We start from the raw sequence: 144,179 nt of genomic DNA, 5'->3' as shown, positions 1-144,179 counted from the left end.
AACAAGTTCTCTGGGGTCAAGTTGTGGCTTTTTTATGAGAGGCTTAATAACAGCCAGTTTGAAGGTTTTGGGGACATATCCTAATGACAATGAGGAATTAATAATAGTCAGAAGAGGATCTATGACTTCTGTAAGCACATCTTTTAGGAGCTTAGATGGTATAGAGTCTAACATACATGTTGTTGGTTTAGATGATTTAACAACTTTAAACAATTCTTCCTCTCCTATAGTAGAGAATGAGAGGAACTGTTCCTCAGGGGTCTATAGTGCACTGTCTGATGCGATACTGTAGCTGACAGCTGAATGGTTACAATTTTATCTCTAATAGTATCGATTTGAGAAGTAAAGTAGTTCATAAAGTCATTACTGCTGTGGTGTTGGGAAATGTCAACACTTGTTGAGGCTTTATTTTTAGTTAATTTAGCCACTGTATTGAATAAATACCTGGGGTTATGTTTGTTTTCTTCTAAAAGAGAAGAAAAGTAATCGGACCTAGCAGTTTTTAATGATTTTCTGTAGGATAGGTTACTTTGCCGCCAAGCAATACGAAATACCTCTATTTTTGTTTTCCTCCAGCTGCGCTCCATTTTTCGGCCTGCTCTCTTTAGGGTGCGAGTATGCTCATTATAACCATGGTGTCAAACTGTTTTCCTTAACCTTCCTTAAGCGTAAAGGAACAACTGTATTTAAAGTGCTAGAAAAGAGAGAGTCCATAGTTTCTGTTACATCATCAAGTTGTTCTGAGGTTTTGAATATGCTAAGGAATTCGGATACATCAGGAAGGTAACTTAAAAAGCAGTCTTTTGTGGTAGAAGTGATGGTTCTTCCATACTTGTAACAAGAAGTAGAATTTACAATTTTGGCAATATGAAGTTTGCACAAAACTAAATAATGATCTGAGATATCATCACTTGGCTGCATAATTTCAACACTATCAATATCAATTCCACATGACAGTATTAAATCTAGAGTATGATTTCGACAAACACCACTGCTGGTGTTGGCATGTGCATCTGGTATCCAGAGGTGTAAAAAGTACTTTAAAATTTTATTCATGTGAGAGTACAAGTACTCATTCAAAATTTTACTCAATTAAAAGTACAAGTATCTGGTCAAAATCATACTTTTGTAAAAAGTAAAAAAGTACAAATTTAAAGGTACAATTTGTAAGATATTTGTAGTAAAATTAGTGTTATATATTTTGTCCAGCTGATTACAAACAATATCGCTAATGTTTTCGACTACTTGTAAATCATGAGAAAATTCACATTCTAAACAGTGACACGGGGCAGTGTAGTCGCCTGTCAATGACATTAGTTACCCTTTGTTACCGCCTTTACTGATGTAGAAACCACATGACAACAGTGTCTGTACAAATGCAGAAGTAGTGTCTATCGTCCAGCAAACCCCTAGCTTGCTTCAAGCAGTTCCTTATTTACTTCTTCTTGCATGTTTTAGGGTGGATTGTATTACTTATTTATGGAACATAATTACTGTTTGTAACTATGCGTCTGATCCATAGTCTGATCACGTCTTTGCATTGACTTTGTAATCGTGCAAATCGCTGAACTCGCGTTTGCTATGTGTGCCCAATTTTTGTAGGTGCAGTGTTACTGCATTTTGTTATTTACTGCTTTACTTAAACTGCCTTATTTAACATGACAAGTTAAACAATGTAAAAAAAAGTTTTTAATTACAGAAATATGAATCAATCATTATTTCAACTGATATTGGTAAGTAAATAACATTTAGTATTATTGACTTGAACACTTGAAACTGTGCTGTTTTATCACACCATCAAATTGGACAAATATTCTAATATCTATGACTAAAAATTTAGTTGCAAACCTTCCATTACTCTGGTCTAATTCAATATAATAAAATTATGACATCAAACACAACATTTATAAAACTTTACCTCATCCGTTAAATCCATGATTTATCTTTCCGTCTGATTAATGGTCATCATGGTTGGGTAGAAGACAACAAATCCCATCATTCCACGTTTCTTAGTGTCATCAAACCATGCGATTGTTATTGTTTTGGTAGTGTGCCCTCTAGTGGCAGATCATACTACCTTTTTTCCCTTTAAATTGTACTCAAGTATTTAAAAAGTAGAAGTACTTTTTTTTCTGACACACAATGCAGAAGAATGGTTAAAGGGAGAGAACGAAAAAAAAAATATTCATGCCATTCTATATGACTTTCATTTATCAGATGAACACAAACTAAGAGTTTTAGAAAAAAAAAAAAATCTTTATATAATACAAGTGTATGGGACATCCAAAAATGACACTTCAAAAACTATACACAAAAATAATATGACAGTAACTCATGCAACCCCTAGTAATAAATCACTGTCTTCTTAACTTAAACGACCGTTATGTTCACTTTGTGTGGTTTCTTAAGTGGTCCTATGCCCTTGCATTATATGGGCTAAAAATCTTTGCTTTTAATTTATTAATTTAGCAGACGCTTTTATTCAAAGCGACTTACAGAAGAGGACAGTGGAAGCAATCAAAAACAACAAAAAGAGCAATGATATATATGTGTTATAACAAGTCTCAGTTAGGTTAACAGTAATTATTTTGTTAATTTTTATTAATTTTTGTTAATTTTTATTATTTTGTAATAGTATTTTGTTTATAGTTTTGTATATACATATATATATATATATATATATATATATATATATATATATATATATATATATATAAACAAAACTCACTGCTTCTTTTGTGAACAGTGGCATAACTGTGAAATATTTGAATAATGATGCAAGTAGAAAGAAAAACGTGCTGCCCTCTTTTGGATTTTAAATACAATCACAAATGTTACACAAATGAGACATGCCCACTGACCCTGTTTGTAAAATATTGATTTAATTAGACTGATGTTTGGAGGAAATAATAAAACTGTGCTTAATGTTTAGACAGAAAAGCCTTTGATTTATTATGTTATTGGTATGAGTTCAACAGTATTTCGTTGTATAATAAAAGAAAGGATATTTTTTTTCTTCACAGTTGTTAATATTTATAGATAAACATGTCTCATTCTTAAATATTTTTGTAAAGTAATATAAGTACATATATATATATATTATAATCTTTTGTACCATAGAGCTTGTATGCTAAGCAGAATTACCAGCCTCAAAGCCTGTTTATCCACTGTTTATACATTATTGATAATGCTCAGCATGCGGCTGACATCTCGACTCTACCAACCAAATGTGCACTTATAAATGCAAGGTCGGTAATAAACAAAACTTTCATCCTTAAGGACTTCTTCACCACACAAGCTGTGGATGTACTGTTTTTAACAGAAACATGGATTGCTGTGGGTGAGTCAGATGCTTTTACAGACCTCTTACCTCCTGACTGTACTTTTTTAAATTCCCCAAGGACCACTGGACGTGGAGGAGGAATAGCGACTGTCTTAAGAGCAGCTTATATTGTAAGCTTTTGGCACCATCTCTTTTCTCATCATTTGAATTGAGCTTGTTTGTTTTAGGCCGTTTGGATCCCGTACTGGGCTGGGACAACGCATCGAGGTCATCGATGACGTCGACGCAAAAAATACGTGGCTGCAAAATATGTACTTGTTTTTATTTCCCTAAAAAACGTTTGCAAAACGTTTACCTTATGTGCGCTGAATATACGCGATGGCCGGATCAACATTCTGTCCAACGTTATATAACCAATCCAGGGTTTTTTCTGCATTGATCTTTTTTTTTGTTTTTTGTTTTTTTTTGGCGGCTGTCAAAGCCTTATTTGATCGCTGTACCTGACAGGGCACGTACGAGAGAGAGCCCCGGCTGCGCGCGCACACTCACAGTCTTCAAACAACACGAGCGCTTCTTGTTCTCTCTCTCTCCCTTGTGCATAATCAAAATCATTAAACACGATAGAAAAAAGGGAAACACCAGTTGCAGGCGCGCTCGCGCACTCACAGTCTTCAAACTACACAAGCGCTGTCTTGCTCACTCTCTCTCTCTCTTTCTCTCCCTCGTGCATAACCAAAGTCATTAGACACAATAGAAAAAGTGCGTAATGCCAAAGTTTCACGTGGAGCATTCGGATATTTTTTTTTTTCTCCATGACAGGCTGCTGGCTCCCACTGTTAATTTTTATTTATTTATTTTTTTGGGAAAAGCACTCTCTGTACTAGCTTAAAGCCCTCAAGTTTACATTGGTTACTGTATTCTTTCAATTGCTCTAAACAAGTATTTTGGGTGACATTTTTATTGAATGCTAGACATCAAGTTGATGTTATTTTCATCTGAAAGAAGAACTTTTTTTCAGTAAGCTAGGCCCTATGTGTTCAGTAAGCTTGTTTCAGTAAGCTATGTGTTGTCAAGGCTTCAAGGTTTTATTGAATGCTATCTCTATACAAGTGCAAAGTAATGCATTCTTAGTCAGTCTTTTATATTGTAATTTTAAGAGCAATAAACATATATTGCAATGTTAAGGAATTCATGTTTTTTTCATTCTGATATGAAAATCAACATGTATAAATTGTTATTAGTCAATTAATGGGGAGATCGAAATCGAATCGGTCTGAAAAAATTAATCGTTAGACTAATCGATGCATCGGAAAAATAATCGCTAGATTAATCGTTTAAAAAATAATCGTTTATCCCAGCCCTAGCGGTGATATATCGCCCGCCGAAATATAACAAACATTTTAAAAAAGAGTTCTCAGACTTCTTGGCCAGTATTATGACAGACTATGAAAGAGTTCTAATTGTTGGTGATTTTAATGTACATGTTTGTTGTCCCTCCAAACCACTTACAAAGGATTTTTTAGATATGATTGATACTTTTTTACTTTTTTCAACATGTCAGTGGACCCACTCAGGAACAGGGACACACGTTAGATCTCGTGTTATCCTATGGTCTGCCCATTTTGAATATTCAGACACAGGATGCTCAATCCTTCAGTATGTCCTACGGACATTGTCCCCCTTGCCTTTTTAAGGAGGTTTGGACCACTATAGGGCCAAATGTCCTAAACATTATTAACAGCAGTTTGATTTCAGGAATAGTTCCTGCGTACTGCAAGGAGGCAACTGTTGTACCTCTAATTAAAAAGAAAAATCTGGACACTACTATTTTAGCTAACTACTGATCGATATCAAAGCTTCCTTTTATTTCTAAAATCTTAGAAAAAATAGTTTTTGCACAACTACAATCCTATTTAGATACAAATGGTATTTTTCAATCTGGTTTTAAAGCTTTTCATAGTACCGAGACTGCACTTTTAAGAGTTTTTAATGATCTTTTATTAACTACAGACCATGGAGACTCAGTTATTATTGTGCTTTTAGACCTTACTGCTGCTTTCGACACAATAGACTCTATGCACGATTACTTCCGCATTTTGTCTCAGTCCGCTCATCTACATCCGGTGCTGCGCCTGTGTGAAGAATTCTGTGGAGACGATGGCAAATTACACTCGGTGTTTACAAGAGCTTCCCGCGATTACGGTGAATGATGTTAATCGTATTGTGAGGCAGTCAGCTGTCACACCCAACAGTAAGAAGGAGAAGGGCTTCAAATTATATATTTCGAGCTACATCGACAACTTTGAAGGTGAGTATTCTCTCATTTCATGCTTAATCCGACTAACTTTAGCGTCTCCGTTCCTGACCTGTCATAGCGGTCTTTGTATTATTTATATATTTTGTTAAACGTAAATTTATAGTTTTACGTGTTTTCCCTTATGCCTAAAGTGCTTGTTTGTGCAGTGTACATACAAATTATGGAAAACGAATTGTTACTGACTTTTAGTAATTTCTCAGTTTCCAGTAAGGATCAGTTCACAGGAGAAGTCAGCGTGAGGGCGACATGTTTCAGGTCGATGAGGAAGTCAGAGAAGCCCCATAGATTGAGAGTAGGAGAACACAAAAGACAGCTGAACTCTAAATGAAATGCAATTTTTAAACAGAAGTTGTTTGTGGGTTCTACAGCTGTACAAAGACAGGCATAGTCAGTAAATGGGTTCATACGTGCTTCAATTTAAAGATAGTAGTAATTACAGTATATGGGTTTAGAATCTATTTACATATAACATTAATTCCTAATTCTTGTTTTTGTTTAATTTAATTATATTCACAGATTGTATTAAAGGACTCTCGTCCTGTAATACTGTCACAGAGCTGTTGTTCTTGTGTTGCTGGGACAGCACTGTGCAACCACATTGTTGCATTACTCTTCCAAGCAGCCCACTACTCACAGCTTGGCATCAGTGCAGTTCCTCCAGTTCACAGCTGTACTGAAATGGAGCAGAGCTGGCACAAACCCAGAACAATGGTAATCTAAATTGAATATGCATATACAAATTATATAAAAACTGAACTACTGGAAATGCAATACATTAATAAATGCACTGAGCATTAAGTTGATTTTTTTTATTAGCTTTGTAGGTACTACTATGGAGATAACATAAACACTGCTTTTTAGGAAACATACTTTTTCTACATAACTAGTCACTAACAGCATTTCTGTGGACAGTGATTATTTAGAAATCCTGTAATCTAGTATTACAAATTTTGTTGTAATAATGATTTTATTAATTTTATGGCCCCTGTGTGTTTTCTAGGGCTTCAAGCCTGGTCCTGTCAACAGAATGCTGGTTCTGTCTGCAAGACCTAAAGAGAGGAAGCTTGCTGAGGGGTTAAGGTACAACACAAAAATTCTTCAATGTAGTATTTTACTTATTTATTTATTTTTTTTACACGTTTACACTTCAAAAAGTGTAAACAATAATTAAACCATTGGACGCAAATTGATTTTTGTTGAAATCTTTTACTATTACAGCAACTATATTATTATATTAGAATTAAGTATTGCAATATTTGCTTAGAATTTATTTTTAACAGCATTTTAAGGGCATGTTTTTTTAATCGTATAAAAAACACTTACATCTATTCATGTCAAATTCATCAGCTCATACTAAAGAAGATTAATATAAAATGAAACATTTGAAAAATTTTAATTTAAAAAGAAAAATATGAAAGATTAGACTGATTAAAACTAAGGAAATGTATTTTTTGCTTAATACTTATTTTTTAATTTCACCAGTGAGCTGCCTGACCTCTCAGTCCTCCAAATAGCAGAGGCATATAAGGACTTTGCCAGTGCTGTAGCCCCTTTGGTCACCACTATGGAGATGTCGAATGATGATCCTTTGGTTGATTCTGCCTTTGGCAAAGTTCAGTATGGAAGTGTGCTGTCATACCAGCAGCCAGCAGCAACAACACCCAACATTACTCACCATCAGGATGCCCCACCACCGCCACCTCTGCCACTAGTTGGTCACAGCTTTGACACATCTGTTTGCTTGTTTGTCCATAGTGAACATGGACAACTACACATGAAGTCACTGGCAGTAAGCTTGGATATGGCACATAAGATAGAGCATGCCACCAAAGAACAAAGTGCATCACTTGATTGGCACTCTGTCCGAAAGCCCTGGGTAACAGCGTCACGTTTTAGGGAGGTTTGTCATGTGCGTGGCCAGAGCTCAGCTGAACACCTGGCTGAAAGAATCTACAAGGGAACTCGCCAGACAGCAGACATGAAGAGAGGTCTTGAAATGGAATCTGCTGCAATTGAGGAATACTGTCTGCTGCGAGAAGTAAACTACACCCTTGTGGATTCTTAATTCACCCCGATGCACCTTGGCTGGGGGCCTCTCCTGATGGGATTATTTTTGACCCTAAAGAGCACCATGTTTTTGGTCTTTTAGAAATCAAATGTCCAAATGTCAAAAGTTACGTGGACTGTCCTTACCTTAAATTTAACAATGGCACACCAGAACTGAAACAACAACATGCATACTATTGGCAAGTTCAAGGACAAATGCTGATCTCACGATTGGACTGGTGTGATTTTGTCATTTATGCACAGGATGACATGATGGTCCAGCGCATCTACAAAGACCTCAAAATGTTTCAGAACATTCGAGAGAAAGCCGACCATTTCTTTTTTACTTTTACCTGCCAAGATGCCTACAGATGTAAACAAACAAACAAAAAAAATCTGACAATCATTTAATTGTGTTTTAATATGTATCAAAGTTTTTTGTATTAACACCAAATCACTGTACAGGAAATGTTTATCAAAGTTATTTATATTTACATGTTTACATTACTGCATTGCAGGCATCACTGTACAAAAGTTATTTATATTTACATGTTTACATTACTGCATTGCAGGCATCACTGTACAAAAGTTATTTATATTTACATGTTTACATTACTGCATTGCAGGCATCACTGTACAAAAGTTATTTATATTTACATGTTTACATTACTGCATTGCCGGCATCACTGTACAAAAGTTATTTATATTTACATGTTTACATTACTGCATTGCAGGCATCACTGTACAAAAGTTATTTATATTTACATGTTTACATTACTGCATTGCAGGCATCACTGTACAAAAGTTATTTATATTTACATGTTTACATTACTGCATTGCCAGCATCACTGTACAAAAGTTATTTATATTTACATGTTTAGTGAAAGTGAAGTGAAGTGACATTCAGCCAAGTATGGTGACCCATACTCAGAATTTGTGCTCTGCATTTAACCCATCCGAAATGCACACACACAGAGCAGTGAACACACACACACACACACTGTGAGCACACACCCGGAGCAGTGGGCAGCCATTTATGCTGCGGCGCCCGGGGAGCAGTTGGGGGTTCAATGCCTTGCTCAAGGGCACCTAAGTCGTGGTATTGAAGGTGGAGAGAGAACTGTACAAGCACTCACCCCACCCACAATTCCGTCCGGCCCGAGACAAGAACCCACAACCCTTCGATTGGGAGTCCAACCCTCTAACCATTAGGCCACGACTTCCCCCAGTCATTACTGCATTGCAGGCATCACTGTACAAAAGTTATTTATATTTACATGTGTACATTACTGCAATGCAAATGATCAAAGTTGTATATATTTACATGTTACTATTTGAACAAGAATAAATCCAAATTCGATCCCCAACCAATGTTATCTCATCTTTAATCCTTTGCCCATGCTTTTACTAAGGGGCCATTTTGGTAATTTACAAGGAGGCAAGCAACAGTGTACAGCTGGTTGATACTCCCTGTGATGGAAAGAGGGATGACTGTGTCGAACAGCTTGTGTTGCTTCACCCTGCGGATGAGACGCTCAACGTGGACCCTTAGCCGAGCAATGGACTGTGTCTCCCTCACTTCATCGGCTGACATCTGTTCCCACTTCGACAGGTAAGCAGGTCTGTAAACTTTGCATGGCACACAGTCATCAACAAGAAAACCTTTGTCGACCATTATCGCCATTCCATGTTTCAACAGCGACACAATCCCAGACTGCTTAAAAAGCTCTTTGTCACTGACAGAACCTGCATACAGGGATGAAACAAAGGTGATTGCACCATGTGGTGCCATGCCGATTAATCCCTTGAAGGTGCAGTGGGACTTGTAAGTGTAGAAGACTTCACTTTGAAGCAGGAGAGAGGATGGAGTTTGGCAACGCAACTCTGTGCAGTCGATCACCACTTGTGTGTCTGGGTAGTCCTGGAACTCATTGGGAAGATGAGCCTTGACTTCCACCTCAGACATCCAGATGCGGACAGACCCAAGAATGGTGTACAAAAAATTGGCCCAGGTTGTAATAATTCGGCTAACAGTGGACTGATGGATGTTGAATCTGTGGGCCAGATCCTGCTGTTTTAAGCCAACAGAGAGGTGGACCATGAAGAGGAAGAACTCATCAATGGGCTGCAGAGACTGACCCTGTAAAAATAACAAGATTTGCAATTTATTTACATATAATGTGTTGGCTTCCACTGAAAATGTAAAGTTAAGTTTTGTTCTTCTATTTCTTTACCCATGCACTGCCTGTTGTTCCAGCTTCACTCCTTATTGCTCTTGCTCTTGACACACGAATCATGTTGTGGGATGCAGGCTCAATGAGTTTCCAGAAAGCCATTAAATGGCTGTAAGTCACGAACCTAAATGAGATGTAGGACTTTTTTTTTTACATGAATATAAATCATAAAATCACAAACTAAAATGAATTACTTGAAGGAAAACACACACACACACACACACATATATATGGTTACACTTTATTTTAAGGTGTCATTGTTACAGTGTAATTATACAATATTAATAGTAATATTAATTAACAACATGTACTTACTATAGTACTTAAATACTGCATAATTTACTGTTTTTACTATGGTAAGTACATGTAACGTAACGACACTGTAAAATAGTGACACATGTATATATGTATGTATATATATATATATATATATATATATATATATATATATATATATATATATATATATATATATATATATATATATAGACACATACATATATACACGTATACACACACACACATATATACATACACGTCATGCGTCATATATAGTTATATCATATAAATCACAAACTAAAATTAATTACTTAAACACACACACAAACACACACACATATATATATATATATATATATATATATATATATATATAGGGTTTAAATCGTACCTAGTGTAGAACCTTACATCATCGTCGGAAGCAGCAAATCGCCCCAAACAAAACCTTTGACTGACCGACAACACCTCCACCTGTCTCCTTAGTCGGTCCACCTCTTTACGGAGATCCTCAGTTTGATCCAGTGCATGATCAACTGCCGCGGGTTCTGGAACTGAACAATAATCATGTTCCAGATGCTGGGCATCCATTGGCATAGGATCCTCATCCACTGGAGTGTAATCCTCCCTTCTTTGACATACCCCGGTGCGCCTTGGTTCAGCAACGGAGTAGCCGTTCCACTGGAATAAGGTTGGTACAGCTCCCTTCCTCAGCAAGCGGCGCCCTTTAGGGGTCGATGGCTCGATCAAGTCTTCACTTATAAAGTGACGACTGCAGACCCTTGTATGAGAAGTGATGTTAAATCGCTCACGTCGAATGCTGTGAATCCACTTTCTGCGTATTTCTTCGTCCACAGGAAAAGTGCGGAAACTTAGTACAGAGTTGAACTTTGAGGAGGCCACACATAACGGGACACAACAATGGTCAGTCGAACTACTGTCCTCACGACGTTGATATTTAAACTTTCTGAAAGCCATTAGTAATGCTTAACTATATGATACTATAATATAATATAATATTAATATAATATAATATAATACTTAAATTATAAATCGCCGTTTTATGAATGAAAAATTATGAATGAGTTTTGCCGGTAGTACACTTCGTTGTAGAATGTGCTAAACGGAAGTAAAGACCCGGTCTGAGATTCTACCGGAAATACGTAAGCAGAGTTCGTGCATAGAGTGTATTGATCACGCTATTCTTATCTCTCGACTAGAGCACTGTGTAGGCATTCGAGGTATTATCTGACCGATCTTGTAAAACTTGGTGACTCTACATCATCTATCGCCCCCCTTCTTTGTGGAGTCCCTCAAGGTTCAGTTCTTGGAACACTACTGTTTTCTTTGTACCTTCACCCTCTTGGAAATATTTTTAAAAGACATGGTATTTCTTACCATTTTTATGCGGATGACTCGCAAATCTATTTACCACTGAGAAGAGATGCAAACGGTTCTCTGACTCAGTTACTTGAATGTCTCAAGGATATTAAAACCTGGATGTCTTTTTTTTAATTTATTTAAATGAAGAAAAAACTGAGATCATTGTGTTTGGACCCAGCAGGGATTGTGACTCTACATCCGTAAACCTTGGGTCCTTGCAGCAATATGTAAAGCCAGTAATGACAAACTTAGGCATTAAAATGGATAGTGAATTTAGGCTTGACAAGCAGATAAACAGGGTGGTTAGATCCTGCTTTTATCAATTGAGGCTTTTATCCAAAATTAAACCTGTTTTATCTTTTAATATTTTTGAGCAAGTGATTCATGCTTTTATTTCGACTCGTTTGGACTACTGTAATGCACTTTACATTGGCGTGAACCAAATTTCCCTTCCACAACTACAATTGGTCCAAATATCAGGTGCTAGTCTGTTAACAGGAACCCGGAAACAAGAAACACATTACTCCTATTTTGGCCTCGCTCCACTGGCTACCTGTATATTTTAGAATACATTTTAAGATTTTAATGTTTGTTTTTAAGTCCCTAAATGGGTTAGCACCTCAGTGCATCTCAGAGCTCCTGCAAATTTACACCCCGTCAAGGTCACTGAGGTCTGGTGATCAGCTGCGGCTGAACGTGCCCAGGACCAGGCTAAAGACCAGAGGCAAGTGCTCTTTTTCAGCAGTTGCTCCCAAATTGTGGAATGATTTACCACTGAATATTAAAGTTGCGCCCACCCTCCACATTTTTAAATCTCGTTTAAAAACACATTTTTATTCCCTGGCTTTTGACTTACCATAAGAGCTGTCGTGGTCTTCTTTGTCGCTGTTACTGTTGATGCTATTTTATTTATGTTGTGTGTTTTTGTGTTAGATTTTTATCTCTGTAAAGCACTTTGGTAACCTTGCTGTTTGTTTAAATTGTGCTATATAAATAAAGTGAATTGGATTGGATTATGGTTTATGCAGTTGTGGCATAACAGAAGACACACACACACACACACGTAATTCTATACTTTGGTTTAAAACAACATATCAGATAAAAACTTTCATGCTTTCTTCTTTTCCTAAAACACACAGTGCTTTGCTCCCCTGCCATATTTCCCTAATATTGCTAATATTATGACATTGACCATGCATTTCCATGGCAGTTGCTATGGGTATTAACTTAGATGTGTCTCTATGGCAACAACTTCCCGAGACCTGAAAGTTTCCCAGCAGGGATCAAGGTGCCTAGACAAGTTCTTATACACATATGAACAGTCTGTCTCATACCATCTTTCATTTACCAAAGCACTGTGTGGCAGGGGGGGCGTGGTTTAGCGAAGCTTGTGGCTGCCGGAGGGGACAGTGCTTCCGTTTCTCCGCTCTCTCCGCGCCAATTCCCCTCTCCACTCCCTGCCATTGGGGCGGCGGGTAGGTCTGGGCTGGCCTGTTGGCGTTGCGGGGACCCGGAGCATTTTGTGGACAGGTGTCCAGTGATGGAGGTGGAGATGATGATCCGGGTCCCGGATGACCCACAGGCCACCCCCGGTCAGGCTGGCGAGTACCAAATTCCTGTGAGTATCAAGGGGGGTACATATCCGGCCTTGGTGGATTCAGGATGCAACCAAACCTCAATCCATCAAAGCCTGGTTCAACCGGGGGCATTGGATACAAGCCGCGTGGTTAAGGTGCGGTGCGTACACGGGGATGTGGTGGAATATCCGGTCGTCCCAATTTTGATTCAATTTCGGGGACAAAAGCATAGTGTGGAGGTGGCAGTTAGTCCCCACCTCCGGCATCCAATAATTTTGGGGACGAATTGGCCCGCGTTTACGGTTTTATTGGGGTCGTTATGTGCGGATGCCTCTTGGGGAAATAAGGCACGGAAGGAGACCGCGCGGATTCAGGTGGGGAAACTGAGCCAGGACCGCTGAGGTCTGCTTCAGGGGAACCGAGCGGAATTGGGAGACTAATTCTCTCGGAGCCAGATGACTTTCCTCTGGAGAACAGTCTCTCCAACCTGCCCTCCCGCTCTCCTATCCATATTTTGCCATTTTAAAAGACCGGTTGTATCGAGTGACCCAAGACGCTCAGACAAAAGTAAATACAACCCAGTTGTTAATTCCAAAGAATTCTAATTCTAATCCTATGGCAGGCCATTTGGGACAGGCAGCAACACTAAATCGCCTCATGACCCGATTCTTCTGGCCGGGCATTCATGACAACGTGTGCAGGTGGTGCGCGTCTTGTCCGGAATGTCAGTTGGTGAACCCACCGGCCGCCCCAAAAGTGCCTTTGTGCCCTCTCCCATTAATGCAGGCCCCCTTCGAAAGAATTGGTATGGACCTCATCAGGCCATTAGAGCGATCGGCACGAGGACATCGCTTTGCATTAGTCATAGTTGATTATGCAACACAATATCCTGAAGCAGAGGCCCTCCGCAACATTTCCGCTAAAAGTGTTGCGGATGCCCCGTTTCGTCTTATCTCCCGGGTGGGGGTTCCGAAAGAAATCCTTACTGATCAGGGCACGGCGTTTATGTCACGTACGCTACGCAAACTATACGGATTGTTGGGCATTAAATCGATTCGAACTAGCGTCTATCACCCACAAACTGACGGCCCGGTCGAACGATTTAATCGCACTCTTAAATCCATGATCCGTAAGTTCGTTCAGGAGGACGCCAAAACTTGGGATAAGTGGCTAGAGCCCTTGTTATTCGCTGTGCGAGAGGTCCCACAAGCCTCCACGGGGTTTTCCCCCTTCGAGCTTCTCTATGGACGCCAGCCCCGGGGGGTGCTTGACGTTCTGAGAGAAACTTGGGAGGAGGGACCATCTCAGGGCAAAAACGAAATTCAATACGTACTGGACTTGAGAACAAAACTCCACACATTGCGGCGGCTATCCATGGAGAATTTGTTACAAGCCCAGGACCGCCAGAGTCGGCTGTATAACAGGGGAACTAGGTTACGCAAATTTGCACCGGGAGAGAAAGTACTTGTATTACTCCCAACGTCGAGCTCTAAATTATTGGCTAAGTGGCAGGGGCCGTTTGAGGTCGCACGCCAAGTCGGGGATCTCGGTTATGAGGTAATACGGTCCGATAGGAACGGGTCTCGTCAGGTTTACCACCTCAATCTCCTTAAAAAATGGAATGAGGCGGAATCAGTGATGTTGGCAACGGTGATTGGGGGGGAGGATGATCTCGGTCCAGAGGCGAATGTCAAACCACAATCCCTCGCCCTGGCTCCAGGTGGAGATCACCTCTCGCCGTGCCAACTCACTGATTTAACGAAATTACAGGCAGAGTTTACCGATGTCTTTTCGCCCCTACCGGGCCGTACTAACCTAATTCAGCACCATATCGAGACTGAGCCGGGCGTGGTAGTTCGCAGTGGGCCGTATCGCTTACCTGAGCACAAGAAAAAAGTAGTTCAGGCTGAATTAGGTGCTATGCTTGACATGGGGGTAATAGAAGAATCCAACAGTAACTGGGCGAGCCCGATAGTTTTAGTTCCGAAAACGGACGGCTCAGTCCGGTTCTGTGTGGATTATCGCAAGGTGAATGCTGTGTCGAAATTCGACGAGTATCCAATGCCGCGGGTTGACGAGTTGCTTGATCGGTTAGGCACGGCTCGCTTCTATTCGACATTGGACTTTACGATGGGTTATTGGCAGATCCCCTTGTCTCCATTATCCCGAGAAAAAACAGCTGTATGCTGCATATGCGGCTGCCTACCTGGATGATATCATTATATTCAGTAATGATTGGCAGCGGCATATGCAGCATCTGAGGGCTGTTCTGAGGTGCTGAGGGGAGCGTTGCTCACGGCCAACCCAAAGAAGTGTGCGATTGGGCGTGTGGAGGTAAGGTCTGGGCTTCCACTTGGGGCATGGACAGGTGCGTCCCCAAATTGATAAGACAGCCGATATTGCGACCTGCCCACGTCCCAAGACCAAAAAGGAGGTGAGGCAGTTCTTGGGGCTGGCGGGATATTATAGGCGATTTATTCCTTATTATTCGGACCTCACCAGCCCCTTGACTGACCTTACTAAAAAGGAGGTGCCAGTTACGGTCCAGTGGACGGAGCCGTGTCAGCAGGCTTTAACCCAGGTCAAGGCTGCTCTATGTGGCGGGCCATTATTACACTCTCCTGATTTTTCTCTCCCTTTTCTGTTGCAGACAGATGCGTCGGACAGGGGGCTGGGGGCGGTCCTGTCCCAGGAAATAGAGGGGGAGGAACGGCCGGTACTGTACATTAGCCGCAAGCTCTCAAAGAGAGAGGCTAAGTACAGCACCATTGAGAAAGAATGCCTGGCCATCAGGTGGGCCGTCCTCACCCTCCGCTATTATCTCCTGGGACAGGAGTTCACCCTCTGTTCGGACCACGCTCCGCTGCAGTGGCTCCACTCAATTACAGGCCTCTCTAGTCTTCTTAAATTGGAGAACTTGCACAATTTTGGTTGCGAGGGCAAGACAACCCTGCACAGATTACCAAAAAAAAAAAAAAAAAAAAAACATTAAGGGACCAGTGGACAGACTTTATTTTTACAGAGCATAGACGGAGTTGTGCAAGTGTTTTTGTTTGTTCCCTGCATTTCGAAGATGCTTGTTTTACAAACAAGGCCGAGTTTGACGCCAGATTGGCGTATCGTTTATTTCTTAAGGATGATGCAATCCTAACGAAAAAGGGTCACGATCGTGTGTTGGAACCACATGCGGTGAGTAAAACTGCTTCAAATATCTCTGTGTTGTTAACTTAGCTATCGGTGCGTAAGCACATCAAGTAAACCTTGTTCACCTTTAAAGAAAAAAAAAACACGACATAAAGTGGAACTTAGTAATTTTACAAAACCCCTAAATAAATATATACAGTTTCAATACATACCACATAGAGACGTCCTGCTGTAGTCATTGCTGCTTCTGCTCTCGTTCAGTTTCAGACTCGGGATCTGATTCTGGATCATAAATAAACGGCTGAATCTTACTGTTAACCATGGTTTGTTTTGGATGATGTTTTTTTTTTCTCACGGTAATGTCACAACTTCCAAACGCTTTGATTCTTTAGCTCTGCCCACACGTCACGCCTACAGCCGCTTGTGTTTTTCCGAAAAAAAATCTGCACAGACTATTTTTCTCTCATAAATATAATAAAACTAAAGACTTTTTGGAGATATGAAGGATGCAGTACTGCTCTATAGGTACTCAAGATTAACAGGAGATTGAGTGAAAATGAGCATTTCACCCCCCCCCCCCCCAAATGAAAGGCAAATATAAATGTTTTCCCCTCATTTTGCTTTAATTTACACATTATAAATATGACTTTTATTCTAATGATCCATAAAACCACGGTTCACTGAATGTGTCTAGTTTACAGAATGTTTAAAGTTTACAGACTTTTCAATTCAAGTATATTTGTATAGCGCTTTTTACAATACAAATCGTTACAAAGCAACTTTACAGAAAATTATGTTTCTACAATATTTAGTAGTAGCTTATGACTGTCACCACGACTGTCAGTTTGTGCACGTTTGACAGGATTTTTAGAAAAAATTAATACAAGACATAGTCGGCTAGATGATGAACATTATTAATATTATTAATTAATAATTATTATATGATGCAGTCACACATGTAGCAATAATTTTTAGTTCTGTTTGTTGATTCAGGGTTAGCATCATCTGAGGTCCTCTGATGGTCAGCATCATCTCTTCTCAGGTGTTCTGGATCCAGACTGTAGCTTGTGTAAATCCTAGTTAGCACAGGATGTAAAACCCATGGCAAAACATAGAAACAAAATAGAGACATCATTAGCGTAGCTGCTGATCCAACAAACTAAAAATTAACCCAACCTAATGAATAAAAATGCACATTTGATCAGATGCAACTACACTCACAATTTAAGGGATACATTATTTGAATGCTTGGCGAAAGAGATGCATTTTTAATATAGATTTTAACAGAGAGTGTGTCTGAATCCTGAACATTATCAAGAAGGCTATTCCAGAGTTTAAGAGCCAAATGTGAAAAAGCTCTACTTCCTTTAGTGGACTTTGCTATCCTAGGAACTACCAAAAGTCCAGCGTTTTGTGACCTTAGGGTGGGTGATAGGTTGTAGCGTGGTAGAAGGCTAGTTAGGTATGAAGGAGCTAAACCATTTAGGACCTTATAGGTAAGTAATGATAATTTGTAACTGATACGGAACTTAATAGGTAGCCAGTGCAGAGACTGTAAAATTGGGGTAATATGATCATATTTTCTTGACCTGGCAAGGACTCTAGCTGCTGCATTTTGGACTACCTGTAGCTTGTTTATTGAAGAAGCAGGACAACCACCTAGAAGTGCATTACAATAGTCCAGTCTGGAGGTCATGAATGCATGAACTAGCTTTTCTGCATCAGAAACAGATAACATGTAAGATGTAAGAATGCAGTTTTTGTAACATTGGAAACATGATTTTCAAAAGACAAATTGCTGTCTAATATGACACCCAGATTTCTGACTGTAGAGGAAGTAACAGTAGGCTACATCCGTCTAGTTGCAGATTGTAATCTACAAGATTAGTGTTTTTTGGTCCAATAATTAATATCTCTGAAAATTATTTGTCATCCAATCTTTTACATTTTTAACACACTCTGTTAGCTTAGATAATTGAGAAGTTTCATCTGGTCTCGCTGAGATATATAGCTGAGTATCATCAGCATAACAGTGGAAGCTAATTCCGTATTTTCTAATAATATTACCAAGGGGCAACATGTATATTGAAAATAGAAGGGGACAGAAAATACAACATGGCTTTTTTATCCGTTTCCAATTCCCAGTGTGGTATAACTTAATTCAATTTGAAAACAGTCAAAATGTATATAACGGAGGCCAGCTAAGAGGTGTGCATGTAAACCTAAATTCCTCTTGAGGAGGAATGCTAGTACTGACGCTAGAGGCTGCGGTCTTTAACTTCCTTGTTAGAGCACCTACCTCCTCTGCTGGTGTTTAAATGGGGTCGAACCCTGATCAGGCAGGCTGAGCAGAACCATTCGCATGAGCATTATTTATTTATTTACATCATTTTTAATTTTTACAAAAATTAAATGTGGCAAAAAGTGTTGTATGATGACAGTTTAACTTTTGGTCTAATTTAAATTGAATTTAGAATTGTAATATAATAATTTCCTCAACACCACTGTTGTTAAAGCAGCAGCTGTGATTTGTAATGATGTTCTGTCAGTAGTGTTGCAGTGGGACATGACCAGGGGCAATCATTAAAATGAGTAGCATCTCTTCTGTATAGAATCACACACAGCTCTTTTCACTGGGTAAGAAAAACATTGCAGCCAGTATGCTAAAACTACACTGTTCTGAATTGAAAAAAAAAAAAAAATTGTTGATATTTATCTACACATCCACCCTTCACAGTTTTTACTGTTTGTTATTGTGGAAATGCTTTTGTTTAATACATCTGCACATTTTCCCTTTTTTGAAGTACGTCTTATTTTGAATAGAAGTAGTGTAATATTCACCTTACTGTAATAAAGTTTATATGTACTATGTTTTCAGTAATATAATGACTTATTAAAATACAAATACAGTAAACACAGTACAACTAAGACTGGTGTACCATACATAAATAGTTTAACATAAATAAAAAAAAATGACATTCATCCTTTACCTTTTTAATGCCTATTATTCCATTCCTAGCCATGAAGATACAAAAAATAGAGATGCACACACAAATGGGTGGCAAATGGGACTTGCTGTGCTCCCCAGTAAACACTGGTGGGAGATGTTACCATGGTTATACCACAGTATTTCCGTCCTCCCTCCAAACCCATTACCCTCCTTATTTTAGGGGCCAGCTTCTGTCGCTCTCTCTCTCTCCCTCTCTCTCCCCCTCTCTTGGCCACTCCCCCTTTCCAGTCCCTCGCTCTTTATTTGTTACTACCATCACTGTGAACTAGATGACTACAGAGAGTGGAGGGGATCTCTTTTGGATGGTTGAACCAAGGACTTATTGAATATTTAACTTTTAAGAAAAGACAACAAGAGGGATACTCTGACTTCTTTAAAAGGTAATGAATGAAGACATTTAGTCCCATCTTAGGATGGAGGCTACAGACAAACTTAACGGGCTTGGAGGGAGGAGGAGGCGGCCAAAGAAGGTAAACATGGGCTTCACTTTAAGGACCTGCTCTGTCTTAATGTAGTATCAGAGGATTTAAGTATTTGTGGAAGTTCCTGATGTGAGCTGTTTATGTAAAAATTTCAGTATTAATTCAATACAGTTTGTTTGATAAATGTGTGTCTTAAATAGAGTTTGGAATTGAGTGAGCTGTAGTTGTTGATGATTTATTTTAAATAAACCGGCTTAGATACCCAAGCATTTTAGTACGTTTGAAAAACAACATAAAGGTGTTAGTGTTTTTAATGACTTAATTTTCAAGAGGCTGGCTAATGGACAAGTGGCAGGTCTTGTGTATGTATATTGTCACGGTTCATGAATTCACTCTCTCTCTCGTCTATCGTGTTGTTATGTGTGTGTCTATGGGCATGGTCACTGATCAGCGATGATCAACAGCGCCAGCTGGTTTCAATTGTTTGTGTCCTATATAAGTTCAGTAACTGGTGTTTCATGTTGTCAGATCGTTGTTTCTTCCCGGTATGCTCCCGTACCTGTTTCCTGTGTCCTAGTTCCTGCCTGAGTCTTCCTGTGTCGTCGTCTTGGATCTTCACCTTCTCTAGATTATTCGTTCACCTTCACGAGGATTGCACACTCACCGGGATTCGAGGGATCATCACCGAAGCAAGCACCGTCATCGTTGCCCACCGAGGTCCCTGTGTCACCGTGCCATCAGCCCAGTGTCCGCCCCTGTGTTACCCTGTTTATTTCTGTGACTTTCTGACTTTTTGAGCTTGGTCGATAAACATGCCTTGCGATTACATCCTGTCTCTGTGTTACGTAACAGAACGATCTGACCCATCATGGATGTAGCAGGCGCTTCTACATGGAACGAGTTTGCAGCCCGAAGTATCGCAAGGATGGACACGCAGGTGTCCGAGCTCACCCAGCAGATCCAACAGCTACGAGTCTCCACTGCGCCACCCACACTGCCGAACCCACCCTCCCCTCCAGAGCCACAGCCGCGGCGAGAACCGAGACTGCCTACACCAGAGGGTTATTCAGGTGAACCAGAATTTTGTAGAGCATTTCTTACTCTGTGCTCTATGTTCAACCAAGAACGATCCAAGGTGGCGTTCGTACTAACGCTATTATCCGGGAGGGCGGCTCTCTGGGGAACGGCGGTGTGGGAGAACCAAGACCCATGCTGCGCCTCGTTCCAGGCACTCTCCGAGGAGATGAGGAGGGTTTTCGATCGGGCGGCGGCGGGTAGGGAGGCGGCCAGACTACTCGCCGATCTCCGCCAAGGTCACGGTTTGGTGTCGGAATATTCCATCCAGTTCCGCACCCTGGCTGCAGAGTGCCAATGGAACGAGGAGGCGCAGTGGGACAGATTCCTGCATGGGTTAGCTGACCGTATCCAGAGGGAGATATACATGCTGGACCTTCCTACTAGTCTCAATGGACTTATTGAATTAGCACTTCGAGTGGATGCTCGCCTTAGCAAGATGGGTCGTTTCCAACAAGACCTTCCGGTTCGCGACATGGAGACCAGACGTCCTGAAGTCCTGGATATGGTCAGTTCCTCTTACGATCCGGAGCCCATGCAGGTGGGGAGAGCTCGGCTTTCCCGGGAGGAGAAGGAACAGCAGAGATCCCAAGGACTATGCCTGTACTGGGGGGGGGGGGGGCGGGCCACTTCGTTCACTCGTGCCTGTTTAAAGGACCAAGCCCGGTAGTAACAATGAGGCTACTATCGGGTGGGATCTCCACAGGAAGACCTCATCCTCACCATCATCAGCTACTCTCCTTCCGGTAAGACTAAGGTGGGCAACCAACACTCATGACCCCCGGGCTTTATTGGATTCAGGGGCGGAAGGTAATTTTATTGATGTTGAACTGGCTCACCACCTCCACGTTCCTATCACCCCCCTTACACACCAGATTTCTGTCAGTGCTCTTAATGGACAACAACTTCCTAACATTACTCAAACTACAGAACCCATCACCCTCATCACGTCTGGCAACCACACTGAGACAATAACATTCCTACTCATGCATTCACCCCTGGCACCTATTGTACTCAGACATCCTTGGTTTACACGTCACAATCCCAGAGTTGATTGGGGGCACAATTCCATCTCCATGTGGAGTAACGATTGTCATAAGTCCTGTCTAGTGTCTGCTTGTTCGTCTGTACCTGTGTCTGTGTTCCAGGAGGAGGAGGTGAATTTGTCTAACGTGCCCAGGGAGTACCAGGACCTGAGAGAAGTGTTCAGTAAGTCTTGTGCTGCTTCTCTTCCTCCTCATCGTCCCTATGACTGTGACAGTTATATTCACTTTCTGTTCCAGAGAGGGAGGCTATGGAGAAATATATTTCTGATTCTCTAGCATCCAAATTCATTAGACCTTCCATCTCCAGCGGGGGCAGGGTTCTTTTTTGTGGGGAAGAAGGATGGGTCTCTGCGACCGTGCATTGATTATCGAGGGTTGAACAACATCACGGTAAAGAATACTTATCCATTACCGTTGATGTCTTCAGCTTTCGAACGGTTGCAGGGAGCATCCATCTTCACTAAACTGGATTTACGTAACGCTTATCATTTGGTCCGCATAAGAAAGGGAGATGAATGGAAGACTACATTTAATACCCCCAGAGGGCACTTTGAATACTTGGTTATGCCCTTCAGGCTATCCAACTCGCCCGCGGTCTTCCAAGCACTCGTCAATGATGTGCTGAGAGATATGGTTGATCAATTCATATATGTTTACCTGGATGATATATTGATCTTTTCCTCTTCTCTCCAGGAACACATTCAGCATGTCAGACGAGTGCTTCAGAGGTTGCTAGAGAATGGGCTTTTTGTCAAGGCGGAGAAATGCGTTTTTCATGCACAGTCCGTCCCGTTTTTAGGGTACATCGTCTCATCTGAGGGAGTGCGTATAGATCCTGACAAGGTTAAGGCTGTGATAGATTGGCCAAGTCCAGATTCCCGTAAGGCCCTACAGAGGTTTCTGGGATTCGCCAATTTTTATCGAGGTTTTATTCGTAACTTCAGCCAACTAGTCGCTCCTCTGACCGCCTTGACCTCCCCCAGAACGACGTTCAGGTGGTCCGATACAGCGGAGGCTGTATTTGCCAAACTCAAGAGTCGCTTCGTTTCGGCTCCCATCCTCGTTGCCCCTGATCCATCATGTCAGTTCGTGGTGGAGGTCGATGCGTCAGAGGTGGGGGTAGGAGCAGTTCTTTCCCAACGTTCTTCCACAGACGATAAGATTCACCCTTGCGTGTTCTTTTCTCATCGTTTATCACCTGCTGAACGCAATTATGACATTGGTAACAGAGAGTTATTGGCAGTCAAGTTAGCACTGGAGGAATGGCGGCACTGGCTAGAAGGGTCAGGGGTACCTTTTATCATTTGGACTGATCATAAGAACTTAGAATATATCAGAACTGCTAAAAGACTCAACTCTAGGCAGGCTCGGTGGGCACTTTTTTTCGGCCGTTTTGACTTTTCTCTTTCGTACCGCCCGGGTTCCAAGAACATCAAACCCGATTCTTTATCTCGCATTTTTGACCATTCTGAATGCCCGTCCACTCCCGAATGTATTTTACCTGAGACATTAGTGGTCTCCACTCTCAGATGGGAGATCGAATCGAAGGTCATGAAGGCCTTAGAAGGGGTAACGCCTCCGCCCGATTGCCCACCGAACCGGTTATTTGTGCCTGAGGATTATCGGTCCGAAGTCATTCAGTGGGGTCATTGCTCCAGTATAGCTTGTCATCCAGGAGTTAATCGTACCAGTTTTTTGGTTAAGCAACGATTCTGGTGGCCGTTAATGGCTCGTGATATCCGTAGTTTTGTTTTGGCTTGCTCTGTTTGTGCCACTGGTAAGATGTCCAACCGACCCCCTGATGGGTTACTACAACCGCTGTCAGTCCCTTCGAGACCCTGGTCCCACATCGCTCTAGATTATGTTACCGCCCCCCCAGGGCAAGACTGTCGTTTTGACGGTTGACCGGTTCTCGAAGGCGGCTCATTTTATCGCCTTACCCAAATTACCGTCAGCCAAGGAGACAGCGGTTGCTGTCATAGATCACGTCTTTCGTTTACATGGCCTCCCGATGGACGTGGTCTCCGACAGGGGTCCCCAATTTGTGTCCAAATTTTGGCAAGAATTTTGTAGATTATTGGGGGCGATGGTTAGTCTCTCTTCGGGGTTTATCCCATAAGCAATGGTCAATCAGAAAGGCCCAACCAAGATCTGGAGAGAGTATTGCGATGTTTGGTTTCCAAGAATCCTTCCTCTTGGAGCCAACAACTTTCTATGGTGGAGTACGCACACAACTCGTTACCAGTGTCAGCTACGGGCCTTACTCCGTTTGAGTGTAGTTTAGGTTACCAGCCACCAGATTTTGCCAGTACGGAATCCGAAGTCGCGGTCATCTCCGCTCACGCCTTCGTCCAGAGGTGTCACCACACTTGGACTAGAGCCCGTGAGACTCTTCTCCAAGTGGGGGCGCGCGCCAAGGCCGATCACCACCGGTCAAAGCCTCCCGTATACGTCGTTGGTCAAAAAGTGTGGCTTTCAACTAAGAACATTCCTCTCCGCTCCGTCTCTAATAAACTTGCTCCCAAATTTATTGGCCTGTTTCCTGTCACCAAGATCATTAGTCCGGTGGCAGTCTGCCTCAAACGTACAGGAGAATTCACCCCGCCTTCCATGTATCTAAAATCAAGCCTGTGTTTTGGGCACCCATTAATCCGCCTGTCCCGGTTCCTTCCCCGCCGCGTCTCGTTGATAGGGAACCCACTTATTTGGCAGATTTCAGTACCTGGTGAACTGGGAGGGTTACGGTCCGGAGGAGAGAAGTTGGGTTCCTGCTAGAGACATTCTGGATCACTCTCTGATCGATGTTTACAATCGTCAGGGAACGCCAAGAGGCGTTCTTAGGGGAGGGGGTACTGTCACCGTTCATGAATTCACTCTCTCTCTCTCTCTCGTCTATCGTGTTGTTATGTGTGTGTCTATGGTTTGGTCACTGATCAGCGATAATCAGCAGCGCCAGCTGGTTTCAATTGTTTGTGTCCTATATAAGTTCAGTAACTGGTGTTTCATGCTGCCAGATCATTGTTTCGCCCCGGTGTGCTCCCGTACCTGTTTCCTGTGTCCTAGTTCCTGCCTGAGTCTTCCTGTGTCGTCGTCTTGGATCTTCACCTTCTCTGGATTATTCGTTCACCTTCACGAGGATTGCACACTCACCGGGATTCGAGGGATCATCACCGAAGCAAGCACCGTCATCGTTGCCCACCGAGGTCCCTGTGTCACCGTGCCATCAGCCTTGTGTCCGCCCCTGTGTTACCCTGTTTATTTCTGTGACTTTCTGACTTTTTGAGCTTGGTCGATAAACATGCCTTGCGATTACATCCTGTCTCTGTGTTACGTAACATATATAGTGTTTTTATGTCTGTCTGTTTTTTCCCGTGGGCTGGTTCCTTGATTTTGCAAAGGCATGCTGAATGGTTTTGATTTTACGAGGTCTGTGTGTTGAGGTGAAGATGGGTGTGTGCGTTCAAGAGAAGTGCTGAGCCGGTTTCTCCTCTAGATTTGTATTGTTACATGGAAATCTCTCTCTCACTCCACTCCTTGAGAAGTCCGTACAAGGACTGCTCATCCGCTGATTACAGTGATTTGACTGACAGGTGCCCAACCAATCTGTCTTTTGTTTCTTCCATTGTTATTTTCCTTTGAATCAGGTTCATGTTTAGTCAGACTTTCAAAACATTTGATTTCCAAATGATACAGTATAGATGTTGTATTGCTACTCACAACAATTACATACAAAAATTATCAAAAATACAACATACAGAACATATGGAGGGCCTTTTTAAATAGTGTAGAATTAAGACTGTTGTGAGTGATCGTGTGCAACTGTTGTGAGTGTAATCATTTCAAAAGCATTAAGCAACACCTTTGTTCCATGTGTCTGACATTGAGAGAGGGGTGAGTCTGCTGCCCTTTGTGTATGCTTGGGTATGCTCTACACATATCTGTCCAATAAAATAAACAATATTATTATTTACCACAATATTTTTAGCGAACCTTAAAATGAAAGTGTGTGTGTGTGTGTTTGTCTCCACAAGTACAACCTACATTGGGGGCACCAATCAATAGTCCTCATGAGGAAAATAGCTAAATAAACATACTAAATAATGTTAAAATAAAGCAAATAATGATACAAAATTTAATTTACCCACAATTCAGTGAATTTTTTTGTTAAATATGGTATTGTAGCACTGTCAAAAAGGGCCTTTGAGCTGACGTAGCAGCGCTTCAGCAATGTGGTTTGGCTTTCATGCTTGAACTCAGGAAGGCAATGAGGGCTCATGCAAGATCAATGATGTTTGCATTATTGATAGACTGTCTCCCCTTCTAACCCAGCTCCACTCGGGTGGTGCTGGATGGGGTGGCAAAGAGCGATGTAGGCTGACTGAAGTTTATTCTAAGCAGGAATTTGTTAAGCAGGCATCTGTTTCTTTGCTGACTATACTAATGAGTGAGCCGGACAGATTTTGTTTTGGACTGATTTTTTTGGGGGGGTAAATCTTATTTTAAAGCGGGTGTGAAATGCTCGTTTCCCTCAATATCCTGTTAATCTTGAGTACCTATAGAGTAATACTGCATCCTTCATAACTCCAAAAAGTCTTTAGTTTTATTATATTTAGAAGAGAAAGAAAGTCTGTACCGTTTTTTCTCGGAAGTTAAAGAATGGGCGGAGCTAAAGAATCACAAGCGCGAGTAGGCTTTTGCGTTGAAAGTCTGGAAGCTGTGACATTACCGTGAGGAAAAAAACATCGTCCAAAACAAACCATGGCTAACAGTCAGATTCAGCCGTATATTTATGAACCAGAATCAGATCCAGAGGCTGAAATTGAACAAGTGTAGCAGCAGCAACGACTACAGCAGGACGTCTCTATGTAGTATGTATTGAAACTGTATATATTTGCTTAGCGGTTTTCGAGAATGACTAAGCTCCACTTTATGTCGTCGTTTTTTTTTTTTTTTTTTTTTTAAGGTGTACATGTGGAAAGTGCAGTTTGATGACAACATCACATGAAGGAGTATTTTTGGAACAACTGGCAAGCCTTGAACATGTGTTGTCAATCATGTCAAGCTAGCCTGGCTGATGGAAAGTTCAGATGGAGGCACGACCAGATATTTGTCGAGCTGGCTACAGCTTCACCATAATTTTTACTCCTTTTCCAGGTGTCGTTCTCTCGCTGTGTCCGTCTGTGGCCAGGAAAGCCCACTGCTTTTACCACAAAATCTTGTAGATAGAGGAAAATCCAGTTACCTATCAAAGCCACCCAGAAACAAAGACAAAGTGAACATTGTGCAAAAATCACAGTAGAATCAACAATGATAGGCCTAGTAAATTTGTATTGCCTTAAATGTGATACTTTCACTTAAAGGAAAAATACACTAATTTAATTAAAAAGGTAATGTAAGTCACACAGTCAAGTTTATGTGTGCATATGGGGGTGTGAATAAGGAAAAAATAAAGATGAAACAGTTTTGGAGAGGATGTAGATTTGGGGGGTTGGGTGGAAAGGAGAGAGAGAGAGAGAGTATGATAAACAGAGACTCTATTTACTGTTAAATAATCAATTATGAACTTTCTGTTATCTAAGGAAGAGCTATGGAAGCTGAAACAGTTACAAAAGTGTCAGACTGGAATCTTTGACCAAGATCCTGGAAACTTTCTCCTAATGTCTCCTCAAGTCTTTTCCATTCCCTCCATATTCTTTTTTGTTCAACCATGCCACACAATGTCTCCACATTAGTTAATTTTTTTTTTCTTTTTATGTTCTTTATGTTCTTGTTATCAGTATAAAAAACAAAAGTTGAAAATATAAAAATCATATCCAAATTTAATGAACCATGCCTTTGTGAGCTTCAGGCTGTACTGAATAATGGACCAATCTACCCCTTTAGGATTTTATCAATTATTCATGAGAGAAAGAGAATTCGGTTGGTTTACTATTTGTGTCTGATTGTTAGGGAGAGAACTGACCTGTGTGGTGGAGCAGATGACATTTTGCTGATTGATTTTCCACAAATGCGTTTGAATACTTTTCAGATGGTGATTCGCTTTCACTAAGTTTTGGTGATTTCCTGTCTGATGCTTTAAACAAACCTGTCTGCTTTTTGGCAGGCAGAAAGCAATATAGTTACCCCCAAAACAAAAATTCTGTCATCATGTACAGACCCTTATGATTTTTGATACCTTAGCAGAATGCTCTTTTCTATACAATGATAGTAAACAGTGAACACAGCTGTCAGGCATGGTTTTCAGTAAATAACATCTTTAAATTCTGTCTATTCCACACACAAAGGTTCAGAGCATTTCAGAACATTGTACACATTGATAATGCTAATAAGTTTTGATTTGTCCATAATCACATACTACATATTATTGTATATATAGTTTAATAAATTCATCATGTAGCTATTTGGAATGGAGTTGGAAACAAGCTGTAAAGAGTTGCATAAGGCTCTGGTCTGTTCAACAGCACAGTTCGTCCCCTCGGCTGTTATTGATTTTGCTCCAAGCTTACAAAACGACACAGGCTAATAGAATCTGTAGGAGGATCTCTGTATAGGATTTCCATTGGTTTTCCCCACACCGCTTCGAAATTGACTCCCTTTAGAGACCTTAATAAACTCCAAACTGTGATGTCACATCCCTTTTATTGCAAAATAATAAATAAACACATTGAAATGAGCTTAAAATCATGTCCCACCCCATTGTCAATAATTTTAATGGTACACAGTATGCTTGTTTCATAGGGAAATATACTGTAACATGGCATTGTTGAGGAATTCCCTTTGTGTGTGGCTTTGAGAAATAAGGTCTGAGATGACAATTATGAACTGTTGTAACAAATTTGTTAAATCAAATAAATGAAGTCTTTATTGCATTGACCTTTTTTTGTATGGTGCAGTTAAAGGACTTTTATTATGAAGTTAAATTGGAACCCTATAAAGACCGACACCTTTCCGCTATTTAAGTGTGTGTGTGTGCTTTGTGATGGACTCAAGCTGTGTCCAAATTCAGGGTCTACATCCTTCGGAGGACGCATTTGAAGGATGTTACGTCACAGCGCCGCGACGAAGGCTGTCCAAATTCGTAGGATCCTTCAAATGCGGCCCACAAATGCATCCTCCTTTTCCCCGAATTGGAAGGATGGGTGTGATGGATCCTTTCGCGTCCTACCTATCCCATAATTCTTTTCGGCAGGACGAAGCGAGCGGTAGCGGAGTGGGGGAGGAGTATTATTTTCGATGTTTTTTTAAAAACTGGCTTTTCAAAAATATATATTTTCAGTGGTTTTCTAGTTAGGCATTTTGTTTTAGCGTTAAGGGCTAAATGGTGTGAATATGCCCCTCTGCACTGATAGTTTGGACATTGGACATCGCCTTTTGAGATGGTGTGTGTACTTCCCTTAGGGCTTTTTTGTCACATACCTGTACTAAGATCTGATTCTGGGTCAGTTGAAGACTCCACTAATTCTAGCCACTTAATCCTCTAAGGATTTTTTTTTTTCCTGCAAGCATCTCAGTGTTTGTGTGTGTGTGCGTGCATGCATGCGCGCGCGTGTGTGTGTGTAATCACAGTGTACTACTTTTAGCCTGGCGCAGAGTAATCCATCTATCCACGGTGACTGTTCTTCAGTAGACATCCTCACAAACCCTTGTTCCCTATTTTTATTTTATTACTCCAGCATTCCTGTTTTTGGATATACCTAATTGAAACCACTCAAAAGCACCCATGAGTGTTAGAATTTCAAACGATTTGAAAGCATTGGAGAAAGCTTGTGAGAAACGAAGGCACTCGCGTGAAAGGGCCGAACGCAGGTGTAAGGTAATGCAGGCATCGGCATTTTCCATCTCACCTTATCTCCACCAGAGCACTATGGATACGGGCCCTCAAAAAACCTCCTGCATCCTCCCATCCAACCATTCATCAACTATCCATCAGCGTTCAAGTCTGACTTAAGATGCACCTGCCTAAGAAAGAAGAACATTATTTTTCAAGCAGGCTGCAATTAAAGCAGATGCATTTATTTATTTATTGATTGTGATCATGTAGTACTTTAATTAATAGTTTAAATGGATAGCTTTTTCATTTGTCACTATTTATAAGTTAAAGCCTGTAGTTTATATTCATACCACTTCAACTCTCTAATGCATGATGTTCACTACAGTATTCATCTTTCGGTTCTTTAAAAGCCTTTTTTTTTTACATTTTCAGGCAGATGTTACACCCAAATCATGATATATATGAATACTGTAGTTCATGCATCAGAAATATGTATGTCCTTTTTTTTTTTAATCTCTTTCACATCCCTCTGAATCTGCACACATACTTTTCTGGCATTCTAATGCACTGCATCCAGTTATAATAATTGCCTATTTGTTGATGCAACACATTTTTTGCATCTTTACAGTGCTCCTGCTATCCACCCAGTGCTGTGTTGTGTGAGAAACCAAAATGGTTTATCTGCATGTAACAAAAAGAAATCAAAGACATGTCTTAGTCCTGTAGTCAGCACAGAAGTGTAATAGAACAGACTTGGCACTTAGAAGCAATGTGTGTTTGGTGCATCTATCATGCTTTCTTGTTGTGGTAGCACAGAGAGTGTCTGTTAATGCATCTTAATATGTGAGTATTTGAGTGTATTTGACACTGTCTTTTAGGGGTGCTCCGATCACGATTGGCCGATCGTTATGCGCATCTAGTCAGTAAAGCCGGTTCTCTAATCAGCGGTTAATTCCATCAGGTGCGTGATTTCAAATAGAGCAGCTGTTACTACACATAGCCATTGTTAATAGAGTAGATGCGCAAATCCACTTCATTTTCAGCGTTTTTTGGTGCATCTTCTCAGTTAACAACAGCTCTGTGTAGTAACAGCTGCTCTATGTGAAATCACGCACCTGATGGAATTAACGGCTGATTAGAGAACCGGCTTTACTGACGAGATGCGCATTAACGATCGGCCGATTGTGATCGAGCACCCCTACTGTCTTTAAATAATTACTGCCCCTAGAGAATCTGTTGTTTGTTTCCAACGAGATGCTGTAAAACATGGCCACTTTAGCAATAAAAACCTTTATGTATCAGCAGACACAACATAGAATTTATAAGAAGTCTGAAAGCATTATGTCCAGAAATGATGTTCATATTAGGACCAGCTATGCATTGTAGTCCTTCAAATGTTTTGTGAGCAAAATTGTACTGTGTAGGTCATCAGTCTTGATGAAATATGGCAAAAGTAATTGGTATATGAACAAACTTTTTTTTTTCTGCACAGTTGTGATCAGCATAATTGACTATATAGTACTTCACTGTGCTGAGGAAAGTGAAATGGTGTAAAGTTTTTGCTTAATGGTGCTCTGACTGAAATGCAGGATTTGAAATTAAAATTTGTCTATGCAGTAATGAAAACAAATAATCCTAACATACACCCTAACCTTAACCTTAGTAAAGTGTTGCTACACTCTAAGAAAAAGTTACAAACTATTACTGGGGTAGTAACCTTTCATCAACCTTGATGTAGGGAGCAGAATGAAAATTGTATGTAAGGAAAATTTTGTTTATAATGATGACAATCTGACAATCAATGTCTCTTTACACTACACTATTATGTGGTTTGTGGTTAACTGAAGTGGATGGACCTTCAAATGGGCTCTTTGTTGAATGGGCTCCATGCTAAAATATTTCAGTGAATGGGAAACATTTTAGCCAAAACAGCTGGTCTATTATGTAGAATAGGAAAACTTTCACAAGTTCCAAACACACACACACACAAACATGCACACCAAGAAATGGCAACTCAAAGGACATGTAAAGGAATGACAAATTAATTGTATCATTGATCATGAAGGTTAAATCAATAAATTGATCAATACACACATACTGTATGTAAGCATATAAAAGCAGATATACAAGCACATAAGTAACTCTTTTTTTATCTTACAAAAGTTTTATAAACAAGTAATACTGAGTAACTTATTGTAATGTGAGCAAATAAACTTGAATGTTCTTTACATCCCACCCACAACTCTGATATCAGAAATACTCAAATCTGCATGTTTGTTTAATGTTAATTGGATAGAGCCACTTTTGTTAACACAATTCTTGGGGTGGACATTGGAACACTGAATGCTGATAATTATTATTATTATTATATTTTTTTAAAAAATTGCTTAAATTAGGACTACATTGTATGTGACAATTACGATGATTTATTATGTATAGATTTATGATTAATATAAATGGTAAATTAATAAATAAGGCCTTACTTGAATTATCTACAAACCCGATTCCAAATAAAATTGGGACACTGTACAAATTGTGAATAAAAAAGGAATAGAATAATTTACAAATCTCATAAACTTATAGTTTATTCACAATAGAATATAGATAACATATCAAATGTTGAAAGTGAGACATTTTGAAATGTCATGCCAAATATTGGCTCATTTTGGATTTCATGAGAGCAACTTATTAGGTAAATTGGCAACAGTATAAAAAGAGCTTCTCAGAGTGTCAGTGTCTCTCAGAATCAAGATGAGCAGAGGATCACCAATTCCCCCAATGCTGCGGCGAAAAATACTGGAGCAATATCAGAAAGGAGTTTCTCAGAGAAAAATTGCAAAGAGTTTGAAGTTATCATCATCATCTACAGTGCATAATATCATCCAGAGATTCAGAGAATCTGGAACAATCTCTGTGCATAAGGGTCAAGGCTGGAAAAACATACTGGATGCCCATGATTTTCGGGCCCTTAGACGGCACTGCATCACATAAGCCCCTTTCACACTGCATGTCGGACCCGGCAAATTGCCGGAACATTGCCGAGTCGCCTTCTGTGTGAAAGCAACCACGTCCCGGGATTGATTCTGGCATTGAACCCGGGTCGGGGACCTAGTAACATTGCCGGGTTCAACCCAAGACAAGCTCTGTGTGAACAAAAGCCAGATCTAATGCCGTGTCTCTTTTACTGGCTGTTATGAAAGAAGATCAGTATAGGGTTGTACAGGGGGGTGTGTGGCATTGGGCAGCTTACACATCTAGAAAGGCACCATCAATGCTGTAAGGTATATCCAAGTTCTAGAACAACATATGCTCCCATCCAGACGTCATCTCTTTCAGGGAAGATCTTGCATTTTCCAACATGACAATGCCAGACCACATACTGCATCAATTACAACATCATGGCTGCATAGAAGAAGGATCCTGGGACTGAAATGGCCAGCCTGCAGTCCAGATCTTTCACCCCTAGAAAACATTTGGTGCATCATAAAGAGGAAGATGCGACAAAGAAGAAAAATAATTACATTAATTTCTCAAGTAAAGCATTATTAGTTTGTTTAATTTACATAAACAAAACAAATTTATGGGTTAAAAAAAGCAGAAAGAGCTCTTTAAGATAACAATTGCATGTCAATACTTCTGACAGTAAAGAGTGCATGTGTTTGATAAAATGAGTTTGGTCCCCAGTTAGATGGTGACGTGTGACGCCTGTTAGACTGAATCACCTCTTCTTACATCACAGACACATTAACATTATATGTTAAGTTAAAAAACAACATTATATGTTAACTTAAGAAACTACATTATATGTTAACTTAAGAAACAATATTATATGTTAACTTAAGAAACTACATTATATGTTAACTTAAACAATATTATATGTTAGCTTGCTGCATTGAAAAATTTCAATTGAGTTCAGTAAAACACCTTTTAACTATGCCACTTTAGCTGTTTAACACTGACATTTTTCAGAGGCTCCATTTTTTTGTATGGTATTATCAACATTGCCATTATATTCAGAAATGAATAAATAAATAAATAAATGTAATTTGTTAAATGTAAAGGCAACCAAACAGCTCACGTCATACTTCACCATCTAACTGGGGACCGGTTTGATCTTGGAGGCCAATTTGTGCATTTTTTTAATAGATAGATGGATGGATGGATGGATGGATGGATGGATGGAATAGTGCTAATGTTGATCTGAACACTTAGGTCCCCTGTTAAATGGTAAATTGCGACATCTCTTTGGTTGCTTTGACATTTCTTCAGAATTTCATGTTGACTTTGAAAATATTCAATTGGCTAAATTTCTAAATCCATGTTACAATCAACATATATTGTAACATTATATTATCATCCTTGCCATAGCATTCAGAGATGGTGAGAATGTGAAATATTGTTAAATGTAAGGTCAGCCAATCAGGCGTCACACTTCACCATCTAACAGGGGACCAGTGTGCTTTTTTTTTATGCAACAATCAATATATAATTTTGAAAAACTGACATATTATAACCAAAAATTCCTCATAAAGTAGACTACCAGTAAATTTGATAAAAATTATTCTGACAATAGACCTGACCATTTTTTGTTTAAGTGCTATCTGATATTATCAAGATGAATTTGTTCTGACAGGTTAACTCTGATTTCTTGTCATCTTTTATTACCATTATCTAAACTATAGCAAATAAACTGTGATAGCGTTTGAAATATTCAAGGTGTCTGAATAAATGTAGTTTTTACTGCATACATACACAATATACATATATGTACTTATAATACTGATACATTGAGAAGTGTCATTATAGTTAGTTTGTTAGTACTTAGTTTCTTTATTTTTCAAATAATAATTATAGTAATAAAAAGTAGTAATATAATGAGTCAGCCAGCTTTCAAAAGTTCAAGGGCAGAGGTAATGCCTCTTATAATTAACTATATATATATATATATATATATATATATATATATATATATATATATATACAATTATTATTATTTTTTTTACATTTATTTGACATTTTCTTGGCTTAACCCCAATACACTTCTCAACGTATGAATGCAATCAAAACCCATTCCTGAGAAGGTCCTATCAGTGATGATAATTTGATCAGACAGATAGATAGATAGACAGATGGATGGATGGATAGATAGAACAGATAGATGGAATAGTGCTAATGTTGATCTGAACACTTAGGTCCCCTGTTAAATGGTAAACTGCGACGTCTCTTTGGTTGCTTTGACATTTCTTGCCAATTTCATGTTAACTTTGAAAATATTCAATTGGCTAAATTTCTAAATCAATGTTACAATCAACATATATTGTAACATTACATTATCATCCTTGCCATAACATTCAGAGATGGTGAGAATGTGAATTATTACAGCCAATCAGGCGTCACACTTCACCATCTAACGGGACCAGTGTGCTTTACTCTAGAGAAATCACCACTACATGCACAGATCTGTTGCTGTGTACGTTTAGTATGTACAGTTTAGTCTGTGTAGAAATGACCATGCAGTAGTGAACAAAATGGTGACCTAAACATGGAAACATTGAAATTAACTGATTTTTTTCAAGTGAAAAAAATTATTGAACATCATTGAACCAAATTTACACTTCAGATTTCACCAACAAATCTTTTGACATTGTATGGGTAAAAACCAGCAGAAAGAGCTCTTTAAGGTAACAATTGCAGGTCAGTACGTTTAATAGTAAAGAGTGCATTTGTTTGATAAAATGAGTTTGGTCCCCAGTTAGATGGTGATGTGTCGTTTAATACGCAAATTTTACATTATTTCGAGTTTAATGAAACACAACGTTTTTTCTGTCAAAAACAATTTTGTTTGACATGAGTAGCATATTTTACTAACTATTCAGCAGATGTTGTAAAAAATGCTTGAAAAAAATCTTACAGGACAGAGACATTTATTACGTCAGTTTTGATGTCTTTTATCTCAAACTCAAATTCAGCTGTATTTTATGATGACTGTGTTTATGGAGTGGAATTATTTTCAGCAATTAATACCTCAATGTTGAAACTTTTCACATAAACTTATTGTATGACTTCAGAAGACTTTGAATACAACACAAATAGTTTTTAATACTTTTATAATCTTTCTTTCACTAAATGTCCATGAGTATGTGTACCCCAATATATTATTTCATCAGGAAATAACATTTGCCCATAGATTCTGCATATTGATGCTAAAGGTTTCTCATTCACAGCACCTGCATGTGGAGAAACAGTGTTTTCTGTCAATATGTGACCGGTTGAGAACGCTTGTAGAGTTTAAGCAGTGTGGAAATAGACACACAAGAGATTTTGTTAGAATGACTTTGGTCCCCAGTTAGATGGTGAATTGTGACGTCTATTTGGCTGATTTTGCCATGAGAAGCCTACTAAGCTTAATTCTATTTAGCCATTTTTTACATTATTTCTGAATGTAATAATGACATATGAGTTACACATATTATCTGTCTTTATACACAATTTTGACTGTAATGTATATTAGTATATTACTTATATTACTAAAAATTACTTAAATTACTTTTGATTGTTCACTAGTAGTATTAATATGGTTTTATTTTTTTACCCTAAAATCTTTTTACAGTGTTTGTTGAACGGGTATTTTAGTGTTATGATCAACATTGGCGTTGCATACACAGATAGTGAAGATGCTAAATGTAAGGTCAACCAGCATCACACTTGACCATCTAACAGGGGACCAGTGTGCTTTATTTTAGTCACATCACTTCTACGCTCTAAAAACCCATAAGTTCTAAATACTCAATTTTTTTGTGGACACCAATTATCTAAAAAAAAAAAAAAAAAAAGAATAATTAAGCAACTCTTAAGCAAATTTTTTTATTTACTTATACATTATAATAATTACATGAATTAATTTAGTCAAGTCAAGCTAAAAAGCTTTCTTTTTGCTTAATGTTTAAGTGCAGTGTACTTAAAACTGTTTATCATACATAATGTTTTTCATTTAGCAATTATTTTGGTACTTTATAAATTACAAATACTAACTAAAAAAAGAATCAAAAACTCAAAAAAATATTCTGCCTTTTTTAAACCGCACGATCTGTGTATTTCTGAATGTGAAACACTGGAAGATCATCTCATCACAGCTGCAGTGCTTGAAGGACATTTCATTGTCCATGATAACACAATCAGCAGGAGAGGGGCTTGTGTCAGTGATGTCTCGCTCAATTCATCCGTCAGAGACTAAAGTAGACATTTATATGTAATGCCAACAGAGTGGGGTGAACTTTAACATCAGAACCCAGAAGAGTAATTCACCATGGGATCGTTCTAGAGCTGGGCGATATGGCCTAAAAAACAAACAAACAAAAAACAAATTTTTTCATAAAAAAATCTGATTTACAATTTTAATTGATTTTCCCCCTACTTAAAATCAATATTCAGATGACAAAGAAGTAGTTCAAAAGAAGTTAAAATTTCATTCTTTATAATTTAACAGTCAAATTTAAAACTGAGACAAGATTATATATATATATATATATATATATATATATAAAGGCAGAATTATCTTAAAGCTGGAAAGACCTTATTGTTTTTAATACTAGCCCATCATGCATCTAACCATCCACTCAGCGTTCAGAGCTGTTCAGATTAAACTGCAGCTCCGCAGTGAAACAGTGTCATGGACAGAAGACAGAGCAAGTGGAAATATATTTTCTAGGCTATATTTTCCGTCTTGTAATGCCACAGGTTTAGGTTATTTATTGATTGATTTAAATATAAATTATTTGTAATAGAGCAGACACTGTCTAACCATGTCTACAGCGAACGTGAGAGTTGTGCCGTGCCCCGCTGAGCTGAAAGTGCGTCTAGACTTGATGACATCACACTATAGTGTCACATCATCTGAACGTAGTGTCAGTAAATTTGATCATAAACAGAATGAGCATCATTTCACTGATGGGGATCGTGTCACATCCAGTGTAGACAACATCAGAGACAAATATTGAAGCAGTTATGTTCATTTTTGAAAAACGATGTTTTTAATAAATAGCTAAATAAGCAAAAAAATAATAAAAATAAGCAAGCAATCGCAAGTTTGGGGGTTTGATTCCCCTGGAACACATGATATGTAAAAATTGATAGCCTGAATGCACTGTAAATCGCTTTGGATAAAAGCGTCTGCTAAATGCATAAATTAAATTTTTAATTTAATTTTAATTTAAATAAGAAAGTTTTAGGCTGTGAGTGTGTGCAGTTTACACTGTAGAAAATAAATAGAAGCATCGTCAAGTTATTTTTACCACAGGCACTATTTTATTCATAAATTGAAAAACTCCATAAAAAAAAAACATATGAAAATCTAAAAAGCAACCCGCAGCTCTGACGTCATAGTTCCACCACTCTTATTCCAGATCTATTATGGCACTTAATTCTTACATTTTATGTCCTAAAGAACATTTATTCTCACACATGTACACTGGGAAAGCATGAAGAGCTCCTTTCATGTTGACATCATGTAAAAAAAAAAAACTATAATAATAAAAAAACGGTGATAAAGGCAGTTAGTGTTTGTGATTTGCCTTCACATGAAGATCAGACGTTAAGAATGTGATGAATGTCTGTGAAATCCTGCAGGTCTCTGATATGGTGAAACCTAGAAAACCACAAAAACGTAAAGTGTTTAACCGACATTGGAAAAGAGAAAGCCAAGTCTGTGTCCTGTTATGTTAGGTTTGCTCTTCAGCTCAATAGAAGTTACCTGAAGTGTTGAGGCTCACTCTGATATTTTAAGCATCCAGCTCAGCCTGCAGTTTAAGAAAGATTTGTAAAGGTTTACTACAAGTTTGTACATTTCTTTTGTAATTTTGATATATTACAATATTCATGTCTGTGTATAAGCTTAAAACTAATTCTGGATTAGTACTCTTAGAAGCTAGTTGTTTAAAAACAGACCAAACAAACACACGTTTATCAGGGCATTTCCCCCAAAAAAAGCACTGTATGGCTAAGATGAGCGCAGAAACATTTGACACCAAATGGTCTCAACAATCGACTTGCTCATAATGCTTTTGAGAAACGCAGTCCTGAACATCACAGTTAACACCAGTGACATTCAAATCGTTTAGTGATGAAATGCCAGCTAACGTTAAGATTAGTGTCCTTCTTTGACGTTAACATCATACTGTAAGCAGTGATGCTAAAATAGAATCCAAATCAATGCGCATTCAAAATCACTTGGGCGGTCTGTAAAAACAGCATTTCCCAAAAATAAAAACATCCCTTTATCGTGATATTCAATAAGACATTTTCACAATTGTTTTGATGTACTTACAAGTTGTTCCATAAGTTTGCTCCGGTCGCTTGTGATTGTCCGCCGTGTTGAATGGATTCTTCTGAACGTCGATTAGAACAACAACGTGACGTCACGGAGTAAACTTAAAATTAATAATTTCAATAGAAAAGTCTACTCAAAACCCGACGTTAAGCCACACAAAAAAATAAAACAATTCCTCATTCAGAAAATGTAATTTTTATAAGTTGCATCAATGATTTAAAAGACTTTAAATGCGGTGTTCTACAATGTGTATGATGGTCTTTCCTGGCTAGTGCATTATAAAAAAGTAAAATAAAATCAGATTATTTTTCAAGCTACATAATCTTAAAGCAGATCAATCCGAATCAAAGTGACTTGTTTTAAAGAATCCCCACATCCCCAGTTCCCCCAGCAGTGTCTGCTAAACTGATGGTCTCCTCTCTTCATATGCTAATAACACTAATGCCTCCACATTATCACCTGCCCTCTCACAGCGAGCAGGTATTTGGACATACAAGCAAAGCCCAGAAAAGAAAGCAGGTCCATTTAAGTGTATTTTATAAATGAAATGATACAAATAGTATTTAATTATACCAGATATTAATTTATTATTATTCAATTTAGGTTGAAACTCAACATTTTTGCAAAGAAGCTGTTTATATTTTAGGCATTGTATATTATTTTATTTTTAAATGCTAGATAAATAAAATAAGATCATAGCAGTAAGTCAGGGGAACACTTTTATTAAGTCAGGCATTTGTTGAACACACTGCTGGGTACTTTTTAAAAATACAGGAGACCTTCTTTCCCATAACATGCACCAGTTCATTATCAGGTTTATGGTCTCTGGTCTCTCAAACACTGGATAATATCAGTTAAAAAATATATATAATTTCCCTTAGGGCTTAAATGAACCTCATCATTTAAATATAGCTCAGGTTTGTCAAACACTATGTGTGGATGATGGACAATGCTCCCATTAACACAGAGAACAAACTTGGCCATCACATTGTTCACAAACTTCCTGACTTTGTCCACCTTTCCTCCAGTGGTGCCTCGGGTCGATTGAAGAAAGCATAATCTTCATTTGTTCAGTTCTTTCTTTAAGACACTGTTGGAAGAAAGGAAGGAGGTCAGCCCAAACACTGGACCTGGGAGGACACACTGAGATTCGTGCCCATGGTTTCCCTTGCTTGCTTTTCACCACGTCCAATGTAGCTGTCCCTACAATCCAGATTCTGCATGCAGCTGATAGAAAATATACAATACAAATTATTAATTATGGCTCAAATCTTTGGAGGTTCCATAATTGCTGAAAATGTGTTTATAGGATGTTTATTTTATTGTTACATTTCCAGTCTTTAACATGGACAGCCAAAACTCACAGGTTTAAACGTTAAACTGAAAGATATTCAAATCAATATACACTAACACTAAGAGGTTTACTTGTCTTGAAATGAGATTGACATCTATTATTCTTGTTGATTGTGGCAATTCCATTTTTGGGAGTATATATTTTTGTATTCAGAACATTTTATACTCAAAATATATTGAGTAGCATTAGCAACATACCTTTTTTTGAGGACTGAACTTTCTGATGAAGTGAAATTATTGTTTAGAGTGAACAATGTGAACTGTTGACTTGACTTTTCTTAAAAGAAAAAAGGAAAGACAGTTTTGTTAAACATGTTTAAACATAGTTGCAACATTTGTAGAATAAGTGATTAGAAAATTTAGAACTTACTCATGTTGTAGGATATGTTCTCCCTTCTAGCAGCCAGAATCATTTTAATAGTGAGTGAAGGTTCTGTGATTATAAAGCAGCACTTCCTCCAGCTGGAGAGCGATGGGTTACATCAGGATATGATCACTGTCTGTATGATGCGGTCTGTATGACCGGTCATCTGTATGATCAGCTTCTGTTTGACCAGTCATCAGCATGCTGGCCATTCTCTTATGCATTGCATCTAGACCTGACGAGTCACTCTATGTCTTATGTTTTTACTTAAGTTTAACTTTTTCTGATGGCAAGAATGGCTGTTTTAGTGTTATTATCAACATTGTTGTTTCATAGATAAACAGAATATGAAATATTGATAAATGTAAAGGCAACCAAACAGGCGTCACAATTCACAGTCTCATTGGGGACCATTTTTACACTTTCTCAATCGTGGACTCTTGGTCAGGAGCCCTTGGCGTAAATATTTAGTTTGTCCATTTAGTGCAGGTTTTCCATGTGCAGGGTATTTCACTGGTTTCATTAAGATACCTTTGCATCAACAGACAAACGCTGTGGACAGGGACATTTATTACGTCAGTTTTGATGTCTTTTATCTCAAACTCAAATTCAGCTGTATTTTATGATGACTGTGTTTATGGAGTGGAATCATTTTAAGTTATTAATACCTCAATGTTGAAACTTTTCACAAACTTATTGTATGACTTCAGAAGACTTTGAATACAACACAAATAGTTTTTAATACTTTTATAATCTTTCTAGCACTAAATGCCCTTGAGTGTAAAAAAAAAAAAAAAAATCCCTGATTATTTTTCAAGCTACATAATCTAAAAGCAAACCAATCCCAGTCAAAGTGACTTGTTTTAAAGAATCCCCACATCCCCCAGTTCCCCCAGTAGTGTCTGGTAAACTGATTGTTCTCTCTTCTTATGCTAATAACACTAATGTCTCCACATTATCACCTGGCCCTACACAGCAACAGTACCAACAGTATCCGGGCTAACTGAGTCTCATCCAATCACGGACCAGATATCTGGGTTGGGTTGTATATATACTGTTTTCCTGACAGAATCTACATTGAATTTTTTAGTTTTTTTGTGAAATAAAATTCCAAAACCTTAAAGGACAAACTGCTTCTTGAGATTCCTACATTGCCTACAAGGGACCACATACAACAAAGCCTACTAAGGCCATTTCTCATCTCTTTTTTCCATTCAACACTGAAAAGGTAAGTTATATATTCTGAATTTAGATTCTGATAATATGTAAATGGTAGCCTTAAAAAATAAATGTCTGCCAAAAATGCATGCAGACTGTTAAAATTTGTATGTAGTCTCTTAGTAAATGTTAGTGCTGTTTAATCTCTATTTACTGAATATATTTGTTCATTTGTTGATAGATTTTTTTTGTGGTTGTTTCTAAATATTGTTTTTCATTTTGGCAAATGCAGTGTACCCTAAAAAAATCTTGAATATTTCACAGGAAAATGAGACCCAGAAGAGTCTGTCCTGAAAAGGAAGCTTTGAAATTCATCGCATCTGGGAAAGATAAAGACATATTTCAGTCAAGAGTCAAGAGAAAGGTAAGTTATCATTTATGACTCTGTCTCCAATACTGTATGACTGCAAATATTAATTAAATACTTGGCATGGTAGCTTATGAATTTCAAGAAATGCACTGTGCAATGTTATTACTAGTTCATAGTGTGCAGTGTGAAAAAATAACAACAGAAATTATAGATGATCAGTGGCTTGAATATTATGTGTATTTTAATTTTGATGCACAGTTATAAAGATTGTAATGTACTGATAATCATACTTGATAAAATATAAAATATTGATAATCACTGGAACTCGAAAACAACTGGGACACATATTAAACTTGTATCATAAATGTATGTATTCTCTAAAGCTAATATGTGCGTTTGTATGTGTTTGTGACCAACAGATCGTTGATGAACAGAAAAGAGCACATTTGTGTGCATTTGTGACCACAAACATCACTGCAGGAGAATAAATGATGTTCGACTGCGGAGATCCTGACAGCTCATGGAGACAGGTACATTTCTATTTCAATAACTTTAGCTCATATTTCTGAGTTATTTCATGAATTGTTATTTATTTGTAGTAGTCAAACTTCCTTTGAGTTTTAATGTAAAATAATGGAATTAACCTGGCAAACTTGTTACAAACAATGTTAAATCAGTTTGGGATCAGTACGATTTTTTTAAATGTCTTTAAAAGAATATTCTGCTCACCAAGTCTTCATTTATTTAATAATAAAAAGTACAGTGAAAACTATATAATAGTGATATATTATCACAGTTTAAAGTAACAGTTCTCTCTCTCTCTCTCTCTCTCTCTCTCTCTCTATACGTATACTGTATATATAGACAATATATCTATAGATATCTCTATATAGGTCTATTCAGTTTATTTTAAATAAATGCTGTAATTTTGAACTTTATTTTAATTAAATAATCCTAAAAAGTACTATATATCACAGTTTCCACAAAACTATGAAGCAGGAAAAGATGCTTTCAACACTGATAATATAAGAATCCTTATTAATGATTGAGAACCAATAATAATTGATCATAAAAGAACATCAATTCAGCTAATTCAAATTATTTCTGAAGATCATTTGACACTGAAGAGTGGAGTAATGATGCTGAAAATACAGCTGCACTTCACAGAAATACATTACAGTTTAAAGAACATTCGATAAGAAAACAGTTATTTCAAATTGTAATACTATTTCACAATTTTAAATTCATTTTACAATATTTCTGATCAGGTAAATGCAGCCTTGATTAGCAGAAAAGTCTTCTTTTAAAAACATTAAACCAGTCTTCCTGATCCCAGACTCACTGGTCAGGTGTGTTGATCCTGTGAGAGGTGTGATGTTTGTGGGGGAGAGAGAGAGAGCATGAACAGGGCAGATAGCACTACAACACAATAGAGATTATTGATCAAAGTGAAGAAAAAACTATCCGCATTGGTATGGTCTTTACTATATTTCATAAAATAGTACCACTTTCCCATAAGATGTCATTGGTTAACACTAGTTAACATGAAAATCACTTTTAAAGTGTTTATTAATGTTAGTAAACATTACTTTCATCATTAACAAATACAATGTTTGATTTTAATAATGTATTAATAAATATTATTTAATGTAGTTGAGCTAACATTAACAAAAAATAAACAGTTGAATTTTTTTTAATGTTAACAAAGCTTAAATATTTAAACAAATGTATTTCTCATTGTTAGTTAATGTGTCCTGTCCATCGCTCAGTGTTTTTAAATCAAACTTAAAGACTCATTTTTACACCCTTGCATTTGAGTGATGCGGTGTACGGTTCTTTTGATGTATGTTTTTATTTTTTTAAATGTGTATATATACATATTTTTTATTTTAATTTTTGATCTCTGTTGCTTTTAAAGTAAACTTTTCTTGTAAAGCACGTTGGATCAATGATGGTTGTGTTAATGTTGTGCTCTATAAATAGAAATTGAATTGACCCGACTTATTGTAAAGTGAAACTTTACACTTAACAAAAAACACTTTATTTTAAGGGAATAATGCATTAGTAATCCAGAATAATGCATTAGTTAATCAATAATTATTGGCTTATTCTGGTCAATAAACTTGAATATCACTTAGTAAGTGCCACTCAATAATTGTGAAAAAGTTAATAATTAATTACTGGTTTGTTTATTCTTAACTAATGCACAATTCTGGATCCTTAAAATGTTAGGTTAATCATGAATTACTAGTGTGTTATTACATGAATTACATCTTTTAATTTGGGTCTGGGTTTGAGTATAAAAGGGGATGCAAGTCAAAAAGTTTAATGTATGGAATAATAAAATTTTAGTCTGTAACAAATATGATTAAAATAATCAATTAAAGCATTAATTAAAATCAGTTTTACAAAAAAGAGCACTTGTTGAAATGTTCTGCATGTCACTTTCAGCGTTCATAACAATATCATTATTAATTCTGTACAGCTTAGTCAGGTGGCCATTACTAGACATTGTTATAAATTAATCTTCTATATTACAGGTAGCAGGATGCTTGGTCCATTACATCCTGACGGATGGACAACACCCTTATCAGACAACTACACCCTACACCCAGGATCCACTTGGTCTGTCTCTACATGTCAGAACGAGTAACTTCAGTCTTCAATGGGATAAAAGACAAAAAATATCTTAAGCAGAATGCTGAGCAAATCAGTGGAAGAGCATCCTACTATTGAGGAAAGCCTTCAGGAAGTCAAAACTATGTGCAAAGACTTATTGTAGAGTTTACAATAAGCATTAAAATGATTAGATATAAATACTGGTGTGAATTTGATCACTGGTCTTATCAAATATGAACCAAAAACAGCTACAGCAATGTCCATGTGGTTTCAGGAAATAGTGACACAAATGATGATCTTTCTGAAATAAGGGCTGCCAGCTCAGAAAAGACTTCAGTCTTCAGTCTTGGACACATCAGTAAATCACTAGTGCCATTAAATCAAAACGGTATGTTCCATTCACCATAAACAATACAGAAGATCTGAAGATCATTGTCTTTTCATGTTTTCAACTTTGTAAAGTATGTATTACTGACATTACATTTTTTTCATTCATTCATATATTTATTCACTATATATATTTTTTATCTTTTAATTTTGTTAAATAGCAAGAGCCAGAAAGCCCTGGTCAGAAACAGAGAGGAAAGTCATAGAACACTGTTTCAAGATCTACTTTGAGGAAATGAAGGCTCCTGGAAAAGTGGACTGTGAAAGATGCATGAATGCAAACAGGATTCTAAAGGATAATGGAAGAGACTGGAAAACAGTTAAATACTTTGTGCTCAATAGAATAATTTCAGTTAAGAGAAGTTTGGGTCAACAGTACTGAGCTCATAAACCCTGAGAGCTATTTTTAGAGAGATTATGAGAATAAAGTTTGACTTGATTTCATTCAAAATGCTGTTTTGTTTTTTCACAATATCCTTTTCAATGCAGGAAGTCTGCATATATATATATATATATATATATATATATATATATATATATATATATATATATATATATATATATATATATATGTATGTATGTATGTATGTATGTATGTATGTATATGTATGTATATGTATGTATGTATTACCTCCAAAGATCCAAATGGTTATCTGTTTTCTTGCCTTTACATTTAACAATTTACATTTCACATGAATGTTTAGAATATTCTGCCTATTTCTGAATGTAATGGCAATGTTGATAATAAAAATGGAGCCCCTAAATCAAGTGCTGCTCTGAAAAATATCAGTGTGTTAAACGACTAAAGTGCCAATGCTTAAAGTATTTTATTGTAGCTGTCCATACAACACCTGACACTAATACACACATGGAGGTCAAAACTCAAAATTATTTATTGATTGTTGCATTGAGAATTTTCAGTTGGATCTACAAATGTGCAAATGTTAAAAGACATTCAGTTCATCTAATTTACTGGAGCCAACTGAAGATTTTAATGCAGTAAATAAAAAAAAATAAAAAAAACACTGGTCCCCTGTTAGATGGTGAAGTGTGACGCCTGATTGGCTGTAATAATTCACATTCTCACCATCTCTGAATGCTATGGCAAGGATGATAATATAATGTTACAATATATGTTGATTGTAACATGGATTTAGAAATTTAGCCAATTGAATATTTTCAAAGTCAACATGAAATTCTGAAGAAATGTCAAAGCAACCAAAGAGATGTCGCAGTTTACCATTTAACAGGGGACCTAAGTGTTCAGATCAACATTAGCACTATTCCATCCATCCATCCATCCATCCATCCATCCATCCATCCATCCATCTATCTATTAAAAAAATGCACAAATTGGCCTCCAAGATCAAACCGGTCCCCAGTTAGATGGTGAAGTATGACGTGAGCTGTTTGGTTGCCTTTACATTTAACAAATTACATTTATTTATTTATTTATTTATTTCTGAATATAATGGCAATGCTGATAATACCCTACAAAAAAATGGAGCCTCTGAAAAATGTCAGTGTTAAACAGCTAAAGTGGCATAGTTAAAAGGTGTTTTACTGAACTCAATTGAAATTTTTCAATGCAGCAAGCTAACATATAATATTGTTTAAGTTAACATATAATGTAGTTTCTTAAGTTAACATATAATATTGTTTCTTAAGTTAACATATAATGTAGTTTCTTAAGTTAACATATAATGTTGTTTTTTAACTTAACATATAATGTTAATGTGTCTGTGATGTAAGAAGAGGTGATTCAGTCTAACAGGCGTCACACGTCACCATCTAACTGGGGACCAAACTCATTTTATCAAACACATGCACTCTTTACTGTCAGAAGTATTGACATGCAATTGTTATCTTAAAGAGCTCTTTCTGCTTTTTTTAACCCATAAATTTGTTTTGTTTATGTAAATTAAACAAACTAATAATGCTTTACTTGAGAAATTAATGTAATTATTTTTCTTCTCGCCTTTTATTGTTTGATTAGCATTAATGCCAACACTTAACTCAAGCCACAAGACAAGATTTTTACAGATAAAAAAAAAGGAATCTTAATGACCAACTTCTGGTCTAAAAATGTTTGACTGGAAAAATCATCTTGTAATCAATATAATTTCAGTTCTACTTTCTGAGTATGAATTATCATATGCAGTAAAAACAACAACACTCAAGCTCTGTAAAAGGTTTTGTTCAACTGCCTGGATTCTCTCCTGCATGATTTTATGTGAGTCTCTTTAGACATTGGAACCGTACATGAATTATGAGCTTCTAGAATTGGGATCACAATTTGTCAGTCATCACCGATGTGACGTTGAGAGTGACCGACTGAAAGTGAACTCCTTTTCACAAACTGAACATACAAATAAACAAATAACATAATAGTCGTATTAAGTAGAAACAGTAAGTGCTCTCTATATATTCAAAGTTCAAATAGAGAAAGATAACAGATCTATAGACAACTACAAAACCTGTTATAGCCTACATACTAATAACAGTCTAGATATGTTATGAAGCCTAACTTGCGAGCATCAGGGAGTCACTCTCAAAATGCAGGGTATTAAAATCCCTTTTAAATACGCGTACATGTTTCGATTTAATGATCGCGGGAACACTCAGCCGTGCTGAGCGTACATTATACATTACAAGACATTAATTTTGTCAGACACTCTACAACGAATCCTCCTTTGATGTTTCTAATCGGCCAATGAGGGTCATTTTTGTTTGTGTTGAACAGAAAAAAGTCAAATAATAAAAACAATTCCACACAGGCTAAACTGTACATACTAAACGTACACAGCAACAGATCTGTGCATGTAGTGGTGATTTCTCTAGACTAAAGCACACTGGTCCCGTTAGATGGTGAAGTGTGACGCCTGATTGGCTGTAATAATTCACATTCTCACCATCTCTGAATGGTATGGCAAGGATGATAATACAATGTTACAATATATGTTGATTGTAACATTGATTTAGAAATTTAGCCAATTGAATATTTTCAAAGTTAACATGAAATTGGCAAGAAATGTCAAAGCAACCAAAGAGACGTCGCAGTTTACCATTTAACAGGGGACCTAAGTGTTCAGATCAACATTAGCACTATTCCATCTATCTGTTCTATCTATCCATCCATCCATCTGTCTATCTATCTATCTGTCTGATCAAATTATCATCACTGATAGGACCTTCTCAGGAATGGGTTTTGATTCCATTCATACGTTGAGAAGTGTACTGGGGTTAAGCCAAGAAAATGTCAAATAAATGTAAAAAAAATAATTATATATATATATATATATATATATATATATATATATATATATATATATATATATATATATATATATATATATATAGTTAATTATAAGAGGCATTACCTCTGCCCTTGAACTGTTGACAGCTGGCTGACTCTAATTATATTACTACTTTTTATTACTATTATTATTATTTGAAAAATAAAGAAACTAAGTACTAACAAACTAACTATAATGACACTTCTCAATGTATCAGTATTATAAGTACATATACGTATATTGTGTATGTATGCAGTAAAAACTACATTTATTCAGACACCTTGAACATTTCAAACGCTATCACAGTTTATTTGCTATAGTTTAGATAATGGTAATAAAAGATGACAAGAAATCAGAGTTAACCTGTCAGAACAAATTCATCTTGATAATATCAGATAGCACTTAAACAAAAAATGGTCAGGTCTATTGTCAGAATAATTTTTATCAAATTTACTGGTAGTCTACTTTATGAGGAATTTTTGGTTATAATATGTCAGTTTTTCAAAATTATATATTGATTGTTGCATTAAAAAAAAAGCACACTGTTCCCCTGTTAGATGGTGAAGTGTGACGCCTGATTGGCTGAACTTACATTTAACAATATTTCACATTCTCAATATCTGTGCATGCAATGGCAATGTTGATGATAACAATAAAATACCAGTTCTTGACATTCAACATACACTGTTAAAAAATTTGGGGGTAAAATATATAAAAATAAACTTTTTTTAGCATTAGAGTGAAATAATAATGCTAATAATTCAGACACTATTTTGCCTCACTGTAATGTGGTCCTCCTGGATGTTTGAGAATATGAATGTTTTAAGAGTTTAGAAGAGTTTAGGAGTTTAAAAGACTGATTTGTGTTCAATCTCCTCTCAGAGCCTGAGAGTCTCTCTGGAACAGCAGGCATTCAGACAATAGAGGAGTGTGAACGACGTGTGTGAATTTGCCCTTACAGTTCCTGCCCCGGCCTACAGGGGCGCTGCTGAGAATGAGTTTAAACACACACACACGTCCAGGTCCCCACTTGGTCAAAATTAAAAAAAACTTCACCAGGGGCTTTTTCAGTTGATTTTAGCATGATTTAAGGCATGTCTAACAGGGGACCTGAAAAATGTCCCCTCTTAGCTCTGAGGTCCCCTGTTGGTGAGTGTGTAACGACACCATGGTCCCCTGTTGGATAGGTAGACAAGTACACACACACACACACACACACAAATGTAAAACATTACAGAAAACATGAACATGCAAACTAAATAAATACTAATATACACTCAAACAAGTACAAAAATACACAAACAAACAAAATAGGTCACAAACACGAACATATCTATATAAGATTGAAAATGAGTTCTCCTAAGTTTTCTTTGAAACCAAAAGTGTTTGTTGGTACAAATGTCTGACAGAAATGTATACAATAGATTAGACTTCCTTTCTCACTTTCCAAATGGTGTTGTTAACCATGATGTTTAAAATAGTTTTAAAAAAGTATTATTTTTTAGCTTTCATGCAGGATTCATGTCAGCACTCAAGTGTTTTTAGCAAGAGTCCAGAGACAGATGAAAATAGATGTGTGAAGAAAAAAAAATGTAAGAGGTTTTTAAGGATAGACTAAATGGTTTAGATTGTTTAAAACAATTGAGTTTACGCATTTCTCTTGAATGTGTGTACGGTAACCGTTGCATACATGAAGCAGAACAAATACATAACTCATAAACGCATTGTGGTTAATAAAAAAGACTTATTTATCTAGCATAACTTACTTTCTTTTCATAACAATAAACATTCTTACGACTTTGACAACTGCAAACAAACGGTTTGGTTGGAAAATAAAAAAATAAAAAAAAACATATTGTGTTTTCTTAGTTAGAATGCTTATAGTTTGTAGTAAAATCACATATATAAGCTAAAAAAAAATTCTTCCAAACCATGCTGCTTTCACACACGCACCTCACAAAACTGTCAACACAAGGACCTTAAGTTTTTGTTATAACGTTTAGCTGTAGCTGAGACCTTGGTGGAATTATTTATGTACAGTTTTGGGGAGGTTACTATGAACGTTGTAATAGTTTATAGATCACAAATTAACCCATTTAAAATCTAAAAGTTTAAAAAGTAATGTAACTGATAACATTTGATTACATGTTTTAAGACTTGTAATGTTTTCAACCGTTAATCTTTTGAAACGTGTAAACAGGACAGGTGTTAACATTAGAGTACTCAACAACTAATGACCGTCAGACTTTTCAAATCCTTCATCACTTAAATTAGGATTGTGATCATTTCATTTTAAAGCACAACCACCACGAAATCAGATTTGCTTGGAGATTAAATACATATTTAAAAACACAACAAGAAAGTTTAACAGCTATGATACTGTTTTTTAAATCAGGTTTTTGCACATCTATGAAGGGAAATGCCATGGCATCTAACAACGGTTGGTAAATCGGTTCAATTTAACAAATAAATATACATCGGCCAAATAGGAAATAAGCATACGTCTTTAACTCATGAAACATCTGACTCATATTTTAGAGTATTTAAGGTGGTTTATGAAATATATCAATGAAATCTGTAATCTGTAAAAATATTCAGATGTAACATTTTCATAATTAACCGCAATTTAATTATTTTTCTGTAACTGATTACATTTATTTTTAATCAAATGATATAATTTAGCTATATGTAACTAGTTGACCCCCTAACACTGATTATGCGTTCTAACAAGAATAGTTGGTGAAAGAGTTCATTACCCTCTTTAACTTTAAAATGCGTACAATGTCCACAAACAAGGGTTTGCTCTTAAAACAAGCCCCAGACACCGACTTGGAAGCACCGTAACAAGTATAGCCATTTCAGAAATTTGTTATAGAGATTCAGTAAGTTAAACTCTGGATGCACGATTGACCGACTAAGTTTGCCATATTATTACTTTTTCTAAAGATAAAGACAATTATTTGGTTTCAGGACACACGAATCCTATAGCCCAATGGTTCACAAGATAACATGACAACGGTTGCTCCATTACAGCATAGTCAACCCATTTTAGCCTGTTTTAGCACATGTATATCGTATTATTGTTGAATATAGTCGTTTGGTCTAAATATGTGTTAACAGTTATTTTATTGTTGTTATATGTATTATATGTTTTTGTTTTACAAATGTAATATGTTTACCTAATACCTCATTCAAGCTATGTAGATCTTCAGGTCAGGGAACTACAATACCCATCACACACCTCAGGCTTCAGACATGCCCGTCGTGAATACATACTCATATTGTATGTGGCAACGCTCTAAATCATTGGACATCTGATTAAACGCATACGCAGATAACCTAAATAAAAAGACTCATATTCTTTTCTGTGATCTGTTTTAGTGATGCAAAGTTCGATTCACTTCTGAAAAATTTATTTATTTGGACAGTTTGGTTCAATGAACCGATTCATAGGGTCCTTAAGTCATTTTCGCAGTTACGTAGAACACTTTTTTTTCTTCTAACAACTGAAGACTCATTTTTATTTCAGTGAATCATCTAAATAAATGTAATTGTGTGAACACACATTAGCAGTTATTGTCTTTTGTTCATTTAAGTTAATTCTGAATCATCTAAATAAAGTTAACTGTGTGAACACACATTAGCGGTCATTGTCTTTTGTTCATTTAAGTTAATTCTGAATCATCTAAAAAAAAAAAAAAAGTTAATTGTGTGAACACATATTGGTGGTTATTATCTTTTGTTAATTTAAGTTAGTGATGTTTGTGTTTGCAGTTTTACGCACAGTGTCTCTGTTGTTGTTTAGCTTAAACATCAGTTTTTAGTCAGTTACAAAAGTGTCAGGCATTAAGTTTTTGTATTTTTAATTCACCTAATTATGACAGAGTTACAGGTTTCGGGTGTTTTTGAAAGTGTAAGCGGTGAAAACTTTAGCTACTCAAAACGAAGACAAATTGTGTAAGTGTTCATTAAGATGCAGAAATGAAAATAAGCGTACAAATATTCATAATGACAAGTACAATATAACCTAAAAACACTATAGCCCCCTGCTAAGTATACCTAAAATTTTCTAGAGCGGTGAGATATTTACATTTACTGTACATTTATTCATTTAGCAGACGCTTTTATCCAAAGTGACTTACAGATGAGGACGGTGGAAGCAATCAAAAAACAACAAAAAGAGCAATGATATATAAATGTTTTAACAAGTCTCAGTTAGGTTAGCACAGTACACGTACCATGGGATTTTAAATAATATCATAATTAAAAGGAAACAGATTGAATAAAAAAAGAATAGAGCAAGCTAGTGTTAGAGGTCTTTACACATACACATGCACACACACACGCATAAATAGATATAAACCGCAATGTTTTTCATAGCGTTACACTTTGAACGATATGTTTCCATGACATTGTTAGCTCTTTCTGTTTGAATCTATTTACAGCAGTTTTCACCATCCTAATTGTAATGGTTTGGTCTTATGCTCAGGGCCTTATACGTTGTATTTTCTAGTTTTTGCTCTCGTGTTAGTGGGTCTCTTTGTTCATACAAATCAATATTTCTGTGGATTTGGGTATTAAAATATTGCTTTAAACATCGTCTTCATTCGAGACGTTTACTTAACATCATTTTATCATCCTAGTTTATATCAGATATAAGATATGTTGCTTAATTATTATTGTTAATTGTTAACAAACTTAACAAACTGAACTCAGAGAACAGAATAGCGAGTGAAGTGGATCAATCTTTTATTTCAACACTATATTGTTGAATATACATCGATGTAGTGAAGAAAATTATCAAATTGTCATTAAAAACAAATAGTACTCATGACATTACAGGCAATCTAACCAGAATATAAAATCTCTGCAGATTAACATGTTTTGGTCCAATATAAAATCAACCAACGATGCAACAATTTCACAGGTCATAGAATCATAATTTTTGGCAGCCAACAGCACACATTGATCTGTTATAGATGTACACAGATAGAGAACGTCATTAACGTCCATCTCATCTTCACATTCAGACATCACTTCCAGAATTTTACGTGCAGAAACATGCACCGGGTCCCTCCCGGTTAAAAATATGCTCGTCAAATCAGGCCATGTATATTTCAGTCTTCTTACAAGTTTCATTTGGTTACTGAGATTTGTTTCCCGCTTGCTATCGCCCGTACAATTGTGATTTGAGTCGCATTCCTTCTTGAGGATTTTTTGCATCAGTCCGATCATCTGTCCTCTGTAGTGTAGTTTAAAATCAGGGTCGATAATGTCTTTGACAAAACTGGTGTTTCCCGCAGCGCACTCCAGTTTTTCGACCTCATCAGCGCCGGTCCATTTACCCTTCATGGGTCAGTTGTGCAGCGTCAGATGACTTTTTCAGAATTCGATTCTTTCCAAGGCGTAAACTTTGCCCCTAATCGATATAGAACTGTCGCCGAATGCGGTAGTACTGTTTTAATTCACTATAAATTTCCGGTTTATTGATTTATTGTATTGTTTGTTGTTCACAGCAGGCAACTGTAGCATTTATTAGCCGGTCTTTGTTGGTTTTAGTGAGCCACCCTCAACCCTTGTATGATGTACACGATGGGGTTTTGTCATCAGGAAGTCATAAACATTGGTCACGCCCAAGATGGCTCCGCCCAAGATGACCACACAAGTCAGTCGTGATATTTTGATGATTAAAAGGTTGGATAATAATTAATAAGCAACATATCTTATATCTGATACAAACTAGGATGATATAATGATGTTAAGTAAACGTCTCGAATGAAGACGATGTTTAAAGCAATATTTTAATACCCAAATCCACAGAAATATTGATTTGTATGAACAAAGAGACCCACTAACACGAGAGCAAAAACTAGAAAATACAACGTATAAGGCCCTAAGCATAAGACCAAACCATTACAATTAGGATGGTGAAAACTGCTGTAAATAGATTCAAACAGAAAGAGCTAACAATGTCATGGAAACATATCGTTCAAAGTGTAACGCTATGAAAAACATTGCGGTTTATATCTATTTATGCGTGTGTGTGTGCATGTGTGTGTATGTGTAAAGACCTCTAACACTAGCTTGCTCTATTCTTTTTTTATTCAATCTGTTTTCTTTTTATTTATGATATTATTTAAAATCCCATGGTACGTGTACTGTGCTAACCTAACTGAGACTTGTTAAAACATTTATATATCATTGCTCTTTTTGTTGTTTTTTGATTGCTTCCACCGTCCTCATCTGTAAGTCACTTTGGATAAAAGCGTCTGCTAAATGAATAAATGTACAGTAAATGTAAATATCTCACCGCTCTAGAAAATTTTAGGTATACTTAGCAGGGGGCTATAGTGTTTTTAGGTTATATTGTACTTGTCATTATGAATATTTGTACGCTTATTTTCATTTCTGCATCTTAATGAACACTTACACAATTTGTCTTCGTTTTGAGTAGCTAAAGTTTTCACCGCTTACACTTTCAAAAACACCCGAAACCTGTAACTCTGTCATAATTAGGTGAATTAAAAATACAAAAACTTAATGCCTGACACTTTTGTAACTGACTAAAAACTGATGTTTAAGCTAAACAACGACAGAGACACTGTGCGTAAAACTGCAAACACAAACATCACTAACTTAAATTAACAAAAGATAATAACCACCAATATGTGTTCACACAATTAACTTTTTTTTTTTTTTAGATGATTCAGAATTAACTTAAATGAACAAAAGACAATGACCGCTAATGTGTGTTCACACAGTTAACTTTATTTAGATGATTCAGAATTAACTTAAATGAACAAAAGACAATAACTGCTAATGTGTGTTCACACAATTACATTTATTTAGATGATTCACAGAAATAAAAATGAGTCTTCAGTTGTTAGAAGAAAAAAAAGTGTTCTACGTAACTGCGAAAATGACTTAAGGACCCTATGAATCGGTTCATTGAACCAAACTGTCCAAATAAATAAATTTTTCAGAAGTGAATCGAACTTTGCATCACTAAAACAGATCACAGAAAAGAATATAGAGTCTTTTTATTTAGGTTATCTGCGTATGCGTTTAATCAGATGTCCAATGATTTAGAGCGTTGCCACATACAATATGAGTATGTATTCACGACGGGCATGTTTGAAGCCTGAGGTGTGTGATGGGTATTGTAGTTCCCTGACCTGAAGATCTACATAGCTTGAATGAGGTATTAGGTAAACATATTACATTTGTAAAACAAAAACATATAATACATATAACAACAATAAAATAACTGTTAACACATATTTAGACCAAACGACTATATTCAACAATAATACGATATACATGTGCTAAAACAGGCTAAAATGGGTTGACTATGCTGTAATGGAGCAACCGTTGTCATGTTATCTTGTGAACCATTGGGCTATAGGATTCGTGTGTCCTGAAACCAAATAATTGTCTTTATCTTTAGAAAAAGTAATAATATGGCAAACTTAGTCGGTCAATCGTGCATCCAGAGTTTAACTTACTGAATCTCTATAACAAATTTCTGAAATGGCTATACTTGTTACGGTGCTTCCAAGTCGGTGTCTGGGGCTTGTTTTAAGAGCAAACCCTTGTTTGTGGACATTGTACGCATTTTTAAAGTTAAAGAGGGTAATGAACTCTTTCACCAACTATTCTTGTTAGAACGCATAATCAGTGTTAGGGGGTCAACTAGTTACATATAGCTAAATTATATCATTTGATTAAAAATAAATGTAATCAGTTACAGAAAAATAATTAAATTGCGGTTAATTATGAAAATGTTACATCTGAATATTTTTACAGATTACAGATTTCATTGATATATTTCATAAACCACCTTAAATACTCTAAAATATGAGTCAGATGTTTCATGAGTTAAAGACGTATGCTTATTTCCTATTTGGCCGATGTATATTTATTTGTTAAATTGAACCGATTTACCAACCGTTGTTAGATGCCATGGCATTTCCCTTCATAGATGTGCAAAAACCTGATTTAAAAAACAGTATCATAGCTGTTAAACTTTCTTGTTGTGTTTTTAAATATGTATTTAATCTCCAAGCAAATCTGATTTCGTGGTGGTTGTGCTTTAAAATGAAATGATCACAATCCTAATTTAAGTGATGAAGGATTTGAAAAGTCTGACGGTCATTAGTTGTTGAGTACTCTAATGTTAACACCTGTCCTGTTTACACGTTTCAAAAGATTAACGGTTGAAAACATTACAAGTCTTAAAACATGTAATCAAATGTTATCAGTTACATTACTTTTTAAACTTTTAGATTTTAAATGGGTTAATTTGTGATCTATAAACTATTACAACGTTCATAGTAACCTCCCCAAAACTGTACATAAATAATTCCACCAAGGTCTCAGCTACAGCTAAACGTTATAACAAAAACTTAAGGTCCTTGTTGACAGTTTTGTGAGGTGTGTGTGTGTGTGTGTGTGTGTGTGTGTGTGTGTGTGTGTGTGTCTGTGTGTGTGTGAAAGCAGCATGGTTTGGAAGAATTTTTTTTTAGCTTATATATGTGATTTTACTACAAACTATAAGCATTCTAACTAAGAAAACACAATATGTTTTTTTTATTTTTTTATTTTCCAACCAAACCGTTTGTTTGCAGTTGTTAAAGTCGTAAGAATGTTTATTGTTATGAAAAGAAAGTAAGTTATGCTAGATAAATAAGTCTTTTTTATTAACCACAATGCGTTTATGAGTTATGTATTTGTTCTGCTTCATGTATGCAACGGTTACCGTACACACATTCAAGAGAAATGCATAAACTCAATTGTTTTAAACAATCTAAACCATTTAGTCTATCCTTAAAAACCTCTTACATTTTTTTTTCTTCACACATCTATTTTCATCTGTCTCTGGACTCTTGCTAAAAACACTTGAGTGCTGACATGAATCCTGCATGAAAGCTAAAAAAATAATACTTTTTTAAAACTATTTTAAACATCATGTTTAACAACACCATTTGGAAAGTGAGAAAGGAAGTCTAATCTATTGTATACATTTCTGTCAGACATTTGTACCAACAAACACTTTTGGTTTCAAAGAAAACTTAGGAGAACTCATTTTCAATCTTATATAGATATGTTCGTGTTTGTGTATTTTTGTACTTGTTTGAGTGTATATTAGTATTTATTTAGTTTGCATGTTCATGTTTTCTGTAATCTACATTTGTGTGTGTGTGTGTGTGTGTGTGTGTGTGTGTGTGTGTGTGCGTGTGTGTGTGTTTATGATTGTGTGGTTGTGTTTGTGTACTTGTTTGCGTTCTCGGTACATTTATGTTGAGGTTGAAAGATCTAGGGGTTAATAAAATTATAAATGTAACTAAAATAAACTAAATTAACTCGAATTAAACTACATCTTCCTATATGGTCTGACTTGTTAAAAGATTTCACGTCCTTTTGACCAGTAAATGAACTTTCAGCTAACCTTGCGATCACAGGCCTAAGCCATAAAGTTTAAATTGTACCCCTTTGATCATTGAATAAATACAATTTTTAAACTTTAGCTGACCTGCAGCAGACCATTTACAACACCAGAACCCCCGGAAAACTAATTAGATAACAGTTGAGTTGGAAACCCCAAAAACCTTTAGATGTTTTCAATCTTCGCTGACATGGTCGTAACAGTAAACACAAAGACATCAGATTCCAGATACCAGACGCGTTTCTACGCACTACTTGAGATGAAATATTTAGCTTCTCCTGTAATGCTGTTAAAGTTTCTTTGGCAAGAAAATCAAAGACATTCCAAAACATTTCATTCCAGTTAGATTTGTGTATGCCTAAACGCATGTTTTAATTGATATAGCAACGATATAGCAATGATAGAAGTTAATACTGACAAAATAAAAGACGTATTCAAGGATTTAGACTACTAAAGTATGTGTGAGTGACTTATTAAAATGAAATAAAACAACAATTTTTTCCAACAAGGAATTTTTGTTGAGATGAAAATAAAATGGTATAGGTTAACCTAATTTTAAAGTAAAAACATCGGTCTAATATTAAAACCAGGTAGAATGTTTTCATCAAATAAGAACTGATGTGTTTTTATTAAAAACGTTACTTTGTTTAACTCTTTTAACATACATTTAAACCTTTGTGACCAACGTTATTAGGGAGGTGTTAGGGGGATGTGTTAGTGGGTGTTTTTTTATTTTTTATTCGATGCTTTAAACATTAAAAACATAAAGGCGTACATTACTGGTAGATTTACAAATATGGTCTGAGATTACACTCAATTTTCGTTCACACTCTGTACATCATAAAACAAAATAAATGTAAAATAAATAAAACAACACTGAAGAAAAAGATAAAGAATGAAAAAGTAGGGGAGTAACAGATTTTCACATTAAGAAAAACCAAAGTCCTTTAATGAAGAATACAAAAATCTTGCTTTGAGACTTTTCATTTCTTTTAACGTCTCCAAATACATCACAAATTCCTCTTTAAATGCCACCAAACGTGGGGAGTTTTGAGAAACATACATTTATGAATGTAGAATTTCGTGCCAGAAGTTGATATTAAGAAAATAAAAGACATATTCAATGATTTAGGCTACTAAAGTAAGTTTGAGTGGCTTATTAAAATAAAATAAAACATCAAGGATTTTTGTTTAGATGAAAAATAAAGAGCATATAGTTTTAAAGTAACTCATATACATAGATGTATCTAAAGATCCTGAAACAGGACACATATGTTCCAAGTGGGTAGATATAGAATATCTGAAAGAACATCTAATCATCCGTCTGTTTATGCTACAGAAATGATTGTCATATTTTTGGCTCTTCAGTGGGTTGAACACATTAATATACCTAAAGTAGTCATATGTTCAGACTCATTTGCAAGACAATTTGTCATTCATTTTACAGAGTTTGTTCAGAATACAACCAAAAACAAATATTTATTTTGTATAGATACCTGCACATATAGGAATAGAAGGTAGTGGATCAGATAAAAACATTAAAATGTCAGACATCAAATTTAATGAAAGGAGAATTTTGGGGATAGAAAGGAAGCTCTCGCCATAGAATTGGACACATTGCACTTAATCATTCATTATTTATAAGAGGAAAAACATGTGTCTGGACTTTGTGTTAAATGTGATCTTCCTGAATCAGTTGAACCTATTTTAATAAAATGTAAAAGATATGACAACGAAAGAATACAATTTACTTACACTTAATATAGAAATAAACCAGATCTCATTTTAGAAAATATTAAATAAAGATGTGACTATAGAAATGTTTCAATGATTAAGTATCTCAAAGAGTTGATAAACAGGATTTAAAGAATCACTACTAAGTTTGTCACGTTTCAATCTGAGACGAGATATTTCTTACCTGTCATATTGTTAAATGGGTGATACTTTTAACTACATATGTATGGTTTAATTACTAGATAACACGACACAAACTCGGCAGAAGGAAAGTGTGTGCGTGTGTGTGTGTGTGTGTGTGTGTGTGTTTATGATTGTGTGGTTGTGTTTGTGTACTTGTTTGCATTCTCGGTAAATTTATGTTGAGGTTGAAAGATCTAGGGGGTTAATAAAAGTTATAAATGTAACTAAAATAAACTAAATTAACTCGAATTAAACTACATATTCCAATATGGTCTGACTTGTTAAAAGATTTAACGTCCATTTGACCAGTAAATTAACTTTTAGCTAACCTCACGATCACAGGCCTAAACCATAAAGTTTAAATTGTACCCCTTTGATCAGTGAATAGTGAATACACACATTTTTTTTTTTTTTTTTTAAACCTTAGCTGACCTGCAGCAGACCATTTACAACACCAAAACCCCCGGAAAACTAATTAGATTACAGTTGAGTTGCAAACCCCAAAAAACCTTTAGATGTTTTTACACCCGCTGATGTCTTACTGATATGCAGGCAACAGTAATCACACAGACACCAGATGCCAGGCACTGTCACGTTTCGATGTTGAGATGACATCTCTTTCCTGACATATTGTTAAACAGACTACTTTTAACTACATATGTCTGTTTTATTTGCTAGATAACACGACACAAACTTAAAAACTGGACAGAAGGAAAGTGTGTTTGTGTGTGTTAATTGTCATAGCTTGAGAAATTAAGCCTGACAAAAATAAAAGATATATCGGCGGCAATATTCTAAATTTAGACTACTCGTAAATTAGAGTAATTAACTTAATACATTAAAAACAAATAATGCTTTTTCAATGCTGTTTTTTATTATTATTTTTTATTTTGTATTTTTTAAGACTAAAAGTAAATAAAAATCGCATAAAGCTACATCATTTAAAAAGTACAAATTGATCTTATGTTTAAACGGATTTAAAGTTTTCACTAATTAAGGACTGAAGTCTATTTATTAAAAACTACTTAGTTTAATTATTTTAACATTTAAATCTATTTGACGCTGCTATCACGCCTCTAGCGCTGGAGGCGTGTTTTTTTTTCCGGAGCATTCCCCCGAGCCTCATTCTAAGTGTGTCTGCGGTGCAGTCAGGATCGCTCAACGGAGATGCCTTGACACTTTGCTGTGATATCTTTTTTTCTTTCGTCTAACTCTCTGTCAGTAATAGTCTAGATTTTTAAAGTTGTAGTTGTAGTGGTAAAGTACAACATAGATTTGATTTGAAGTATCTTGTCTGATGGATTTTATATTTTTTCTTTTGTTTTTAACTTTTTATAACATCGTGACAAACACCAAGTTTTCTGGTTTGTATCGTCGCTTTACATTCATTTCTTTTTCAGTTTGAAGTGAGATATAAGTGATAAATGCTTTCTTTTCTAGCTGGTAACAAAACACCTTTTTAAATTTTTACAAGCTCTCACATCTTTTCACGTGTTGCTTAACGAAAACACATCTGATAGTTTTGACTTGTTTAGTTGTTTTAGATAAATAACCAGTAGTTTTCTTTTTTATTTGTTACAACTTTGACAACGTTTTACACTTTTCCAACTAAGAAAACAATCATTACATTGTTCCCATTTTGTTTGTGTTATAACGTTTTTTCTTGAAATGCACTGTGTACTTAAAACCTTAATAAAAACTTCCCTTATACCATTTTAATGATTTCATCCCCTTTCCACAGTTTAAAAAAAAAAAAGCACATAGACAAAACACATTTTCACCCTCCCTCACCGAAATTCCTTCTTAGGGTCGTAAGTTCATATCTAGGTCACCAGGGTGTACAGGGAGGGGAGGGGAGGGGAGGGGTTGGGGTTGTACAAACAGGTGTCCAGAAAAGGTGGCTTTTTATGACCCTCATCAATCAAATTTTGACACATGGTATACTATATTCTCTCTCCTGGCAACCAAAAACACACTTCTTTTGTGACATTTCGGTCTCTCTCTCTGATCAGTGAATGTCTCTGCTCTGCTCCATGGGAGCGCGCGCTCTTCCGGGAGAAGTGCCCTTAGGACCCATGTAAGGAAATTCTGCTCCATCTAACGTCACACAGACCCATACTCGAAAAAAACTTTCCCTAACCTGTGACAAACCGGAAGGAGTATTTTTTGAAAAAAAAAAAACTCCTTTAAACGTACAACTTAATTTTTTAAACTTTGTCCATGTTTAGCATGGGAATCCAACCCTTTAACAGTGTTAAAAACTCAGTATGCATGAAATAGCATTTCACCACCCCCCCCCCTTTAAAAAATTTAAAATAATTCACAGTTGTAAACTGTTTAATGTGTTAAAACATTGTCAAATGTGTACATACGACAAAAGTATGTACACATAATAATAATAATAATTTATAATATTTTATATTTTATAATACTATTTTATAATAAATAATATTTCTATATTGTTTTTTTTATTACATTTTATTATTTTTGTTGTTGTTGTTGTTGTTTTAGATATTTTAGACACACAGCTTAAACTAACAAAATGAGAAATGCCACTAGAATTTTTTTATAAATATTTTATTTTTTAATTATTTAAGTCTGTAAAGGTCATATATTTTTTCTTTGCTTGTTGTGTAGTCTTCTGCTATTTTCACATCTTAACAAATCAATTATTAATTATTTGGTCATTTGTTTGTTTATGCAGTATTCAATCTAAAGTGGAAACTATTCATCATTTGTAAATGTTTATAAATGTTTGCTAATCGTTCAGTACCATTTGGGGCATTGGACTTTTAGATGCTCTAATAATGTTTGTGTGAATGGTGATACATGCGAACTAAAGACACATTGCAATTTGGGAGCAAAATGTTTTTATTGCCTCAACACTTATTAGTATACTATATCATTAAACAGGACATTCCTTAAATCATACATCAGCAGAGGAAAATGATTTTTTTTTTCAAGAAAATACTTGTAATAGAAAAACAATGTAATATATAAAATAATTGAACCATGTTCCTTTATATTAATCAAACTGACCCCTGTACACATTTGACCCCCTTACCCAACCATTAAACCTACCCATAACACCAAACCCTAACCTTACCCATATCACACCCCGTGCACTGCATGATCATATGAATTAAAAGTTTAATGACATTTATAAGCATTGTAATTTTAATTAATTATCTGTCAATCATTAGGTAATTTTTAATAAAATTAGTAAATATTAACAAGCACATTATCTTATGTTTCTAGCTATGTGAATATATATTAACTATTGATCCAATAAGCAATATATTATGTTTGTTAATGATTTATTAATAAAAGTTATTATAAAGTGTTACTGCAAAGAGAAATTGACTAAAAACCACAAAACACAAATGTTATGATTTTAGGGGTGAAAGTAGAAGTGTGGAAGTTTGAACACCTATAGTGTCTGAGAGACTGCTTTTTGCTAATTATTTATTCATTATGTTATTGAATAAACATATTTGCATATTTGCTGCCTAAAATGGGGAACAATGGGAAAAACAACACTGTTTTCCCCATTGTTCCACATTCTAGGCAGCCAATATTCAACTGAAAGCCAAGCTCCAATGGCAGTCTGCAGAATGTCTTGTCTTAACTGTCTGCTGATTGGCTAACAGAACAGGCTTGAGACAATGCCCCTGCTGGCCATACTGTAGCAGAGCTGCTTTTAGCTTACCCATGACCTTATTGCCCTGGGACTGCTTAAGTGAAGAATGCTGTCGTACCAAATCAAGGTCTATATATATATATATATATATATATATATATATATGTATGTATATATATAATGCATTTAATTTGTTTGTAGATATATGAAATTACAAAAAGAACATCATCTGTCTTTCACCAGGTGATGACACCATAACAGGTGATGGTGGAGAATATTTTAGAGCAGAGGATTTGAGAGAATTAGGAGATGACTCTCTACCTGGGCAGTACCTGGATGGCTTGAACTACTTGCACTTCAGTTTAAAAGGAAGCCAATCAAACAGGTATGTTATTTTTGATACTTTATTAAATAAAGTTGATAAATAGGGTTATACTTGTTTTCTAAAACCTGCTAATTTATTTGCAACTCACTTATTCTTCTTTCTGCTAATGCTGACATAGTCGCTTACAATGGTAAGTGAGGAACTCTGTACTCTCTACATATCAGTGTGTCTTAAAGATGATCCACTAGTTTTGTTCTAATACAGTGTATTTTGAGAACTAGTTGCTACTGGATGGATGGATTTTTAAAAAAAAAAATGATACTTTGATTCCATGCCTTTGACATAGTCTGAATAGACTAATTTGGTGTAGAAATAACAGTAACGTAACATGCAGCTGGGTGCACATTGTGGTGGAAGAAAATCACTGGGAACAAGTGGAAGGAAATGGGTAAAATCTATGAAATAAGAGAAAAAAAAATATTGTTGTGCCTTTGAATGTCAGAATTGGAATTCAAATACATTTTATAGAATACTGTCATCAAAGACACTATTTAAAGCTAAACGCAGACTTTTAAACGGAAAGACTATGGATGAAACCTGCTATGATTAGCCTACTTTTAAAGAATAAATTTGATTTAAACAATACCTCTCCATAATATTCACATTTGCAGTTCATAGGGGACATATTGTGCTAGCCCTACAGTTACAGCATGAAATAATATTTAAACATATAACATTTACCTAATCTAACAATTCTGACTTTTTTCTTGCAAAAGCCAATTTATATCTTCTAGTTTAGACTTTATAACTCAATTTAAATCAACAATTGCAATTTTGTCAATTCTGAGGGGGAGAAAAAAAAGCAAGAACCGTGAAATACAAACTCATGATTCTGAGCCAATAAGAAATAGAGAATGACTAGTTGATTTTTCTTAACAGAATTGTGAAATATAATCTTGGAATTGAAATAAAAAAGTCAAAATTTTTAAATGCTAACTCAAAATGAACTTTTTTGTTCTTTTATGCCATGGCTACCATAGACCACTACTTTAAAACTGTTGTTTTCTGCCACAAGATAGACTCCGCCCACAATAACGACGTCACTGTTTGCAAACAAAAAAATGGTATATAAACTGCTATTTAATTCAAAGGTAAAAGAAGACAACCTATTGATTGATGTTATCTATAAACTGTATGTTTTTCTTTAGTTTGGATAGGTCCTACACATCCACTTACCAAAGTTACTTCCCTGTAAAACATTATGGGATGATGGGGGATATGGTAAACAGTAACAAGGTAAAGTTTTTTCCATGCGTTTTTATGTTATAATTTATTTATATTGTTATTATCATTATTATTATTAATGGCTTTTATACCAAGTGATGGCCTTCAAAAATTGGTATGATTAGTTAACAGATTAGTAAACCTTTTCTTTTTAAATAAATGTACAGGTTTTTACAGATTCTGGCTTCATTTCATGTTTACATTACTAGATAAAGCCGCAGTTTTAACAAAGTTGCCTTTATTCACTCCAGGTGTCTTCTCTTGAAAATGAAAAGGATTATAGCTGGGAAATGGAAAACTTGGACAACATAGCACTTTCCTCAAGTCCTGCTCATTCCGGGTATGGAAAATAACTGCATGCTCTCTATCAAACACACTCTTACTCACACATACGAATACTGAAACTCTTTGTATTAACGGGCAATATGGAATCAAAATGGACTCTTTACTTTTAGATATGTTACTGGTCTTATTGGTATTAAAAGGTATACACATGGTATATATACTGCTTCAGTGTAGAATGCTGTCGTACCAAATCATAAGCCCCTTTCACACTGCCATTCCGGCAAATACAGGGGTAAAGTGTTCCTGTAATTGTTCCCTGGTCGCTAGATTTGGCACTTTCACACTGCCAGTGATGACTCGGTATATGTGCGTGCTTTCACACACAACCCTTGAAGATCCCGTAACGACACGTGACATCAGCGCGTGACGTGTAATGTACGAGTCGAGAACGCTTGGCACATTATACTTTAACTGAAGCAAGCAAACGATCTCGGCGTCAGCGCGGAAAGTGAGGAACTAACTGATCTCTGCTTCATTACAGTTTGCACATATGTTTTCGTCGCGAATGTTGATCTTCCTTCAAAACAGCCGGTAAAAAAGTTGTGCGATAACGCGCGTCATCACTTCGATACCGAATTAGATCTGGCTTTTGTTCACACAGCGCTCGTTCCGGATCGATTACCGCAATGTTACTATGTCCCCGACCCGGGTTCGATTCGGTAATCAATTCCGGGACGTGGTTGCTTTCACACAGAAGGCGACCAGGCAATGTTACGGGAATATTGCGGGTCCGACGTGCAGTGTGAAAGGGGCTATAGAGGCTTTGCCCGGAATTGATTACCGAATCGAACCCGGGTCGGGGACATAGTAACATTGCGGTAATCGATCCGGAACGAGCGCTGTGTGAACAAAAGCCAGATCTAATTCCGTATCGAAGTGATGACGCGCGTTATCGCGCGACTTTTTTACCGGCTGTTTTGAAGGAAGATCAACATTCGCGACGAAAACATATGTGCAAACTGTAATGAAGCAGAGATCAGTTAGTTCCTCACTTTCCACGCTGACGCCGAGATCGTTTGCTTGCTTCAGTGAAAGTATAACGTGCCTGGCGTTTTCGACTCGTACATTACACGTCACGCGCTGATGTCACGTGTCGTTACGGGATCTTTACGGGTTATATGTGAAAGCACACACATATACCGGGTCATCACTGGCAGTGTGAAAGTGCCAAATCTAGCGACCAGGGAACAATTACAGGAACACTTTACCCCTGTATTTGCCGGAATGGCAGTGTGAAAGGGGCTTAAGTGAGTATATATATATATATATATATATATATATATATATATATATATATATATATATATATATATATATATATATATTCTACACACATTTTTAACAACCAGAAACCTAGGTAGGTATATAGGATGGTGGCCTTGAAAATGCAAAGTTACTACATCACTTCTCACTTACTGTAAGTTCCTCTGTTTTTCAAACTTCCTTCTCTCTTTCTGACATTTTCTCTCTGATGGATGATATTTTTGTTCTTCAGCTGTTGTTCTCCATGTCATGACCATGACAATGGCAGGTGACTGCAACGCATCATTCGACCTCAGAATTCAGAACACAGGGATCACATAATCTGCTATGTTCTTGCTATGCCTCTTGGAATATTACAATTTGTAATACACACACACACATACCCTATAGATGCCAAAAGGCACTGCAAGTTTGAAGTCATCTGAATGGTATTTGTCATTTCACAAACATGCCTTTTGGACTAACACAGTGTTTGTCCCATTAGTTTTTTAACCTGTGTTTTTAATCATGAATTGTGTGGCAGACAACACTTATGCAGTATAATGTGATATTACACCATTACTGTAACATGTTACTGTAACATACTTTTAAGATATTATCATCATCATCATTCAGGCATTATTTGTTTATACCATTGCTATGAACCCAAACTTAGTATAGAACAAAAAAATAATTTATACAAAAAACAAACAAAAAAACCATTTTATTTTATTAATACAAATGATTAATTGAAATTGAAATTCTGTCACAATTTGCTACGGTGCAGGAATATAGAGCGAGGGAAGAGAAGACCAGGAGTACAAAGCCAAGTAATATATGTATATTGCGGGGTATTCACATGTATCACAAGGAGTAGACATCAACAATACCGTGCCCTTAACAAAGGACAGGGAACACCATTTATACACAGAACAGGAGAATGGGATGATAAGAGACACCTGGGATCAATAGAAATTACAAGGGGGAACATCAGGAAATAAATCAACATAATCAGGACAGGAACAGGAAACCAAATACGGGCATATGAATCACATGGGAAGCAAAACACAACCAAACCTGGGAACCCTACAACCCCCAAAAAATAAATAAATGGGGACATTTACGGGGCTGTACTCAGGGCCTGGAGCCCTCCCTGGACTAAACTCGGGATCAGGAGCCCTCCGTGGGCTTACCTTGGGATCAAGATCCCTCTGTGAGCTTAACTTGGGAACAGGCGCCCTTCCTGGGTTGAACTGGGGGTCAGGATAGCACTCACGTGGTGCTGGGTCTGGAGGAGCAGGCACAGCAAAGCACCTTTGAGAAGCTGGGACTGGAGCCGACACTGGAGCGAGCTCTGGTAGTGGAGCTGGGACTGTAGCAAGCTCTAGGGGCGCTGCACTTGAGGGCACTCTGGAAGGCGCTTATGAGGAGTGGACACTGGGGCTGGAAATGACGCCGGGGCCACATGAACACTTGACGGGCTTGCCAAATGAATGCTTGCCATATTAACATGGAGTGAGGAGACCAGGAGCACAAAACCAAGGAATTTATTCATAACACGGAGAATCACACATAGCACAAGGAGTAGACATCAACAATACCGAACCCTGAACAAAAGACAGAGAAGACACTTTATACACAGAACAGGAGTATGGGATGACAAGACACATCTGGGATCAATAGAAATTACATGGGGATCACCTGGATGGGAACAGGAAACTTACCAAAAAGAAATAGGGCATAGGAAACACATGAGGAGTAAAACACAACCAAAACTAGGAACAGAGTCTAACAGATATATACAATACAAATTGAGCCATAAATGAAGTTTGAGCGACAAATGGAGTTCAGGCAGAACATGGAGTGAATGAAGCATACAGTTTTCAATTCAAATTAGAGTCATGTTTTGAACACACGTTTCGCCACATCGACCAGTGTACGTGGCATGATTGGAAGATCAGTCGAGATCGGCCCTCCCTAGATCAAGAGTAATCTACATCATCAAAAACATCAAGCATCCCCAACAGATGTGGATATAATTCACTCTCCATTCATCTGAACGTGTCACCATGAAGCTAAGGCAAAATTTTCTCATGTTCACACAGTCAGTCAATATCATGTATTGATAAGCAAGTCCTGTGCAGCGCTGCAGCCGGATGACGCTTGTTGATAGTCCACTTTTGCTTCAGTCGATGCATGCGCAGTTCATCTGAAAAACTCCATCTCATAGATTAAACCCTTAAATAAAGACCAGCATGGAGTTAAAAACCTATAACAACCTTTGTTATACCATATTCCTTATTTTCAAGAATCAATTTTAAAGATAAACATGAGACTCCGTATTCCAACAGATCAGAAAACATGCGGTTCTTGCAGCACAAAGAATTTCATACTCCATTACTACATGCTTCACGATTTTTTATTCTCCACACAAACATCTGCTGTATTGGGCATGATTTTCCGGGAGAAATACCCATATGAGGAATTTTGCCCTCTTCACAACCGTAACTTGTATGAACCTGGAAGTAAGAAATTTGTCACACAAATACTCGATCTTACATCCAAATTATTTTTGAAACTTGCCCAGCCCAGAATTCATCTCTCTAACAGTGTTAACAAACTGATGCATAAATCAGCATTGCACCCCCCCCCCCCCCCTCCCCATTTAGGTATTGGCAACATGCTTGTTGCTAAGCTAATTGCTCAGTACACGCTGTAGCTATATCTCCTTGGCCCTAGTTTTTTGGAAACTGTGTTGCTTAAAGCTATTTAGTCACTATTCAAACCTACCGTTTAACAGGATTTATAGACTGCTACAAACAGATGTGTGTAACGGATTAATACTTCACACTCACGGGAAGAAGGAGGCGGGAACCGGCGCACAATTAAATAAAGCTTTAATAACCAAATAAACACAAAACAGCGCGACAGCCCCTCGCGGACGACTGCCACGCAAACAAAAACCAAACACAAAATAAAGTCCAGGCCTGGTCCTCTCTCGTCCTTCACTGTGGTCGCTTCTCTTTTGTATCCTTCCAATCCCCTCCATGGGACTCGAGACCGCTCATTTCCAATCACTCCACCAGCCTCGCTGAAGTCCTCCGCGGTGCCTGGCGGTGGCACTGGATGGCCCTCAGTGGACGGCACGACACTCCTCCGCAATGTGTTTCACCCCACTTCATGTGTTAAGCCATCAAAAACAACAGTTTCCTTCATTGTCATGTCATCATGGAGGGAGTCGTTGATGTTAAGAATGTTAGCAACCTATATTGACCAAGATCTTGAAGAGACCATCTGTGCTAACCGGATCAAAAGACTTGACGAGATCAGCAGAGTCCACATTGAGGGGTTACTGCTGCTCCCTGTACTTTCTGCAACTGTAGGAGTGATAAGATCATGTCAACACTATGACACTATGACTCCTGACAAACACTCTCACCAAGAGCCTGAACCATTTATTACAAATGGTTGAGTATGACAATGCTTGCATTATTCACACTATTTCTGTAGGGCTGCAGGTGGCTTAGATACATTTGCAATATTATTCAATCGCTCGATTAACAATAGTGTGATATGCAGAGGTGTAGTGGTAAAAAAAGAGGTGGGTAAACTATAAATTCTGGGTGATCACATCGTGGTCACGGTAAGGTGGGTCACTGCCTACCGGTGTACGTGTATCCTGATGACATCGCTATAGGCTATCATTTGATATTACTACCAAGGGTATCACTGGTTGTTCCCTCATGTAGGTCACACAATCACTATTCAATTCATACATTAATCTAAGTTCTTGTTAAAGATACTCAAGAAGGAATAATAAGGTTGAAATCTATAAAGTTTACTAAATGACAACTATTTTAACATTGCTTATTTAAACATAAAAAACTGTATAGGCATACACATTTATGAACCATTATTTATGAATATTGAATTCATAGAATTAATTAGTTGATACTATTGTTTTATTTAATTTCTCCATTTAACTCTATTATAATTGAATGTTAATCAAGCCATCACTTTAAAACCTAAAACTGAATAACATTTGTGGAATTGTGTTCCTGTAGCTCAATTGGTAGAGCATTGTGCTATGGAGCGCAAGGTTGGGGGTTCAATTCCCCAGGAACACATGATAGGTAAAAATTGATAGCCTGAATTCAATGTAAGAGGCTTTGGATAACAGCGTCTGCTAAATGCATACATTTAATTGTTTAACCATTACTTACAAATGGTTGCCGTAGGATACAAAATAAGTTTCAATACGCTGTTAAAAGCATGAAATGCAACAAAAACCAAACATAACCTGCTCAAATTCAGGCTTTTATTATTAAGTTACATTTTATACATTTTTTTTATAAACAAATAATGTTTACATTGTAAATGTTGTCACTTCATCCTTATTGTACATTTAAGTATCTATCCAAACATACAAAAAAAATATTTTTGTACGTGTTATGTGGTAATACCTACTTATAAACAATGAGACCAGGCTGGAATATCATGATCATCTTTCTAAGTGACTTGTGATTTCATGACATGCTTATGGTTTTCATTAAAGTGTTTCTTTATTAAATGTTCATTAATTCTTACTTCATCTGAAGATATGATTCCTTTTTAAAATTCATTTAATGTTGTATGTCCTCAATGCAGTTTCTTAGTAAGCTTCATGGTGGATGCCCGTGGAGGTGCCATGCGTGGATGCCGTCACAATGGTCTACGACTGATCATTCCACCACGGAAATGCAGTGCCCCTACTCGAGTCACCTGTAGACTGGTGAAAAGGCACCGACTGGCAACCATGCCCCTCATGGTAGAGGGTGACGGTCTAGCTAGCAGGTTGATTGAGGTTGCACCCTCTGGAGCCCATTTCCTTGGGTAAGCAATTATTGGCATGAGTTTGTTAGTGGATAAGAGTATTGGTTAGTGAAATGCACACACAATTTATGTGTATGATTGTAGTGTCTCATTGGTATAGGATATAAATATATTATTTAAATAATCAGAATATGAGATGATGACTTTTAAAGGAAAATGCCACTGTTTTTCCATATTCCACTATGTTCTTCCCTCAACTTAGACGAGTTGATACGTACCTCTCCCGTCTCAGAGCATGGACTCAATTGTTGTAGCCCACAGTGCCACTATGCTGGAGTTTCAGGAGTGATGATATTACTGCGGAGAGGTCGAAGTGCCGCGAAGTGCTCTTCCGCCATACATTACAGTCATCATTTTTATCTACTTAGGAAATCGACACTGTTTATTTTGTGTCACCATACTTGTTACATACATAGTTACCTGTGTGACTACTCATTTGACCATATTTAAATAGGGAAAACATGGAAGTGTTTGGTAGCTTCTAAATTCATCCCTGTTTAGATCCTAATGAATGAATGGTACTAAGCTAAATGCCAGCATAGCGGAGCCATTCTCTACAGTGATTGAGTGCACACACTGAGACAGGAGAGGTACAGTACGTATCAACTCATCTACGTTGAGGGAAGAACGTAGCGGAATATAGAGAGAAGGTGGTGTTTTCCTTTAATCAATGCTCAAAGTAGTCCGTAGTACATCTAGACTGTTGGTGCTGGGGTGCTTTGATTGATCTGTGTTGCCTACTTGAAAGATCCAGTCAGCTACCTATGAGAGTTTCTGACTGAACTAATTATAACAAACTGTAAATAATAATTATTAGTAGTATACAGTATGTAATAAGACTAATAATATGCAAAGGTTTTCTGTATTAAGGTTGTTGTAACACTTTAATTTTTGTTCATTGTTTATTTATTTTGCTAAATGTCTTGCCGTTAAATTCATTGTACTAGCGAAAATGAATCCTTTTTAAATTTGCTCCATGATTGATTTTATATGTTTTTCCCTTTGCTGACTAACAATTAATATATGAAAATCTGCATAAGGTATAGTGCAAGTACAGGACTGTGTCTAAAATTGGCCCTTATCCGTATATAGACCCCTAACAAGGGCAACATTAGGCTGGCCACAAACTTGGAAGATTTTGAGGCTGATTTTAAGCCTGATTTTCTCCCTTGAATGATCAATTATTATTATTTTAATAATAATAATTCTATATTGTATGGTGTCATCGTTCCAACAGTCGTTCCAAAAGTTTCAACAAGTGTGAGGAATGTAAGAATGTACAACCTGACTCAATATGCACCGGGGGACACAACCTGTTGCACAACCTGAAACCACAACGTTTCAGTCATCCAAGCAACAAATCCTGTTCTCTGAAAGGAATACTAAACCGTACAATTTACCCTCATGCCATCCAGGATATGATTCACGAAAATTTAAATAAAATAAGGAAGTGGATGGAAACCTCAAAGCTGACGCCTCAAAAAACACACAAAGCGAAAACTATGGTAATCCATTTGGGGTCTGTGCAAAGTTCAAAAAGTTAACTGTGCCCAATATCTCTTTTAGGGACCAAGTGGTGAACCTTCAAGCACTGCTTTGAGGTAGACCCAAACTTGTAGTTGTTGTGTCCAATTAGCACCTTGCGTATTTACTTGGATTGCACATGTAATTTTAGAGAATCTAAATTTGTTTAGCTGTTTTAGGGGACAGCAGATGGGGAAGTTCTCCAAATAGACATTGCAAGTACACTCCACGAGGAGGATTGCATTCTCCTGGGTTTTAACCAGTGGTACTTCCCTAACAGACATCCGTAGAGCTGTGGGCTGGGTGACATCTAATACCTTTTCAAGGTTTTACACTCTCTGGGTTGAGCCAGATTCATCCAATTTTTTGTCAACTAGGAGCAGGTAAGCTGTGGGCAACTGGCATGGTGCACCTCTTGCACACAGCACCTTTGCCCTTCCTGGGAAAACAATGTGCACTTTTGCTGGACATGTGTTACCCTCCAGTATCCTGTGGCAGTCAAATTTGGCAAAAGCTTATGAGGCCTAGTACTCATTATGCATGCCTTTCAGTCAGCCCCTGTAGGTGCTACATATGTAGTCATTCCCTATTTGCAATCCCATGCAAAGTATTGTCCATGGTATTAATTCTCTAGTGGTAAAGCCATGTCTTCCCATAGTAAGAGCTTTGACTCTGATGCCAGTCACTGCAAAGTAGTTCATGTCAGGGACAATCCACGTGTGGTACTTTCCCAGGGGATACGTCCATGTGATGTATTCTCCACATATTAATTTCCCTTTGGGCAGGATGTGTTCTCTTTAGCTTTCTTTCTCCCATTTGGGAGGAAGAGCAGTTCCCCTAAATGCTCTGGTCTGCAGACAACTGCGGGGGAAAAAAGAAGAACAGTACAGATCCAAAGTCCAGCCGAAGTGACCTATTCCCATTGTAAGTATTCTTCTTTCAGGCCTGGCAAGATACAAAGGGCTACACAGCTTGCGTGGGGCATTGGGAAGGTTATGATGCAGCCAAGTGCACTTGTTACCCAACACACAGTAGCTTACCAAAACCTGCCCTGAACCTTGTGGTTGTGGTGCTTTCCATAGGGACTCTGAATGTCAGTAGTTTGACACAACAACAGTTTCTTGGTTACTATTTTAACCTCTATTCCCAGATGAAGGGAATGAGATGTGTTCCTCCTGCCATAACACAACATAACAACAAGCAGGAAATGGAGCTCATAATAATAAACAAGGCCATTTTAATTTTGGGGTAGAATATCATGTATCATTGCATGGAACAAGAGTAAGAAAACTATCATTCAAAATGCACAATAGAACTTTTGTTTGCCCAAAACATGTAAGATGGTGAAACTGACAAAGCAGAATATCATGGACAATGAGGAGAATACTTTCTGTTGGGGGACAAAACCATTCTTCAATTTAGCCATTCTGAAAAGGATAATGTACAGTCTGACTGGATTTAAGGGATGTCCACCATGCATCATAGGGGCAGAGGTAATTTTTGTAATTAGAGGAACCATTATTATTATCAAGTTGGCAATGTCACTGTCCATTTAGGTTTTAGAAGCGTTCTCTAAAGTGCCCCCTTTTGTTCGCAAGAGATTATGCATGCCATTTGGGAAAGGGTTATAGAAATCAGGGTTATAGAAGTCAAATGCATTATAGTGAAAATCTAGTAGTAAAAAAAAAAAATCAAAAAAATATTTTTTTACTAAATGAGCACAAGGGGGAAAACATCATTTTAATATGCAAAAACATAATCTAGTAGTAAACCTAATCAAGAAGTATAACAGTACAGTACATATGTTTGAGTACAAACAAAATGGCAACTGGAGACTACATATTTGAATGATGATACAAAACAAATAGTAGTAATGAATGAATATTTAGACAGTTTTACAAACATTTTTATTGCTGATGTTTAAATTATGTTTCTGTTTTAATGCTTTCATGAGTTATGACACAAGACATTTGCATGGAACTGGCCTTTAACCCCAAACTAGGAAATTATTAAAATAGTAGCTGATGATAACATTTATATCACCAACAAAATTATATATAATAAGAATATAATAAGAAGAAAATACTAGCATTTGACAGTTAATGAGGCAGACATTCAAAATAATCACATGTATTACATAATCCTTTAGACAGTTCTTTTCTAACAACCAAAAAAAAAAGTGCATACCAGAATTTTTTTTTTAATTTATTTATTTATTTATTTTTAAGGTAATGTACTCTTACTAGCTACTGAATACAAACAGGAATTAAAAAAGCTTTCAACGTTGTTACGGGAAAGGATGAAGCTAATTGGTTAGTTCTTGTCACATGACCCGCGGTGCGCTTGCGGCTCTCTGAAAAGTTGAGATGTTTTTAACTCGATGTGGTGCGGATGCGCCTGGAAAAAACAAGCGCGGCGCGACCACGTCGCTTCCATTAAAAGTGCGCATACCGCGCGCCTACATTGGAAATAACGAAAATGAGCGCGCAAAAGACGCCATATGTGAACGGCCCCTAACCCAGTTTACTCTCATTCATTTAGTTCACGAACCAGATAAGCTATGTACCAGTTCATTTCATTCAAACGACATGTGGATCAGTTCGGTCATTTCATTCACGAACGAGATGTACTAAATCATTCAACTCGTTCACGAACTACATGTGTACCAGTTCAGTCATTTCATTCACGAACGAGATGTATCAGCTCATTCAACTCATTCATGAACGACATGGGTACCAGTTCAGTCATTTCGTTCACAAACGATCTTTAGATCTAGTTCAGACTCATATGAAACTCGTTCATTGAAGGGCTTATTCGTTCACTACATTCAACAAATCACATACTCTGTCACATCTCATACTTGAAGGCTATTGGCTCGATGTTGAGTACTTCTTTGACAGGATCAAATGGTTCAGTTACCCGGTTCACCGAGCTGCGCATGCGCTGCTTATAGTGCCGCGCTGCTGTGGAGGGAGGAACTTCGCTGAATGAGAAATATGAGTCAGTGGATTATGTGAACAAGAACGATTCGTTCACCTAAAAGATTCGTTCAAAAAGAACGATTCGTTCACGAACGACACATCACCACTACACAGAGATTTGCAGCAAAGATGGCGAGTCAGGAGCAATCCGATGAAAAGTTGGCATTTTCAAGGTGAAGATATAAGCACTACTTCAAATTAATTGTGGTCAAAGGCAAGAACGTGCATGTAATGTGTGACACGCATCTACAAAGCTAATGGCCAAAAACACTTTTCTTACAAAGATAATACTTAAAGAGTGCAGGATAAAACTCTTGCTGTCTGTTGACTTGCAATAAATATAGAAAGTTATGTACCTGTCTGTTCTACTCATTTCAACTGAATTGTGAAAACTGCAAAAAAAAAAAAAAAAGTACAAATTCTCTGACATGTGTCACGGTTTTACGCTGCCTGAAGGAATACGGAGTCGAGGGTAAACGGAATAAGGTTTTTAATATATCCAACACAGGGGATATCCAACATGGAGCACAGAGGTAGACACACGTAAGTAGCAAGTGTCACAAGTGAGCACAAGTGAGCACAAGTGAGTACAAGTGAGTACAAGTGAGTACAAGTGAGTACAAGTGAGTACAAGTGAGAAGACCCGACCAAACAGAACTGAAGGACAAGGCTTATGTACAACAGATAATTGGGGAAACACAGGTGGATGGAATCATTAAATTAACAGGGACATGGAACACATGAGGAAGATAATGGACACACCTGGGAACTAATCAAACACGGAAAGACAGAAACTGGGTCACGGGCAAAAACACATTAAATGAGTCCAGGTGTGTGACAGTACTCCCCCCTCCCGGTAGGTGCGTCCTCGCACCGTAGAAACAACAGGGGGAGGCGTAGGTGGGAACTTGGGAGGAGGTTCCGGTGGAGGACGGACTTCCAGGAGGGGGCCAGCAGACAGGGACCACAGAAGGAGGAGCCAGGGAGGAGACGACGGAGGAAGGAGCCAGGGAGGAGACAGGAGCAGGAGGAGCCAGATGGTCCACCAGAGACCAGCCAGGACGGAGATCCAAGGTGGAGTCGACGGCGGGAGGAGCCATGGTGAAGGAAGGGTCGACGACACCAGGGGGCCGACAGGCGGAGACTGCACCGGTGGGTGAGGAGCCCAAGATGGAGCAGCACAGCCGCAGAGCCAGGGGGACGTCGAGGTTCCGGAGGGCCTAGGTGGAGCAGAAGGCTCAGGCGACCAAGGCGGAGGCAGGGTCCTGGCAGACCGCTGTGGAGCCGGAGCGACCGAGGATGGAGGTGGAACCGGAGGGAAGGAGGAGCCTGACAAAGCCGGAGGGATGGAGTGACGAGGTGGAACCAGAGGAGAGGAGTCCCGAGGCGGCGGATGGTCGACGACTGACCAAGGTGGAGCCGGAGGGACGAGGGAGCCCGGTGGAGCAGGTGGGATGACAGGCCACGGTGGAGACGAGGGAGCTAAGAGCCAAGGCGGAGCCGCTGGGTCGAAGGACCGAGGAGGAGTCCAGGGCTCGGAGGCTGGAGGCGGAGACAGGGCCTTAACACGCCAAGGCGGAGCTGGAGACTGGCAGTCCAGCGGCGAACCACCACGCCCCGATGGCGCGGACTGAGGGTGAGCTGCGGGACTGACTGGCACCAGCAGGGATGACGAGGAACTGGCTGGTCTAGGAGGAGGAGAGAGGAGAAGGATGGGAGGAAGGACAGGAGGATCAGGACTGGACGGAACCAGCGAAAGAGGAGTAGAGGGACCAGCAGGTTTGAGAGGAGGCGGGAGAGGGAGGCTGGGAGGGAATACAGGAGACACAGAAGATTCAGAGCTGGGCGGAACCAGCGGAGACACAGAAGATTCAGAGCTGGGCGGAACCAGCGGAGACACAGAAGATTCAGAGCTGGGTGGAACCAGCGGAGACACAGAAGATTCAGAGCTGGGCGGAACCAGCGGAGACACAGAAGATTCAGAGCTGGGCGGAACCAGCGGAGACACAGAAGATTCAGAGCTGGGCGGAACCAGCGGAGAAACAGAAGATTCAGAGCTGGGCGGAGCCAGCGGAGATACAGGAAACTCAGGGCTGGGCGTAACCAGCGGAGAAACAGAAAACTCAGGGCTGGGCGTAACCAGCGGAGAAACAGAAAATTCAGGGCTGGGCGTAACCAGCGGAGAAACAGAAAACTCAGGGCTGGGCGTAACCAGCGGAGAAACAGAAAACTCAGGGCTGGGCGTAACCAGCGGAGAAACAGAAGATTCAGGGCTGGGCGTAACCAGCGGAGAAACAGAAAACTCAGGGTTGGGCGGAACCAGCGGAGAAACAGAAAACTCAGGGCTGGGCGGAACCAGCGGAAATGGAGCAGAGGAAATGACTGGAGGAGGTAGGAGTGGGAGACTGAGAGGGTATACAGGGGAATCAGGGCTGGACGGAACCAGCGGGGAAACAGGAATATTAGGGATTACCTCCGTAGACCAGTCCATCAGATCCAGAACTTGCTCCATATGACTTTCAGAGACTGTATACAGCTCACCCTCAGTCGCAGGAGTGTGGGCAGGGCTTTCCTCCACGCCCTCGATCTCCACGAGGACTCCCACGATGCACGGTGTTGCCGGCTCACACACCTGGTCAGTCGTGCTCTCGAGATCCTGTTCCCTGACAGTGGATGGCTCGGGCTCTGCGGCTGCGGTGGGCTCTGGCTCCGTGCGGCGTGATGGTGGCTGGCTGGTCTCTGGGTCGGGAGTGGGGCTGGCGAGGTCCTCTATGGGGCAGACGGTGAGAGGTGACCCATTTCTCGCCAGAGTCCACTCCACGTATGCGGCGAAATCCTCTCGAGGACCATCTTCGGACGACAACGCTCTGCATTTGGAGTTCAGGCTGGTGTTGTAGAAGGTGCAGAGCGCGCCGTCCGGGTAGCTGGTGGCATTAGCTAATAAGGAAAACTGTCTGGTATGGTCCTCGAGAGAACGTCCTTCCTGCTTCAGCAGGAGGATGAGGAATTCGGGACGATAGAGGGGATCCATAGACACTAAGAAACGAAAAGACTGTGAAAAAACAAAAGCAAAACGGAGGGAAGAACACGCAGTTTTCTATTTTCTCCTTTAGGTCGGGTCTTCTGTCACGGTTTTACGCTGCCTGAAGGAATACGGAGTCGAGGGTAAACGGAATAAGGTTTTTAATATATCCAACACAGGGGATATCCAACATGGAGCACAGAGGTAGACACACGTAAGTAGCAAGTGTCACAAGTGAGCACAAGTGAGTACAAGTGAGAAGACCCGACCAAACAGAACTGAAGGACAAGGCTTATGTACAACAGATAATTGGGGAAACACAGGTGGATGGAATCATTAAATTAACAGGGACATGGAACACATGAGGAAGATAATGGACACACCTGGGAACTAATCAAACACGGAAAGACAGAAACTGGGTCACGGGCAAAAACACATTAAATGAGTCCAGGTGTGTGACAACATGTAGCAATTTTTTTTTTTTTTTTTTTTTTTTTTACAGTAACGCAAATAGTTACTTTCCCTGGTAACGAGTTACTTTTATTATAGAGTAATTCAGTTACTAACTCAGTTACTTTTTGGAACAAGTAGTGAGTAACTATAACTAATTACTTTTTTAAAGTAATGTTCCCAACACCGCTCTTTTCTCACTGCTGCTATTGGATGTCAGTAAGCTTCACCTCCCTACAACCCCGCCCCCTCTGAATGAGGGGGTTAGCCGCATTCTGCAACTGGGCCCACCAGGGACAAAATTTCTGGGGTAGGAGTGACACTTAAAACACCCAAATGGATGCCAGTCCCACTCCCTACTTTCTCCTTTCACTTTATCTTACTTTTTAATTGTGTTTGGTTTTATGGTACCATAGGTGCACCCTAGTCTTTTTTTGTTGTTGTTGTTGTTGTTTTTTTCGTAATTACTCATGATCGTTTCCAAACTTGTTGAAACTGATCAACAAATTATGCATATGTTTGTGTACTTCCCCATCAACATTTCACAAGTTTGGGAAATTCATGACCAAAAAACATTCCCTAGTCAGACAATTTGAAGTGTTTTGTCATACTATTTGTAGTGAAGTGTGTTATTCTGAATGTTTTTACCCAGCTTTTTGTGCTCATCTTCTTTTCTCTCTCTTTCTCTCTCTCTCTTTTTTGTCCATTTGCTGAGCTTCTTATTTTTGCAGCATGAATTTAAGTTGTGTGCATTTCTAGGTATAAACATGATATGAATATTGTTGTATATGGCATGTTGTAATTTGTTTGTGAATGTTTTTACAATGTTTTAGGAAATCTGTCGTTCCCATTTCTGTATATTATTATGCCAATTGCATTATATTAAAACAGCAAGCCACTGATGGCCATTTGTTACAGTGATTTCAGACTAAAGTGTATTAGCCTAACTGTTGATGATTTTTACATATTTAGACTTTGTACATAAGTTTTCAAAACACATACATTTACACATGTATTCTTGAAATTCCTGCTGGGCTTTAGGCCGGTGATTGTGGAGATCCCTCACTTTGCGGCTCTAAGAGGAAAAGAGAGGGAGCTGGTGATCTTACGCAGTGAAACAGGAGAGAGTTGGAAAGAGCATCATTGTGAGTTCACAGGAGAAGAGCTCAACCAGATCCTCAACGGCATGAATGAGGGTGAGAAAAAAAAAACATAATCAATATACGGTACAGTATTAGCATAACATGAGTATGACCAATTTAAATGGTAACCTTCCTCCTTTCAAACATAGTCATGCAGGTCTAAACAATTAGAATGTTTTTCTTTGTGTACTGTAGACTGTCCATTTTCACTGATTTGAATGGTCCCTTCCTCATTGATTGCCCTATTAATATTCATTTTATTTAGGACTGGACCCACCAGAAGAGTTGGAGAGAAAGCGAATCTGTCGCATTATCACTCGAGACTTTCCACAGTATTTTGCTGTGGTGTCAAGAGTTAAGCAGGACAGTAGTCTCATTGGTCCAGAAGGTGGAATTCTGAGTAGCACAGTGGTCCCTCAAGTACAGACAGTCTTCCCAGAGGGAGCTCTCACTAAGCGCATCCGTGTAGGCCTGCAGGTAGCATGGAGATTAAATAAAACATATTTCAATGTAAAACCATAGTCCACACAGCTATATTTTAGTTTACTTATTGGCTTTATTTTATTTATAAGTTACTGCTGTTCATTTTTCTATAACATTAAAATAATGTTCATGTTATTAAAATGTTATAACAGTTATTTATTTCTATCCATTTAGTGTCACAATATTTTTTTTTTAGTTCTACTAGTTTTCAGAGTTTGAGCATAGATTTACTAATCAGTAATTAAATTCATAGTAGAAATAGTACAATGTACTTTCAGTGTTCCACTCTCTTTTTTTTAATTAAAAGTTTAATACAAAAGTTACAAGTTGTCAAATTTACATATATTTTTTTTAACTTAAATTTTAGTGCTTTATTATGTAATTCAGCTGATGAGCTATCACAGACATTATGTTGGTAACAGTTGCAATATTTAAACACATTTTGAAAAGATGACAGTGAGATACAGTGTATCACTTTAAATTATTAATTTGCTCTAAACCGATCATTGTGATAGTTGTATTCATTATTGCCTTTGCTTTTTGGCCAGGCTCAACCAATGAGTGTTGATGCAGTGAGGAAGAATTTGGGTAATAAAGCCACATTCAGCCCTATAGTCACTCTGGAACCGCGGAGGAGGAAATTCCATAAACCCATAACCATGACCATCCCTGTCCCGAAGAGCTCCACTGACCCAATTCTTGGCGGCTTTGAAGGTGGAGATATTCCTACATTACGTTTGCTATGCAGCATCACAGGTGAGAAAGTACACAGGAATATACAGAAACAAAAATAAATGCTCTTCATTCTATAGGTTGCAAAATATGCATAAAATTTTATATCACAAAAAATGCATGATATAAAAATAAATATAAGAAGACAAACCAGAGATCAACAAAACAAAGATCAACAAATCATTGAAATTCTTCTGAAAATACCAGAAATATTGCTGTTAAATTTAAAAACGTTTTGAATTTTGAAACCAAAGATGATCTTTGCATGTGTAGGTGGGACCACTCCTGCTCAATGGGAGGATATCACTGGGAATACACCATTAACATTCACCAATGACTGTGTGTCTTTCACCACAAACGTGTCTGCCAGGTATTTATTTTTTCTACAAGCATTGCCTGGTAGAGCATTACTGAATATATGTTAAATTCATGTATAGTATTTTGTCTTTTGGATTGGAAAAGACGCAACATTATTCTTTTGATTTTGAATGACAAATTTTCCTGTTCTAACTGGCAATCCTCATTGAAGCCTATATATATAAAAAAAAAAATCATTAATTAATTAAAGTAATCACCAATATATCTCATATTTTCTTCATCAGATTCTGGCTTATAGACTGCAGGCCGGTGCAGGAGTCGATGAACTTTGCCACTCAGGTGTATCATGAGATCATCTGTGTACCTTACATGGCCAAATTTGTCATCTTTGCCAAAACACATGACCCTATTGAGGCACGATTGCGCTGTTTCTGTTTGACTGATGATAAAATACACAAAACTTTGGAGCAGGAAGAGAACTTCACAGAAGTGGCACGTAGCCGAGATGTGGAGGTGAGTCATAAGTATTGCTACGCTGGATTCTTGTTAATTTGTTTCAGTGCAACCCATATTTCTCAGTATTGTCTAAAACAGTGGTTCCCATCAAATTGTCTTTGAATGGTAATTGGTTTGGAGTTTATTTCAGTGAAACACACCTTTTTAACACGTTATTATTAGGGATGGCACAGTTCGCTGAAAAAAAATGAACCATTCGGTTCACCACACGGCTCGGCATGCGCTAGGATCACGGTTCAACTTAAATCTGACAAAGCATCTGTAATATGGTTTGCTATAAATAGCAAGTAAAACAAACTGGCTTCAGTTACTATATGTTTCTGTTGATGGATGCACATTCTGGTTTCCCAGACATTACAACAACAGCGATGAGAGAGAAAAAAATACCTTGAATGTTGAATTATGAGCAGTCATTTATTCTGTCATCATCCAGGTGCTGATAGCACGATCACAAATGAGACCTGAACAACACACATTGATATCTGTCTTTAAACTAAACTCATTTAAACATTAAAGAGACAGAAGATGTGAGCTTGTGTGCGCAGTGAGATGATTTGTAGGTGCGCTTATCCGAAGTGCACAAACCTGCGCCTCAGAACCCAGACAGCAAGCAGTGTCGGTTTAGATCTGGCCCGAATGGATTTCAAACGGGCCAGATATGGGCCGGATCTAGGCCAGCACTATATTGCTGTCTGGGAACACGCGCAAATATTAAGCTCTCTCTGAAGTATTGTGTTTAAATGGACAAATTCAGACTAAAATTATGTCAAAATGCCCATCTTGGTAAGTATCCTACAGCAAACATAGCCGGCTGAACGTAGGCCTACTGGATCAGTGCATTCTCTTAAAGTGACAGTCTTTATATTAATCGTACAGCAACAACAAAGAAATCACTTACTGCTAGGGTGACCACCTCCAGTCAGACAAAATGTGGGACAAGTAGCATGGTAAAGTGGGACAATGTGGGACAGACGTAATAACTTTAAACTTAAGATATATTGTCTATCTAATTTACCAAGAAACATTTTTTTGAACCCAATGACTACAAGATTAAGATACTACGTGACCAAAAATATTACCCAAAGTTTCTACAGCTTAAGGCAGTGGTTTTCAACATGTGGTCCGCGGCCCCCTAGTGGGCCGTGGTGGTATTGCAGGTGGGCCGCCAATTATTTTCTGTACATTCCACTGGTAAATGGTTTACTGTCCAGTCCATTCTAGGGCTGTGCGATTAAAAGAAATGTCCTAAAATCACGATTTGAGCATGCGCGATTTCTAAATCGCTTTATAGCACAATTTTCCGCGGCCCTGACCTCCCGTATCCGATCCCATCAGAATGCATTGCGCCTAGCGTGAGAACAGAGACTGGGCATATGCCTAACTCCAGGTTCACACACTGTCTGTGATGCGCCTTTTTTCTGAGCCAATGTTGACGGATCAGAGCGTTCTCACTGCGGTAAAAGGCTAGAAATAAAAACGTGCGAAAATAATTAATGTCTAACACATGAGCATAGAGTGAATTTGTTAGTGAACAGGATGCAGTTTAAGTGAGAGGAGACACTTTTTAAGTGTGCACACTCTCTCCTCGCAAAGCAGCGTGTATCTGAGCAAGCACGTTTTGTGACAGAGCAAAGGAAATCTGCTGCGAACAGAGAGATTCGCACTCGTGCATTATTTTAATGTGCTTTCGCGTTATACTTATGCGCTCTCACTGCTGACCGCATACACATACTGTATACACACTGCAAACACCTGAGGCACCGCTACAATTAATGAGCTCTATGAACAATGCATGGCAAAAAAGAAAAAAAAGTCCCTGTATACAGGATTTTTTTTTTTTTTTTTTTTTTTTTGCCACAAGTCTCTACATTTTTTTACATCTTCACTATAGTGATAATTTTGACTTATGTCTGTTCTAGAGATTTTTGTTAAAGCTCTGATTGGTTTTCTTTTGGAAATATGTTTCAAATTAATCCTGAATGCATTTATGACTGTAAAAGCATATCGGTGTGTGTCACAATTGCAAAATTGATCAAAAAAATCGCGATAGTTTTTTTTTTTTTTTTTTTGTCCATATCGCACAGCCCTAGTTTATTCAATAAATACAGTTTAAAATCTAGCTTCTGAGTACTAAGTTATTAACCCAACAATAGCGGGGTCAGTTAATTTTTTTGAGGTGGGCCGCGCAAACATATGTGTTTGGTTGTGTGGGCCGCGAGTTGAAAAAGGTTGGGAACCACTGGCTTAAGGCATAGGCCTAGGCCTACAAAAGACAAAACACTAATTTTGCAACATCTCGTCTTTATTGGGACTATCAAATTAGTCAACTGTCCAAAGGACCAGGCATTATGAATCAAAAAAAAAAAAAAAAAAATCAAACTCTGAATCAAACTCACCTTAAAATACAAGACACAAAAAAATATTAGGCCTAGCCTATTTAAGTTCAACAAAATATAAGGCCTAGCCTATACAGTGCAAAGTATTTAAGGCTTGCCTAAAGAAAGTTTAACTATTTCAGTGCAAATAAGGTACACCAAAATCTTTTTTGATAAGAATGGCTATATGCAGCAACAGCATTCCCCAGCACCATGGATAGCACTTTTCTGAAACACATGGGTAGCAGCAAACCAACCAAATAAAAACCAACATAGTGTAGCACAAATATATTCTACATTTTACACAACGAATGTTCAATTTACCTTATTTGTTCTTCTTCTTAAATGTATAAGTTTTTTCTGTCCGTACTGCATCCAGGAGAGTTTTCTCTTTCAATGCATAGCTGTAGAACTCTGAATATATATAATTGTTTATTTTTTTTTTTTGATGATCTCATCCCCTGAGGTAACAAAAATACTATATTGAAGGGGTTTTATATACAGCAGTCAAAAGATGACCTTATAAAATAATTATAAATCCTTTTATTAGTTTATTGATTTGCTTAAGCAGAGCTAGAAAGAGCTACTGTACATAAATAAAATGTGCAAAAGGATTTTGAAAAAATACCATTAGAAAGAGCTGCTGAACATAAATAAAATGTGCAAAAGGATTTAGAAAAAAATCCCCTTAGAAAGAACTACTGCATTACTTCATTCGCTCAAGTCTGACCTGCAGCGATATAATTCTGGCTTGGTGGGGTGTCAGCCAGCGAGTCATCTGATTCTGACCGTGTTCTTTTAGTACTCAGAGTCTGAAACCAGGAGAGCATATTAAGTGTTGTTCACTGTTTGTTTTTTTTTGTATTTGTATTTTTACCGAGCCGAGTGAGCGCATTTCACACACACTCTCCGGCCACGTTGAGTTGTTGACACTGACAGCGGCAAAAGCGACACATGCGCTTTTCACTTGTAAAACTCAAGGGTTTATGGGAAATTTAGTCTCTGCTCTCGGTGGGACGAATTAGGAAGCGTAAATTGTACAATCTCCAATTTGATATTGTTGACAATTTTGAGGAGGCGTTCGTGTACCAGTCAAGAGTTTAATTGACGGACGACTCGGGACAAAAGGTCAAATTGCTGTACAGTACAACATAAAGTGGGACAGGTGGTCACTCTACTCACTGCTCTTGATTAAAAAGCTTTTGTAACTTTAATAAAGAAAAATCTTTAATTTATACAGTCAAATATGCAATGCTGTTTTACATATGATTTCTTTATTCAATTTATGTACATAAAAACTAATGCTAGACCTGCTATATGCTAAATCACTGTTTATTTTTTGTTTCCTTACTGTTTTGTATTTATTTGTGCTGTTGCTTATAGTTGGATATAATTATATATATATATATATATATATATATATATATATATATATATATATATATATATATATATACATAAATAAAGTATGGTTTATCCATAAACATAGCACATACCGAACTATACAGAAACCGTGACTCTAAAACTATTAAACAAACCGAACCGTGAAAAAGTTGAACCGTGCCACCACTAGTTATTATTGTAAATAAAATGTGACTGGTTTATGTGATACCACATCAAAGGGAGGAGAAAGTTATTATCAGAAAGAAAGAAATTAATCAGCTGGTTCCAATAATTTTGAGCATTCCCAAGAAACTACATATGAAAAGTTTTTGTATAAAGCCTTATTGAGTTTGCTGTGATTTTTACAAAATAGAAAAAGTTGTTGTTAATAAACAGACTACCATGAATACTTAGCCTACATTAATTGATACAAAAATTGGAATTATTGTTTGGAATTAGAATTCTACATAGTTTTTCACAGCAGCTGTGTTAGATAAAAATTAAAACTTTCATATATTTTAGATTCATTGCACACCAACTGAAATATTTCAGGTCTTTTATTGTTTTAATACTGATGATTTTGGCATACAGCTAACCCAAAATTCCTATCTCAGAAAATTAGCATATCATGAAAAGGTTCTCTAAACAAGATATTAACCTAATCATCTGAATCAACTAATTAACTCTAAACACCTGCAAAAGATTCCTGAGGCTTTTAAAAACTCCCAGCCTGGTTCATTACTCAAAACCGCAATCGTGGGTAAGAATGCCGACCTGACTGCTGTCCAGAAGGCCATCATTGACACCCTCAAGCAAGAGGGAAAGACAAAGAAATAAATTTCTGAACTAATAGGCTGTTCCCAGAGTGCTGTATCAAGGCACCTCAGTGGGAAGTCTGTGGTAAGGAAAAAGTGTGGCAAAATACGCTGCACAACAAGAAGAGTTGACCGGACCCTGAGGAAGATTGTGGAGAAGGACCGATTCCAGACCTTGGGGGACCTGCGGAAGCAGTGGACTGATTCTGGAGTAGAAACATCCAGAGCCACAGGATGGGCTACAGGTGCCGCATTCCCCAGGTCAAGCCACTTTTGAACCAGAAACAGCGGCAGAAACGGCTGGGCTACAGAGAAGCAGCACTGGACTTTGGGACAAATTTTGCATGTCATTCGGAAATCAAGGTGCCAGAGTCTGGAGGAAGACTGGGGAGAAGGAAATGCCAAAATGCCTGAAGTCCAGTGTCAAGTACCCACAGTCAGTGATGGTCTGGGGTGCCATGTCAGCTGCTGGTGTTGGTCCACTGTGTTTTATCAAGGGCAGGGTCAATGCAGCTAGCTATCAGGAGATTTTGGAGCACTTCATGCTTCCATCTGCTGAAAAGCTTTATGGAGATAAAGATTTCGTTTTTCAGCATGACCTGGCACCTGCTCACAGTGCCAAAACCACTGGTAAATGGTTTACTGACCATGGTATTACTGTGCTCAATTGGCCTGCCAACTCTCCTGACCTGAACCCCATAGAGAATCTGTGGGATATTGTGAAGAGAACATTGAGAGACGCGAGACCCAACACTCTGGATGAGCTTAAGGCCGCTATCGAAGCATCCTGGGCCTCCATAACACCTCAGCAGTGCCACAGGCTGATTGCCTCCATGCCACACCGCATTAAAGCAGTCATTTCTGCAAAAGGATTCCCGACCAAGTATTGAGTGCATAACTGAACATAATTATTTGAAGGTTGACTTTTTTTGTATTAAAAACATTTTTCTTTTATTGGTCGGATGAAATATGCTAATTTTTTTGAGATAGGAATTTTGGGTTTTCATGAGCTGTATGCCAAAATCATCAGTATTAAAACAATAAAAGACCTGAAATATTTCAGTTGGTGTGCAATGAATCTAAAATATATGAAAGTTTAATTTTTATCATTACATTATGGAAAATAATGAACTTTATCACAATATACTATTTTTTGAGAAGGACCTGTACAGGTGCTGGTCATATAATTAGGATATCATCAAAAAGTTGATTTATGTCTCTTAATTCCATTCAAAAGTGAAACTTCTATATTATATGTATTCATTACACACAGACTGTTATATTTCAAATGTTTATTTCTTTTTGATGTTTATAACTGACAACTTAGGAAAATCCCAAATTCAGTAACTCAGAAAATTTTAATATTGTGAAAAGGTTCAATATTGAAGACACCTGGTGGCACACTCTACTCAGTTAATTAACTCAAAACCTGCAAAAACACCTGCAAAGCCTTTAAATGGTCTAGTCTAGTTCTATAGGATACACAATAATGGGGAAGACTGCTGAATTGACAGTTGTCCAAAAGATGACCATTGACACCTTGCAGAAGGAGGGCAAGACACAAAATGTCATTGAAAAAGAAGTTGGCTGTTCACAGAGCTCTGTGTCCAAGCACATTAATAGAGAGGCGAAGGGAAGGAAAATATGTGGTAGAAAAAAGTGTACAAACAATAAGGATAACCACACCCTGGAGAGGATTATGAAACAAAACCCATTCAAAAATGTGGGGGAGATTCACAAATAGTGGACTGCAGCTGGAGTCAGTGCTTCAAGAACCACTACACTAAGACGTGTGCAAGACATGGGTTTCAGCTGTCGGATTCCATGTGTAAAGCCCCTCTTGAACAACAGACAGCATCAGAAGCATCTCGCTTCAAAAAGCACTGGACTGCTGCTGAGTGGTCCAAAGTTATGTGCTCTGATGAAAGTAAATTTTGCATTTCCTTTTGATATCAGGATCCCAGAGTCTGGAGGAAGAAAAGAGAGGCACACAATCCACGTTGCTTGAGGTCCAGTGTAAAGTTTCCACAGTCAGTGATGGTTTGCGGTGCCATGTCATCAGTTGGTGTTGGTCCACTGTGTTTTCTGAGGTCCAAAGTCAAAACAGCCATATACCAGGAAGTTTTAGAGCACTTCATGCTTCCTGCTGCTGACCAACTTTATGGAGATGCAGATTTCATTTTCCAACAGGACTTGGCCCCAGCACACAGTTCCAAAGCTTCCAGTACCTGGTTTAAGGAACATGGTATACCTGTTCTTAATTGGCCACCAAACTCGCCTGACCTTAACCCCATAGAAAATGTATAGGGTATTGGGAAGAGGAAGATGAGATATGCCAGACCCAACAATACAGAAGAGCTGAAGGCCACTATCAGACACCTGAGCAGTGCCATAGACTGATCGACTCCATGCCACACCGCATTGCTGCAGTAATTCAGGCAAAAGGAGCCCCAACTAAGTATTGAGTGCTGTACATGCTCATACTTTTCATTTTTATACTTTTTAGTTAGCCAAGAATACTTTCTTTGTATTGGTCTTAAGTTCTTTTCTAATTTTCTGAGATACTGAATTTGGGATTTTCCTTAGTTGTCAGTTATAATCATCAAAATTAAAAGAAATAAACATTTGAAATATATCAGTCTATGTGTAATGAATTAATATAATATACAAGTTTCATTTTCTGAATGAAATTAATGAAATAAATCAACTTTTTGATGTTATTCTAATTATATGACAAGCACCTGTATGTATGATTGCGGTGTCTGTTGGAGTATGCTGCAAATTACTTTCCCCAAGGAGATAAAAAAACTGACTGCCTCAATCTCCTCAAAGGGTAATGTAAACACGTGCTCTCACTTGAGAAATTTTCATACAAAGAGCCCCTATATATCTAACTTCTTCTGTTATTCTAACTTCTTCATAGTCAGATAAATATTTCATTTTATTCCTCAGAATTAAATATAGTCAAACAACCAGACGAGTAAACACGGTCTTTTGTAGATAGATTCACAATCAAAAATGAAATGATGTAATATATGCATTGCCTCGGCAGTCTCCTCTGAGAAAGATTGCAGCTGCAGCGAGCTCTCACTCAGAGGAGGAAGAAACCGCAGCGATGGCTTCCAAGCTCTAGACCTAGGGAACACAGGTGGTGATAGGAAGAACCTTCTCCAGCCTGTCTGCTAGATCATGTGCGATCCCTGTGATCTTGGTTGCAGCGTGCCTCAGCAGCAGCAGGACCACGATCACAAGATCACACACACAGACACACTCCTCAGAGCGTGCCCGGTGAAAGCAGAGCAATTAACAACAGAAAAAGCACAATCAGCCCCCGAGAGCCGACTGCACGAGCTCCACTCCCCATTAATGGTGCTCATTATAATATCTGGCATAATATGTTTGTGCAACTGATGCTTGTGCAACTTATGCTTGTGAAATCTCCTTGAAGAAAGACAGGCAGAGCGTCTGAGTGCCCTCTGATGCATTCCCAAAGCGTCCTCCGACACAGCTCGAGTTCCTGAAGAGGACCTCATGCTAATACTAAAAAAATTTTTTAACATGGTTTTATGGAACACTACAATTAGCCCAAGTCCATATTAAATGACTGCTTAACTCGCTAATCTTACTTGTCTGTGCAACATATCTCTCTTCTATGGTAAAGCTGATGGTAGTTACTTCAGAAACAGAAAGAATATGCTGTAACTTTTACATTTTTCTTAATTCCTGAATCTATGCGCCAATCTGTATGTTATGTGTGAGCATGTGTGCTCTGGCTGTGTGCAGCAATTTAGCTGCACATTAGTTTTGAGCAGAGATTAACAAATTGTTATTATTATCTGTCAAGCTAACTAATGATGTTTTATGCGCGACTTGGCATAATTTGTGCTTGTGTCGGAGGTGTAGCGGAAAGCTCAAAAGTGAAAGCTCAAAGTGAGTGAAAACCTCAACGCTTTGACTTAAAAAAAAAAAAACTCCTAGCTCCAGGCAAAATCACGCCACTCCACTCCTCACTACTCACATTCTCTGGTTGACAATGACGGAACTTGCGACCAGTGGTGGACGAAGTACACAAATCAAGTACTTGAGTAAAAGTACAGATACGTATAGTAAAATATTACTCCAGTAAAAGTAAAAGTACTCCTTTTTAAATTTTACTCAAGTGAAAGTACAAAAGTACTCATTTTTTTATGTACTTAAGTAAAAAAGTACTGAAAGATAGGTGTTTGCAATTTTATATAGGCTACTAATTTAATTTTATATTAGAACATATTTTTTTATAATCCTACTGCTCAAAATACCTGGGATTTTTTTCCCAAATAACCACTATATGGAGTCAAGATATATTTTTATTGTTGATATGGACTACGTTGATGAGAGTGATGTTAACTGTGAAGCTTACACTGTGATGTACCTGAGAGAAAACAGAGATGACCATCTGATTTTCACCAGCAAGAAGAAAATATTTTAAAGTTTGTTGTTTTACAGAACATCACAGTTATATATGACATGATAATAAGGCCTGAAGTTAGGTTAGAACATTTTAAGGAAAATGTAATTATATAATGATCTTTTCCTTCTCAAATCTTGTCTGTGGTGTAAAAACACCCCTGGCCAAACGGGGTGCATCTCTTCCCCTCTTTGATAATTACTGTAGTTAACATGTTCTGAACATCACATCCTTACTTTTGTCCCTAGATGTACAGTGGGGCTCGAAAGTTTGGGCACCCCTTGCAGAATCTGTGAAAATATGAGTAATTTTCAAAAAATAAGAGAGATCATACTCAATGCATGTTATATTTTATTTAGTACTGTCCTGAGTAAGATATTGTACATAAAAGATATTAACATTTAGTCCACAAGACAAAAAAATTGCTGAAATTATTAAAATAACCCCCTCAAAAGTTTGTGAACCCTTGGTTCTTAGTACTGTGTGTGGTCACCTGATGGTCCTCGACTGTCTTTCTGTTTTGTGATGGTTGTGCATGAGTCCCTTGTTTGTTCTGAACAGTTAAACTGAGCAGCGTTCTTCAGAAAAATCTTTAAGGTCCTGCAGATTCTTCAGTTTTCCAGCATCTTTGCATATTTGAACCCTTTCAAGCAGTGACTTTATGATTTTGAGATACATCTTATCACAGGACATTTGAGGGACTCAAACACAACTATTAAAAAAGATTCAAACATTCACTGATGCTCCAGAAGGAAACAAGATGCATTAAGATTTGGGGGTGAAAACTATTTTGACCTAAATATGATTTTCAGTTACAATAATTAATCCTAAATTTCGACATTAATAACTTACTTTAGCAACATCAGACGCACGCGCGCTCACAAGATCTGCCGGTTCTTAGTTCTGGAGACTCGCACTAAATGGTTCATTTGAATCAGTGAGTGATCGACTCCAGAACAGCTGCAATCGGATCATTCTAATTCATAAACGAATCGTTTGGTGCGATTTGCGATCCGATTTAAAGGATAATTTTGAAAAGACTCAGTTCATTCATGATGAATCAGACACCGCTTCTGCGTGTCGGAACACGTGATATATTATAGGGAGTAACGATATGTTTTACGAAATGTAGTGAAGTTAAAAGTATGATTTTATGCTTTGGAATGTAGTGAAGTAAAAGTAAAAGTTACTCAAAATAAAACTACTCCAGTAAAGTACAGATACTTGAAAAATGTACTTAAGTACAGTAATGAAGTAAAGCTACTCCGTTACTGTCCACCACTACTTTCGACCATAGTTGGCTAACGTTGCTCTTGGTAAACGCATCCCTGGTTGACCAAACTCCAGAGGGGTTCTGACCAGTTTAGTTAAGTGTGTAAATATGTAACTTTGTTCTCCTACCCTCACATTATTCAACGTTATCTTCTCAGTCACATGGGCCTAATTGTCCCACTCTTGAAGTGTATAATTTAGTAATGTTTTCCATAATAAGAATGTGATAAGTTTTTTACCCAAAATTGATTAACATTAACATTTAGGAAATTATGTAACAATCACACACACACACGTTTAAATGGGTTTTTAACAGAGGTTCAACATTCTAGGTATTACAAGGAAAACCAATCTATGTAGTCTGTTTGTTTGGAAACCTGGTTCCTCTAACAAAAAGTGGCCAGCATCATATCTTCAGCTTCTATGCCTTTAAAGAGAATGGACTGGCTCTTCTTATCAAAGTAATTCAACTAGGAGGCATTTACATATCTGAAGAATTAGAATTGGATCCAAACAATTGTTTAACTGCACACTTGGTGAATCACTTGTAGATACGAAACAACTCTCAAGAGCCTTGTGGACGTTTGTCCTTCACAAAAGAGCCAAGATCTTACAGGACTTTGACTCATAATGCAATATGCAATTTAAACATCACCCTGCCAGCTTACTCAAAGGTAAGTTCAGGCCATATGCTGTTAATGCAAAATGCATTGTCCAGTGAAATTTCATCATCATCATTTTTTATTTATTTTTTGTCAGCTTTTATGGCAGGTTTGCATGCATTATGATCATTTTGTTGCAGTTATATGAGTGTTTCAGACCATAATATCTACATAGTTTTATATAAACTTTAATGTGTGAGTAACTTTATCAGACATAGTTGAAGCACCACAAAATTTAAATGGTCTATTACACAATTCATTACTGTGGTTATTTAGAAGGCCTAGTCATTGGAGCCACCTTTTCCATTTATTTCTTAATTTTATTACCTTATTTATTATTATTATTGTTGTTGTTGTTGTTGTTGTATTGTAGTTAATAACTGATAAATGCTTTAATGCATTTCTTTTGCATCTAACCCCTGTCATACCACACCTCACTGCCTGGCTTCAGACATGTTCTGTTGCTGTGATAACTGCTTTGCCTGCTCACTCTGTCCCCTTCTGTCTTTCTTTCTATCTCATCTCTTCCTCTTTTGCTGCTTTTTTCTCCTCAAAGGATTCAGATTCAGATCAAGAACCTGATGAGGAGGTAACTGCAATTTTGCACTTAAATTAACAAAATGTTATTTGATTTCTTCCATTATCTCATTTCAAAACTCCAGACTCCACTAACACTTGTAGTATTGTAGAGAGAATGTTTTGAATGTCATGAATGGCTCCTTAAATGTGTGGGGTACTTTTTAGTAGTCATTCATGCATAAAATACAGATAATTTCATAGGGTTTACACACATTTTACAACTGTATATTGTTTGCTGTACCAGCTGTAATAGAGGTAATGTCAGCATCCAGACAACTAGTGGGGTCAAATAACATGAAAACAGAAAGTAAATGGGTAGTTTTTATCTACAAATATGTATATGTCTGTTACTGCATAGCATGTATACAACTGAATCTATTTTTTTATTTACAGAAAAGCCGAATACTTGAGAAATGTAAGATGTCTAATCTTATCAAAATATGTAGTCTTGCACCAGACACCTTTCCACTTAACTTACTAACTGAGAATGTATCTGTAAAATAACTCACAAAGCATGATATTAACATTCTGTAAAATAATTACAGAACTCTGCGTGAGTTAACTATTGGCTGTTGTACAAAATATTTCTCAATTAATTAATGTAATCTTTTGGTAATGATTCTCACGTCGTTTACATTCCTTTGTATATCACAACATAAATTATTATCAAATTAGTGTCTATATAAATCCTATAAAATGGGTTCCCTTTAAAAATTAAAATGGCATTTTAAACAGCATAAGACTTCAAATGTACACTATGTAAATTTTTTTGTTAAAAATGTAAACTTAATATGAGTGAATGTTTTTGTCTTTGTCTGAATGACTTCGGTATGCCTATAATATGTGTTTATATTGGAGACTATTTTAAACCGAGCAGAATGCCAACCACTGTAGAGTAGCCCAGTACTCAAAGTAGTTCTGGATACAATGTTCTTTCACAAGACGAATTATTTTACTTTTTATTAACCGCTAGAGTACTGAAAGTTGCATAGTGTACTTTTAAACATTCTATCAAACATCTTTGTTTAGGTGTTAATTAATTGCATTGCATTATATATATAAATAAATAATATACACAAAACCACCCATTGAGTGACTCTTGTAGCTCAACATTTTACTCTCTTTAGACCAGTGGTTTTAAATGAATGGTTCACCCAGCAATGAACATTTCCTAAAAATGTTCTCATCCTCATGCTACGTCATCCAATTTATCATTATATCACTTGCTCATCAATGGATTCTTTGCAAAATAATCCAAATGTAATCCACACAACTCAAGTTCATCAATAATGTCTTGTAAAGTAAAAAGTTGCATGCCTGTAAGAATTGCTTCTGGTCAAAATATGAGTCCATAATCCATAATAACACTTCCTACACTTCCTATGCAGATATTCACTTCACAAGACATTAATTAATAATAATTTATGCATTTAGCAGACGCTTTTATCCAAAGCGACTTAACAGATCATTCAGGATTTTTTTTTTTTTTTTACCTAACGTGTTCCCTGGGAATCAAACCCACAACCTTATGCTGCTAATGCACTGCTCTACAAGTTGAGCCACAGGAACACTTACCATATTTTCTGGACTATAAGTCATACTTTTTTTCATAGTTTGGCTGGTCCTGCGACATATAGTCAGGTGCAACTTATTTATCCAAATTAATTTGACATGAACCAAGAGAAATGAACCAAGAGAAAAGATTATCGTCTACAGCCACGAGAGGGCGCTCTATGCTGCTCAGTGCTCCTGTAGTCTACCCTTGGAAACATAGAGCGCCCTCTCGTGGCTGTAGATGGTAATGTTTTCTCTTGGTTCTTGGTTCTAAATAAATGTGACTTATAGTCCAGTGCGATTTACATATGTTTTTTTCCTCGTCATGACATATTTTTGGAATGATGCGACTTATGTGCGACTTATAATTTGAATAATACAGTATTATTCATTTAATAATGTATTCATTGATTAGCACATTAATTGTTGAACTGGACTTGTGTGGAATCTTTTTCTATTTTTGGTGAACCAATGTTTTAAATCCTGGTTCTGCGGACTTATTGATCTTGTTATGATCTTCTCTCATAACAAGCTCATGATCTGAATCTAGTGTGTTGAATAAGTAAAAAATGTGCAGAGCTGTGGTTCCCCAGAACCAGAATTTAAAACCATTTCTTTAGGTGTTTCAGTGAGTCTGTTTTAGGAGATTTAAATGAGTATTGCTTTTTTTCCATATTATTTTATTCTGATCAATTCATGAACCATTATAGAGGGAGATATTTTTGAGTAATCAATTTGTGCACAATATGAATTTCATTCATCCTGTGGTGATGTTTATGCTTTCAACAGTTTTAGAGAGCTTTTCCCTTCATTACTCAATAACAACCTGCAAAGCAAATTATGATTTTTATCCAAATCTGTATGAGTCACCCTCCTTAGTAGCTTTTTTAGTGCATATATATATATATATATATATATATATATATATATATATATATATATATATATATATATATATATAAGCCAGCCTAGCAAGAGTATTCCCTCAATGTACTGTAGGAATGTACATAACAGATAAATATATAAAGATATAAATGTGTTTATCTAGTCCTAATTTATTTATTGTAGATATGTGTCTTTATCTGTTGGATGTTAACATTGTATAGTTTGCTTACTATTGCTATAGAGAGTATCAAATCACCACAACATATAATTTGACCTATAAGTATAATACATACATTAGGTTATTGTTCAGATGTAAGTAAAATCATCTATTACTACATGAAACTTAGTACACAGTAACTTGTTAGTTTACGAAATGACAGCTTTTATAACAGTATTTTGAATGCTGTCTTGTGTGCATGTGTTTGTGTGTGCATAAGCAGAATGTTTTTTAATCATAACTAAAAGTGAAATTATTATTATTATTATTTAAAAAAAAATGTTTTAATGAGTTTAGTTGTATTAAGTTCTGTCTTGAATTCTCTCTTTCTCTCTCTCTTTCTTCTGTAGACATGAGTTATACATGATCAATGTTTACTGTGTGCCACTGTTTTTCAGTACATGTCTCAGTTTTTGGGTTGGCTTGTTGAACTAAATGTGAACAAGTAAATTTCCTGCTTATTCTTCTGTTGTCTTTACAAATTGATTAGAATTTGCTTTGCAGTTGTTATTGTCCCACAAGTCCATTAGACTCTCCACTAATTATCCCAGAGTCCTCTTTGCTTTTTGTCATCTTGATGCCTTCTGGCCATTAAAACTCTGAATTTATCCCTTATCTCCTTTTCCAATCTCTGTCCCTTTATTTTTTGCTTAATTTGCTCCTTAAATGTCATCCAAATTGAAGATGATGAAGACACTGAAAAAACTGAAACATCATTCCTGAAAACACAATTGATCCGAGACTCTCCTGCTCTTGCAAGTCCAGATTTACTCTCTGAAGTGTCGGACATGAAACAAGATCTTATCGAAATGACTGCTATTCTGACCACTGATTCCTCAGTGAAAACAGGTCTCATGCAAGGGGATTATTTAGATAAGAGGGTGGAGGAGGTGTCAGTAGAGCCTTTTGAGATAATGGAAAAAGTCAAAGAGGATTTGGAGAAAGTTAGTGAAATTCTGAGAAGTGGAACATATGACACGGAAGATCGTCCATACAGGAAGAATGAGGAGTGGGTTCTCCTTACAGAAAGTGAAATTGAAGAGGCAAAAATTATGGCTGCCTTTGAATCTCAGGAATCACTTCTCAAAGAAGTTCGAGTCAACAGAGGATCACAGAGAACAAAGGGTTCTAGGGACAGGCCTGGCATAGAGACTGTTCCAAGTGCTGAAGTTAAGGAATGCTTATTGGATGCACCTGAAATATCTAGGCCTACATCCCAAGAGCCTCCATTACAGCAAAGGTTCACTGAGGTTGTTCTGCGCCGAGGTGGTCGGAAAATAGTCCCTACAATGGGAAAAGACACTAAGGCCCATACAACAGAAGTAAAAAAGCCCATTAGAAGAAAAGGGCCTCAAGGGCACACAGATGAAAGCCAGTCATTTAGAACAAAAGAAAGCATTGCAAGTAAAAGTGCCGGGAAGTCTTCTTCAGTTGTAAAAGATCAGAAAACATCAGGCATGAAAAAACAGACTTCCTCCCCCCAGAAACAGTCTCCTACTAGGTCACCAAGCTCGGAGCTTGGGAGACTAAAAGAAACCTTGTCTGTGAGAGAACTAACAAGAGCATTTCCTCACAAAGTCACAAAGTCTTCCCCAAGCACCCTCACACGAAGAAGTGTCTCTTGATGTTTTAAAGTCTGAAGATCACCATGAAGAAAAAGAAGTCAAAATTAGTCCTCACATAAAATACTCAGAAGACACTGAAGAAGATATGAGTCAAAAGAGTCATCAGCAGCCACAGGAAAAGAGTGGTGAGGCTTTGGTTTCTGGAATAGTGTCAGCAGGTCCTTTTAATCACTCAAACATGACAACAATAATTTCTCAAAATTTGTCAGAACAGTGCAGAGATCTACTGCCTGAAAATGAAACAGAGAACAGTGCATTTGATGACAGATTTGACAGAGTTAGCCATGAAGCATTGGTTGACTCCCCCAATGCCAGCCTAACTGACTTGGAAGGTCCATTAAGTTCTGAGGAAAAATGCAAACAGGAGGACATGGGTGCAACTCCAGAAACAAGCCCTGGTAGCCTCTCATTATCACCGAAAAAAACAACTCAGCCTTTACTTGTAAAGACCTCAAAACCAGTAGCAGTCACCCCTAAAGCCAAGACAAGTAAAGTATCTGTTTCTTTTTCTACTGAGATGAAGACAACTAATGATCAGGCATCTGATGTTACAGTTCATCATCCATTGTCGAGCAAGGCAGTGGATGAACCAATAAAAAGTGAGTCTATGTCTATTTTTCATGGAAATATGGGGTGAACTTTGAAGGTGAAAAAACTTTTGTTGATAAGGACATTGTTTCTGTATCATCCAAGCCATCTAAATCTCGAAAGCTGACAAATAAAACATCTGAAACACTAGAGTGTTTTTTGAGTGATGAGAAATCATTTGATGGTCAACCAATACCAACCTCTGCTGACTCTCTGACCTCAAGAGTAGCTACACAGGACCATGGTGGTTTAGTACTACCTCTTAGACACCAAGATTCAGAGAACCTTAGTCCAGTAGCTGATGACTCTTTTACTATTAGCCACAATGACTCTTTAGAGGGTAGTCCCTTGATGGAGGACAACTCTTCCCATAAAACCCCAGACTCTATTGAGCCTAGTCCCACAAAAGAATCCCCATGTCGTGACTCTTTAGAAAGAGCCCCATAGAGATTAAAACCAGCCTGGCTTTTCCACCTACAGTAGAACAACCCAGTGTGATCACAGGGCCTCTGACAACCTCCAACCCCCCTGAAATCCCACCAGACAGTTGTGACGATGACAGTTGTGAGCAGACGTCCCTGATGACAAGTTCGGTTAAGAGTCCTTTCTCACCTGACACACCAAGTTCTGTAGAGGTAAGTTATGAGGTCAATCCCAAAACCCCAGACCCCATGATCCTGATAGTTCCCTTTAAACCATCAGTAATTCCAGAGGAGACAGTAGAAGATGATGAGTTGAAGTGTGGCCTGACACAAAGGAAAATTTCTCCAGAGGAAGAGATGTTTAAAATGGCTGCCAAAATAAAAACATTTGATGAAATGGAACAAGATGCAAAAGACAAAAAGGACAATAGAAAAGATGAGTGAAAAAAGAGTGAAAAAAAAGTGAATTCTCTCAGACCTTGTTAGCATATGATGCAGGAAATCACAGCTTCAAACTATTTGGGCTTGCATCCAAACATGAAACATCCTCTGTGAATGATGTCGGGTTTAGTGAACTCAAATAAGCCTCAGACATAGCACGGTCTGTTGAACTGATCAGTACAACCTCCCTCTCCTTTTCCAGCAGGTATTCATAAGAGCCCCCAAACACCTGAGAAGATTCAACTAATCATCGCCCACAGTGCAACATCTTCAGCTGAATCAGCAGTGAGGATACCTCAGTCTGTCTCAGAAAAGCACACCATAAAACCACAACTTCAAGAATCTCATAGTGAGAAATTAAAAAACAAACGTTATGTTGATTCAGAGCTAGTACAGCTGAACAAAACTGCATCTAACAGCAAACATCTGGTTGCAAATATAACTGATGAGCAAAAAGAGCAAAACTTAAAAAGATCAAAAGGAATTCAAGAAATGTATAGTCATGAACAACAGAAAGAGGCAGCTAATTGCCAAAATGTTGACTGCAAATCATATAGTCAGGAAGAGTCTAATGTAACGGATGAGATTAAAGGGGAATGCATGAGGCATGCAGGGACATCTTATTTTGATATTTGTAGTGGCAGCTTTGATACAGATTCTATTCTAATTATTATTGGGCAAACAAATGAAACGTTTAAACCAGAAATATGTATTTATGATGACACAGAGGAAGATGATGCTGAGGACGAACTTCCTAAGACTGAATCTAGAGGAGTGACAGCAAAAGCAGAGACAGAGACCTGGAATTCAATGCAAGAAGAAGATGATGCATTTGCAGCACGATTCAAAGAAGAAGAGCAAAAGATCTTGGGTCTGGGTGTAGATCAGCATTCCCAAGGGGCTACTCCAGACACAACACCAGCACTGACACCCACTGAGGAGGGTACACCAACAAGTGAACAAAATCCTTTTCTTTTTCAAGAAGGAAAACTTTTTGAGATGACAAGAAGTGGTGCGATAGACATGACAAAAAGGAGTTATGAGGAGAAAGGTTTTGCATTTTACCAAATAGATCAACCCATTATAGAAGTCATAGCTGAAGAAGGAGGTAATGAAGCTGTTAGAACATCCGGTGATGCTGAGAATGAGATTGGTTGTGACCCCTCTTTGCAAATAAAAGCAGAGGAGGATGAAGACCTCCTTAAAGAGGCTGCAGATTTATCTGTGCATGCTACTGCTAGTGATAACCTGGCTACAGCTACAAAGTCAGATTTTTCAGATTCTAAAACCCCCACCAAAATTTCTGCTTTAACCAAAACCCCAGAGAAGGATGAAACAATGTTAGAGATTAAATCGGACAAAGTTATGAGTGAGAAACATTTTGTATCAGGTCCTGGTTCCTCTGACATTGACATAGCCAATGTCCAGACAGCAGTGTCTAAAGTTACTATATCAGTTTGTTCCCAACAAGACCAAGAGTACTCAGATTCCTCCCCAGATGATCAACACTCAGTAATAGAACAAACCCAATCCCCTGAAAAAACTGAATCCCACAGTAAACTTGTCTTTAACCGTTACAATGCAGCATCTCTGTCATCTATGCGTAGAAAAGATATGTCCACCTCCAAAGAGGAAGAGAAACCAAAACCCCGAATTCCTGTTAAGGCCAGATCCCTAAGGTCTGAATGTGTAGAACTTGCCAAGGACAAGAAGTCAAAGTTGCCCATGAAACCTCGATCAAGGAGAAAATCTGAGAAAGACACAGGTCCATCCATAGCCTCCAATTTAACAAAGTCTCCTAAAGCCAAGAGCTTCTGTGAAAGTAATTCCACCAAAAAAACAGCCAAAAAGGACCAGAATCATCCAACAAGCACTGACCTATCAAGCACAACTAAGAAACTTCCTTCAATATTACCAATTAGGGGAAAGCCTGCTCAACCGGTTCAAACTTCCACACCAACAAAACAAAAAAAGGTCCAACAAACTGACACAAACAAACCGTCCATTCTATTTTTTAAAGATGTTAGTCAAAAGGCAGATCATAAGGTAGTGGATAGATTAGCTCAGGCAGAGAAAGACAAACAGGAGGCTGTTGCCTTATCTGACAATGAAAGCAGCAGCATCAATGCCTCAATATTGGAGAGTGAACCTTTTACTTACTTCCAAACGCCTTTCCCTGAGGATTTCTTGGTTATTAGGCCCAGATGGGACAACCCTGTTGAGACACAGATGGAACGAATCCCTGCTGATAGAATCCAAAGTCAAGGTATCCCCTATCTCTTGGGGCCCATTATCTCTTTCTCTTCTGCCTCAGCACCTCAGTGATTAAAGTGTTGCTTCTCTGTCTTGTAACTAACTTCAACTCTTCATGTTGGTGCTTTGATGTTTGGACTATGTTTGTGACTTACTCTTTTCCTTTTATCTTACTTCAGTCTCAACATTAATATAAAACCAAATGCAGTGGGGTGATTTATCTAGTGTTTTTACATATAAAATTATAACAGAATTGGTTAAATTTAAAACATAATTTGTGAGATGTTGATATTTTTTTCTAAAGTCTGCATATCATAGTAGAGTTATTTTCAGTATATATCCATGATTCTGTTGTGTATTTGCTCAGAAATGTTGGCTTAAAAAGTATAGTAAAATTTTCATTTATGTATTTTCTATATGAGAAAGCCAGTGACCTTATATATACCTTGAAATGATAAATTGTAAAAATTGTGTGCTAATGTGGCTCTTGCTGCTTTGCTGGAATTTTAAGTAGATCGACAGGATGAGGCTGACAGGAAAGAGGAATGCCTGTCTATAATAGCAGACCACCTTGGTTTCAGCTGGTCAGGTAAAAAGCTTTTTAAAGTATCAAATAAGCAACTTACATTACGTTTTTTTGTCATTACGTTAATTAATTTACAGTGACTTGTGAGCAGAGAGCTTAGATGTTAACAGAGTAATACAGGAAGTATACATAATTATATGTAAAAGTATAAATACAAGCTTTAAACAGGTGCCTTGGTTTCAAAATGTTTGGGAACCACTGCTCTATACTCATTAATTATACAGTTTAAGAGTGACCCAGCAGCACTGCAAAAGACATTGTGGTTAAAATGATAGAAATGTTTAAGAGGTTGGGATAGTTGTATGTTATGGTTTTATTTGTTTGTAATAAATATCATCACTACTTTTTATTTTTGTAAACTTTGTTTCACATATATACGGTCATAAGGACACTTTTGCGTTGTTGATCTGAATTAAATGCATGATTTAGTTCCGATGTGTTTTTGTTCATTTAGAATTGGCTCGAGAGCTTGAATTCAGTGAGGTACAGATCAATCATTTAAGAAATGAGAATCCAAATTCTCTTCAAGTCCAAAGCCATGCCCTCATAAGGCTATGGAAAGGAAAGGAGGGCAAAAGTACTACAGGTAAGACTACTGATCATGGGTTTTCATTTAGTTTGTATCTAAATTTGCATTGCTCTTTTCACCAGATAGCAAACATTATTAAAGGTGCCATAGAATCCAAAAATAAAGTGTTTGAGCACAGTTGTGTGACCACAGTGTGTGAAAACAACCAGCCTATAATGGTAAAAATCCACCCATTAATTGTTTTATAATCCCAATAAATCATAAACATGAGCAGTTCCAGATTTGCCACTACTATGACATCATACTCGGGAAAGTCCCATCCATTTGTGATGCAGTCTGCCCTATTAGCTTATACACAGCCTTGAGTGAAAAGCAGGTACCCAACTATGAGTCTATGAGAACACATCTATGAGTCACGGCGGTGGGGGAACTGGGGTAGATGGGTTAATGCGTGAATAAAACACGGGTTTGATTTTGGATATGTGGAAGGCGGGATGAATCCTCCTGTACGCCGGAGGTAGTTTGAGGCGGACTGTTATCGGCCTAATGATCTTGGTGACAGGAAATGGGCCAATAAATTTGGGAGCTAACTTATTACAAATGGAACGGAGCGGAATGTTGTTAGTAAAAAGCCACACTTTTTGACCCACGATGTAAACAGAAGGCTCCGACCTGTGGCAACTGGCCTTGGCCTTAGTGCGCGCCCTCACCTGGAGCAGAGTCTTGCGGGCTCTGGTCCAGGTGCGGTGGCACCGCTGGACAAACCTATGAGCGGAGGGGGTCGCGACTTCAGATTCCAGACTAGGAAAAGGTGGCTGGTAACCTATGCTACACTGAAATGGAGAGAGGCCCATAGCTGACACTGGTAGCGAGTTATGAGTTTACTCAACCATAGAGAGTTGTTGGCTCCAGGAAAAAAAATTCTTGGAGACTAAACATTGCAACGTTAACTCTAAATCTTGGTTGGCTCGCTCAGACTGACCATTGCTCTGAGGGTGATAACCCGAAGACAGACTAACCGTCATTCCTAACAACTTACAAAACTCTTTCCAAAATTTGGATACAAATTGGGATCCCCTGTCAGAAACCACGTCTACCAGGAGGCCATGTAACCGGAAGACGTGATCGTTAACAGTGACCGCTGTAACCTTGGCTAAAGGTAATTTGGGCAAGGGAATAAAATGTGCCACCTTCGAGAATCGGTCCACTACGGTCAAAACAACCATCATGCCATTAGAGGGCGGGAGGTCGGTAACAAAATCTAGTGTGATGTGGAACCAGGGTCTCAAAGGGACAGACAGCGGGTGAAGAAGCCCATCGGGAGGTCGGTTAGACGACTTACCACTGGCGAAAACTGAGCATGCCAAAACAAAACCATGAACGTCGAGAGCCATCAGTGGCCACCAGATTCATTGCTTTACTAAGCACTTGGTGCGGCTTATCCCTGGATGACAAGCTACATTAGAGCAGTGACCCCACTAAATAACATCGGACCATAACTCCTCCGGCACAAACAACTGATTCAGTGGGCACCCGGGCGGAGGCCTTACCCCTTCTAAGGCCGTCTTGACCTTCGATTCGACCTCCCATACGAGTGATGAGACGACTATACTCTCAGGTAAAATGCACTCAGGAGTCACCGGGCATTCATAAGGATCAAAAAGACGTGACAAAGAATCGGGTTTGACATATTTGGAACCCGGGTGGTACGATCAAAAAGACCGAAAAAAAAGTGCCAACCGAGCCTGCCTGGAATTTAGTCTTTTGGCAGTTCTAATGTATTCTAGGTTCTTATGATCGGTCCAAACGATGAAGGGTACCCCCGTCCCCTCCAACCAATGACGCCACTCCTCTAATGCTAATTTGACGGCCAACAACTCTCTGTTACCAATGTCATAATTACATTCTGCAGGAGATAACCGATAAGAAAAAAAGAACATGCATGGATGTATCATGTTGTCTGAGGCAGAACATTGGGAAAGAACTGCACCTATTCACACCTCTGTTGCATCGACCTCCACCACGAACTGTCGTGTGGGATCAGGGGCTACTAAGATTGGAGCCGAAACGAAGCAGCTCTTGAGGTTGGAAAATACAGGAAAATACTTGGAAAACCCCTGGTGAGTTGGAGAGCTCGAAAGGCATCACCAAATATTCAAATTGCCCTCTAGGGGTGTTAAAGGTGGCTTTCCATTCATCCCCCTTCCTGAAGAGGACCAAATGATAAGCATTACGTAAATCCAATTTTGTGAAGACGGATGCTCCCTGTAACCTCTCGAACAATGAAGACATCAACGGCAAAGAATAGGTATTCTTTACCGTGATGTTGTTCAGCTCTCGGTAATCAATACAAGGTCGCAGGGAACCATCCTTCTTACCAACAAAAAAAAAAAATCCCGCCCCCGCTGGAGTAGAGGAAGGGCGGATGAACCTCGATGCCAAAGAATCAAAAATATGATTCTCCATGGCCTCCCTCTCCGGAATAGAATGAGAGTAAAGTTTGCCCTTAGGTGGAACTAAATCTATGGCACAGTCATAGGGACGATGCGGAGGAAGAGAAGCAGCATGGGACTTACTGAACACTTCCTTCAGGCCCAGGGCACGTTTGACAAAAGCGTGGTCTACTCCTGTAAGACAGAAACAGACACAGCAGGACAAGCAGAAACCAGACAAGACTCATAACAAATTTCACTCCACAAGGTGGATTGTGGATGACCTAATACAATGGGTGCTACAGGGGATTCCATGAGGAGCAGGGATAGGGTTTCGGTGTGGTTGCCAGATGTGAGGAGAGTTATGGGTTCAGCGGTGTAGGTGACGTGCGGCAGTTCCTGGCCATTGAGTGTGCTGACGTGGATCTGACGGGACAAGGGAAGGACAGGAAGTTTCAGGTGACGTGCAAGGACAGTGTCAATGAAATTACCTTCTGCTCCAGAATCCAGAAGGGTCGTGACAGGTGTGAGTGTTGTTGCCCCACTGCAGTTTCACTGGAAGGAGAGTTGACGATGTTGTTGAGGAGATGTTGGTGAGATCCCACCCGATAGTAGCCTCAAACTTACTACCAGGCTGGCTCTTTTACCGGACACATGCGTAGGAAATGTCCCGAGTTACCGCAGTATAGACATAGTGCTCGGGACCTCCGCCTCTCTCTCTCCTCCTGAGACAGTCGAGCTCTACCCACCTGCATGGGTTCGTGATCGATGACGGGACTAAACATGTTTTCTCAACTCGAGTTGCCACTCTCCAGAATGTTGAGAATACGTGTGTGACTGGTCTGCGCCCCCAGGTGGTTAATCCGAGCGTCCATGTGGGGCGCCAAGTCAATGAGCCCGTTGAGACTGGTTGGCAACTTGAGGAGGTAGATCTCCTTATGAACACGGTCGGCCAACCCTTGCAGGAATCTATCCCACTGCGCCTCCTCGTTCCACTCGCACGCGGCCTCCAGGGTGTGGAACTTGATGGAATAGTCCGTCACGGATAAATCTTCCTGCCTGAGATCCACGAGCTGATGGGCTGCTTCCTTGCCAGCCGCGGTACTGTCGAACACTCTCCTCATCTCCTCAGAGAGGGAGTGGAACGAGGCGCAGGATGGATGGTGGTTCTCCCACACCGCCATTCCCCACAAAGCAGTCCTGCCGGAGAGTAAAGTGAGGGCAAATGCTACCTTGGACTCCTCCGTCTCGAAAGTGCGAGGCTGTAGGGAAAAGTGCATGGAACGCTTGGTTAGGAATGTTCTGCAGAAAAAGTGGGCTTCGGGGAGGTCCCGGGGAATGGGCGGTGTGGGTGGTATAGCATGAGAGGTCAGCTGGTGGATCTGCTGGGTAAGCTCAGACACCTGTGTCACCAGCACTTGGACCACGTCTCTGGTGTTGACTATACTCTCCTGCTGCTGATCCATATGGGTGACACTGTGATGGATGAAGTTGGTGAGAGAAGTGGTGCTTGCTGCTTCCACGTTTGGTCAGAGCATTCTGTAATGATTGTTCAAGAAGTTGATGAAGCAAGTGCGAGTTTAGAACATTTAATGAATAATAACACAAACAACGAACAGGAAGACAGGTGGTACTGGGAATCTTGACGGTAAGGGTGAAGTCCAGGACGCCAGACAGGGCAATATATAGGGAAGGGTAATGAGTAGCAGCTGATGATCATGAAGAATTAGAGGAGACGCCCACACGAAACAATCAGTGCTGACGCAAAACACACACAACTCCACCCACATATTGCCAAACCCCAGAACACGGTTTACCAACCCTGACCAAAACATATGAGTCTTTTAGACGGCTGAGGACACAGTGGTTAAATTAGATTTTCGAAGGAATGTCCCGGGAAAGAAATAGAAAAGTCCTATAAACAAACAGGGAGGGGGGAGCAACTGACACATTATCGATAATTTACCATTTGAAAGAGAGAGAGCAAAAACATTGTTAATTGCCATTAAAGCAGAAAAGGTCCAATTTATCTTGTACCCTGATAGACTACTAAAATGGTCAAATTCCTTAATTATATTGGTTATTAACATATCAAAATGATCTAAATATAAAATAATGTGATCAGCGTTCAACTAAACAATATGATTATGGTCATGAATCTTAACAACCCACTCGGTGGAACTTCAGATTTCCTAATAGCTTGTGCTAATGGTTCAAGAGATAAACAAAACTATAAAGGGAAAAGTGGACATCCCGGCCCACTTCCACGCTGTAAAGGGAATGGGGCGAGGGGATAATATTACCATTTAAGACTGATGCCTCAGGTGAGTGGTAAAGTGTCTTATTAATCATAGATATTTAATGTTTACTGAAACCAAAACATTGCAGAACTGCCCACATATAGTTCCACTCTAGCCTGTCAAAGGATTTTTCTGTGTCAAGTGAAAAAAATGCTCAAGAGCTAGGAAGAAAGTCTGCAAAATAGGGTACATGAAACAGTCAACGCATATTATCAGATGTGTGATGCCCCTTAATAAAACTGGTTTGGTCCTCTCTGATTAAGCTATGAATAACTTTCTCGGAAAACGTGTCACATCGCATTGTTTTAAAGGGGACTTATATCAGGGCAAAGGAAATCGATTTACGGTGCAAATATTCTAATATACGGGTACACTTAATAGGAGAATTTAGGCCATTCACATTCAGTGATAATATATTTAGCACATGCATTGTGTGCTCACAATGTCATGCCATGCTGCCAGTGACATGTAAATGTTATCATGTATCCTAGATACCAATCCACCTAGACGCATAATCCTTTTAAAAGAAAAGTTAAATAAATACAAATATTGATGTCTATTGAAGGGCATAAAAAATAACAAGAAAAGGGAACAACAAACAACTATGTACAAAAGCAGACCGCACATTACTGAGTGTAGGTCTGCATAAACAAAGGAAACACATGTTGATGCGTGACCAATCCACTTCAATGCAAGACTGTGTCCACTGAGCCAAAAAAGTAATGATCGAACCTGCTCTCCATTATATATTTTAATATTATTTACCAACCAAAAGACGAGCATACAGGACAAGGGCAAGATTCCAAGAAGAGATTAACAAGGGCCCATGGCCATCTTGTTATTGTCCTCTTCATGGCAGTTAGTGTCACCACAGAACTCATCACTGATTTTCCCTCGTTGAGCTGAAAGGATGGAGATGGAAGCCGCTGCCCTCCCGCTAACCTTTGTGCAGAGATGTATAGTAACGAAGTAGAACTACTTCACTATTGTACTTAAGTACTAAAAGGCGGTATCTGTACTTTACTGGAGTATTATTTTTTTCTCCTACTTCCACTTTTACTTCGGTACATATTTTCGCTGAGTTTAATACTTTTACTCCGATATTTTTTTTATGTGCTGCATCGTTACTCGTTACATTTATAATAATGTTACGAATCATTCCATTACAAACCACTGCCAGAACTGTAGATGGCAGATTTGATGAAGCTGGCACATCATTGAGCGAATCAAGCGATTAAGAAGACTACGCGTGCTGACTGAACTGCTGTGAAGAGAGAAATGAACACCGAGCCGAGCCGAGCCAGATAATGACTCATTCACGAGTCAAGAACCGGTTGCATCGGTTCTCGGATGACCAGTAACATTAGTTCTTTCTGACAGTTCGATTCAATAAACCAGTTGAAGAAAACAGTTCACCGATTCTTTTGCGCTCGATGCAATGGCTTCATTGGCGTTGACTGCACCTGGGCTCATAACATTAACACAGAATCAGTTCAGAATCAATCACCAAAAGAATCAGTTCGGTTCAGATGCTCCATGTGTCGGTTTGCTTCACGCTAAATCACACATGCGCAGTATCATCAGCTAACGGTTCACGAATCAGACGCGTCTGACAGAAACGTTTCTTGACTCGTGAACGAGTCATTATCTGGCTCGGCTCGGTGTTCATCTTCAGTTCTCTCTTCACAGCAGTTCAGTCAGTGTACTGTTTGAGTCAATGAATTACTCCGGGATATTGGTTTGTTTTAACTCAGAGGGAGTGTCAGACACATTAAACAAGTTAACAGCTTAATTCATCTGTGGATTAATGCGTATTGGAGACACGAACTGTTTAAAACGATTCAATTCAATTTGGTGGACTGTTTAAAAAAAGACCCGGTTACATCGAATGATTCGTTCGCGAACCAGATATCACAAACTGCTTTGTTTTTAACTGTCTTACAACAGACACGGAAGAGAAGACAATGCTGAATAAAGTCGTAGTTTTTGCTATTTTTAGACCAAAATGTATTTTCGATGCTTCAAAAAATTCTAAATGACCCTCTGATGTCTTATGGGTTTGAAACAACATGAGGGTAAGTTATTAATGACATCATTTTGCAAATTGGGCTAACTAACCCTAGTAACCGTTTTTTGTTTACAAGAAGTTACAGTCAAAGGAATTGTGATTGTCCTTTAGGTTAATCATTTGAAATAGTAAAAACAATATGTTCAAACTTTTGACTACTTTCTTTAATAGCTACATAACACAATACTTCTACTTTTACTTTCAGTACTTTCAGTACTTGCAAGTAGTCTATTTTAAATTTTAAAATAGACTACTTGCAATACTTAAGTACAAAAAATGTTGAATACTTTAGTACTTCTACTTAAGTGTGGTGCTTAAAGAGCAATTCAACTTCTACTCAAGTCACTTTTTGATAGAGCACTTGTACTTTTACTCAAGTATGGGTCTCTAGTACTTTATACATCTCTGCCTTTGTGCCATAGTTTAATTACCGCCGGATAGTTGAGGAAGGGCTGGAGACAGAGAGCTGTCATCATCTTCAAGACTGAATTAAAGCTCTTTCTCTTGGTAGTTGTGGCTGGACTAAAGTCGGGAAAAAATTGTAGCGTGACATTATCCTGCATATATTTCACTGGGTATATCTGCCGAGAACCTTTCAGGATTGCCGACCTGTCATGCCATCATAGTACATGGAAGATTAGAGTATGCGGCCGATCAGAGTTTTTCTATCCGTAATACACGCAATGGCACCCAGTCAATCTTGATATTTTACCACCACAAAGTCATAGAGACACTGGGCTCTTTTGACTTGGGGCAGTGATGTGACGCCCAGTGTTATGTACATAGTAAAAGGAAACAAATTATGATATTATGGCATTGTGGCTGCAGGTTCTGTCAAAGAAAGGATGATCACTCACATTGTCTGGTTGTCTGTTGCATTCTAGTAGTCAAAAATATATTTAACATAATCTCTCCACTTATCAGCAGAGAACACTTTGATGAGGACACTTACAAAAATAAATCGTATGGACATTGTTCATCTCATCGAATCAAAAATCATCCAGTCCAGTCAAGACCAGTCATCACACACCTATGCAGAAATTGAGCAAACTGTGTCATTGGATCATTGTGAAGGTATGGATGATAATAACTTGAAACTTATTAGGTCGGTGTTGTTTGTTTGTTTTCCAGTATAAAAAGTCACATTATTATTATTATTCATCACTTTTCCAGAAGATGATGACATACTGAATGTTTATGATTTTACAACATCTCAACAGAAACTATGTTGGCCTTGCAGGGTTTTCAGCCCTGCAGGATGACATGGACAGCCCCAGGCCAGGTTGGCGAGCAGAAGTCACACAAAAACGATTAGAACTTGGACCTCTGGTGGGATCTGTCGAGGATCTCTCCTGCAATGTATCTTTCTTAGATGATTCCAAGGAAGAGAGGTTGCTGAAAGACAAAGAGATGGAATCAGAGTAAATTAATTCTATTTCTGACCTAAACCATTAAAAATGTATTAACAATACAGAGTAATAAGTTATTTAAATTTGATTCTCTATTTGTCAGGGTGGTCGGGGTCTCAGCACATAGTTCTTTTGATATGGTTGGACTCTGAAGATTCTGAAGATTATATTCCCTCACCTGTCTCCAGTGCAATGAATTTCTTTACATCAAATGAAAATACAGAAAATGCATCTGCCTCAATGAATAAATATGAGGTTGCACTTCCAAAGAAACCAAGTGAGAGGGAGAATTATATACATCTCTGTTGAGTAAGTTTCTGACAGATTCTATAGAACCCTTTTTGTTGAAAGTTATGTCTCACCTGAGCTATGTAAACGAGTGTAATTGTAGAGACTTCGGTTCCCCGAAAATGAGATTTCTTCTATGGATGAAGGGAATTGTAACATGATTCCTGTCTGTTTACAAGAATCTTCAGATGTTTCCAAAGATACTGATGTTTATCCGTTTGGAATCACAGAATTGCCCACTGAAGAAATACAAAGAATAACTCAAATAATTTCCAGTCCTCTTCAACAACCTAGAATGTCTGTTGCACTTGTAACTGGAACATGCATTACAGAAAAGATTACCCCTTTTTCGTTTAATCAAATGTCAATTGATTCAGTTGCTGAACAGTCACATACATTATATTACCACTTCCAAAAACTGATTCTGGTTCTTTAGAAGCAAGGGCTGAAGTAGCCATACCAATTACTCTAACTAAACCAACAGATTCTGAATGCACAAAAAAAAAAGTGTAGACCTCTTACACCTGTATCTTTAACATCCCAAGTTGAGCTAAGATCTTTGTCACCAGATGTAGAGTTTGAATATTTTGATAACCTTGGAATTACTTAATCTGAATATAGATCATCACTAGAGTCAGTGGATTATTTGCCTTTAGACTAACCAGTAACATTTGGGTATGCTGTAGGCCCTCTTCACCAGACTCATGCATATTAATGACTGAATTAAGAGTATCTTCACCTGAATCTGTAACTTCAGTGAATGACTGCACTCTTCTCTCTGTTGACTCGCCATTGCCTGATTTTAGGCTAGCTACACCTTTGCCAACTTTTGAAAATTACACACCTGAATTAACAATACATGTGGAAGAACACAAAACATTACAGGCACGTGGTAAAAAAAAATGGTCCCTCTTACAGGATATACAATTTGTATTGTAAAAAGCGCTATACAAATAAACTTGAATTGAATTGAATATAGAAAATTAACTAGGAGCATGTTATTTTGAAGTGACTGATGACACAGAAAAACCTATTTCACCTGGTTCTGTGATTTTCTACTGATCTTTATCACCTGAATCAAATAGATCTTGGTATCCTATGTATTTCAGTTCTGACTTTTTTTGATAGCGAACACTTCGTTTTGAAAGCAGATCTAATTCATTTGAGTCAGGCCTCAGAAAATGAAAACAAACCAGTATCAGAAGTATTGCCTAAAACCAGAATTTCATCTCCTGAAACATTTACATTGATAAATTAACACACTCTTCTTTCACCTGATTCACCTGTGCTATGCCTGTATATAGAACCAGAGCTCGAATTGAAAGGGGGATGGTATCCCCCCGGTGGAAAAAAACTAATTATAAAAAAATCTCCCCTATGAAACCAGCATCCCCCCACCCATCCCCTTTAGATTTATAATGTTGTGTATTATGTAAAATTTATTGTGGAAATTAAATGTTAAAATTCTCTACTTACGATAATTCACTAACTAAATAACAGCGATTGGCCAATCAGAACCACAAGCTGAAGCAAGTTTCCGTCATTTTTCGTACAAAATGGTTCAAGAACAACTTTTGAAGTTCTTTAATAAGAACACAACAGAAGGTATTATTGTTCTTTGATTAGAATTTAAAGACCTTCCCCTGACATAATATTATTGTGCTGTATGTGTGACTGTGTGGGACTGAGAGAGGATAGGAGAGTTGACAAGAAATCATTGATTTTATCCCCAGAACCTTACTTTGAAGAGCTGTTTACTGTAGAAAATTGTTTCAGGACATTCACACCAGCATCAGACACCTCACAGAATGAGTTTAGATTGCTCTCACCAGGCTCACCATTGCCACTATATTTCACAGCCTTTGAAACAATACCTTTAAAGGATTGTAGTTCTATCTCCGCTGAATCTGCATTAACAGACCAGAAGAAATTAAGTGGATCTTTTTAATCCAGTGGCTTCTCTAGAATCTTTTGAAAAACACAGACCTCTTTCCTCTGATTTACCAATATCTGCACCAGATTCTCCAATACCTGAATATTATGCTCACTTTTAACTTTTTAACCTTTTTACAGATCCTCACCCCCTGAATCAATAGTGTCAGACAGAACAGTTTATCTGATGACGAGATGATTAATTTTAGAAGGTCCTCATCAGTGTCAATCACATCACTATTCCTCTGGTCAAAGTGGCCACATCATAGCACTTACAGTATCTCAACCAACCTCTCCAGAAACAATCACTTTGGATGTTAAAAAAGAATGTTTTCAGTCCAACCTTTATCCAGAGCAAATATATAATTCTCCTCAGTCTATAATATCAGAGATTAAGATATGATCATTGTCTCCTGACTCACCTGTACCTCGGTTCATGACCGATGTATTTGATGACTTGGTCATTGATCTTAGAAGATCCTCTTGGCAGTCAATTGCATCGATTGATGAAAACAGAACACTGTCTCCTGATTCACCTTTTCCTGACTTCACACTACCCACACAATCATTTATCATGCCAGAGACAGGCTCCAGTCCAACTTCCCCAGCACTGGACTGTATAGATGATGAAAATACACTTTGTCAAACTGACCTTAATTCAGAACAAAAACCTGACTCTCCTCAGTTTATAATATCTGGTTGTATACCCCTATTCTCTGACTCACCTTTACCTCAATTCAGTGTTATTCTCACTGATTACTTTGTCAGTATAAGGAGGTGAATCTGGTTCACCTCAATCACTGTGTTCAGGGACTACATAATATGAACCTTCTATTGAAGACCTGTTAATTAGAGGCTCTTCTTCACAGTCAATTGAGTCCATGAGTGAATGTAGATATCCCGACTCACCTGTACCACATTACTCTGAATTATTAATTTAACCAAGCCCAATAAAAAGACATGGGTCATCCTCACCTGACTCTATGACATCAGATGTTGGTTATGAGTTATACGAGTTGGAGATTACTGCATCAAAATGTGAGTATAGACTTACTTCTCTGGATTTAGTATCAAAGAATGAACCTACCTCAGGGAAGATTAAATCTCATTTGGTTTATTTTATTTCATCCTCACCAGCAGAGGTGTCAAGTAACGAAGTACAAATACTTTGTTACATTACTTAAATATAAATTTTGGGTATCTATACTTTACTTGAGTAATTATTTTTCAGATGATTTTTTACTTCTACTCCTTACATTTTTACTGGTGAGGCTGGTGGGGAGAAATGTTTCTCTTACGATTATACAGGTGATCATTCATTTGCTGAAGAGCTACCTTCAAGAGGGAGCACAATAAGATGACAATAAAAGGGAGGGTAAGCCATCTAGCATGAGCACAAAATTTACATTCACGCTCAGTTTCTGAAGGCAGGGTGTTGTAACTCCCTGGCCTGTGCTACAAAACTTACTCAAGCACTAATAAAAAATGTAAATACCAGCAAACTCCTGTTTGTTGTTTTGATTAAAAACAATAAACATAGTTTTTACTGTATGTGTGCATCCCATTGTGTGTGTGTGTGTGTGTGTACAATTTCTTTGCCATCAAATTTTTTTGATGCACTGAAATTTCTTGTTACCGATTTCAATATCACAAAAAAGAAAAGAAAAATACTAGCCCAAGTAAAACCAAGCTTACTGAACACGTAAACAGTCACACATTTATTCATTTAGCTGACGCTTTTATCCAAAGCGACTTAAAATTGCTACATGTCAGAGGTTGCACACCTCTGGAGCAACTAAGGGTTAAGTGTCATGCACAGGGACACATTGGTGTCTCACAGTGGATTCAAACCCGGGTCTCTCACACCAAAGGCATGTGTCTTATCCACTGGGCCAACACCACACGTTTTAATAAAACAAAGATACATACTGTAACGGATATGCAGATCATCGATTCATGTGTTTAATTCAGATTTTCCAAATGAAACTCTTTTTGCACCAAGTGCCTGGCCTGGCGCCAGCCTGGCTGGACTTAAATTATTTACGATGCCCATGCGAGCTTCAAAGAAGAAATGAAAACCCCCAACCACATTCCAACATACACAAAAGGAAACCTTGCGTAAAGTTCCTTACTTTTAGAGCCACGTTTCTGCAACCCCCATCTTTGCAGGTCGTAAAACTTTACGACCACCCTGGACACTGGAGAGGAGAGAAGCCAAATCTTCTCCCCAATGCATTCTATGGAATGAATTCGTTACCGGTTAGTTTTTATGTTCTATAAATGTATTACGTATTCCCTTTTTGTACATTTAGATGTTTCCCAACATCTGCAGTGTTATCATGTGTTAAGCAAATCTTTAAATATGTGTAATTCTACATTTGAATGTAACTTCATGTTTTGATCACCTATACCTATTATGTTTAGTCTTGTTCTAATCGTCAGGCTCTGACAGACCCATTTATCTAGAGCAAAGTAATGAAAAATGTATGTTATCTGAATTACAAACTTGCTAGAATAATCCCTGGAATTTGGACAAGCCCTAGATCTCCAGGGGGGCTGTCTTCACAGAGACAAAGGAACCTTTCCCTCCGTTTCAGATCGCTGACTTTCATTGGCTGTTTACGCGAAAAAGGGGCGTGAACCATTTCAAGCCATAAGAACGACCGAACAAGGTCCGCTTTACTCTTCTTCCTCTTCTTCTCGTTCTTGGTTCTCGGACACGCTGGTCTCCTGTGCGACCCTCCGCACGGCCTCGTGCCGCGCTCATAGCGCAAGGGCTGAGAGAAAAAGCCATTTTAATGGCTCCTTTAGAAGCTTTCGTTTTCGTTCTTTTCTTTTCTTTTCTTTACTAAGTTTATTCAACTATTCGCCTCGCCACGCAAGGAAGACGAATTCTGGAACATTGTTTGTTGAACCTTTCAAATACCGCGCGAGGACAGAACAAAGGACCACGTGCTCCACGCTCACACCAAGATCAAGCGCAGCGTCCACGCGCGTCACATGGCCTCCGGCACACGCCACGCGCTGGGCTATGCAAGTATCACTTTTCTATGGAGATTTAAATGCTGCTTTAAATTGTTGCTATGATCTGATTTGTTGTTGGCTTCCAAAGGTTACTGACTATGATTTTCATACCTGAGCTCCTTATGTGATCTCATTCTATTTCCTCTCTCTCTCTCTCTCTCTCTCTCTCTCTCTTTTATTTGGATTCGTTATGTCTTGTATAAAGCTTACTGTTTGTAGTGTTATACGTATATTTACTCTGTGTGATGTGTAGTTTGATGTATTACTAGTTGATTTATTAAAAACCCATATACTGACGATTGGCTTGGACTCCACCCCACTCACATTACGAGTCACTGAGATGTCTGATCTTTAGCTACAAGCTTTAAATTTAGAAACTAAATTTTAAGGATAGGATGTTTTCATGACCAGAGAATATTTTTCCTTGAATTATAAGGCGTGATAACTTTATTGAAAATGGATAGGTCAACAGTGGTCTGCTGGACAAACCGCTGTTTGATTTGCAGTCATTTACAGTAAGAGCTATCACAACAATTGATATGAAGAATGGAATATTGACATATTAATGAGTAAATTACAATGCCCTGTAATTATTTATTGATATAGGCAAATTGAGCTATTTTTCATAATCAAATTTAATGTAACTGTCATCTGAGATCTAAATTAATCATATTCCTGATTAATTATTCAAATTCCCTATATATCATTTGAGTTAATTATTCTGTAAAACTCATTGTTGCTACAGAATTGGTGGAGAATGCAGGCATTTCAAACTTCGTTTTGTGAGCAATCAATCTATGTATATGGTTTTTAATAATTTCTGCACGTGCGCTATGAAATTATGTAATGTTACTTGTGAGATAAGTCGCAAGACGCGAACTCACTCAACTGACTGAGGCAAAAGCTGGTCAGTCAGCGCGCTAGGTATTTGTAGAAACTTAACAGTATAGTCACTGTTATTTTTAATGAAAGTAAACTACAGTATAATGTTAAAAGTATCCTGTTAAGAAAGACCAAAATCTTTTTACAGTGAAAACATTTTAATATGAATAATTAAAAGATAAAGAAATCTTTTAATAGTTGCAACATGTAAATCTGAACCTGAGCGATGTTCCTCTGATTCAGTTAAAAAGGCCTTGCTTATTAAATATCGTTATTGAATTCGTGGTAAACCACAGTAATATTCAAAAATAAAACGATAAAAACTCCTGGTCTAAAATTGGCTTAGCTACCCGATTTTTAAACCTAAAACATAAGTGCTATTTTGATAAATGTTTATTCGAGTCAACAGTTGGAAAATTCCTGTTTTTATTACAGTTGTGTTTTGGAAGTGAACGGATCCTTCTTCAACCTATGTTAATATAGCACCTCAGAGATTAAAACCTTTGGTTTGTTACTTGTGATTTTCGATGCAGAAAATCAGCCTGACAAACGATCAGATAATTTCTAAGTCATATTGAAATTGTAGTTCCGCTATCTAAACACCAGAGGGAACGTGTGGGTTAGAAATTTCAGGGTACGCCCTGCTTTCTGGTTCCAGCTTGCATGAGTGCAAAGTTGCCATCCCGTGGCTGTTTCAGATAATGCGCTCTAATTGCTAATCTTTCCCCTTGATGTATTTAAATTAGATGCCTAAATTCTCGATAAATATTTGCATTTACAGCTTTGCTCGTGCGAATATTATTACAGGGAAACAAAAGAATGTTCCCTGCCTTTGACTGTTTACATTTACTTTGAGTTTGGTTCAAACATGATTTGAATTAAAATGTAATTGTTAATAGTGGAAATCTAGATGTGTCAGGTCAACTACGGTTTGACCCACTTAGAAGGTAAGCCATCTAGTGGCAGTCTCCTGTTAAATCGACTAACAGACCTCTGTCTTTTCCATTCTGTTTGAATTGCATGTCCACTTTTACCCTGTTTGATTAATCTCACCCTGTTTGATTAATTTCATGATCATTAATGATAACTTACAATCTATCAATGGTTATTATAGGATATTATTCAGATTTTCCTTTTAATTCATACATGCTTATTTTAAATTTTGATTTAAACCAGTTTTGAATTTTTAATTTGAATTAAGTGTTCTGCTCAGCAGGTTAAAGACAGAGAAGCAGTACCCCCCCCCCCCCTTGTGGTGAAAACCAGCTACTCCTTCTCCCTTGTTTCATTCCTGTTTTTTTATTTGATGTTTATTATCTTTCTTCTCTCTTTTGACTTAGGTTATTTTGATAATTACCATTATTATCATAATTCCTTTGTTTTGTTTTATTATTATTAGGTAAAGCTGTTACCTCTCCTCTCTACATATATAGTTACTCAATTGATGTTAAACAAACCAAACCTTAATTAACTTTAAGTTTCCTTTGTTCATCCTTTGTGTATTTGATTGTAGAACTCCCTCTGTGATTGGACAGTCATCTCAGGTTTCCAGTGAGCAAGGCTGCCCGACCGGTGTCACCGATACTGGCTGCGAGTGAAACTCAGTTGTCTCTAGAGACATCAGCAATTTTGGCACTCCAAAGGTTGTGCTAAAAGTCACAAGCCGTTCGAGACGGCGACACGCCAGAGTAACTGAGGACCGGGGGACACTGCGGTTCAGTGTTTGGGGAGCACCGGGGAGGTTGACCAAGCCACTGGTTCCCACCTGAATGACTTCAATTCAACCAGGTGAACCAAAAGTGATAAAACCTATCCACTTATTATAAGCCACAGAATATTAGATATTCCCCCGGATATATTTTAAGTGTTCTGACCCTTTTGCTTCTTTAAGCCACACCATATTTCTAGGTTTCCTACCCAGATAGCCCACTCACCTGTTGGCCCTATCTTAAAACCTAGCAGTAGGCTTAGGCCTCCTTATTCCCACTAACACATTGTGTTTCTATTGTTTTCATCTCATTTCAAGTGTTGTGTTTCACTTTGATCTTTTTCTACCCTCTGTTCTGTTGTGATTTGTTTCTTTCATTTCACATAGAGACAGTAACCTGGGAGCCACCAACGAAGTTAAATAGTAGAGCGACCACCAGCAGCCGGTGTCATCACACGACCCGCTAGGCTACTGCCTGTCAAATCTCCATTTCAGGTCCTTCGTTGACCCAAGTTAATTGGCTACTTAACTGTCTGACTGTTTGCATCAGTCAGCCCCAAAATTCTCATAAACGGCACAGCCCGTATGAATATAGCTCGTTAAACGTAGAACGAACTTGCATTGGTCTTTTTGTGTGTGTGTGCTGTGCTTCTCTCGCCGACAGAGAATCAGGATGTTCCAGGCATCCAGTCCAGCAGTCCACGGGGGCCACCTCTCAACATGGTTGAAAGCAGTGACGACCCCCTTCCTGCCCAAGGACGCCAGTAACCTGCAGCACCCAGAGCAACTAGACACCGAGCTAGATGAACTGATGGCACGCGATCCAAACCAAAGCGACTACTACAGAGAACTCGCCAGGATCTTCGGAAGCCTAGTTCACATTCTCGTCGCCCAGGCACGGCTCAGTGAACGGAGCAACATCGCGGAGGAGGCCTGGAAGGACCAGGCCCCAACCCAGAGTCATCTTGATCAGCTTCTCCTCGAGACCCAGAACCAGCGCGAGAAAGAGGACGACACAGATCCAGAGCTACAGAAAGGAGTTGAAAGACTTCACAATACCCTGCAAGATCTTCGCCTCGACACAGATCAAAGAGAACAGCTGGAGAGAGAAGCCAGAAAAGAACTCAACAAAAAACTCCAGCAAGGCGACGCTCTCCTAAAAAGATCAGAGACTGAACTGAAAGAAAGAGACTATAAAACCTGGGCCTGCAAAACACCCTTGCAAGCGGCCCGAGCTAAATTCAACAAGCTTACTCTGCAGAGAGATGAGCTCCAAGATGAACTTGACACTGTTCACACAGAACTGAGACAATCTCACAGATTACAGAGTGGCTGGATCGGAGAAACGCACACCACAAAATTTCTCCCGGGCCGCCACTCCAACCCTTTCAGCCAAGAACCCAGAGCTGGAAAAGGGGGTGTAAGCTCACGGCTCAAGAAATCACCAGCCAGCTTACAAGAACACCTGTCAACAACGGAGGGAAGAGAACCCTTCCAGAGAACGCATGTCACTAAACCCTGCACTGCTCACAGAGAACTTCACAAGCTTTCAATCCAGATCCTGCAGGAGGACATGACGTTCATGCTTCTTTACAAGCCATTGACTTTCATTTACAAACTGTCGCCAACGTGACAGATGTGAACACATTGTACCTGTTAAAAATCACGTCCAGCCGTGATGTGCATTGCTTTCTGGATCGTCAACCAGAGACTGTCAAAGCGTACTACCAGCAACTGCTACAGACTTTGATTCTTGAATTCTCTGATCCAAACTCAGACCATGGGCTCCTTATTGCTATGGACCTCAAACAGGGCCGATTTGAAAACCCACAGACTTTCTGTAGTCAGCTACGAAACACCTACTTCGGAGCATGCAACGAACCAGGTATGGAACAGGATTTCAACTTAAAAACTCTGTTCCTCCCAAACCTACATGCCAGTTGGAGTTTTCATCTCAGAGTCCCAGCGTGTCCCCGTAACAGGACTACACAAGAGTTACGGAACTTAGCCCACAAAGCTTGCACCAAGCAAAAGACTATTTGTGAAAAGACTGTGAAAAAAACCAAAGTCTCTGTCTCTGAGCACTGCTTGGAGTTAACCCTAGATGGCGCCCTACAACACCACAGTCACAGACATTTTTACAGAGAGTCAATACCGTTCCAAGCCTGCAGAGGGCAACACAGTGCAGCCACGTCTGAGACAGCAGAGATCCTGAGGGTGCTGAAAGATCTTCTTCACATGAAAACTCGCAAGGAAGATGAGCCAAGCACCCAGAACACTGCCCGTCATCTACAGACCACAGAGCTAACTGTTACAGCACAAAGTGACAACAACACCCAAGCTCCACAGTCAACAGCTGCACACCCTGAACGAGACAGCACAGGTCCTCACACCAGGTACCACAAACACAAGGTACCAGAAAATGCTGTTTTGACTACCTGCCTTCGCAGCGAGCTACACAAGACCGGTCCTCACCAACCACCGATCGTCACACCTGCCCTGATGCCAACATTCCTGAGCAGCCTTGTCAAAAATGGGGTGGGCCGAAAAGGAGTCAACAGGGAAGACCTGATCGACACAGGATTAAACCTGACGGTGATCTCATCTTACCTTTTCAAAAGACTCCAATTTGAAGCTAAGAGACAAGATCGAACTCTTACACCTCAAACTTATGAACTGAATGTACAGGTGTACAGACAGGATGACATCCAGTTTGAACAGGTTGTTTCCATTCACCTGACATTCGTTCCGATGAGTCTAATACATCCCATGTATGTCCCACCAATGAACACTCATACATTGCTCATCGACAAAGACCTGCTAGAACACTTTGACCCTTTTCTGAACTTCAAACAGCTAAAAGACTTTGCTCAAGTGCGAGAACCTCTTTCTCTCCAGCCACACAGGTTGCTAGAGCCAGACTGTCAGGTCGCAGAGGTCACGGGAACCCCAGCAGCCAGCCATGAGTACAACGCCCTAACAACAGGCCCAAGTTCAAGCCTCTGTACCTTAGTCAACAAACAGGGTACCGTGGTACCAGCTTACACCAAAGGGGTCGCTGTTCGGCTCAACCTGCAAGGTGGTCAAACCTTACACCACACGCTGGGTTTCTTCCAATCCTCACCTGAATGTGTGGAACTCGGACTCACACTTGCAAACAACAAGCATGTCAAACACCAACACCTGTTCCAGCAAGGTGATATCATCACAAAAACACACAATGTGATCGTGTACTGGAAGAAGGTAAAAGGACACTCGAAGCTACCAAGTCTAGACAAGGACTTTAAAGATCACACTAACACCCTTGCCAAAACTGGCACACTAAACAACATTCTGTGGTCACTCCCAACCCTCCCACCCACATTCAAGGTTGAAGTGATTACACACAGCATAAGAACTTTACTAGCTACACTGCCTACATCAGAATCGCTTACGCTGGCTCCGTTGTCTACACTGACCAACAAAGCGGATATGCGGGCTTCTGAAACCTCGATAATGACTTTGCTTTACCATCTCTCAGACCCCTCCATCCACCCTGGCAACCAGTCTACAGTCACTCACAACCAAAGCCCCAGTCCACTGCATGATACACAAACCATGCTGCGTGCACAGAACAATATTGTGGGTTGTGCACCGTCTGACATCACAATGCCAGGGCGTGTAATGCCACGGAGCAAAAGGGGGATAAGGCCAATATATTTCCATGACGCAGCATGTGCTGCACCACGCAGCACCAGAGCCACTGACAAAACACTGAAGCAAGCGTCATGCCAGCAGCAAGTTGTGGCAAAACATGGGCGAGGGCGAGCTAAACCCAGTCGCCGCCCACGAAGCAAAGAGACTGTCCTGTCCAACCAAAGACAGGCCTTGTTTGTTTCTTTCTCCCCTTTCTCTCTCTCTCTCCCTATTATCTGTACCAGGATGCTGCTGTGGTTTGCCGTGCCGTGCTGTCAGCCAAAGAGAGGACAGCTGCCATCGAGAAAACCGCTGAGACTCCTGACTACCGATGACAGGGCACACTACCCCAGCACTGTAACCGAATACAGCTGTACAAGGTTCCGATGGAGAGAGGACTCCCTCACTCACACTGAGGCCGATGTAAAACACATGTTCAGCCAACATGAGAAAGAGACTGTTACACAAATGGAGTTAAGTAGGCACCACCACCGCTCCAAACAGTTCCCGGGAGCTTTGCTTAGAGCCGCTGCTGCCGCCAGAATGTTTAACATTGTTATGTCCAGTGTCAATGCAGCGAACCAGACTGTAAACTCCTTGAAACCACTGTTTACTGTCTTCCAGAAGGACTTTACCCAGACTCAGCTGTTTACAGCATTAACAACAGACATGCTGTGGGAGGTTAGCTCCTCCAATGACAGCCTAACCACGAGTAAAACCCCACCGTACATGATACCTTTAAGCCTTGTGTTAACTGTGCTGTCTTACGCCATCACCATGCCAGCAGACCTAAAGACATTGTCAGTGTCAGGATGTGGAAGAGCAACACCCACACCAAAACACACATTCCAAATGTGGTGGCCTACCACGACAGCGACACACAGCTGTACCTGGCCCCAAACATGCACATGTGTACTTTAACCAAAGACATTCATTATCTCTGCCTTAGCAAACCCTTCCTCAGACACAACTCTGAAGGAATCTGCGAGCTGCAACCCTGGGTCAGCGATACGCGCTGCCCTGCCGAAGCCAAGCCTCGTACACAAGTCACAGAAACGCAAGCAGAGATTGTGGGTAACAGATGGCTCGTCAACACTCCTGTGCGCTCAGCTACGCTGACCTACGACCAGCATGACACCGCCACCCGTGCCAACCTGCTGGACCAAGTACTGAAAGGTACCACCCAACACATTGACATTACTCCTGTCGACACAGCCCTCCAAGCACTGTCTCGACAGCCCATTCTGAACCAGTCATCTGCGGTCCTAGCCTGGACTGCTGCCGACACTGCACGGGGCATCTCCACTGTCAGTGGTCCCGCCCTGACTCTTGGCGCGACCTTCATCCTATACAGGATACTCAACGGATGCAAACCTCTACAGCCAAACTCATGACAACTGTGGCTGGAGGTCTCCGATGGAATCCCCGGAAAAGGGACGCAAAGTCAAAGACAATACCGAACCTCACCAAGCTGAATCCTCAGCTTCAGGAACCACCTGTCATCATGACCCACCTGCTGCATGACCATCACGATTCACCTGTCATCTGCCCATCCTGATGATTGCCGTCCGATGATGTCCACACAGGGACTTCATCTGACGAAAGGGGGAAGTGTGTAACGGATATGCAGATCATCGATTCATGTGTTTAATTCAGATTTTCCAAATGAAACTCTTTTTGCACCAAGTGCCTGGCCTGGCGCCAGCCTGGCTGGACTTAAATTATTTACGATGCCCATGCGAGCTTCAAAGAAGAAATGAAAACCCCCAACCACATTCCAACATACACAAAAGGAAACCTTGCGTAAAGTTCCTTACTTTTAGAGCCATGTTTCTGCAACCCCCATCTTTGCAGGTCGTAAAACTTTACGACCACCCTGGACACTGGAGAGGAGAGAAGCCAAATCTTCTCCCCAATGCATTCTATGGAATGAATTCGTTACCGGTTAGTTTTTATGTTCTATAAATGTATTACGTATTCCCTTTTTGTACATTTAGATGTTTCCCAACATCTGCAGTGTTATCATGTGTTAAGCAAATCTTTAAATACAGTATTGTTCAAAATAATAGCAGTACAATGTGACTAACCAGAATAATCAAGGTTTTTAGTATATTTTTTATTGCTACGTGGCAAACAAGTTACCAGTATGTTCAGTAGATTGTCAGAAAACAAACAAGACCCAGCATTCATGATATGCACGCTCTTAAGGCTGTGCAATTGGGCAATTATTTGAAAGGGGTGTGTTCAAAAAAATAGCAGTGTCTACCTTTGACTGTACAAACTCAAAACTATTTTGTACAAACATTTTTTTTTTCTGGGATTTAGCAATCCTGTGAATCACTAAACTAATATTTAGTTGTATGACCACAGTTTTTTAAAACTGCTTGACATCTGTGTGGCATGGAGTCAACCAACTTGTGGCACCTCTCAGCTGTTATTCCACTCCATGATTCTTTAACAACATTCCACAATTCATTCACATTTCTTGGTTTTGCTTCAGAAACAGCATTTTTGATATCACCCCACAAGTTCTCAATTGGATTAAGGTCTGGAAATTGGGCTGGCCACTCCATAACATTAATTTTGTTGGTTTGGAACCAAGACTTTGCCCGTTTACTAGTGTGTTTTGGGTCATTGTCTTGTTGAAACAACCATTTCAAGGGCATGTCCTCTTCAGCATAGGGCAACATGACCTCTTCAAGTATTTTAACATATGCAAACTGATCCATGATCCCTGGTATGCGATAAATAGGCCCAACACCATAGTAGGAGAAACATGCCCATATCATGATGCTTGCACCTCCATGCTTCACTGTCTTCACTGTGTACTGTGGCTTGAATTCAGAGTTTGGGGGTCATCTCACAAACTGCCTGTGGCCCTTGGACCCAAAAAGAACAATTTTACTCTCATCAGTCCACAAAATGTTCCTCCATTTCTCTTTAGGCCAGTTGATGTGTTCTTTGGCAAATTGTAACCTCTTCTGCACATGCCTTTTTTTTAACAGAGGGACTTTGCGGGGGATTCTTGAAAATAGATTAGCTTCACACAGACGTCTTCTAACTGTCACAGTACTTACAGGTAACTCCAGACTGTCTTTGATCATCCTGGAGGTGATCATTGGCTGAGCCTTTGCCATTCTGGTTATTCTTCTATCCATTTTGATGGTTGTCTTCCGTTTTCTTCCACGTCTCTCTGGTTTTGCTCTCCATTTTAAGGCATTGGAGATCATTTTAGCTGAACAGCCTATCATTTTTTGCACCTCTTTATAGGTTTTCCCCTCTCTAATCAACTTTTTAATCAAAGTACGCTGTTCTTCTGAACAATGTCTTGAACGACCCATTTTCCTCAGCTTTCAAATGCATGTTCAACAAGTGTTGGCTTCATCCTTAAATAGGGGCCACCTGATTCACACCTGTTTCTTCACAAAATTGATGACCTCAGTGATTGAATGCCACACTGCTATTTTTTTGAACACACCCCTTTCAACTAATTCAACTAATTGCCCAATTGCACAGCCTTAAGAGCGTGCATATCATGAATGCTGGGTCTCATTTGTTTTCTGAGAATCTACTGAACCTACTGGTAACTTGTTTGCCACGTAGCAATAAAAAAATATACGAAAAACCTTGATTATTCTGGTTAGTCACATTGTACTGCTATTATTTTGAACAATACTGTATGTGTAATTCTACATTTGAATGTAACTTCATGTTTTGATCACCTATACCTATTATGTTTAGTCTTGTTCTAATCGTCAGGCTCTGACAGACCCATTTATCTAGAGCAAAGTAATGAAAAATGTATGTTATCTGAATTACAAACTTGCTAGAATAATCCCTGGAATTTGGACAAGCCCTAGATCTCCAGGGGGGCTGTCTTCACAGAGACAAAGGAACTTTTCCCTCCGTTTCAGATCGCGGACTTTCATTGGCTGTTTACGCGAAAAAGGGGCGTGAACCATTTCAAGCCATAAGAACGACCGAACAAGGTCCGCTTTACTCTTCTTCCTCTTCTTCTCGTTCTTGGTTCTCGGACACGCTGGTCTCCTGTGCGACCCTCCGCGCGGCCTCGTGCCGCGCATAGCGCAAGCCCCCCCCCCCCCCCCCCAGCACAGGGGCTGAGAGAAAAAGCCATTTTAATGGCTCCTTTAGAAGCTTTCATTTTCGTTCTTTTCTTTTCTTTTCTTTACTAAGTTTATTCAACTATTCGCCTCGCCACGCAAGGAAGACGAATTCTGGAACATTGTTTGTTGAACCTTTCAAATACCGCGCGAGGACAGAACAAAGGACCACGTGCTCCACGCTCACGCCAAGATCAAGCGCAGCGTGCACGCGCGTCACATGGCCTCCGGCACACGCCACGCGCTGGGCTATGCAAGTATCACTTTTCTATGGAGATTTAAATGCTGCTTTAAATTGTTGCTATGATCTGATTTGTTGTTGGCTTCCAAAGGTTACTGACTATGATTTTCATACCTGAGCTCCTTATGTGATCTCATTCTATTTCCTCTCTCTCTCTCTCTCTCTCTCTTTTATTTGGATTCGTTATGTCTTGTATAAAGCTTACTGTTTGTAGTGTCGTACGTATATTTACTCTGTGTGATGTGTAGTTTGATGTATTACTAGTTGATTTATTAAAAACCCATATACTGACGATTGGCTTGGACTCCACCCCACTCACATTACGAGTCACTGAGATGTCTGATCTTTAGCTACAAGCTTTAAATTTAGAAACTAAATTTTAAGGATAGGATGTTTTCATGGCCAGAGAATATTTTTCCTTGAATTATAAGGCGTGATAACTTTATTGAAAATGGATAGGTCAACAGTGGTCTGCTGGACAAACCGCTGTTTGATTTGCAGTAATTTACAGTAAGAGCTATCACAACAATTGATATGAAGAATGGAATATTGACATATTAATGAGTAAATTACAATGCCCTGTAATTATTTATTGATATAGGCAAATTGAGCTATTTTTCATAATCAAATTTAATGTAACTGTCATCTGAGATCTAAATTAATCATATTCCTGATTAATTATTCAAATTCCCTATATATCATTTGAGTTAATTATTCTGTAAAACTCATTGTTGCTACAATACCAAATCAACCTACTTGGATAAACCTTTAAAAAATGAATAAGAAATTCCTGCTGAAAAAAAAAACAGCATATGCTGGTTAGGTATATTTTGATACTGGGATGCTGGTTTATGCTGATCCTTGAACTAATCATTCAATATTAAAGATGATCTTTTCACACCAATCGTGATTCTGCTCTGTTGATTCTTAGGACCCGGATGCATAAGACACACACTCAGAAAAGCACAGAAGTGAAGGATGGCCAAGCCAAACAAACCCACCTGGAATGACTGAAGGACACCCCAGATTACCTGCGAACGGATGACCTACAGAAGCACCTGCATCAGCTGCTTCAATGCTACTGTAACGACAGATAAAAGAGGAGGAAGCAATTGCAGGCAATCAGATGTTGTTTATTGATAAAGAGTGTCCAGAGTGTTGGCAATGGCAAGGAAGGTCTACGGTGGCGTGAGAAGAGCGGGATGGTGAAGTCAGCGGTGCAGGTGAAGGTGGTCAATGGTTGGAACCAGGAACAGACCGGAACACTGACACGCGGACGACAACACGAATCCAAACCAGCACACAAACACGGAGGACGGTAATCCAGCTAGTGCATGGAGACATAAGAGAGGATCTGACAACAGAGAGAGAGCGAGGTGAGTATAAGTAGCAGAGGTATGATGACGATCAGCTGGAGCGAGACAATCAACACCCAGGTGATGACAATCAACTAAACGAGCACATGGAGACAACGTAAGTACAAAAACAATAACAAAACATGACACGGAGGAAACACTGGATTTCCTACCGTGACAGTACCCTCTCCCCTAGGACGTCACCTGACGTTCCCAGCCTGCTTTACCTGTAGATTGTAATCATCTATAAGGTGGTGATCCAATATGTCCCGAGCAGGAACCCAGCTCCTCTCCTCCGGACCGTAACCTTCCCAATCCACCAAGTACTGAAAACCGCGTCCCCTCCGTCTAGAGTCCAGAATACGATTAACCAAATAGGTGGTTTCCCCATTAACGAGACGAGGCGGGGGGGGAACCGGAGCAGGCGGATTAAGACGGGAAGAAATCACCGATTTAATTTTGGAGACGTGGAACACGGGATGAATCCTCCTGTACGCCGGAGGAAGGCTAAGACGCACGGTAACCGGATTAATAATCTTGGTAATAGAAAACGGGCCAATAAATTTGGGAGCAAGTTTGTTAGAAACGGACCGCATAGGAATATTCTGGGTAGAAAGCCACACTCTTTGACCGACGACGTAACGGGGAGGCTTCGACCGGTGGCGATCGGCCTTAGCCTTGGTGCGCGACCTAGCCTGGAGCAGAGCTCTGCGAGCTCTGGTCCAGGTGCGGTGACACCTCTGGACTAATGCGTGTGCGGAGGGGACCGAAACCTCGGATTCCGTACTGACAAAATTAGGTGGTTGGTACCCTAAACTACACTTAAATGGAGACATGCCCGTAGATGACACTGGCAAAGAATTGTGTGCGTACTCCACAACTGAGAGTTGCTGACACCAGGACGAAGGATTATTGGAAACCAAACATCGCAAAACCCTCTCGACATCCTGATTGGCTCGTTCGGTTTGACCATTGCTCTGGGGATGGAACCCGGAAGAAAGACTAACAGTCGCTCCTAACAATTTACAAAATTCTCGCCAAAATTTGGACACAAATTGGGGACCCCTGTCAGAAACCACGTCTGTCGGGAGGCCATGTATGCGGAAGACGTGGTCAATGACAGCTACCGCTGTTTCCTTGGCTGAAGGTAATTTGGGCAAGGGAATAAAATGAGTCGCCTTCGAGAACCGGTCCACTACGGTTAAAATCACCGTATTGCCTTTAGAGGGCGGGAGGGCGGTGATAAAATCTAGCGAAATGTGGGACCAGGGTCTTGAAGGAACAGACAGCGGTAAGAGTAACCCATCTGGAGGTCGATTGGAAGTCTTACCAATAGCGCAAACTGAACAAGCCAAGACGAAATCGTGGACGTCACGAGCCATACCAGGCCACCAAAATCGTTGCTTGACCAGAAATCTAGTTCTACTAACCCCTGGGTGACAAGCAACACTGGAACAATGACCCCACTGGAGAACGTCTGACCGTAACCTCTCCGGCACAAACAATCGGTTCGGTGGGCAACGAGCCGGGGGCGTTACCCCTTCTAAGGCGGTCAACACCTTCGATTCGACCTCCCACCTGAGCGCGGAGATAATGATGGTCCCCGGTAAAATGGGCTCGGGAGTAGCAGTACGATCGGAACGCTCAAAAAGACGGGATAAAGCATCGGGTTTGATGTTTTTGGAACCCGGCCGGTAAGAAAGTGTAAAATCGAAACGACCGAAAAATAATGCCCACCGAGCCTGCCTGGAGTTAAGTCTTTTGGCGGTTCTAATGTATTCGAGATTCTTATGGTCCGTCCATACAATGAAAGGTACACCCGACCCCTCAAGCCAGTGACGCCATTCTTCCAGTGCAAGTTTGACTGCCAACAACTCTCGATTGCCAATGTCATAATTAACTTCTGCAGGAGATAAACGGTGAGAATAATACGCGCACGGATGCACCTTTCCGTCTGAGGATGCGCGTTGGGATAACACTGCTCCTACCCCCACCTCTGACGCGTCGACCTCCACTATGAATTGACGTGAGCGATCAGGGGTGACGAGAATGGGAGCTGAAACAAAGCAGCTTTTCAGTTTGGCAAACGCAGCCTCAGCTGCGTCTGACCACCTGAACGTCAAACTAGGGGAGGTCAAGGCGGTCAGAGGAGCGGCTAGTTGGCTGAAATTGCGAATGAAACGCCGGTAAAAATTGGCGAACCCCAGAAATCTCTGCAGGGCCTTGCGAGACTCTGGGGATGGCCAATTTACCACAGCCTTAACCTTCTCAGGATCCATGCGAACACCCTCAGTCGAAATGATGTGTCCTAGAAAAGAAACAGACTGTGCATGAAAAACGCATTTCTCCGCCTTGACAAACAATCCATTCTCTAGCAACCGCAGAAGCACTCGTCGTACGTGTTGCACGTGTTCCTGGAGAGACGAAGAAAAAATCAATATGTCATCCAGGTAAACATATATGAACAGATCGACCATGTCTCGCAACACGTCATTAACGAGTGCTTGAAAGACTGCCGGCGAGTTGGTTAGCCCGAACGGCATAACGCAGTACTCAAAATGGCCTCTAGGGGTGTTAAAGGCAGTCTTCCACTCATCCCCCTCCCTGATGCGGACCAAATGATAAGCATTACGTAAGTCCAATTTAGTGAAAACGGACGCTCCCTGCAACCTCTCAAAAGCTGAAGACATAAGCGGCAAAGGATAGGTATTCTTTACCGTTATGTTGTTCAGCCCTCGGTAGTCAATGCAAGGTCGCAAGGATCCGTCCTTCTTTCCCACAAAAAAGAACCCCGCCCCCGCTGGAGAAGAGGAAGGGCGGATAAACCCCGTTGCTAGAGAACTGGATATATATTTCTCCATGGCCGCCGTCTCTGGAACAGACAAAGAATATAACTTGCCCTTAGGCGGAGAAGTACCTGGCAATAACTCTATCGCACAGTCATAGGGACGATGAGGAGGAAGAGAATCAGCACGAGACTTACTGAACACCTCCTTCAGGTCGTGGTACTCCGCGGGCACGCTAGCCAAATCCACTGCTTCCCCCTGAAACACAGACTCAGAAACATTAACACCAGCAGACACAAGACAAATGACATTCCTCGCTCCAGCTAACCACAGATCCAAGGCGCCAATTGATGCTGGGGTTGTGTTTCTGAAGCCAGGTGTGACCGAGAACGATGGGGGATTGAGGTGAGTCCGTAATGTAAAATGATATCTCCTCAGTATGATTGCCAGATGTGGTGAGGGAAACAGGTAAGGTGGTCTGAGTGATGACTGGTAGTCTGTGTCCATTGAGGGCAAAGGGTGCAATGGGGTGTTTGAGGGAGGTGAGAGGAATGTTAAGTTTACTAGCGAACTGGAAGTCCATGAAATTACCCTCTGCCCCAGAATCCAACAAGGCGTGATGCTCGAGTGCGTGGGTGGACCACCGTAGACTCACCGGAAGGAGTGTCGATGTAGATGAGGTCTTTCTGGCAGAGATCCCACCCGATAGTAGCCTCCGTCTTACTATCGGGCTTGGTCCTTTTATCGGACAACGCTGGATGTGATGTTCTTGACTGCCGCAGTATAAACATAGTCCCAGGGATCTCCGCCTGATCCTCTCCTCCCGGGAGAGCCGAGCTCGCCCCACCTGCATGGGTTCAAGATCTCCCGGTGGGCTGACCGCAACATCTGAGCGCTGATACTGAGCCTCCGGTCTGTTCGCGAGAACTGCTCTCCCCCTCCGTCTGGTGGCTTGATCGAGTCGATTCTCCACTCTGATGGTTAGGTCAATCAGACTGTTGAGAGAAGTGGGGAGCTTGACGGCGCGGATCTCCTGTTGGATGCGGTCAGCCAACCCATGCAGGAAGTGATCCCACTGCGCCTCCTCGTTCCACTTACACTCCGCCGCCAGGGTGCGGAACTCAATCGAATAATCGGAAACGGACCTTTCCCCCTGACGTAGGTCCGTGAGAAGCCAAGCCGCTTCCCTCCCGGCGGCGGAGCGGTCGAAGACCCGTCTCATCTCTTCCGAAAGTGCGTGGAACGAGGCACAGCAGCTGTCTTGGTTCTCCCACACCGCCGTCCCCCAGAGGGCAGCCCTTCCCGTAAGTAGAGATAAGACGAATGCCACCTTCATTTCCTCGGTGTAGAACGTGCGGGGCTGCAGGGTGAAGTGCAGAGAACAATGAGACAGAAATGATCGACAGAACTCTGGCTCACCCGCATATTTCTCCGGGATGGGGAGGCGTGGTTCGGGCTGGGAAATCCCCCCGGAGACGATCGGCGGTGTGGGTGGCGTGGGAGGCGCAGCGGGTGACGATTGTTGTTGTTGTTGCGTCTGGAGAACGAGCTCGGACACCTTCGTCACCATTGCTTGGAAGGCTCGACCCATCTCATCTATCGCTTTGTCTTGGCGATCCATACGACCCACAGCTCGTTGCAGAAATTCTTCGAGATGAGATGGGGAGCGATCGCCTGCTGCTTCCATGATGGTCAGATCCTACTGTAACGACAGATAAAAGAGGAGGAAGCAATTGCAGGCAATCAGATGTTGTTTATTGATAAAGAGTGTCCAGAGTGTTGGCAATGGCAAGGAAGGTCTACGGTGGCGTGAGAAGAGCGGGATGGTGAAGTCAGCGGTGCAGGTGAAGGTGGTCAATGGTTGGAACCAGGAACAGACCGGAACACTGACACGCGGACGACAACACGAATCCAAACCAGCACACAAACACGGAGGACGGTAATCCAGCTAGTGCATGGAGACATAAGAGAGGATCTGACAACAGAGAGAGAGCGAGGTGAGTATAAGTAGCAGAGGTATGATGACGATCAGCTGGAGCGAGACAATCAACACCCAGGTGATGACAATCAACTAAACGAGCACATGGAGACAACGTAAGTACAAAAACAATAACAAAACATGACACGGAGGAAACACTGGATTTCCTACCGTGACAGCTACTGTACCCCAGAGGTGACTGAAGAGCCTGGTGTAGGGCAAGATTCAGGACAAACAACAAGGCACCACCATCTGCAATGTTTATTTGGTTGTGGTAGGCATTTAATAGAACTTTCTTTAATATCTGTAGCCCTTTATAATAACTCAGAATAACTCTTCGCTTGCTTACCAGATCCCCTTTTATTTATTGCTTGATCTTTTCATTCATGGCAAATAATGAAACATTTTAATTGCATTATGGCTGAATGTTGTTCTTATTTTGTTCCTGACTGAATTAATTTTCTCATTTTGTGACCAAAGATAGTGTTATCTGAATTGCGGAGCGATTTCTATGAAACATAGACTTTGTGTGTCTGTGTGTGTGTGTGTGTGTGTGTGTGTGTGTGTGTGTGTGTGTAATTTTGGTTTCTGTGGTATTGTAGAAGCAGAGGTAAACATAATACTGAAATATTAATATGGGCCAGTTTGGATGCTGAGCTCATTGTCTAGCCACTAAGGTGTAAACACATTTGTAAATAATGGACTTTGAAAATGTTTAAAAACCCTGTTATATACTCTTTTGTCTCCTGTAATTGCTGTACAACTGCATCAATGGATTGCTGTAATTAAAAACATGTCAGATAACTTGCTCAAAATCTCTCTACAGACCTGATAAAATATCACCATAATATCTTTGGGGCATGTGAGTTTGTAACCAGTTAATCAAGTGCAAGCAATCAGCTATCAGATATAACTGGCTACTGTATGTATTTATACTGGCTATGACAGAGATTTAAAAGCAACAAATAAATATCATGCTGTAGTTTTTTTTTAATACCAGTAAAATGAGTTTACATGAGAATTTATCAGTTTTAAGTGGATGAAATTGTTTTTTCATGTTCTCCACTATTAAGGTATTTCATAGTGAAATAATTCTGTCATTATCTATACAGTACATTCAGTTATACTGTCTAACCTACAGAATATGTGTGTGTACTCAGATCTCCTCTGTGACAATGCAACGGTTTATGTTTGTTAAAAACTTTTTTTTTTCTTTTTCTTTTTCTTTTTCTTTTGAATAAATGTTAAATAAATTTTCTGTCATTTTGTGCAGCCCACTCCCCTCCCCACTCAGTATGACCGAATTCAATAATCATTTAAATCTCCCTCAAAAACTGTGCTTGTGGGCTTGACTTGTATCTTCCCTATTTGCGATGCACCTTTAGGGGCTTACAATAGAACTCAGAACAGGGAGGGAAAGTGTTTAAAAATTTGCCTAATTTTTTTATTGTTTATTTTTTCTCTGAATTTGCAATGTATTATAATAATAATAATAATAAATGAAAAGTTTATCTCACTGTTACCTTATTTTCTATTAGGAAAAATATGCATAATTTAAGAATTTCTTGTTTAGGTGAAAAAAAGACATTTCAACCCATTCTCACTCTCAAGGCATCAGAAACTGAATTGCCTTTAGAGTCACTATGAAGACGTCAAAGGTGCCCCTCTGCATCACTATATCGACAAACTGGGACCTACAGTAGGCTTGTTTGAGATGAGCAAAATCTGTGCAGAATCAATCCAACTTGGATCATCAATCCAAGTTAGTCTAAACTTCAGAGGTCACACCCACGGACTGTTGGCTAAACGTCTTATGCATATCGTCCCCTTGGAATTTTAAGGTTCTATCTGCATTCCGAGTAGTTTTGAGATATTGGGCTTCAAAGTTTTAGTGTTCCATTCAACTGTGTAAATACAACCTTATTGTTTTTTTTTTAAATAAAAAGTCCCATAATGTACACAACTTTAAAAATCTATCACATAAATTAAATATGTTGACACAGAATAAGAATATGTGAATAACTCAATTTTGACAAAAATGTCAGAACATTATAATTCCAAGTGGACGATAATGGCACACAAAAGTGGAAACATTTCAGGAGTGTCAAAGTCGTCATTGAATTGGTTGAATTCTACAGGATTTCTGGGAGACCTGTATGTCGCGTTCCTTAACATTCCGCCTGTAAAAACCTGTAAAAACAAACCGCCTATAAAAGATATCGTTGTGCAAATCCCCGCCACGAAACAAGAAAGCCGTAGTTTACAACTGTGACAATGAGCATTTATCAGGATCAACTAAACACAGGAGTTCCAAAAGCATGTGAAATATTTAAAGTTTACGGCACAGAATCTTCCGAATACGTCCGAGAGTTTTACACACTGGTCTAAAACGGCCAAACGGTCAAACGTCCTCATGGGCCTTGGCCGAATAAAACTGCCATGAATTCCAGACCTTCAGTCGCAGTCTGAAGACTATATTCATGTTGCTCTGATGTCATGCTGATGCTGAACTTTATTTATATAACGCTTTAAACAAAATACATTGCGTCAAAGCAACTGAACAACATTCATTAGGAAAACTGTAATGCAAAATGATAGTTAAAGGCAGTTCATCATTAAATTCAGTGATGTCATCTCTGTTCAGTTAAATAGTGTCTGTGCATTTATTTGCAATCAAGTCAACGATATCGCTGTAGATGAAGTGACCTCAACTAAGCAAGCCACAGGCGACAGCTCTAGTTGTCCTGGTCTCTGCTGTCTTTCAGGGCAGTAGAGGTCCTTTCTAGGTGCTGATCCACCATCTGGTCTGGATACATACTGGATCCGGGTGACTGCAGTGACCCTCTGATCTGGAAACAGACTGGATCTGGTGGCTAGGTTGACCTCGGAATAAGAGAGAAACTAATATTAGCGTAGATGCCATTCTTCTAATGATGTAGCAAGTATATTGGGTGTTATGGGAAGTGTTCCCGGTTCCAGTTGACCTAATTAATGCAGCCTAAAAATCCTTTAACGGATTTGGATATTAAAAGCATATCAGTATGTTATGTGTAAGCCAGGTTAAAGAGATGAGTCTTTAATCTAGATTTAAACTGCAAGAGTGTGTCTGCCTCCCAAACGATGTTAGGTAGGTTATTCCAGAGGTTATTCCAGATGTTTGATAGGGAGCCAGTGCAGTGTTGACAGGACCGGGCTAATATGGTCATACTTCCTGATTCTAGTAAGAACTCTTGCTGCTGCATTTTGGACTAGCTGTAGTTTGTTTACTAAGCGTGCGGAACAACCACCCAATAAAGCATTACAATAATCTAACCTTGAGGTCATAAATGCATGGATTAACATTTCTGCATTTGACATTGAGAGCATAGGCCGTAATTTAGATATATTTTTGAGATAGAAAAATGTAGTTTTACAAATGCTAGAAACGTGGCTTTCTAAGGAAAGATTGCAATCAAATAGCACACCTGGGTTCCTAACAGATGATGAAATATTGACAGAGCAACCATCAAGTCTTAGACAGTGTTCTAGGTTATTACATGCAGAGTTTTTACGTCCTATAATTAACACCTCTGTTTTTTTTTTTCAGAATTTAGCAGTAAGAAATTGATGTGTTTCACCGGGCCACGGAGAAATATAGAGCTGAGTATCATCAGCATAACAGTGAAAGCTAACACCAAATTTCCTGATGATATCTCCCAAGGGTAACATATAAAGTGTGAAGAGTAGTGGCCCTAGTACTGAGCCTTGAGGTACTCCATACTGCACTTTTGATCGATATGATACATCTTCATTCACAGCAACGAATTGATGGCGGTCATATAAGTACGATTTAAACCATGCGAATGCACTTCCATTAATGCCAACAAAGTGTTCAAGTCTATGCAAAAGAATGTTGTGGTCAATTGTGTCAAACCCAGCACTAAGATCCAATAAAACTAATAGAGAGATACAACCACGATCAGTTGATAAGAGCAGATCATTTGTAACTCTAAGGAGAGCCTCAGTACTATGATACGGTCTAAATCCTGACTGGAAATCCTCACATATACCATTTTTCTCTAAGAAGGACTATAATTGTGAGGATACCACCTTTTATAGTATCTTGGAAAGAAAAGGGAGATTCGAGATTGGTCTATAATTAACTAGTTCTTTGGGGTCAAGTTGTTTTTTTTTTTTTTTTTTTTTTTTTTTTTTTTTTTTTTTTTTTTATGAGAGGCTTAATAACAGCCAGTTTAAAGGTTTTTGGGACATATCCTAATGACAATGAGGAATTAATAATAGTCAGAGGAGGATCTGTGACTTCTGGAAGCACCTCTTTTACATTTACATTTACATTTAATCATTTAGCAGACACATACAAAGCGACTTACAAATGAGAACAATAGAAGCAGTCAGGTCAACAAGAGAACAATAACAGTATACAAGTGCAATGACAAGTCTCAGTTAGTCTAGTATAGAATGCATAGGCAGGTTTTTATTTTTTTTATTTTTTAATAAATGAAAAGACAAAAAAAAGGAGCTTAGATGGTATAGGGTCTAACATACAGTACATGTTGTTGGTTTAGATGATTTAAGAAGTTTATACAATTCTTCCTCTCCTATAGTAGAGAATGAGTGCAACTGTTCCTCAGGGGGCCTAGAGTCTGATGCGATACTGTAGCTGACGGCTGAACAGTTTGCTCATTATAATATGGTGTCATACTGGTTTCCTTAACCTTCCTTAAGCGTAAAGGAGCAACTGTATTTAAAATGCTGTGTTTTCATAGAAAGGGATCTGATATTCAATAAAGCAAGCTTTATCATTTGTTTATCCATATTGCATCTGTTTTTTTTATTTGTTGAACCTCAATTAAATTGTTAATCTTAACTTGGTTTGGACGTTTTTGTATTTTCTAGTTCAGGGAACAAATACAGTCTCTATAGTGTGATTTCTAGGTGAAAGAGTCACTATGTGCTGAGAATTAACTGACCTCTGTGACATGAGGCAGCTAGCAGACGGTTGGTTTAGCCAGTCTGTCTGCTTCCTGACTTTGGCCCCAGTTAGTCAAGTATAAACATCAAGACATCTGCAATGCTGAGGGGTGGTCAACGCCTTCCACTTTTGCAAAGTTCTATGGCTTAGATATGCCAGTCACTCCAGGCGCTTAAGTCCTCATGTCCTAAGCTGTGCTCTTTGGATACACACTAGGCAGGAATTCGGTAGTCTGGCAGCGTGGGTCCATCGTTCCCCATAGCGCTTCGACGTTGCTTGAGTTCCTGAAGAGGAACATCTCTAGGTTAATGAATGTAACCCTAGTTCCTCGAGGGAACGTGATTCTGCATTTCGAGGCCATACCCCCAGCACCCCTGCCGATGCTTGCTGGTACTCGAAGCTGACGCCAGCTGCACGGCTCCTGCCTTTATAGCTTCCTGGTCGCTTACGCTAAACGCGTTCCCTGTAGCGATTCGACACAGCGTTTCATTCCCTCAAGGAATTAAGGTTAGATACGTAACCTAGAGACGTTTTTCCTCAATGTGGTATTAGTAGTTGCTAAAAGTATTTTACTAAAGTACCTTAATATTTCTTCTACTAATTATACTGTCATATTATACTTTCACCCATAGGTTTCTGAAGAGTGTTTTTGAAGACAAAAGTAGGCAGAGCCTCCCTTCACCCTCTGGTAGTGCGTCACCGCGCATCACTCCCGGATAATCGTAAATGGGCAAAAAGGCAAAAGCAGGTTGCTGAAATCATGCCCACCTAGCTCGATGGTGGTGACAGCAGTGGCAATACACCAGTCACTCAAGTGGCCACGTCCTTTAAGTTTAAGGCTTAAAGGTCCCGTTCTTCGTGATCCCAAGTTTTAAACTTTAGTTAGTGTGTAATGTTGTTGTTAGAGTATAAATAATATCTGTAAAATTCTCAAGCTCAAAGTTCAATGCCAAGCGAGATATTTTATTTAACAGAATTCGCCTACGAAAAATTACCCTTTTGGACTACATCCCTCTAGTTTCTGCAGTAATGACATCACTAAAACAGGTTTTTGACTAACCTCCGCCAACGTGAATACACAAACAGGGGGGCGTGGTCTTGTTGCGCTCCGATGGAGAAGAGAAAGAGCTGCGTTTGTGTTTGTCGCTATGTCGTTGAAATGCTGTTATTTTCATCTCTTTGTTTGGCCTTCCCAGGGACAATGTACTTGAAGATTAATGGTTACAATTTATGTTTAACTCGGTTCCCGAAAATTATAATCCACATGTAAAACTATGTGCAGCACATCTTGCTGAGGACAGCTTTCTCAATCTCAATCAGTTTAATGACGGATTCGCACAAAGATTATTCCTGAAAGATGGAGCAGTTCCCTCTTTGTCTGGAGAAGGCGTTGTTTATGGACCAAAACCGGTAAGTGTTTTTTATTAAGTTGGTGCGTTTAACAGTTTCTGTAACTTATTACACAAAGGGCAACACTGTTTAGCTTTGTTAACTAGATGTTAAGGCGGTGCAAAAAAATTGAACGCAATTTTCATGTGCATCTTGTCAGTAAAAACGCTCCTGTGATTATAAGTACATCTCCAGCACATGCTCCTGCCCACTTGCTTCTCAAAACTAGCCCAATCGCATTTACAGGAGGGCCGTGTGCTCTAAGCTGCTGTCAAATCACAACACAGGAACCGCTGGCACAATAGGTGAATTGTGTGAAAAATACTGTTTATTTACATGCGAAGCATGAACACATGTTACATTGCACACTGTAAACACAATCAAAGCTTCAAAAAAGCACGAAAAACGGGACCTTTAATATAATTTAAAAGGATGAGTTATAAAAAAAAATACTATCTGTTGTCATGAAGGGCAAAATTAGCTATATAGACCAAAATACCAAAATTATAAACGAAATACTTTTTTTTGCCCCCATTTTTCATGAGCTGAACTCAAAGATCTAAGACTTTTTCCATGTACACAAAAGGCCTATTTCTCTGAAATATTGTTCACAAGTCTGTCTAAATCTGTGTTAGTGAGCACTTCTCCTTTGCTGAGATAATCAGTCCACCTCACAGGTGGATTAGACATCATGATTATTGCACAGGTGTGCCTTAGGCTGGCCACACTAAAAGGCAACTCTTAAATGTGCAGTTTTATCACACAGCACAATTCCACAGATATCACAAGTTTTGAGGGGGCATTCAATTGGCATGCTGACTGCAGCAATGTCCACCAGAGCTGTTGCCCATGAATTGATTGTTCATCTCTCTATCATAAGCCATCTCCAAAGGTGTTTCAGACAATTTGGCAGTGCATCCAACTGGCCTCACAACCACAGACCACGTGTAACCACACCAGCCCAGGACCTCCACATCCAGCATCTTCACCTCCAAGATTGTCTGAGACCAGCCACCCGGACAGCTGCTGCAACAATTGGTTTGCATAACCAAAGAATTTCTGCACAAACTGTCAGAAACTGTCTCAGGGATGCTCCTCTGCATACTCGTCATCCTCATCTGGGTCTCGACCTGAATCGAGCGCAGCGTTAGCGCACCACTGCTCAGTAATTATGCTCAAATGGCTCGCATTTACAATTAATAGGAACCAAAGGAAAGGTTAAAATCGGTTTTTTGGCAAGATTTGCAGGGTTAATTTTTCAACGAATTTGTGCAATTTGCTTGTTAGTAATAAACATTTAAACTGTTATCCATTGTATTTTATGTTGTTGGGTATCACAAAACGGAATATATATGAAAAAGTAGGTCTCCTTTCCCCCATTGCACTGCATTACGTCATGTTGGGGAGAGAATTTACCAAAGCTCATGATCACTACCACTCACGTTAGATATAAAGTAAACGTTGATTTTTGCTATTCAGTGAGAGTAAAAAAAAAAGTGTCGTTATTGTGCACTGCTGCTCGTAGACTAGCTCCAATGCTCATTGCTGCGTTGCTAAATGAAAGCAACTCACCAGTACACTTCACCAACTCTCTACTCATTATCCTCAGGCATGCATTTAATTGGCTTTGACGGACATCAGTTCTTGGTTATTCCTCATTTGTCCTCTCATGTCTGGCAGGTTCGAAATTATATGGCTGCGGGCCATCATACATGCTGGCCTTTAAGCAAATTTGCTGCGTTGTTTGTCAAGCGATGGACTGAAGTGATATGAGGGAGCACTTGATATAGACACTTTGCCCGCGATTCATTGCCAAAGTTGTACTAATATGACTGACCGAACAACTTTACACAATATCGGCTTCCCCACTGGAAGAAGCAAGATATTCAAGAAGATTCAAAGCATCCATGAACAACTGGCCATTTCACCATTAATTCATCTCTGGACGTCTTCACGAAGCTAAGCAAAGTTCATTAATTTTATTTCCTAGAGCTATGTTGGTGAATATGCTTCAGGCATTGCTCATTGTCCTATGCTAATTGTTCAGTTATGTTTGCTAGGCATGCTATCATATTACCACACTGGTAACACTATCAGTTAAATATACCCACGAGCCATGTTAATCTGTGTCAAGGCTGTCGATATGAACAGCTGCTGCTTCAGGCTCATCTCTATTGGGGATGCTTTCATTAAACTTATCTGACTATTTCCCACAAACTGGGTTTAAATCAGTGATCTGCTGTTGCTCAAGCTAGTGTATCAATAAAGTGATTGATACTAAATGCACAGATCATAAATTTTCCTTGTATCGGTGCTAAAATGTTATCCAAACAAGGGCTAATGCTGTTGCCTAAATTCGAGTAACGGACTGACCATATTGCCTTCTTTAAAGTAGCATGCTAATCTTTTTAGGTGTTTTAAAAGAGCACCCTTCGGTATTTCTAATCTTCTGTAAAGGGATCCTTCCCCACTCTATGCACTTAAGAAGGTCTTTGCTTAAAGTTATCAGGGTATTGGGACTGCTTGCTTGTTGAGAGTTATCTATCATGTGCTAGTCCTGCGTTGCATAAGTGGGATTTATGCTTTTGCTGGCTCCACTTGTGAGCCTCCGCGGACTGCACGCGCACCATACCAAATGGTCAAGGCTTTATACTCGTCACATTCGCCATCGTACAGGGTCATACGGGTGCTTGAAATCCTCGAAAATGCTTGAAATTTAATGCAGTATTTTCAAGGTTTAATTAAACATGCTCCGATTTAGATAAATGCTTGAAAATGCAGTGCACTGGGTCATAATAATTAGCTTTCTTACTGAATGGTTAATCATGGTTTCATGAAATAAGCAGCTCCGCTCGAGTCTGGGCGTGTAGCTGTAGTGTGCTCTTTATTAACGCGCGCCCTCCATTAGAAGAAAAAAAAACACCTAGCCAGAGGTTGCTGGCTCGGAATGACAAAATATGGTAAACTGAGAATGAAATATGAGTAGCCCCGTAAAGTCTGCTTGGTTTTGTTTCCATGGGAGAGCTTGCGCTTGAGCATATAAAGGTAAACTAAATTTTCCCTGCTCAGTTAAACTACATCTAAGACTGTTGCCAGTAAAGAAAAAAGAAATGAAGGAAAGTGTTTTTGTGGTATACATTTAAGATCGACTTGCAATGCATAAAATCTTTATGCAGGGTTCCCCGGCATCAGGGTAGGTGTTATTGGCATTATAATTAATCACACACGGTGTCGAACGCTACAGTTGTGATGAGTTCAAACGCTCACTGGACTGGACTCTCTCGAATATCATCAACATAAACAGCGTAAACAATGTAAAGCAGAATTAATTTGTGGTGTAGTCCACGAGATGCAGTGGAATCATCAGTCATTAATAGGGTCATTCTATATGTTTAAATCCCGAATGGATTAACCATCGTGTTTATGCTACTAGAAAATTCCTGGCTGAGCCCTGCCCACAGAGCTCCTCACAGACAGACTGTGATGTATCAAAACAGCTCCAAGATTCAGCACCCCAGGACGACTTTCTGGAAAACAGAAGGGAAGCCAGGACAACATATCACAGTCACCGGAAACACCAGAGACACAGCCCATCTCACCAGACACATTATCCCTCTCTCCAGCATCTCCACTTCTGTGCTTTTCAAAGAAAATGGAGGAATTGGTGTATGCTGGGACTAAACTCTCAAACTCATTTGCTGCAAGCCTGCAAATATTTACAAAAACACAAATCCTGTGGGCCCTGCTCCTGTGAGAGCTCTCCGACCACTGCCACAGCGGCAGGGCCCAAACCATCTATCTGCTGAAGGTGGACCAAAAACAACTGATAGCACCTCTCAGTGATATGTGTTGGGTTCCCGCTATAATAGCAGCAACATTCACAAATGTTTACAGAACAAGCGGGAACCCAGTGTGCCTGTAGCTTTCTCTATTTCAGTTTTATCACGTGATAGAATATCTAAGGCCTTTTCAAGCTGAAGGGCAAACTCATCTAATCTGCGACCTATTATGAATCAAACTAAGATCTATGTAAAGACACAAAGCACTGCCATCAAGTTAGCATTTTTAAACATTCGCTCACTAAAAAAATAAATAATTTCTAATCAATGACTTTATATCCACAAACAATCTGGATTTTATGTTTCCAAATGAAACATGGCTCGAAGACAGCTACAGTGCAACAGTCCTCAATGAAGCAGCCCCTCCTAATTTTACTTTCATGAGTGTCTGCAGGACTGTTAGGAGAGGTAGAGGAATAGCTGCTCTATTTAAAGATGTCTATCAATGCAAGCA

At 39.0% G+C, this 144,179-nt stretch overlaps 1 protein-coding gene, 1 long non-coding RNA gene and 1 pseudogene across 3 annotated transcripts; 2 read left to right on the top strand and 1 right to left on the bottom strand.

The window, feature by feature from the left end:
* Positions 1–8,885: 8,885 nt before the first annotated feature.
* On the bottom strand, positions 8,886–10,637 carry LOC128017702 (uncharacterized). Its single transcript, XM_052603158.1, has 3 exons — positions 10,551–10,637; positions 9,881–10,004; positions 8,886–9,786 (listed from the first exon to the last, which is right to left on the bottom strand). Exons 2-3 carry the CDS (start codon positions 9,980–9,982, stop codon positions 9,031–9,033), a joined length of 858 nt encoding a protein of 285 aa, XP_052459118.1. The 5' UTR covers positions 9,983–10,004; positions 10,551–10,637; the 3' UTR covers positions 8,886–9,030.
* A 30,613-nt stretch (positions 10,638–41,250) lies between these two features.
* Positions 41,251–45,669, top strand: LOC128017713 (uncharacterized). Of its 2 annotated transcripts, XR_008184509.1 has the most exons (5): positions 41,251–41,853; positions 42,108–42,207; positions 42,573–42,683; positions 44,694–45,160; positions 45,321–45,669. It is a non-coding gene; the product is annotated as an uncharacterized LOC128017713 (long non-coding RNA). The 2 variants fall into 2 exon arrangements; XR_008184508.1 differs by having other exon boundaries at positions 44,694–45,669.
* Positions 45,670–64,851: 19,182 nt separating this feature from the next.
* On the top strand, positions 64,852–128,504 carry LOC128016396 (ankyrin-2-like; annotated as a pseudogene).
* The last annotated feature ends 15,675 nt before the right edge of the window (positions 128,505–144,179 follow it).

Source organism: Carassius gibelio, chromosome A7 (genome assembly GCF_023724105.1).
Source record: "Carassius gibelio isolate Cgi1373 ecotype wild population from Czech Republic chromosome A7, carGib1.2-hapl.c, whole genome shotgun sequence".
In the NCBI taxonomy this organism is placed as follows: domain Eukaryota; kingdom Metazoa; phylum Chordata; class Actinopteri; order Cypriniformes; family Cyprinidae; genus Carassius; species Carassius gibelio.
This window is presented reverse-complemented; position numbering and strand designations above follow the sequence as displayed.

Coding starts and splice junctions, on each gene's coding strand:
- LOC128017702 (XM_052603158.1), bottom strand. CDS start 9,982: ATGGCTTTCTGGAAACTCATTGAGCCTGCATCCCACAACATGATTCGT. Junction 9,787..9,880: donor GAACAACAGGCAGTGCATGG/GTAAAGAAATAG, acceptor TTATTTTTACAG/GGTCAGTCTCTGCAGCCCAT.